This window comes from Mixophyes fleayi, chromosome 6 (genome assembly GCF_038048845.1).
Source record: "Mixophyes fleayi isolate aMixFle1 chromosome 6, aMixFle1.hap1, whole genome shotgun sequence".
Classification (NCBI taxonomy): domain Eukaryota; kingdom Metazoa; phylum Chordata; class Amphibia; order Anura; family Limnodynastidae; genus Mixophyes; species Mixophyes fleayi.
In genome coordinates this window covers 178543767-178684981 of record NC_134407.1, presented here as the reverse complement: position 1 = coordinate 178684981, position 141215 = coordinate 178543767, and the positions used below count along the sequence as shown (strand labels likewise).

The 141215-nt window shown below is 40.3% G+C and overlaps 1 protein-coding gene across 1 annotated transcript; it reads left to right on the top strand.

The window, feature by feature from the left end:
- The first annotated feature begins 20091 nt into the window (after positions 1–20091).
- RND2 (Rho family GTPase 2) lies at positions 20092–101426 on the top strand. The gene is made up of 5 exons (XM_075177417.1): positions 20092–20338; positions 38623–38710; positions 72663–72772; positions 97264–97398; positions 100685–101426. The coding sequence occupies exons 1-5, from the start codon at positions 20150–20152 to the stop codon at positions 100931–100933; spliced, it is 771 nt and encodes a 256-aa protein (XP_075033518.1). The 5' UTR covers positions 20092–20149; the 3' UTR covers positions 100934–101426.
- The last annotated feature ends 39789 nt before the right edge of the window (positions 101427–141215 follow it).

Here is a 141215-nt window from a genome sequence, read left to right as displayed (position 1 = left end):
AATTCCACCCTGTACATGCTTCAGAGGATGGAGGAACAGCGCAAAGCCATCCAAGCATATTGCACAAGTCATGACATTGGGAAAGGAGGGGGGATGTATTTCACTCTTGCACAGTGGGGAATCCTTTCAGTGCTGTGCAAGGTGCTGAAACCATTTGAAGTTGTGACATGTGAGGTCAGTGCAGACTCTGCTAGTTTGAGCCAAGTCATTCCTTTAATTAGACTATTGGAAAAGCAGCTTGAGAAAATGAAGGAGGAGCTGAAAGCAAGCAATTCAGCAAAGTATGTTGGCCTTGTCGATCAAGTACTTAATTCGCTTCACAATGATCCTCGAGTTATTAAGATCTTGAACTCGGATCAGTACGTTTTGGCCACTGTGCTTGATCCAAGGTTTAAAACCTACATTGAGTCTTTACTTGTAAATGAGCGAGATGTGAACTTTTGCAAGGAGCTATTGCTCAGCAAGTTGGCCGCTGAACTGGGCCTCGGCTTGACGACGTGTCCTCCTTCACTTTCTCAAGCTGTTGCTCGTAAAAAATTAAATTTCCAAAAAAGAAGCAGGGAAGACACAGGGGGCAGACGAGAACAATTTAACATCTGGGCTGGTTTGAAGGATTTTTCAAAAAAAAGTGTCACTTTGCCCATAAGTCCATCCAATATGAGTATAAACATGCAAAGGATGGTGGAGGATTACTTTCAAGAGGTAGTTGATATGGAAATGTCAGACAGTCCCTTTCCTTACTGGGAAGAAAAGCAAGCCATTTGGAAACCCATGTACAAACTTGCTTTGCAATACCTAAGCTGCCCACCCTCCAGTGTGTACTCTGAACGAGTGTTCAGCACAGCAGGGAACTTAGTCAGTGATCGCCGTAGAAGGTTACTTCCCAAAAATGTGGAGAAAATGATGTTTATAAAAATGAACTACATCTTCCACGAGGAAGGCCTTCACCATCCAAGACATCCAAGCACTGACTGTTCTCTAATGGCGGATTCAAGCGGCGATGAATTGATAGTCTGTGATGATGACGTACACACTGATGAGGGTGAGGATGAAGCTGAAGATGATGCCGATAACATCTTTTTAAAACTTTCTATGTAAGTGTAGGGTGCAATCTACCCCCAAAGAGGAAAGGGACTTGTGGCATTTCCATATCACATACCATCTTGAAAGGCTGCTGTTAGGGCAATTTATCCTTAAGGGTAGGGTGTCATAGACAGAGTGACCCTAAACTGGCTTTGTCCATTTTTCATAATATTGTACAGTCTATAATGGCTGAATTTTTTAGTATTTTATACAAGTGGAGGGGGGCCTAGAGAGACAGAAACCAAACTGGCTTTCTCCATGTCAATTAATATTGTACAGTCTATAATGGCTGAATTTTTTGGTATTTTATACAAGTGGAGGGGGGCCTAGAGAGACAGAGTGACCCCAAACTGTCTTTCTCCATGTCAATTAATATTGTACAGTCTATAATGGCTGAATTTTTTAGTATTTTATACAAGTGGAGGGGGGCCTAGAGAGACAGAAACCAAACTGGCTTTCTCCATGTCAATTAATATTGTACAGTCTATAATGGCTGAATTTTTTGGTATTTTATACAAGTGGAGGGGGGCCTAGAGAGACAGAGTGACCCCAAACTGTCTTTCTCCATGTCAATTAATATTGTACAGTCTATAATGGCTGAATTTTTTAGTATTTTATACAAGTGGAGGGGGGGCTAGAGAGACAGAAACCAAACTGGCTTTCTCCATGTCAATTAATATTGTACAGTCTATAATGGCTGAATTTTTTGGTATTTTATACAAGTGGAGGGGGGCCTAGAGAGACAGAGTGACCCCAAACTGTCTTTCTCCATGTCAATTAATATTGTACAGTCTATAATGGCTGAATTTTTTAGTATTTTATACAAGTGGAGGGGGGCCTAGAGAGACAGAAACCAAACTGGCTTTCTCCATGTCAATTAATATTGTACAGTCTATAATGGCTGAATTTTTTTGCTATTTTATACAAGTGGAGGGGGGCCTTGAGAGACAGAAAGCAAACTGGCTTTTTCCATTTCTTTACATATTTAACTATAAGTGTAGGGTGTAATATACATTCAAAGACGATGGCTGCATTGCCAATATGCATAGATGGAGAGGAAGACAATCTGTTTTGTGTGTAGAATAGGCCTACCAACGAAGAATTAAACTGTTTTTTTGGATGATTTATTACCTCAACAATTAGATTACTTGTCTCTAAAACAGTTGGAGCACTAAATTGGGTTAATTTAGGCCCAAAAACATGGATTTTCCCAAAAAATAGCAAAACAAAACCAAACAAAACCAAAACCAAAACCAAAACACGCAATGGCGGTTTTGCAAAACCAAAACCAAAACCAAAACACGACGGTAATCCAGATCCAAAACCGAATCCAAAACCAAAACACGGGGGTCAGTGACCATCTCTAGTTATTGGTCTGTCACACCCCCCTTTCACAGATATATCTGTCTGGTTAACACTATTAACAGAGCTGACATGCAAGATTCTGATTCCATGTGCTTAGAGCTCAGCACCAGCCCAAATTACACAATGGGATATGTCCTATCCCCCAATAGGATAAGCCACCCCTGGGCACAATAGGCTTTGAGCTCTTGGCAAATGTCCTCTTTTCTCCACTTTACCTAAATGCTAGTCCTAACAAGCTAGTAGTAATTCTGTTTTGGGGGGAAATTATTACATTTAAAAGTAAGTTATTAGCTTTCTGAAAGCATTTTATATTTTGTGGTGTACTTATATATATATGTGGTAAATGTATATAGTGCCACTAGAGTATGCAGAGCTCCACCAAATTAAAGGTTACAGACACAAAACAATTGTAAGTTACAGACAGGAAAACTGCAGAATATAAGGTGAAAGAAATGTCATCGAGTGTAAAATAATTGTGTATTACATTGTAGGTGCAGCTATGGACAAAACTACAAAAGAGAAACCAGGTGAATATTTTAGGCAACTTTAAATAGTTGCAGCCAGGCAACAAATAAGGCTAGCAGAATTCTAGGCTACTCAGGGAAAGTGATTAGTAAAACAAAGAAGGACATGTTGAATCCATTGTACGGAGCTTTAGTTATACCTTAATTGGAATACTTTGTTCAATTTTGGCAACCTCACCTTCAGAAGAATGTTAATTATATATAAAAGATCCAAAGAAGGACTATAAAAATGATGCTAAACGAGTCTAAAACTGGAAAATTGGGTCAAATTGTGCCAAAATCTCTGCATGTTTGAGGCTCCACTGACAGCTAATGATGGTCAAAAATTATTAAAATCCATCTGGATTTCATTATTTTTGGACAATAATGTGGTCTGCTAGTGAGTATTGTCTGTGTTTGGGGCAGGGCTGCCGTCATGTTGGATGTAGAGATGAATGCTTCCACACTGCTCATCTGCCAAAGAATACATATATTAATTGTTATTGATTATTAATAATATATACACAATTAAGCAGTACAAACTAGATATAAGTGTTTTTAGGGATCACAGTATACAGATTGTGCATCCTATTGTTTACACTGCATACTGTTGATTGGGAGGTATGTAGACTTTTGGCTATGGAAATATGTCTGTTACACCAAACAGTACATAGTGTAAATAAAATAAAGCATAATTTGTCATCATAATAATGAGAGCTGTGTATGTTAGTTTTTTGTGGTCCCCTCCCCTGACTCTCACCCTGGGGTGCTCAGCCTGCTAATCATCAGCCCCCTTTGGGTAACAGATATGTATGTTTCCTAGTGGGGGAATGGGTGTATAACACTGCCACTGATGCCCTGCCACTGACGGCCTGCCACTGACAGCCTGCCACTGATGTCCTGTCACTGACGGCCTGCCACTGATGGTCTGCCACTGACGGCCTGTCACTGACAGCCTGCCACTGATGGTCTGCCACTGATGCCCTGCCACTGATGTCCTGCCACTGATGGCCTGCCACTGATGGTCTGCCACTGAAAATCTAACACTGAGCTTCTACCTGTTATAGCTATTTTAATTTTCATTAATATATACACAGTTGACCAGTGCAAGAACAAAATAGACTTACCCTGTGTTTTTTATGGACCTCAGTATAACACAGATAGATTACATACTGTGTATGGTTGATGGGACCCAGGGATACATAGACAATTAGATATAGTAAAAAGAGCTGAGCTGACTGTCTTTTGTTGTGGTCCCAGTGCCAGACCCCAGCAGGACCTCTCTCTCTATGGGGTGCTCAACTTACCGATATCGACAATCCCCAGTGCCCTTGGGTGAACATGAACACTGACTGCAGACATAGACATGTTCCCAGTTATCACACTCATCTGGGGCTCTGAGAATGGGTGCCTCATCTTCTGCCACTGCTGTCACTTTAGCCAATGATACTGATTCCATGTGCCCGCTTGCCACTGCCCTACTTCAGCCACTGCTAATGATGCCAGTGGCCCACTTCAATCACTGCTGCTGATTCCATGTGCCCACTTCAATCATTGCTGCTGATTCCATGTGCCCACTTGCCACTGCTTTGATGACTCTTTGCTGCTGATGCTGAACTCTATCAGAGTCTGATGCTGCTGCCAGTGCTACTTAGCCACTCGACCACCACAGTACCACCTGCTGCCCACCACCAGTTATTGTTCCGCTGTTGGGAGTGAAGAAGAGTCTGGCGCTGGCGGAAACAGTCAACGTGGGACTTTTGGAGACCCCCACATGTATTCACATGGGTAAAGACTAGGCTGGTGGAGCAAGAAAATGCTGGTGGAGATCTTGGTAGAGGGTGGGATGTGAGGTGTTTCCCACTTCTCCCAGTGACAGTTGCGTGCGGTTTCCATTCATTGATGCTCCGCTAAATAGATTAGCAGTGAAATGGTCATATCTGAACCATGGGAAAAGGCTGCCCACAAATTGGGACTGTCCCAAAATTTGGGAGGTATATTTTATGTATTATCAATACAGACAGTCAAAACTCATCCTACATCTTTAGGACAGCGTTTTGATAGGATCCATTGAAGGTCAAAAAGCAATGGCCCTTTGAATAAATCGACCAATCCAGAATGTGCATTTCTGCAAAGCAAGTCTGTCCAGCTGTCTCGTCACTGCCTCTTTAGTTTGACTAGAAACAATTCCTTCCTAACACGGCTGCAGAGAGTGGACTCGTTTACAAAAACCCTACATTTGTCTCATGTGTAATACATACACAGCCATTGATGTATATTAATTTTAAATAGTGGCTGTACTTGCTCTGTAAATTGAAGATGACCATTACCTTCCTAAAGATTTACAGATATTCAAGGAACTCCATTCCTACAAATAACTTTATATAGTTTTTTACCAATTCACTTTTACTTGCACCAATGTCCTTCAAAAATTCAGACCACAAAAATGTTTTATAATTCCCCTATTGTTGTTAATCGGGAGCAAATGTTACACACCGATTCTGTATATGCCATCTATGAATACGATTTTAATCAAACCAGAGAAGAAGTGGTTATAATATCGTAGACAGACTGAGAATAACTGTGCATCCATTTGGGACTGTTATTTTATCTGCAGGTCAAGATGCTGCAGTGTCAGACACCTGCGTCTCCTTGACTTCTGGGAAAATGCCAGTTGGCCCACTCGATTGTCAGTGATCTACAGGGTCCTTTTGACCTGGAGGTCAGACCTTATGCAGAACAGTGAAGTACAAAGTTCTCTCTGGTTCCCAGCTGCCAACTTTCCTGAGAAATTAATTTGACTTTCCACTGTGGATACTGGTCTTCAAAAACATTCTCAGTAGCCTCTGGAGACGTGAATTCCTCAGTCTGAAGGATTTACCCAGCACAAGGCATCAGGTCGTGGGTACCACTGACTTATATCCATACTCTTCCTGCAACCCTAAATGCAGAATACCAACAACTGTGTACATGTACAACATGTAATAATTCCAGCATGCAGAAGATGAAATGTTTTAAAGAAAAGTTAAATATTGCACTAATGCTACACAGCTGATTGTATGGATCCCTGTGCATCAATTTGTCAGAAACATAGTACAATATTATTAATAAACTGTTTTTATTCTACAATAATGAAAATATTCATTTTAAGTTGACAATATTTCTGCTCTCTTATTACTGTTATCCCAACGTATATGTAGCATCAACATAATCTGTAGTGCTGTACAATTAGACATTTTTATTCAGGCATATCAGTTCCTGACATGGTTTTCCTAACTATGGGCCTGATTCATTAAGGATCTTAACTTGAGGAACTTCTTATTTCAGTCTCCTGGACAAAACCATGTTCCAATGCAAGGGGTACAAATTAGTATTCTGTTTTGCACATAAGTTAAATACTGAATGTTTTTTCATGTAGCACACAAATACTTGATAGCTTATTTGTACACTGAAATTTAAAGTTGATATTTGTGTGCTACATGAAAAAACAGTCAGTATTTAACTTATGTGCAAAACAGAAAACTAATTTGCACCCCTTGCATTGTAACATGGTTTTGTCCAGGAGACTGAAATAAGAAGTTTCTCAAGTTAAGATCCTTAATGAATCAGGCCCTATATGCACAAAAACACACACACACAAATTGTAATGACTTAATGTTAAGTGCAATTACACAGGCAAAGTAAATAACAAGAGAGAACCATTGGAGCATTCAGTTGAGCCAAATAAAAAGTTAACAAAGTCTTGAGTCCTTCTATTTTCCTACCTAATATAATAAAAATTAGTAAAAAAATAACAATTTTTTTTTTCCTCCCTTGTCCACAAATGTTCATGGTTACATTCTAGTACTACTGTTTGACATGAGGCTCTTTGACCCATTGCCCAGAGAGACAAAAGATGGTCAAAGGTCAACTACTACTGCAGGGAGAACCTTTTGAGTCAACCTCAAAATATCCCAAGCGGAACATTGTTGACTCCGTTTAACCTTGTAATCCCTGGGAAATGAAGCAATAAACTTTTTTTTTTTCTTTTTTTGAGAGCCCAAGAGTAATAATTTTGAGAAATATTTGCCATGGTCCATACACTATATAAACTTTTTAATCAGTTGCAATCATACACACACAAGTAAATACGGTATTAATTAGATTACCTTTGTGTGAGGACAAAATTGAATTACTGTTATCAGCAGAAGAGGAGCTTGCTTTATCAGTTGCTTCACAAATAGCTGACCATGGACTTATCTGAGAAGTAAAGGTAAACAAAACCCCTTACACACCACAGCTCTGCAGCAGTCCTTATTTCCTGAAGAGGATGCGTCCAATTGGCCCTAGGAAGGCTGATCCTGCAGCTTCCTAAAGAAGCGAGTGTTATGATCAGTGTCCAGTTTGGCCAATGTCGATAGCCAGACTGAAAGTGAAATAACATTCCACAGCATGGTAAAACATAATTGGATCTTGTCATTAGTATCCCCGGAACTTGGCACCTCTGATAAATGGCCTGTTCTGTTGCAAAAATAAATCTGCGTGAAAATTTGCAGTAAAGTTGCTCATTTTTAGACTGCACACACAGGTCAATAGCTGCCATCTTCTGTCTGCATTTAGCAACATAATAACATACTTGACAACTCTCCCGGAATGTCCGGGAGACTCACGAAATTCTGGTTGGTCTCACGGACGCCCGAGAGAGCAGGCAAGTCTCCCGCATCCCGCAACTGCCTAGCCTAAATGACGCGATTTGCTGTGAATTGCGTCATATTGGCCTCGCCCCTCGTGAGAAAGCGGCAGTTTCGTCGAAGGGATGGGGCCAAAATAATGCGTTTGGCCATGCCCCGCCCCCTAGTCACGCCCCTTTCTCGGACTACACTTGCCGAAAGTAGGCACGTATGCATAATAAGTGATTTGGATCAGATTGCTAAGAAGCAAGTTGTTTTGGGACCGCACTCTCTGCAATATTAGGCCAATTGATGATATCAGCTATAATATCACAGCGTGTGTGGCCAACTCAAACCGCAAATCAAAATAAATGAAAGCTGCTCACATTTAAGAATATTTTTGTCATGCAGAGCCCAGGAACATTACAAATTATGTACCTACCATTTGTCTTGGTGGAATGTAGTTTACTATGGTATTAAATCCAGGGTTTGACAAATCAATAATAACATTTGAAAATTTGACAGAATTTCTCAAATTTTACATCCAGTAAAGAAAATGTCACTAAATTTTAGAAAGTGAAACAAGTTTGACTATGTTTGACCCGTTTGTAAATGGTCACTTCAGTTCAGACTAAAATATATACAGTTTGCCAGTTTTAAATTGTGCAGTGTTTAAAATTATGAATTTAATATACATTAATATACTTTTTTATTAATTAAAGTATTTATTAAATAGTGTTTGGTTTTTAAAAAAAAAACAAAACACTTTTAATGAGAATGGCAGACCTCAAACACTAACAAGAAACATGAGCCCTAAATTTTAAACCATACATTTGAATCTGTGTCTATTAATAATTGTAGTGCAAATTAATCATTGAAATTCAATCTAATTTCAAACCAGTTCAACATTTGTGATCATATCTACTGAGCACCAACAAAAATTTGCTACCTATTTCTCTTAATTCTCACTGAAACTGGGTACACACCTATGCAATTATCGTGCAGATCACAGGATTCACAACCGTTTGGTCAGATATTGCACTGGAGTGTGCACACTCCCAATCATGTTTTATCTTACCAAAACACATCAAATCATGATCAATGATAGAACAATGTCGAGTAAATGTGGAAGTGTGTACGCACTCACGACCAGCAGCGTAGGCAGATATCTGTAGAGTATGTACACAATCTTTTCAGCAGATGGTTATGAGAGAGATGAAGATCACAGATCTGAAGGTAAATTGTGTAGGTGTGTACACATGAATCGACATGCTCATCAGGACTTCCAATCATTGGTGAAATCGTTACAGAAATCGCATCTGAAGTAAGATTACATAGGTGTGTACCCAGCTTTAGACATTAAAGGGCTCACCGTGTATGTTCCCGTAACCTTACATCAACCTTAGAATTCTAAACATTTGCATGCAAATAAACACACAGAGACATGTATAAGTTATTAAAAAATTGCCTGAGCTTTTATTATAATTTGAACTTTAACTAAACCTATGGTGGCGGAGAAAGGGCACTGCGAAACAACTCTCAAGCTGAAAACACTAAATCACAAGTGGACTGGCGCACACCGCCATACATCCACAACCACGGGGAACAAATCCCATCATAACTTGCGCTGAGTTGGCGTCAGAGTGACTGCCCCTTTAAAACTCACGCTGCCCTCCCTCACCGAGTCGGACAGGGACCCTCCTCACCGAAAGGCCAAAAAGGGAGTTACTGGTGCCTCAAAGGGGGGCAGTGACCTACGACAACTACCTGTGCGCCCACAAATCAGCCGCTGAACGCAATGCCTTCCTACCGCAACATTAACTCAAAATACTCACAACTAGGAGTGGGTGGGTGGGATCTCGTGCTGTGGAATGAGGCAGAACAGGAAGTACAGCCCTCTTCACCAATCAAGGTCCCTCCCACTGAAGCACACATTGGTCGGGCCACAACCTATGTTAAACCCTTCAGGTAAGAGTTCAGCTTACTACAAACCCTGTCGCCCTTTAAGTGCATTCGTCCTATGCAGCCTCACTTGTCATTAATGCAGTTTCATTAGCTTTAAGATTATTGTACAAAAATTATGAAAATTATTACATGACACATAATTATTTTGTAAGATACTGTTACAGCTAAACAATACAATTTTGCAGTGATTACAAAAGCTGCATTTATAAAGCATTGCATTTGTGTTTAAATATTGCTTAATATTCTATATAGTATAGAGTATAACTAAACAACTCCCTGGGACTTATAGTTCTGGAGAGCCAGAGGTAGCCTACTATCAGCATACCATAGATCCCATTTTCCACCAAAAATTTCATTTTCACTGTTTTAACACCCACACTATTTCTCCTCAAGCAACCCTGTTTTTCGCCTGTGGAGAGTCGCGATTTCTCCGGTTAAAGGATGGCCTCACAGAGTTGGATGTGTCCAAGCAGGATGGCAAGGTTTAGGACTCTGCAGCTTGAGGCATGATCTAAAATGTTCCAATGTTCCAAGTGGATATCATCATCATCATTTATTTATATAGCACCAACATATTTCGTAGCGCTTTTACTATTGGGGACAAACATAGTAAACTAATAAACAAGCTGGGTAAAACAGACAAAGAGGTGAGAAGGCCCTGCTCGCAGGCTTACAATCTATGGGATATGTGGACAGGTATGATTTTAGGACTAGGAGAATGAGTAAATAAAGAGTCAGGGCTCTTAACCATTTAACAATAACATTGAGGAAATTGCACACCAGTTGCTTTTGTCCACTATAGGGTCTATTATATGCTGGAGCAGTGGTCGTAGTGGGCTGGTATATGATGGTATGCCATACCGCCACTTCTACTACCTTCATTGTAAAACTATCACTTTCCATTCACTTACATTTTTCATCCCGCCACTTCTAAATTTCCACTTTGACCACTGTGTTGGAGGTAGCGCATGCACATAGCATTTCCTCCGGTGAGGGATCCAGTGAAAAGAAAAAGCTTCAGCTGGATCCCATTGAAAAGACAAGTAACGCTATTCTGATGTAGCTTTTCGCAGCTTAAAAGATTGACCAATGCTGCTGTCCCCATTGAAGTCTATGGAGACAGCGGTAAGTTCCAGTAATTAGGATAAGACATGAGAATACATCATCGACATTTATTTATATAGCACCACTAATTCACTCACATCAGTCACTGCCCTATTGGGGCTTACAGTCTAAATTCCCTACACACTAGTGTCAATTTGTTAGCAGCCAATTAACCTACCAGTATGTTTTTTGGAGTGTGGGAGGAAACCGGAGCACCTGGAGAAAACCCACGCAAACACGGGGAGAACATACAAACTCCTCACAGATAAGGCCATGGTTGAGAATTGAATTTATGACCCCAGTGCTGTAAGGCAGAAGTGCTAACCACTTAGCCATCCTGCTGCCCTTTAAATAACAAAAAATGTGGGAAAAGTCTTTTGCCGGCATTTAAGTTCGAGCGTTGGCTTTTCACCACTTGTTAAATAGACACCCTAAGCCTTCTCGTAGACTGCAAACCCTGCTCCTTTAAAGCAGTGTGGCTGTCCATGATAATATTAAATTTGAAATTGTTATGAAACATTCTTTATTTGTGGTTGCACTGAACAGCAGATACTCATGTAGTCCTTCAGGATGGAGGTCTCATTGGAGATTGAAGTAGTTAACAGCTTTCTGCAGAATACACATCTCACATGGAACAGTACCTGCAAAACAACACCCACGTGAGATGCTACTATTATATGTTGACTAGGACGGACATCATAGCAAAAAGATCATTATAAATATTATTGGGTATTTTTCCTGGTAATATATATTTCAAGTTTGAATACCATTCATTTTACACAATACATGTTAAAACAATATACAGTAATGAAAGTTTCCTTTGAAACCTTACTCCTTAAAAAAAACTCAGAACATCTACTTTCCCGTAAATGTATGTCCGTAATTATACTATTAGATTACAGATCCTTTGCGCGGCCTCCTGTTGCGTAGAGGATTATAACAGAGTTGGTTGGAGCTGTTGCCGAAGGCTAAAGGGTGAGCCAGGGCTTCCAACATCCAAAACAGAGTCAATAATAAATATAATTTAGCACCCACACAAGTAAATTTTGTATTATTATACTTTATCATCATCTTTTGTTAATTACAGACTTCTCAAACTGCCTTCTCCACCCAGAAGTACCTGGGAAAGGGACAGATAAGAAGTGAGCCCAATATATTAATTGCATAGCGAGGAGGACGCGTTCCCGCCTCCTCTAGCCCCCTGCTCCATGCCAACGCATCTCGCTGGTCTAGAGCACTAACTTAGAGCAGAGGAGGAGTAGAGACCATAATTATCATGCTAGATTAGGTATTTAGCATACTAGACTGGCTATTAAACGTAAAAAATCTAAGTAGCATATTAATCATCCAACCCACTGAAGCTTTGTGAGTGCAAATGAGGATGGAGGAGTATTTTTTTTTGGCCAGTACAAGTCTGGGTAGCACAAGAGATAAGAATTAGGAAGGGAACTCGTGTAGTGCACTGCCCAAACTTAAGCTGGGTACACACTACAGGGTTTTTGTCCAAAAATCGGCTTAACCAGCCGACATACGACCGCTCGTTCAAAAGTCGGGTCAGTGTGTGTAGTAGCAACGTTGGTCGAAAGTCTGCCCAAATGGCCAATTTTCGCCTCATTTGGTTGGTCGTACCGTTAAATATTTTCGTTCCAATCTAGTTTCCGTTGTGTAGTGTGTATAAACTTCCGACCGATCATTGCAAAATTGCAATCATTGTTTGTGACAACATGGCTGTAAAAAGTCGCTAAAGGGACGTCCGCTCTTCCCTTTATCGTCCTAAACAAGGCTAGTGTGTATGCAGTCCATGGACCGAGTTATCGGACCAACGATCGCATGTAAAATCGATCAGCATAAAAAGTTGGTGTAAAATTCTGTAGTGTGTACCCAGCTTCAGTCTTGACGTCAAAATGTTTTCTGCCATAGTCTGTCCTCAATTTATATTAATGTGTAATACATTTTACTTGTGCTTTTTTTGTGGTTATCACTACATTCGGATTTCAAAAATCAAATTCTGTTTGACTTTTATTTGTCTGATTTTGTACCCTGATGTTACAAGTCACAAAACTTCGTCCGATTTACAAGGATATAGTCTTGTAAGCCTAAATTTCTCTCTTTAAATGGTGTTTTGTTTTATAACAACTTTCTTATAGCAACTAAGAAAGTTAAATTCTTTTAAGAACTAGAATTTGTTTTCATTATCTGTAAGTTAATTTTTTTTTACTGTTTAACAATACTCAATTTTTACAATTCATTTTTTACTGTAAATTAGGTAAGTTTATTATTTTAGTAATATTTTTTCTACATTGAGTCATGTTATATCTTTTTGTCATATTACAGTTGTGTAATGTAAAGTTCTTTCTGCACTATAGGTTCTATATGCAGAAAGTTTTGATTGATCGTTTTAGCACATATACCCTGAACATTGTACATGCTTTGGGGGAAGGGAGACGGATTATCCCCAGAGGGGTGTTCATAATGAACATTAGTGAGTCAGCAGGAGAGGGGATGGTGGTGGTTTTATATTACTGATGCACTCATTGCGGAGAGCTGGTTCAGCCGGCTTCTCTGCTTCTCCCTAGTGACACAAAAATTGCTAAAAAATGACATGCTCCCCCTACTAAACTCTTTTAGGATGTTACAAAATGAGAAAGCTAGGACCTGTACACTGATAACAATGTGCTTCTATATTTATTCTCCTAGACCAGACAAAAATAAAATTAGGTAAGGGATAGGGAATGGATTGTGACATTTCAAATGCAAAGATGTCCTTCTGAGTCACACTGGTGCTGGATATGTAAATTTCAGAGTGGTAATTTAAGGCTGGTGACAGAGTTCAGGCTTAACTACTGCCAGGTAGAAATATAAAGTTTATTTTTTGAGCATTAAAAAAATGTATATATTCAGAGAAGAAATATTGTAGTGGTACCCTAGGAAGAGGGATTGAATTAAGGGAAAAGCAGTCAGGAATAGCTAAACACATTGTCGATAAAATGTACCTGTCACCTTATAACAATGGAATAAGAATTTTTGCAGGCTGCACCAATATTTATGATGATACAGACCATCAATTCGTTAGGTTTGGTGATCACTGAGACATGAGATACACACTAGAAGAAGACATTGCAGCGGTACAATATTCCCTATTACCTGATGACTTACAGTCAGACCAATGTGGTCATCTGATGACAGAATTTACCATCCAGCCTGATCGATATCACATGTAATCCCAAGGGATTAAGACAGGGTTTTGGGGATGGCAGCCAGGGAAGATGACTAAGCCCTGAGCCTCCTTGGGGGCTCCCAATCCCCTGCCCTACACTCATTTATTTAACTGAGAATAGCTAGTTCCTTGGGATAGCACTGAAAGTTTTAGTTGTTAGCGACTACTTCTGGTGATCTTTTTTTTCCTACCACCTTTGGCCAGTTCATTTTTATGGTTAGTGTCAGAATATATCTACTCCTGGATCTTATACTAGAAAACAGCAGCAGTAGTACAATAAAAGGTCTCTGGGAACTGTCTTCACAACTAGCAGACAGCTTTCTACACTCTTCAGTCACAGAGAATGTGAGCACTCTCGCAGGCAGCTTTCTACACTCTTCAGCCACAGAGAGTGTAAGCAGTCTCACAGGCAGCTTTCTACACTCTTCAGCCGCAGAGAATGTGAGCAGTCTGACAGTCAGCTTTCTACACTCTTCAGCCAAAGAGAGTTTGAGCAGTCTCGCAGGCAGCTTTCTACACTCTTCAGCCACAGAGAGTGTAAGCAGTCTCACAGGCAGCTTTCTACACTCTTCAGCCGCAGAGAATGTGAGCAGTCTGACAGTCAGCTTTCTACACTCTTCAGCCAAAGAGAGTTTGAGCAGTCTCGCAGGCAGCTTTCTACACTCTTCAGCCACAGAGAATGTGAGCAGTCTCGCAGACAGCTTAACTTTCTGACACAGCAACAAGAGATGTCACCACTGTTATCAGGACACAAGGAGAAAACACATGATATCAATGTTGAACCTCTGCTGTTACCTAAAACCATTTGTCATTTCATTGGATAGAAGCTCCACGAGTTCAGTGAATGCACGTGTGTGGCTTCTCTTCCATTGACTTTCCACACTATCAAAGCACTGGTGTGGACAGTTCATAAGCTACCATTGAATGTGTGGAGGGGATATTTTTTACTCATAAGAACAGTTGATTTTTAGGGGACAGCCATTGATCACCATTGTAGAGGGAAACGTGGTTCTGCAAATTAGATGGACATGAGACATGTGCCAGGCGTATTGGGAGTACGTAGTAGGAATGTGAATATGATAGGCATGAGGCTTTTGGCTGGGCACAAAGCAGTATATGGTGGGCACTGGAATGTGGTGGGCATGGTGCTCGTGCATTGGGCATAGGAATGTATGGTGGGCATTGGACTGTGGTGGGCATCAAGTTATTAAGCAGCACATTATTTTTAAGCATTATCTTTTAGGATACTTCTGTGCAAAACTGTAGTAGAGATGTACTTAACAAGACTATGTTTGATACAATTATCACTGCATATAGTAGGTTCTAAATACTGTAATATCTGAGTAGAGGCTGTAAGTGTTGAGCACAGGCAGCAAGAAAATTCTCCCACCTGTGAACCAGTAAATGAGCTGCTATTGTAAATGCAGAAATCTCACACATTTACAAATATATGATAAGTCTGCTAATAGGGTGGTCCTAACTCTGAACAATGAGAGTCCCTACATTGGGTCATACAATCATGCATTTTTAAAACTTACCAAGAGGTACCCCAGGAGCCTCCAAATGGCAATAGTGGACCAGCACTCCACATCAACTACTGATACCAGAGCATGCATCTCCAACAACAATACAGAAGTGGAAGTTGCTCAATCAATTTATAGGTTCAAAGCAGGGACTTTAAAGGGTGGCGGAGATGTGGCAGATAGAAATGTTCATTTTAATATCGATTTCATAGTCCGTTGTAGTAGCAGGGAAAAGATATGGCCTCTCCAGTCCATTACCCAAGGAAGACAAATCAGAATGGCCTACAGAGCCATGTACGTAGACAAGATTACTAATTGATTTAGCTGATACCATTGTCAACAATTTGTCCCTGAGATGCTGTACAATATAATTATTCTGCATACTTTTATTTGAAATTTTTTGTAATAAAATTTTTCATTGTACAATGCTGTGGGACATGTTTGTGCTTTATAAATAATGAATATTATGAAGCAGGCAATAGCATATTGCACTAAAAAGTAATGTTCACTTTGGTGTACATTTTTTTAATTAATTAAACTCGAAATTTGGCTTTGAAACCCCCTCTCCTCTCCCTATCGGTGTTACCCAAGGCTCTGTTCTTAGCCCTCTACTCTTTTCTATCTACACCTCCGCTTTTGGCAAACTCATCTGCTTCTTTGGCTTCATCTACAACCTCTATGCCAACGACACCCAAATCTACCTTTCCTTTCCTGACCTCTCACAGTCTTACCTATCCCAATTGCCTCTCAGCTATCTCCACCTTTCTCCCGTTCCCCACAAGTGCTGCCATGTGTCATCCATGACTCTGCCCTTAGGTTTACCACTCACATCAAGTCCCTTTCACATTCCTCTGTAACACTGCCAAAGAAACGGTCCTTCCCGCATTGACTACTGTAACCTACTCCTCATTGACCTCCCCAAGCCTGCCTTTCCCCTCTTCAGTCTATCCTGAATGCTGCAAATAGACTTATCTTCCTCTGTCTCTGCTTCTCATCCACTGCTCCTCTCTGTAAATTTCTTGCTTGCCTACTCTACCCCCTAAACACTCATGCCCACCCCCTTTGCCTCATCCATTCATCACATTGACTCTTGCCCCATTTGCACCTACTGTCTCTCATTACCCCCTCCCTTTAAGCTGTCATGGGCAGGGTCTCCTCATTTCTATTGTCTCTCTCCCTCGTACAACCTTGTTGTAATATCTTAAGCAGAATCCTCCACTACCTCATGCTATTATTGCAAGCTTGAGGCGTTGTTATTCTTAATTTTATTCAGTTCACTATTATTATCTGTATCTCTCATTATATTTATTGTACTTACTTCTGTCATATCTGTAAAATTACTGTCTGGCACTACGGATCTTTGATACCTTATAAATTAAAATGATGAAGAATGTAGACATTCTCTTTAAAAGAAAACACGTCTGTTTTCTTAAATCTGTGGTTCAAACATCTGAATTTATAACATGCTTAGATTCAACATATAGAATATGTTGCACAAGTAAACTAAACAGAAATATGAAAACCACCATCATGGCCGCACTTAGCTGACAGTAATTTTTAAACCCGAAATGATTCATAGTTCAGTGTATGAACAAATCCTTCAAGTAAAAGATATTTTGAAACAAGTACTTTTGACTAAAATACATAGAATCCTTCTGTGTGTGTTTACCTTAAAGCTACTCACACATGCAAATTTTATTTGTCTATGTAGTTACTACCAAATTGGCAGATAATTAGGTTATATGTGTCCCAAAATGATCATCAAAATAAATAAAATATGGTTTCTTTGGATCAAAATAGATATATGACCATAATTTTGTCACATAACATGTACTGGGTGTGGATAACCTTATATCGGGTTTATAGCTGGGTATACAGCGATTGGTGGATCCTCAGTATTTTTCTCAGTCATGTTGTTTATCATGGTTACCTGAATTTATTTCAGGTTTAACCTGTTTGTGAACTCACTCTGCTTGATTGTATTACAGGATTAGGAGTTGGCAGTAGGTCATCAATAAAGTCTACTACTAGTGATGATTAGATTCTAGACAGACAGCATCTAGATGTGATCACACTAAATGAATTCAGCTTGGATTAGGACTAGAATTTTAAATAGTGCTAGATAATTACTGTATATCATGGAATTGCATTAAATAAGTACACCTGTACAGATATGATCATTTTCCTGTGCCAAAAGTTGTCTTCTCACAGTTACCATGATAATGGCCACATGTCTATTCATGGCAAGGCAATTTAGGATAAATTGATTATTTTGTGATCCCACGCAGCACAGTTTTAGAGAGATTTCTGCAGACCAGACCAGTGCAAAATATATTTGTTTTTAACCTTTTACTGGGGAGATTCAATTCAGTGGATGTGACTCCAAAAGAGTCCATGGAGACACAATGCGCCGATGTTAAGGTTGAAATCATCTCTATGCGGTGATTTCCGGCGGGTCATTGCGGCCAATTGAATCGCCCCTTGAACATGATTAGCAGTAGTGGTCTTTTCTAAAGTGACCGGATTTAAGCTGCATCTATCAGAAATTTTGAGGACTGTACAAGCTTCTTATCTTATCATTATGTATATGTATTGCTTCAAATCATAGCCATATATATTGCACTACCACTGCTATTTACTATGCTGGAGTTGCTCAGGGACCCCCAGTGAAGAACTCCCTTCAACACAAACTGCATTTAGGGGTATATTTACTAAGCTGCGGGTTTGAAAAAGTGGAGATGTTGCCTATAGCAACCAATCAGATTCTAGCTGTCATTTTGTAGAATGCACTAAACAAATGATAACTAGAATCTGATTGGTTGCTATAGGCAACATCTCCACTTTTTCAAACCCGCAGCTTAGTAAATCTAGCCCTTAGTCTTCACTGGCAGCCTAATGCCGCTGGAGAATGCAGAATGCAAAATGCGCATGCACGCCTAAAGTAATTTTCGTTGCTTCATAAATAACATCGCAGTCCCCATAGAGTTCTACGGGGTCTCTGATTTAACCACTTAATAAATGGTGTAGATTGATGCTAATGCAGCTGATTTCTTGAGGTTCAGGGCCTGATTATCCAATAGGCTGCCTAGGCTGCAGCCTAGGGTGCGAGAATTTGAAGGATGCTAAATTTGGTGGGTTGTAAAATTTTGACAGGGAGAGGAATAAATTCACTTTAATATTAAAATATAAGAAAATAGTTGCTCTCCAAAGTAAAAAGAAAACATGAATGAAAAATGTAGTAAGGTTTTAATCTTGATGTATTCCCATGGTAAAGGCTGAAGACAATGAGTCATCTTTGGACAGGCACTTGAGGATGAGGCTAGGTACACACTAGAGCGTTTTCGTCAAATAATCGGGCAAATCATATGACCGTTTGGTCGTAAGTCGGTTTAGTGTGTACTGTGACACGATGGTCGAAAATCATCAATAAAAGTGTTGATTGTCAGCTCATTTGGTTGGTTGTACTGTTTAATATTTTCTGACCAATCACCAACCGATCATGTAGTGTGTATGCACTCATGCTCACGATCTCCATAGAGTTTACAGAGCTGTGCTCTTTTTAGCCGATGCTAGCGATGAATGTCTCGGTGAATAAATGTAGAGAGTGCTGTAGAAGGAATAATTAATTTGTATGTTCTGAGACAGAATTTTTTGTTTCAGAATCACAGAAGCTAACGAAATTTGTTAGTTCATGTATATAGCTATAACAAGGCGTTTTAATCAGTGTGACAATGTGACGATAATGAATGAATGAATATTGTGCTGTCATTCTCTGAAGACTGATGGGACTTTCAGTCGTAGGTACAATCATTTGAGATAACTCGTTAGTCGGAAAATTCTTTAGTGTGTACCTAGCCTAAGTGAGTAGGGGAGACAAGTATGGCCACAGGTGCAAGCGTGACAGCCCAATCCCCCTCCACCCATCACATCTTCACCCTCAGTAGTGTTCGTTCACGCCTTAGTTCCGCTATAGATTTCTGATTTTAATGAAAACTAAATGAGTGGAACTGAGTTACAAAAACACAGGAACATTAGTGGATGGGGTGAAGAAAGCCAGATTTTAAATTAAAAACGAGTTTGTTTAACCTGACTTGGAAGGTGAAGTGGCTCTACCAGCGTATTAGCCTTGGGCAACCTGTCCAAGTTTATGGTTGATCACGGTTTTGTAAATAGACCCCCTAGTCCTCCGCTACCCACACCCTAAACAATTTACAGACAACAGATATAAGGTTTTGTGTGGGAGGAAAGCTTAAGAAATAAGTGACTTCAGATAAATGGAGCTTCACCTCTGGTGTTAATTGTCGTACAAATGACCACACAAACACTACAGATAAAATGTCCCTGCTTGTAGTATATATAACTATAATTGTCTTATATGTGAGATTTTTACCCTCCATACAAAAACTTGTTGCTGACTTATCCATAGTTCTAGACACAGTTCCTGAAACACTATTCCCATTGCCTTTCTATAACCCTTTATTGTCCGCATCATACGTGCACACTTGTGGTGTCTATATAAATATTAACATACTGTACCTAGAATAAACTCATAGGTACTCTATACTCTTAACAAGCGCTCGCTGCTAGGTCACGCCCATTATGGTAATGAGGGTAGCTCACGTTGGCTCCTGATTGGGGGAAGGCTTGGCAGAGGCGTTTCCCTACAATTGGCAGGTCTGAGGCTCGGCTGGCCGGGCTGTGCAGTAAGGAGCGATGCTGGGAGGCTGAGGATCGCAGTGAATGTGTGGACTGTACCGGGGGGCTCTGTTCCACTGGGCAGGGGGGCTCTCCATGGGGGAGAGCAGGTCCAAGGACATAGAGGAGAGAATGGACAAGCAGATGGCTCGCTGTAAGATAGTGGTGGTCGGGGATACTCAATGTGGCAAAACGGCTCTGCTCCACGTCTTCGCTAAGGACTGCTACCCAGAGGTGGGTCTGTAACCTCATACTATAATACCTGCTCCGGCTACTAGTGACATCACCCAGCAGAATCCGGAGTCGTTCCGGATTCCTATCTGTATAGTAACGTGGTTAGAATGTTCTCTCGCTCTAGTGTATGTCAGTTCTCAGTGTTCTATTATATATTTTGTTAAAAGTACTTTGGAGTTTCCAATGAATTCGTAGTCACTCCGATTTGCTCCGCATTTCACTCTGTGCAAGGGGTTGTGATGATTGGAATTGCGGGTGTCTGTATTCGTTAAGGTTTCTTAGCAATGAGCTTGACTTTACCTAGTTATTCACTTCGTTGTATGTGCCCTGCTAAGATGTGTAACACAACGTTATGCTCGGTGAGAATTAGAAGGATCGGGGTACTTGATTTATAGAGCAACGATATGAGCTAGACACGAAAGGGTTAAATTGTGCGGAGAAAAATTGGTTTGCGGTTGCAAAAGTCTTGGGGATAACAAATTATTTTTATGTGTATATACAATATTCAGTCTGTCTCAAATATATTAGGGACGCTACTTATGTGCATGCAGTAGTAGTGCAGTAGGTGATCACATTACACAGGTTTCTGTTTGTTTTCAATAAATGATCAGGGTTCTATTTTGAAGCTGTTCATTCCTGCTTGCAGAATGCACTAGTTTGTTGTAGTATGTATGTTTATTAAGCCTGTGCCTGTCATTGAGAAGTACATTGTGATTTTTGTTTTGAATCTGATAACTATGTTATATATGGACGAGCTAAGTGTAGGAGACAGTGTTATACATTTATTATATCTGGTATGTTGCGCACAGTTGTTGCTGAATTGATTTTTATGTTGGTAGACAATTGGTGGTATCCTAACTGTTCTTTGTGTAGCTAATAAACTATGAAGGGTTAAATAGTATGCTATTACAGTAAGATTAATTTCAGGCAGCTTGTCTGGATATCCCCTTTTTCGCCCCAAAGTGGAATCATATGTCAGTTTCCAGTGGAGTACAGTCTGATCCTGCGGGGCATTGCTTTGCATTGCAATCTTGCACATATGAAACGTGCGATGGTTATTATATAAAGACATACTGTACAATGCTATAGTGGACATAAATGCAGTATAATACAGAGCAGTACAATTTTACAAGAAGGCAGCGCCATCTCCACAGAGCAATGTGTAGTGAATGAGTGCAGTGCAGGCAGAGAATTCAGTTTTTATACAAGTCCAACAGTGCAGCCCTCTATTCACAAATGCAGTGTATGGGGAAAAGTTCACTGTGTGAGCAATCCTGGATATGTTTTTTTTTTCCTCTTAAGGACATCAACTGCAGTGTGATCCTATACTCCCTGTGAAAGTCTTTCAGAAAGGGTTTTAGGAGAGTGATGTGTTACAGTGTGATGATATAGGAGTAATTATAGTGCAGTTTGAACCTGTGGAGAGTTCATAATATGATGCCACTGACAATAGTAGTGTTGTTGCACAATTGCGCTGTACAGGGAAGTGAATGTTGTACCAAAAAAACAGTATTTGTTCTACATAGTTTACAGAGAGGTTTAATAATTACTGGACCCTGTCTGTTTGGTATAAAGACCAAATGTGTAATTTTAGCTAAAACTGAACCGCGTGCAGTGCACTGGGATCAAATATTAATCACTGTTTAAAAGCACACAATATAAGTAGAAAACAAGTGTAACTAACAGGTTTGTTTCCTAAGGGTACTTCTGTATCTGAGTTGCCTCCTTTAAAGTTACAGCTTTGCTATTTCCCAGCCTTTACTATTTTCCTGGTAATTTTGCCCAGTTCAGACGCTGTTTTTTATCAATACATTGTCTTTCTTTTCACTTCTGTAGAGCAAGGATCAGGCACAAGTATTGCTACTATAATGTATTATTATATATTTATATTTATTTGAATAATATCTGTGAAATGGAGAGTTCTGATGGCATTGATTATTATTGGTGGCTCCTCATGCCATAACTTCAGTGAAGTGATTGCATCTGGACTCCATATGTACAAATATTATTTACAGGGGGATCCAATCATCATCTGATCAGGGTCTACCAAATATTGGCTGTGACGGATAATATATGTGGCGGGGACTATGACATCATCTGACAGATTATGTGGTCACTCTCCAGCTTCTCTCATGTTGCCCTCCAGGACCAAATCCACTAGTAAACGGTTGTGGAGCGCCAAATGACTGTATATTCCCAATTTGTTGACACAAGTGTAGGTGTAAGAACAAGTGTGACACAGATCTGGCTGCTGATGGATCGGACCAAGTGACCAGATAGAGCTGTGTATGACCAGCTTTAATTCCACTTATGATGCACTAACAAGTCACCTTTGTATAATACATATAACTGGTCATTGGAAAGCTGAAACAGAGCTTTCTGCAGTATTTTCCCCACATTTACAAGACCTTCCTATTTATGGAGATTTTCCTCAGTGTGGGGAGGAAGCATGTGGAATTTACAGATTTGTTTCTGCTATTTATGAATGAAAACAGAATTGTATTTAAAAAAAATAACACAATCTAGTATTTACATTTACTTTCTTATATTAGAAAATATTGATCTTTTCTTTGCAACATTCGTATCTGCTGTAAGTTTTATATGTCATTAGTTTCAATTGCTATGAGAGTGATCTTACAGAACATTGAGGTTCTGTAACAAATGGAAGTATTGTGTGATCAGATGTTGTATTACTCTTAGGCTTGGTCACACTTATCCGCAGTTCGTGTGCTTTTGGGATCAATGAAATCTTGTGGGCTTTTCCCTACCATTGCAATCTAAAACTTAAATGATGCAGTTAAAATATTAGAATGCGGCATAACCTATTTGTCTTACGTCAACGTCCGCTACCAGTTCAAAATAGTTTATTGGTAAAAATGAAATGCATGGAAAACACGTCCATCTAAAGAGCATTTTCTAAGTGCGTGAGTGTGAACCGTATCTTAGAATGTACTGTTCTCCATATCCTATCTACCTTTCGGCATTTATTTTATGTATCAAGTAGCTGGTAGTTTTTGTCATCTTGAAGCAGTAATCGCATAAAAAAATGTTTTTTCGTGTGTTTGTTTTTTTCTAACATAAATGACTCTTGCAGGCTATAAAAAATAGTGTGTTGCTGCAGGCTGTTATTAATTTTTTCTAATTTTTCTCGCTTGGTATCATGGACTACCGTGGCAACTACAGTCATATTGCATATGAGGTAGTGAGCAGAGAGGCTTTGAAATGCCATTCTGAACTCTGTTTGCTCTGTGTACTGTATAATCCCTCCCCCCTTCCCCGCCTTCTCATGAGAGAGACTGTGAGCCTGTGTCTGTGTAGCAGCCTGCATTTGTCAGACGTTTTGTTATCTTCAGAGATATTTTGAAAAAGAGATCAAGATATGTAGAAAAACAGCTTAAAATGGCTATCAGATGTATCCTTCAAAGGTACTAAACTTGCTATTTAAACATAACTTATCTATGTGAGATTGCTGTCTTTCCACAATGATATGTCCTCTATCAATAAGAATAAGAGCATTTATAACTATTGTTTGTAATTAATTTACTGTGTACCACTAGATACTTTTACTGTCCTATTTCAGTGAGTTATTATTTAGGATATAAAAATGAAATATTCTTCTTCCATCTACATTCTATTATATCTTTGTCATTCTGTACTGCTTGTTTGTTATGTAATATTTATATTGTATGTACTTGTCGCTTCCTTTGCACTGGCAGTTTCCCTGTAGAGGGCCACATGCAGCCTGTTCTCCAATCTTCCAGCCTCAGCCTTCCCTTTCTTTAAATACAGGTTTCACATTTTTATGTGTTGGGAAAACACTAGTGACCTGCTTGTCAACTGCTGTCACATCATACGCTCTGATTTTGATAGTCAAGTAGGCTATTTTAGGTCTAAATTACTGCAACTCGCACAGTATATGGGTCCAAAATCTGGGATTAAAAAATATCAGCTTGGACAGTCAGTAAATGCAGTTGTAAAGTGACTGCATCAGACTGTGTACTCTGTTCTCATCGGGCTATGTGCTAATGGAGAATATGCATGATCAAGACTTCCTAAGGTGGTCATGCCGAGCGTCTAAAATTGGCCTGCGTATCTGCAGCAGTAGTTAGCAGACAACAATGCAATATGAGTGTGTGTGTGTGTGTGTATGTGTATATATATATATATATATATATATATATATATATATATATATATATTTTATTTACTAGTTGTGATGATTGTACTGGAACTTTCTTGTAACTCCTGTCCCTCTTCCAGCTGGTGTTGGAGTCACTTGCAGCTACTATTGTTTGGGGAGTACCGTCATTGAAAAGTTGTGTGCAAGTTTCAAACCGTTTAAAAAGCATAGCAATATTTGTGTGTGTAAACTTCTGCCTTGATGCATGTTTGGCTGAATGCGTGACTCAGGGGCAAACACAGGATTTTTAAGGGGGGGTTTCCTCCCCCCTCCCCCCCCAAAATAAAAATATAGAGAGAGAGCGCGCAGCAGCTCCATTTTGGCGATGCTGTACTGTACAGCAGCCGCGGCTGCTTGCTGTACTGTACAGCACCGCCGCGGACGCTTCTTAGACAGCACCACGGCTGTACAGTACACTGCTGCAGTGTTTAGCTCCCGTTCTCTGCGGAGGGGAGGGATTTCTGGAGAACCACAAACCCCCCCTGCATGCGCCCCTGGGACTGGCTAGAAGGGGAAGACTTTCGGCCTGCGTTACAATATATGCTTGCTAAACTAGACCTCTCTGTTCTGTCCACACTATGTAGGGCCCTTATTCTGTTTCGTCTACTCTCTTCGCCTTTCATATGATTGATGTATAAGATTGTAACATTTCCTATTACCTGGTGTAATTCTTTCATTCATAATATGTTCATTTAGTGTCGGATGACCAAAACCTACCTCAAAAAGCGGACATAACAAACTGCATTATTTTTCAGAAAGTTATTAAAAAGTGGTGATTCTTATATGTAGGGTTTTGTCTTGTATGGTGATATATTGCATACTTGCCAACTTTTAAATAGTGAAGTCCTGGAGAGTGGGGGTCGCGGGCGTGGTCAATCATGTCATTTTGGCTTCTCCCCCGCGACAGGAACATCATTTCTGTCTCAGGGGCGGGACCAAAATGACGCGATTCACTGCAAATTGCGTCATTTTGGCTAGCAAATTGCAGGATGCGGGAGACTTGCCTGCTCTACCGGGAGTCTGGGAGACCTACCCGGATTTCAGGGGTCTCCTGGACATTCTGGAAGAGTTGGTAAGTATGATATATTGTATGATATATTGTATTGTTCTATATTTCATCTAGAGATAAAAATATGTTCTGTGAAATTAAGTGATCTTTTTACTGAGAGCAAATGGAAAAACAGGTTAATGAACATCAAGGTTGGTAAAATATAACCAAAAGTATAAAATGACATGAGGTAAATGCAAAATTGTGATAATTTTGAACTACTTTTTGATATCGGGTAAAGTAATAATGTATAAGGAAATTATGTGCCAGTATCACATAGACTCATTGAGTTATTTAGCATTGCAAAGCATAAAAAAGGACTAACTTTCCACCTAGGCAAAACCATGTTGCATTGGAGGGGGAGCTAAATTTAAAATGTGCGTAAAGATTTATAGTTGGGGAAGGGCATGTCCTAGATCAACTTTAAATTTCAGTGTAAACATTAAACGATCAAGTATTTGTGTGCTACATGAAAAAGCAGCCAGTATTTAACTTATGTGCAAAATAATAAATTAATTTGCACCCCTTGCATTGTAACATGGTTAGTCCCAGAGAACATTTACTCTTTTTTCTTACCTTGATCTCATTAATGACTCAGGTCCCCCCCTTGACTCCGCCTCTGTAGCTGTTCCCCTCCTTCTGCACTGTGCTTTTTTATCATTACCATTTGGATCACATTATGATGTCACTTTACCCTATTTATACCATCTGAACAAAACCTTGGTCACCTTTCACTTAGCTGCCTTGTTGCATTCCAGCTATGGCTTCTCTATTCTCATTGTGCTTAACAGTATCTGGGTTGATCTTGTATTTAGTGCAAATGCATAATTGTCATTCTATTACTTAATTAATGTATTAGAATTTTGGGTGTACCTTTAGTGCTAAGAGTAGTCGCTTTTTTTTACATGGACTTGTCTACAACTTTTCAGCAGCATTTACCTCCGTGTGCAATGCTGGATTGTGTGGATGTTGTATAAGTAGACCTGTAGACTTATATTTATACTGCAGACTTTGTTATTATAGGCTTAATTGACTTATGTTTTTAATTATTGCCTCATTGGAAAATTCAGATGGTATTGTTAAATTTGAGCCTGTATTCTGCAGTGTTCCCAGTGAGGTGGATATTACCCCACCTGAGTATGGGAACAGCCTGGGTTCACTGGCATTGGAATCAATGATTAGAATGTCCGCTTCTGTTTTCATATATATATTTTTACAAAATATAAAATGATTTATATTTTCTCTCTTATAGTATGTTTCATTTTAAATCCGTTTTATGTTGATATGTTTAGTGCGTATGGGTTAGCTGAAGGACTCCTTTAGGCCATATCTGTGTAATGCTGGGCACATATCATGTAATATGCAGTTGTATGGTGCCCTAATCACCAGATAACGAGGGTGGGCTGGGAAGGAGTCAAGGGATAAATACCTTTAAGCTGGTCCCTCGCTGTTACTTAAAGGGCTGCTGTAATCCTGTAATGTAGTTGCAGTTGGGATGGCCTTGCACAGAAATAGCTTTAGACATATCCCAGCAATGCCTACCTATCTGAACAAGCAAGGAAAGTGATGTGATACAATGTTGATTAGCCCATCAGCTTACTCTAACTCTACATGGGTGATTTACAGCTGATAAAGGGCTTCCAATCTCAGCCCGGCTCCTCTCAGTCCTGGCAGATTCTCATCTTTTCACAGTCACAAAGTCAACCTGCCAGTATTGGTTCCAGCAGGACTGAGTGGAAGCTCCTTATTGGCTCTAATTCATCTATGCCTCTGTCTAGGGATGAGACCTAATCCAGGGCACAGGCTGGTTGAGTGGAGTCATGAGCCTTTGTTACTTTGACTACATAGCTACAGGGGCAGATCGTGGTCTGCAATAGGATAGTGTAGCAAGGTAAGGCAGGAAGGGACTTCAGTCATCTGCTAGGTTCATATGCAGACAACTGTATATTTGACTGCAGGACACTGTGTCACAGAAAATGACTAATTACTCATCACTTCTTGTTGTGTGCACTGGGTATTCCATAATCTGGGACTGAAACAAGAACAGACCAGAGAAAGGGTGATGGGAAACAGTGGTAAAAAACAATAAAAAGTGTGGGACAAATGATAGGCATGTAAGCATTGGTTAGATGACCGTTATGGGGCAGACGATGAAAATGGACGAAGGCGCAGGCAGTGAAGAGAGGGGGTATATATGGTACAAGAGCAAGAAGGGGGGGGGGGCAGGCAAGCATGAAATAATGAGGAGACAGAAGCTAGAAATGGTGAAGGCCAGTGGTTTCCAAACTGCAATCTCAGAGGGTTACCGCGGCCAGGGCCAGTGGTAAGCAGGACGGGGGACTACTTGATAATTATTTTGGCTTAGGGGTGCCTTGAAAATATTATGGAGACCCTAAGGGTGCCTTGAACTGAGAAAGTTTGGGAACCACTGGTGTAGGCAATGAAGTAAGGTTGCAGATAAGAAACATGAAAGAAGTAGCAGAATGGCAGATGTGAGACAGAACAAGGAGAAAGGTGACACATAGGGAGGTGACAATGTGCAGATGAAAGGCAATTGGGGGGGGGGGGGTAGTGAGCGAAGCTGTGACAAATGGGCAGAAGAGAAACTATGAAGACACAGCGATCAGATATGAGGCTGAGCAGACCAGCAGGAATACAGCAAGCAGATAAGATATGATATCACCAGTGTCCGATATGAGACAATGGGCCATGGAGACTATGAGGTTCTGTGTATATTTTATGTGCAGTGATTCTGATTAGGATTGTGCAAAAATTCTCTCTGCTTGCTGCTGTTGTCTATAAGAAACGGGATCGCTAGGTGGGTTTGGGAGCGACCACCGCATACTGTGGGCATAAGAACTGTGCTTTACACTGTGACATCAGGGCTCATTGCATGTTTTATGTATTCTGATCAGAGCATAAAGAACACACACAAAAATAAAGTGTGTGTCTTTTAATTATTTTTATGCTTTAATTTCATTCAATTGACTGAATGGAAAATGTAACATGCTGCACAAAAAATAGGGAAACACAATATACTGTTGCAAAATGAGGACTGGAGACAGGATAAAAAGAGTATAGATAAGAATTTCAGCTGATAGATGAGCCAAGGACACTGCTTGTTTGGCCATTTAGTTGAGCTTGCTTCTTATGCAAAACATTGGCGTCTCCCCACCCGGGCCATCTTAACAACATTATGGGCCCCCGGGCAAAGCAGTGCACCGGGGCCCCTAGATATAGATATATAGATATATACAGATACAGATATAGACATATAGAGATAGATAGATGTACTTGCTCAGTGACCCTTGAAGGGTTTTTTTGCAGTTTTTTTTCTTTTGCAGGATTATTTATTCTCATTAAGAGCCGTGCCTATTGGGCCCCCGGGCAGCTGCCCATCATGCCCAATGGAAAAGATGGCCCTGCTCCCCACTGCATATTGTATCCAGTCTATGCTACAAACTCCCAATTCACTTGAAGATGTGTCAGTCATAGCCGGGTTTATTAATGGTTTCTTAGTGAAGTCACAGGGCCAGTAGAAACAACGAACGTGTTCCCCAGTGTTCAGTCTGGGGCTGGGATACAAGTCCATTCTTCTGAGAAATAATCCTACCTGATGATCATTAATCGTGCAAGTGTTCCAGAAAATAAATACCAGTCTGCCTATAGTAACACAATTCTGGTCATTTTCTGGGGCAGGTGGTCAGAGTTGATGACCTGGGACGTTTTAATAAAAATACTCTTTATAAAATATAAAATCAGGACCACTATTTAATAAACTATGCATTGATCTGAAACCTTTTTATTTTTTATTTAATTTTTTTTTTCTTACAAACTTACCACTGGGTATTACATTGTTTATTATTTAAAGCCCTGTAATGTCTCCGTAACTGCATCCATGCGTCTGAAAATGTTAATAACTTTATTTGAATTAGATACCACATTACTGTACCCACAGTCCTTTGCAACACACAATAGGTAGCTTAAAACCGTATCCCAATAAAAGATTGTAATACGTTTTCATATTCCACTAATTGGTCAGAGGGGATGTATAGCAAGTTTCACTATCATTGCTTATTGTTATTTGCTGCAAATGAGTGTTAGAGGTACTGACCCTACAGTCTCTGGTCTTAAGGCTTGACAGCTCTAATTGCTGCCTACCTTGGTATACATTATAATTTGTTCCCCCTGGTTGCTAAGGACTATTGTCCATGTCCAGCTAGCTGGCTGTAGATGGGCCAACCCTCATTCTTGTTTGAAATGGGAGAGTCTCCTCTTTTAAATGAAGAGTTTCTTGTTTCTGCAGAATATTAATAGGCTGATAAAGTTACTTGTAGAACCTTATCATCAACATCTATTTATATAGCGTCAGCAGATTCCGTAGCGCTCTACAATTGGGAACAAACATTAATAAGACAATACTGGGTAATACATACAGACAGAGAGGTAAGAGAACCCTGCTCGCAAGCTTACAATCTATAGGACAATGGGAGTTAGAAACACAAGGGCATGTGCTACATCATATTGCACAATGGACCAGCTAGAATGCAAAGGTAAAAGTATTGAGTGGGCTGTGTGTGTGGCAATGTTGGTCAGAGGGTTGTGGTCTTGCGTTAGCTGTGTAGAGGATGTATCTAGGGAAATTAAGATGGTGATTGAGGAATATCATAACCTTGTCTGAAGAGGTGAGTTTTCAGAGAACGCTTGAAGGTTTGAAGACTAGAGGAAAGTCTTACTGTGTGAGGGAGGGAATTCCACAAAGTGGGTGCTGTCCGAAAAAAATCCTGTAACCGAGAATGGGAGGATGTGATGAGAGTGGAAGAAAGACGTAGATCTTGTGCAGAACGGAGGTGTCGAGTTGGGAGATATTTTGAGACAAATGAGGAGATGTATGTCGGTGCAATTTTGTTGATGGCCTTGTATGTTAGTAGAAGAATTTTATATTGGATTCGTTGAAATACAGGCAGCCAATGTAGAGACTGACAGAGTGACTCAGCAGAGGAATAACGGTTTGCAAGGAAAATCAATCTAGCCGCTGCGTGCAAAAGATTGTAGGGGTTCAAGTCTGACATTGGGAAGACCAGTAAGGAGGGAATTGCAATAGTCGATGCGGGAGATGATGAGTGCATGAATTAATGTTTTTGCGGTGTCTTTGTGTGAGATATGTGCGTATTCTGGAAATGTTCTTTATATGTATGTAACATGATTTAGATATAGAGTTGATGTGGGGAATAAACGACAGTTGTGAGTCAAGGATTACACCTAGGCAACAAGCTTGCGGGGTGGGATTTATGGTCATGATATCAACAGAAATAGAAATGTCAGGCAGGAGGCAGAAAACTTATGTTTTTGGGTGGGAAAATTATTAATTCAGTTTTTATCCCTTTTTGGCTCCATTATTAGAAAGTTGAAATCTCTTCTGGTGAGCCATGTGACAAATATCCTTTGTACATATGTATTAAAAGAGCCCTAAACACAACAGTGTTTTTACTAACAGAGTGCAAATATGCAAACCCCCCACCCCCCTCCCCAATAGATTCTGTTTGAAGACTCCGCAGGCTATCTGCAATGCTGGTGTTTAAACCAGGATAATAAGATTAAGGAGACTGTTTACACAATTGCCATTTATCTACTTATGCACAAGCTCATTCTCAGTCTCTAGCCTATGTTTTCCCCCTGTAGACTTCAAACAATAGCATTTGCTAAAACATCTGGTCTTAATCTCATTATTATAATGTTTTTTTTTAACTGTAGTGAGAGAGGATTAAAACCCATAATAATTTAGACTTGCTTTTGATATTTGAATTGAAAATACAGTTATCAGGTTCAATAATTAAATATTGAAACATTTGGCTGTAGATTAAATATTTTCTGGCAGCAAATTGCAATTATCAATACTACTATGGTAATCAAATCAGCACAACCCAAGAAACAGTGCATTAAGGTGTTTTTACAAAGCTACATTTGGCGCTGTGTAAAGAAAGGCTCGGCTCTAAAGCTATGGAAAGAAAGATTCCATGGAAATATAGTTGTTGATTTTAATCGACGGCATCTGGGAAAAGTGGTGGGCATACATGCTAACTCTCTAACCTCCATAGGTTTTCTATAATAAAGTAGAGTACTTAAAAATGCATGTGCTGTAACTCATAGCAACCAATCAGATGTTAGCTTTAATTAGCTTGACTGCACTAGCTTGGTATAGATATGATTGCTTGCTGTTGGTTTCAGCACATAATTTTTGCACTACGTTATTAAGCGATCCTCCTGTGGCTTACTTTGAGGCAAGTGCAGGTGGTATAGGTTGGATTGTATATAATATATGCTAATTTAATGTACAAATATATATATATATATATATATATATATATATATATATATATATATATATATATATATATATATATATAGTGACCATAGTTAGACAGAGCTTTAGATATTTGTCACTGTATTTACATTCGTTGTGTACCCGAGCACAAGCTGTTGTTCTCTGGCTAAAGTTCCATTCAATGGAATTGCTGACAGAAAGTCTGTATATAGGTATATTCCTTTCACTATAATCACAATTTTATCTCAAATATCTTCTATTGTGACATGCTGGCAGGTGTATAATATAATTTTGACTGTGGTTGGATAACTCTGAACACAGCTATTGCCCCATTATGAAGGGTATGTATACTTATGCAACCATGGTATTGTAGGTTTTTTTTCCCCCACTTATTTTTTTTTCCCTATAAATTGTCTGTGTTTTTCACTTTTATTTTGTTGGTTGCAAGGTCACATTAAAGTCTGAAAAATGTCTGTCATGATTTATCTTGACTTTCAGGCTTTACATCAGAAAGATCTGCAATTTCAATAGGGCTGTGCAAACTTTTGTATTTGTGAATCTTATTAGTAGCTTGTTTGGGGGAAGATAGGACCTCTCTAAAATACAAGGAAATATTGCACAGAAGAAGTCAATTTTTAGGAGCAATTCTGGCTACCCGATTTTGTTTTTTTCCATGTACTAGTTTTTATTAATGTATCTTCAATGTTCTTACAGGCAAACAGGTCCCTTAATAGCAGAAGAATTTGGTTTATGGGTTATGAATAAGTGAAGACAAGCAAAACAATAAACAACATAGTTTTTAATATTTTATTAAAAAGCGAATGTACCTTAATTAAGAAACTGTTTATTTTCCTATATCTGTTATAATATGTTATTCTGCTGATGGACTTCACATTTTAATTAAAGGACCCCTAAATCTAAAATACATGATATCTTTTGTAAAAGAGCTTCTAACAGCATTTACATGTACATATGTAAAACTATTTAGCGGCTTACCAATACTGGAGATATTTGAGCTAAAGTTCTATGTGTAAAGCTGGGTACACACTACACAGTTTTCATCCAATAATCGGCTCAATCAGCCGACATACGACCGCTCGTTCAAAAGACCGGTCAGTGTGTGTAGTGACACGATGGTCGAAAGTCTGCCCAAATGGACGATTGTCTCCTCATTTGGTTGGTCGTACCGTTTAATATTTTCGTTCCAATCTCGTTTCCGTTGTGTAGTGTGTATAAATTTCCGACCGAACCACAACAGTGACTGTAAAAAGTCGCTAAAGGGACGTCCGCTCTTCCCTTTATCGTCCTAAACAAGGCTAGTGTGTATGCAGTCCATGGACCGAGCGATCAGACCATCGATCGCATGTAAAATCGATTGGCATAAAAAGTTAGTGGAAAATTCTGTAGTGTGTACCCAGCTTTAGGGGAGCTCTTATACTATACACAGTAGACTTCCTGTCTGTAATCGCTTTGAAGGACACTGCAATTAGCCACCTTTTGTAGAAAATGTCTGATAATCGAGAACACTAACCTGCATGCAGGTTCTTTTAAGATATGGAAACTTTTACTTGTATACAGTATAGGTCAATTATTAATTAATAGCTCTTGCATTTTAGGTTTACTGTTTTATCTTTAATAAGGATGACAACTGGAATGGTGGTTTACAAATTAGTGTGGGGAAAATCATTATTACTAATTATGCATTAAGAACCAATTATTTTTCAGATAATCTGTTTTTATTAGTAACAAATACACAGATTACGCTTTGCGCATAACAGAGCTTTTTTAACCTTTTTACATTTACACTAACTGGCAGGTCTGCAGACTATGGTGCATTTGAATACTGCATTCCCTATTAATTAGTTTAATGTTGCATACAAATGAGATGTATTGTTATTATGATATGATCTAGAATAGCTACTAAGCCATATTCAGTGACAGTCTAATTAGTTTGTTGGTAATGCACAATAGTTTGCAGAATAAAGACCGCTATTACCCCAGAGCTCAACTTTATATCAAAGCTAATATTGCATATTTATTACATAACCATATAAGAGAAATTACAGCATTGCAGGGCTTACATATTGCCCTTCCTGAGGATATGATGGCTGTTAAAGTAGAGTTCCTGTGCTGTTTTGCTGATGGTGCATGTTGGGGGACACCCTTCTCTATGTGGAGTACATGCCCACTTGTCAGTAAATCATCATCATCATCACCATTTATTTATATAGCGCCACTGATTCCGCAGCGCTGTACAGAGAACTCACTCACATCAATCCCTGCCCCATTGGAGCTTACAGGCTAAATTCCCTAACATACATACAGACACAGACAGACAGAGAGAGAGAGAGACTAGGGTCAATTTTGTTAGCAGCCAATTAAACTACCAGTATGTTTTTGGAGTGTGGGAGAAAACTGGAGCAGCCGTAGGAATCCCACGCAAACACTGGGAGAACATACAAACTGCTCACAGATAAGGCCATGGTTGGGAATTAAAATGAAATGACCCCAGTACTGTGTGGCAGAAGTGCTAACCACTTAGCCACCGTGCTGCCCCAGTAAATGAAATGTATTTTACTTTATTTTTACATTTTATTGTAATAAAACACACATTGATCCTTTGGAAGCATTCTCTGTTTCTGTGTTCATCCAGAGCACAGAAACATCTTTATTGTAACTATATCTGCAAATTAATAGTGTAAATTAGCTTTACTTATCCCACAGGAATAGTCCACATTCATCTACAGAACGTGTTAACGTAATCATTTCCTTTTCAATCCCATGGGAGCTCGTTTTTTTTACTCTAGAAGATGAGTTATGGAGGAATGCCTGCGATTGAATTATCATTCACTCATATCACACTGAAATAAGAAATTTTAATGGTGTAAATTAGAAGTTATGCAGGAAAATTGCTGGCATAGTTGAAACCTATGAGCAGACCGTAGCTAGGGCTGTGCGATAGTGGCGGCCACCCAGGGCGTAACGCTGAAGGGGGGCGCAGTTAATGAATATTTTAGGTTCACTTGGTTAAAATTGAGGGTTATGGGGGTGGCATTTTTCTTTCTCGCCCCAGGCGCTAAAATTGTAAGTTACGGCTCTGCCTATGAGAGAAATAAAGAGTGGTCACATGGGGATTGGGGACAAATGCTTTGTGTGTGTTATGGAATGCAACGGCTTTGGAACTTTCAGGAAAATAATCGGTAAATGCAACCTGCATGATTAATCAGGTGAATGGCTCCTTGTTTTGTAATCCACAACAACCAGATATTTACTTTAACCAGTCAGTCTGTTTATTAGCAGTCTTTATTTTGTGGCAGTTGGCTACATACATGAAGCTATTTGGGCTTTTTTGTTTACTCCTGGATTTGTAAATCAAAGTTTTGACACATTAATACAACATACAATACACATTGTAAACTGGTGCTAGAGAGGGATAATAGCTCAGTCTGATTATTATTTGATTGCTCATGATTAGGATTATTATTATTCACGGCATCTATAATATAAAAGCCTAGCGGCGTGTGTTAGTGTGTGTGTGGGAAAAAAAACAACAAGCTGCAGCGCCACCTGCTGGGCAGAGTTATACACTGACCTACTAAATTCTTAGCATTATCTAATATATAAAAGTAAAAGCCTAGCGGCGTGTGTTAGTGTGTTAGTGTGTGTGTGTAAAAAACTATTTTCTCAGAAAGGGCTCATCCAATTGACCTGATATTTGGTATACTGACATTATTTGACAAAAAAATTAGAATAGTGAAGTCAGTTAACTTCCATCATCCCGCCTTCCCCCCGTGGGAGGGGTAGTAAAGGCTAAATTTACGAGTTGAGGGGTCAAACTCATTTTCATGAGGTAATTTTACCTCATGAACACACATTAAAAAGGGCGCTTGCGTCGGGAAGTAACGCTCTTCCCCTGAGGAGGCTTGGGCTAGGCCCAAATGCATGACAAGAACCTTTTTAAGACCTTAAATAGCTTGATTTGACTAGAATGCATGAGTATCATGCACGGGTTAACTTGTTTATTTATATAATGCCAACATACTCCTTGGCACTTTACAATTGGAAACAATGTTCCATTAATCATCAAATTACCTGATCTATGGAGCAAAATGCTAGGCTGGATGACAAAGCACTGTTCTGGCCTTGTCGCCCCTGACCTCACACCATTTAGAGTATGGTCACTTGCAATTTGGGTTTGCCAAATTACTATCTGAAGTAGGCTCATGTGAGACCGGCATTAATGTCCATTTATTTGGTTTGATAACGGACAAAATCTTGTGGGGCTGATTACATCCGGCTAAATCTAAGCTGGATACACAGGTGAGATATCTGGTAACTGGCTTGAAATCACATTGTGTGTCTGCAAAACCTCTCTGATAATAATGTAGTTAATTATCGGGCCAATTTGTAAATGCTGTCCAAAGACGACCAATATCCACTTGCGATCTATTAGATCAGACTAGCACCTAAGAGACAATGGAGCTTACAGATGGTCTCAGATAGGCCAGGCTAGCAGGGTGTTTTTACCTATTGGACCTACTGTTGTTCACCTGGAGGGCATAATCCTACTTCATAAAGGGACTGAACACATTCAGATGACTTTATCTGGTTGGGGTTGTACAATTTCGCCCATAAATGTATTTCTTTCATTGGACCTGATTCATTAAGGGAAGTAAAGCAAAAAAAAAAGAGTAAGTTTTCTCCTAAACAAACCATGTTACAATGCAAGGGGTGTAAATTAGTTTATTATTTTGCACATAAGAAAAATACTGAATGCTTTTTCATGTAGCACACAAATACTTGATGGTGTTATTTTTACAGTGAAATTTGAATTTGATCTAGGATGTGCCCTACCTCAACTATAAATCAGCCATCACATTTTAAATTTACCTCCTCCTCCAATGCAACATGGTATTGCCCAGGTGCAAAGTTACTCCTTTTTTTTTTTTGCTTTACTTTCCTTAATGAATCTGGCCCATTACCTTCATTTTCTTTCTAGCTTCCTTCTGTGCTATTCAGTAATATATTTAAAATCATCAGACAGAGTACACGATTCTATAAATGCCAAAGCTGCATCTTTATATTTTGTATCTGCTTCATTTGGAGCGTCTCATATTCACTTCAGGGATAATTTTTAATTTAGGTTGTGTTAATTTGGAATGTTTAATGCTTTATATTAGCTGTATTTTACATGTTCCATTAGGCAGATGTCTTAAAATAAAATGGAAAGGAGGCCATTATGGTGACATAGTTTGTTGACCTGTTATGCTTTTGGGGTTTGGAATGTTGGGGAAACTGCAAAATATGTTTAAAAATGGTCAATACTGAAAAAAATCTAATGATGTTAACAACATCCCAGTCATTTTAATATGATATGATCATTACTTTCCCCCCATGATATGACATGGGCTGTGGGGTGCGTCTTATGCAGGCACTTTAACAATGTATTGCTTAATTGTGCTTTGTACAGGTGACCATGTAAGTTATATCTGTACAGGCGATGAGCACATGTTGTGGTTCACGACTGCCTCCCCGTTTGATGCACTCTGTCATTCTCAGAGCACACCTTATAACTACCTCCCCGAGGATTGAATAAGATTGTCAGGAGGGTTTTGGGAAGAGATATTGGGCACAGAAAAAGAAAGCTACTCTCTAGGCAAGATACACTTACAGAAGCTAGGGAAATCCCTGAACATTTGTATTGCAATACATGCATCTTTTATATAGACTAAATACATAGATAAAATAAAGAGGGTCGGTGCTTTTACTTTTCTACCTCCATGAGGTGTGTCCATATTTGTCATCCATTTCATCCTCAAAACTGATTTTCAGCCTCCTTTCACTATAATTCCTATACGGAGTAATGTGCACTAGGGAGGAAAATCCACCAGCACTCTGCTATGAACTAGTAAAGAAGATACTTTTCTACTTGTACAGATGTAAAAATGCAGAGTTCTCAGTTACACATATTTGCCAATGCATGATAAGGCACCTGTCCCATCAAGGTGCTTCTGCTAATAGGGATGTCCTAGACAATGAGAGTCCCTATTTTGGGGATTTTTCTCTGTTGTTTTTTGCATAGCCCCACCCTTTCAAGCACCTGCTGTGAACCTATAAATTCATTGAGCAACTTTCCTTCCTATATTGCTTGTTTGAGAGGCATGTTGGTATCAGTGTTGTATGGGAAGTGCTGGTGTTGTATTGCCATTTGGAGGAGTTTGGGGTACCTCTTGGAAAGTTAGCTCTCAATTAAAAACATATATATATGTAACCCTTGCCTTTCTGGGTAACCTCACACTTTCAAGCACCTGCTGTGAACCTATACATTGAATATCAACTTCCACTTCTGTAATGTGTACTAGTGTATTTTTGAGCAAACACTCTGCTTACGCTAAAGGTGTAGTGAATGCAAAATTCATGCTACGCAATATAACAGACTGACAGGTTGTCTCCTCTGGTGTGTGTGTGTGTGTGTGATTTGATAGTCGTCATTTACCCGATTAAACACATCACTGCAACTGCATGGTAACTGTTATCCAAGGTTTCCTTTCTGGGGTCTTTGAAAAGTGTGTTTTGGAAATAAGAAGGCTAACTGTGCGGCTTGTGAAACTGTACACCCATAACGTTTACAATGCACAAAAAACGTTTTACGGATGTGTCCACATTTTAGAGCTGTGTGTCTGTGATGTTCTGGCTAACAAACAATCCTGTTTAATCTATTTCTATTCTAGAACTATGTCCCCACCGTTTTTGAGAACTACACGGCCAGTTTCGAGATAGACAAGCAGAGGATTGAGCTCAACATGTGGGATACATCTGGTAAGTCTCTGCTTCTGCTCTGTGTCGGTATACTGTCTGGGAGTTGTACAGCATGGAAAAATAATCATCATTTTTATGTGTTCCATCCAAATAAAATTGCATTAAAGAATCACATAAAATGCAAGTTTAAGAAACAGCTACTTGTAATATTCACAAGTATGTATGTACAGTTTTCAGGAGCTTGTCAGAACTAAAGATGTTTTTTGGTAAGGCTGTGATTTATTATTATGTTCCTCAGATTTGAAGGACATTATAGGAAACGTGAATCATCGAGTGTTTTAGTTCTGAGTGGTTCTCTAATATCTTCAGTTCTGGTCTCGCCCGCATTTGCCAGAGCACTTTTAAACAGTGCTTGGTTAGTATCAGACAAGCTGTGTTAAAACTCCCCGTCTTCTAGTTTTTGACATCTGCGCAAAAACCATTAGAGCACAGACAGGGAAATGTTATCCCGAACTCCAGGGCTTGGGCATGGAACTGCCCTTTTAAATATTGTCAGAACATATATCATATTTGCTGTTTCTTAGAACAATAGCCTTAAAAAGCTGCAATCCTACATACACTTTTTTAAATGGCAATTGTGTACAGATTTCTCAGCTGGAATGCATTTGCATTTCGGCACTCAAGCGCGTTCCTGAGAGGAGGGTCACCTGATCTATCATGTACATAGTGGAAGTGGAGTATGGGGGGGGGGGGGGGGGGGGAGTTGTGCTGTATATTAGCATCCTGAAAACAGGGACTTTCCAAAGCCTCTCTGTCCACACATTCTATGTCATGTGACTAACAGCTTGTAGGATAAAAAGAACAACTCCGGAATTAACTATATTAAAAGCAATGTGCATAATTTTTTCACAGGATGGCAGCTTTAATTAGTGTATTGTTTCGCTGCATATATTTGTAAAACTCTCCAACATTATGAAATTATGCTATCCAGTTAACGTTATTTGTAATGGGATTTCTTCTGTCTGCTGCCCCCCTAGCCTGTTGTCGTAACAGTCCAAGTTTTATTGAAATAGTCCAAAAAGTGGCATAACCAATGAAGATTGGGGTATGGATTAAGCAAATTGGAGGCATGGTTAAGCTCATTGTGAGAGGAAGGGGTGTTCACACTGGGGCTGTGCCTATTTTGTCTTGATTTTGTATTTTTTCCTCCCTCTAAATGTGAGGAGGTATTATCAATTGTCTCAAGACAGGCTGCCCCCCTAACTGCTATATATTGCTGTCCATGTAAAATATTTCTTTGGGCAGGTGGGGGGCTGTCCTTTTGGAATGTTAGTGGTCTTAAAAAGTCTGTGTTGATCTCACCTAATGCATTGGAAACCTTTTCATAGAAACAGTGAACACGGGTAAATCGGCATGCAGTATTCTGTTCCAGCTTTACGAGCACTGTTTATCTTAGCATGTCAGGCACTTTTTGGGCCTGTTTATTTATTGGCCAAAAATATTTTCCATTCTTCCCACACACGCAGTAATAATTTATCCATCCCCAGATATAGGGACATTTTTCTTGTAAATACAGATTTATATTATGCCTATAAAATATATTTTTGGTTCTTAATAAATTTTAAGTTGGTGTATCCCATATTAAAAGAATTTAGAAATGAATACAATATTTTGTTTGCTAATATAGCATACATTTTAGCTTTGACACATCTAGGGCACAGACCCTACCCATCTGCTCAATATAAATGTTACATGGCAGCGTAAATCACTTTTAATGCTAGTAAGTTCAACCAGCGATTATATATACACTTATTGGCATTTAGAAGCTGTCATATTGTATAGTAATGATTGTGTTTTATACCAAAAGTAACGTCATTATAATACCCTGTTAGTTTAATGACAGAGGAGTCTATCATGACACGTCTTTATAGCCTACTTCATCTTAAAGCGCGGTCTTAACTGGAATTATTACTTTTTTGCTTAAGAAAAAAAAAAGAAAAAAAGGAAATCTTTTTCTAATAGTACATAAATGACACATGTTGTGATGTGTTGCTGTTTTTTTGTAAAAATAACTGCATTTATTTTACTCCAAAGTGCTTTTAATAATAGTATGTGGTAGAATTATATTGCAAAACAACTGCCGTGATGCACTTACATGTGACATTTATATACATTTAGTGCATAAAAATAAATATTATTTCTATTGAGCAGTAAACTATAATTCTAATTTTACTTTATATGCGCTTTGATGGTACACACCAGGATTTGAATTACACCTTTCAACCCCCATCTCAAATTGATTTAATACTGAAGCATCAACTGATCACTCCATTCAGAACTAAAAATGTAGTAGTAACACTACTAGGAATTTTAAATACATGATTGCGCCCATCTGGGGAAAGGAGGATTGGGGGAGCAGAGGTACATATTTCTTGGGTTTTGTCTTATTGGTTGGGAGCTAGGTGCAGGAAAGTACTTTACTCCGGGAGGAGAGATCTCGCTGGCAATTCCTGGGGGTGTGGCCAAGCGGGCTGCATAATTTGGCCCCGCCCTCTAACCTGCCATCCAGATTTTAGCTTATTACAGCAGGGGGTGGGGCCACAATGATGTGAGATCGCATCGCTGAGCCCCGCCCCCTGCAACTTAACTAACTGCGACAAGGATCCAGGAGTTTGCCTTACCCTACCGGAAGTCCGGGAGGACTCCCAGAAATTCGGTAGTCTCCCAGACACTCCGGGAGTGTAGGCAACTATGGTTCACATTTCTGATTTCACAGTCAGACACAACCCCCTTTTCTCTCTGCAAAACTACCTTATATTAAAAATTGCTAATTGGCCTGTAATTTTGCACCAGCCAGGTGTATTTTATACGTGAAATCCCATTGCAACTGTAATATAACATTAAAATGTACAAATGGGACATATGACATAAAGATTGTCACTTAATTTTTTTATTGAAGATACAGAAGGGGCCACAAAAATGAGTATTTTAGATGTAAATGTTTTAATTAACGGGGTGGTCTGAAAAGTGGTAGTAGGCAGAGCTTTTGTACTGGGGTACTTTCCTCAAATGGAAAAAGTGGACACATAGGACCATTTGTGCATAATTTAGTTTGTTATGCTTCCGCGTATTCTGTGGCTAGTAAAGGATCATAACTGGCTTGTAGCATTTCTTGTTCTATAGATATTACTTTCTGATATTGCTTAAGTGATGATTTGGCCCTAGTGACACCGGTCCTTTATAACCTATGGATTTTATTTAATTTTAGCTTGACTCGGAATGCCTTGAGACAGATGACACCCATGTTAAAATATGCAAAGGATGGAGAATTGTTGTGCCAAATGCTATATAGCCCAGTGCTTTCCTGATTTATAGACATAAAGTAATATAAATAGAGTATATTCTGACTCTGTTTCTGACTTATGTAGCTAAAGTAAACGCAGCCTTCGTGCACAGATGGCTGAATGGAAAACTTTAGCCCTGGGGGTGAGAATAGGAAGATTTTAAAGGAAAAAATACAGGTGACCCAGCCAAAGGTAGCCACTATGGGAGCGGTTATAGGATTGTATTATCTGCTCTGTCATATATCCCGACAGTGTGAGAGATGCTGCCAATAGGGATTTGTGGGAGGTGAATTCTCAAAACCACTCCCAACCAGAATTGTAACACAAAAGCTTCCAAAGGTGCAAAATAGAGGAAGATGGCGTGTATACCATTTAATAGATAGTAATGCAAATGGTATATGAGACACACCTATAAACCGGTGTAGAAGACACTGAGTTCGAAAACACACTCTTTTAAATAAACAAAACATCAGAATTACAAAGTGACTCAACTGTAGTTTTGAAAACAATGAATCACTTGTAGTATTCAAATGTAAACCATGAGTTATGTTAAAAGGCAAATGTTTAGCAAAGAAGTTATGCCTGTCACATCAAACTTTGCCTATACATACACAAGGCAAAAATGTCCTTAGTCCATAGAGTACACTTTGCTATTTAGGGAAAACTTTAAATGTTTATTCAGCACACTATTTTCCAAAATGGTATAGGTGTTGGTAAGGAGCGATATTCCACAGTGTGCCGCACACAATCGTATAACGCTGTTAACTGTTCCAATATTCAACAGATGGTGGCAATGTTTGTAGATGTAGTAGGTTGTATCACTCACGCAGCGTCCTTGTGGGGACACTGGGCCTGAGTTATAAAGGAGAGCAAACCAAAAAAAAGAGTAAGTTTGCTTCTGGACTTAACCATGTTACAATGCAAGGGGTGCAAATTAGTTTATTATTTTGCACTTAAGGAAAATACTGGCTGTTTTTTCATGTAGCGCACAAATACTTGATTACTTTATTTTTACACTGAAATTTAAATTTGATCTAGGACATGCCCTACCCCAACTATAAATCTGCCCCACATTTTAAATTTACCTCCCCCTCCAATACAACATGGTGCCCAGGTGAAAAGTTGCTCCTTTTTATGCATTGCTCCCCATAATGACTCAGGCCCACTATGTACAGTCTTCTACTCCTTCTACATCAGTGTTATGGGGAAAGGGAGGGCTGAGCCATTCCTCTGGAGTTAAACTTCAGTGCAAGCAGCTACAGTAATGGACTAATTGCCTGAACTCCCAACAAATGATACACCCCTTAAGGCAGCGGAGGCTCTCTGTTCCATTTCAATTTCTCTGCATATAGCGGAGTGAACGGATGCTGCTGATGGACGTCCTTTGTGCAGTCAGAATGGGTGATGCAACAGTAAGAAGTCTTGGTCCTGGACTTACGCGTTTCTCCCCTGTGGAAAGCTGGGCTTCTCCAGGGAATAGTGTAGGTATATCAATGTAGTAATCAGCTGGTCTTAAATAACGATGGGATCGTTGAAAGACTGCACACATTCCTACTATTGGCTCAATTCACCCAAGAAGGATGTCCCTCAAAAAAAGATTGTTCAAACATCCATTAGTGTGAATAACAGTAAAGGTGGTAGTGAATGTTAGTAAATATGGGTTATAAGTAGGGAAGGGCTGGCAAATTTTAGTCTGGGAGGCAAGACTCGACTCAGCAGCCTATTAGGAACATTTTAAAGGGAAGAAAATGCAGTTGACCTAGGCCATGGTAGCCCAGTATGGGACCACCCTGGGGGGCAGATCCCTCCAGCCCAGCCTGCCCCTGGTTATAAGATCATAATGCTCAATATTGTACAAGCCAAGAATAAATAGACTTTATATAAGCAGAGACAGGCTTGGGCTCAAAGATAAAGTGGTGACACATGTACGGAGTAATTCAGTACAAGTCTGTGAATTGGCAGAAAATAAGTCCTTGAAAGATATTTGTTTAATAAGCAAAATGAGAACGTTATGAAGAATTGTGAAGCCTGATAGAAAAATCAAAGTTGTAAGAGAGTTATAAGAAAACCACTCAAGGGAAAGAGCCAGGGTTAGTATTCAAGAAACGTGCCAAGATCAATGTCAATATTCAGACCTGTGGGGGACATTGTGTTCAGGTTATAGATCCATTTGGCGGCTTCTTCGGGGATAACCTCCTTGTACCACCCCCCCCCCCCCCCCCACTTCCCTACCACCAACGCCCTCCAAGATTTTTTAATTAAATTTGTAGGTATTAAATAGTTACAGTGTGGTCGGGCTGTGCAGACACACTTTGCGCCTCATATTGATGTTACGTAAGTGCTCAGATATTCTTGTTACACTATGGAAACGGCCTGTGGGGGCAGATGCCTCCCAGCACAGCCAGGTCCTGGGTATGAACATGGATATCTCTGTCCTATATCTCTTTCGAGCAGTGTGGCCCTGTGCTTTATATGTTTTTATCGCTGCAGTATAGGTAATCACAGGGGTGGGAAACCGTGCTTGTGACATCTGCACACGGTGGGGGCAGTTATTTTGCTTAGGCTCCCTCATTTGTGTTTAGGCATACCTCCCAACATTTATCCAGGCGAAATCTGGACCACACAGATCACGCTCCTAATTTACATAAACCTGCCCCAATCAATCCCACATCTGCACTTTCTGACAATGCCTCACCTTTTTCCCCCGGAAACCCCCCTCATTCCAAAGTCGGCGATTCGACTGTCCTGCTGAATTCAGAGCAATCGGGATGTATGATCGGTGACAGGTGAACTTTTCATAGCCAATCTTTTAATTATTTCTTACCTAGTGAGGATTGTACACAGGGCCGGATTAAAGGAATGGAGGCCCCAGGGCTAAGGGGGCCCCCATTCCCCCGTGAGGCCCCCCCTCCCCCATTAGCAGACTGGCCCCAGGCCCCAGACGAGTGAGGAGATCTCGTGACACTCTCGCAAGACCTCCTCAGTAAGGAGATTACTGAGAGCCGGAGAAGGAGGACTGCAGTGACAGGCTCAGCATTGATCGGGCCGGGAGCGCCCCCACCCCTGTCCCGATCAATAATTCTGCTGAGCTCTGTCAAGGGCCCCCTGGATGCCCGAGGCCCCTGGGCTGTAGCCCAGTTAGACCTCGGGTTAATCCGGCCCTGATTGTACACTAGTAATCCTTTCTTACGTTTTATTTTTGATATTCAGTTCATAGAAATAAATTTAAAAAAAAGTCCTAAAAATTTAACATTAAAATTCCTGATCTCAGCTAGGCAACTGAAATGAGGGAGTAAGCATTTAAGCATAAATTGGTTGTATTGAGCAAGCATGAAAATTTAAGGAAACAAAGGCATTCTTTACTCAGGCTAATATAAAGCAGATGTTGACTATGGAGTCATTTCTGTCTGTTTTTCAGTATGAGCCCTAAGCTGGAAAGGGAAAAAACCTGCTAATAATTCACATTACTGCTGAAAAATTTCCCATTTTCAGAAATTGGCTTTAGCGATGCTACTTTTCCCCCAATGCAGCTATGAAATATCTGCTATAAGATTATAGCTATGCTGGTCTAATTGAATACAGAAAGGGAAAATATTCTGCTTTTTATATATCTTACTATTAAAGCCAAGAACCCTAATAAACTTCTATTAAATATCTTCTTTTCAAGAGGTGACTTCTAAATATTATTTTATGTAGATCACCTTGGTTCAGGTAAGGTTATCCTTATAATCCTGTCCTTCACTTGTCCAACAAACTCTTATTTGTTTTTAAATACGCCCTGTGTTATTCTCACCTTACACGTACTTTGCCGCTGTCCCTATAAGGCTATGTTAACAGGTGATTGACGCTTCGAGCAGCATTCTAGTTCACTAAAGCCACCCTCTGCTACTGTTGCATTAATAAGAGAAATGACAATATAATTACCAAATCATTTCCATTTCAAATCTGTTTGTTAGACAAGTCGCATCTCATTTGTAGGCAGCCACAGAGGGGGCCTTTGTTTACAGACTGCGCTGTTGTGATTAAAACCCATTATTTATTGTATAACATTAACATTTTCATTACTTAATTAGAAGAATAAGGGACATTATCATAAATAATGATGGTGATAGGCACTGAACTAGTTCCTCCTCTTAATTAAGAATGAAAAATGTATTTGTATATAAACCAGGCCAAATGAGAACACTAGATGCTAGTTGGACTAGCTAAGCATTGCAATAAAAATACTTTAGATTACTTTCACTTTTATTTATCTTGGCGTTCACTGGATGGATCGTAACCCTCCCTAATAGCAAATTAGTTGAAAACACCTTGTCATGTGACCTTGTGCTTCCTGATGTGAATAACCCACCTTACTCCTTGTCATGTGACCCTGTACTTCACAATGTAGATATCCCGCCTTACTCATTGTCATGTGACCCTGTTCTTCATAACTCTGATTTCGACCCAAGGGTCATAATCAAGCACACTATCTAATCTCTGTCTTGTCAACAGAGTTGTGTAAATAATGCATTACAGAGCCAAATAATATGTAACCGATAAAACTATCTTTGTGCAGTTGTGTAATAAAAATACTTTATATTACTTTCACTTTTATTTTAACATTGTCCCCTAAGAGCTCTTGATCGTAAAAGGTCATATACTATTCACTCAAACCAATATAAGCGTACCAAAAGTAAGCTTGATGTGGGACATACACATTTTTATTGGCGGGCCTAATCTGAGACTGTTATATGTGAAAAAAAAGAATACAGAATCGTCATCTCTACAGTGCATTCATACGTCAGATAAACTTCATTTTCTTTTGCTGTTTGGTACGAGGCCGTATTGCACCACTTTAATTTTAATTCCTGATGGTAAATTTTGATACTCTATATGTGACTCTTTTTTGTTTTCTGTTTTAGGGGTATAAAATAGCTCAAAACTACTGGGCTTTCACACTGTATTTCTAATTTGTCCTTCCCAGATCTGTGCATCAAAGTTTCCAGTTTCTAAGGAAATATTTTAAAAATTTAACTTTTTTATAGAGCTGTCAATTTATCACCATATTATGGCAATTCCTGTAATTGCCACTATTCACTAAGTAAATAGTAATAATAGCCTTGTATATAAATCACATGACTTTACTATTTAAATTGTTTAATACTTTAAAACTTTAGATATTAAAAATGCTTAATTCCAAGAATAAAGAAAAAAAAAATGTAAGAACACTTTTTAATGATAAGTACCAGCTCATACATCACATATCTGCAGAGAGTTTCCTGGTGAAGCCAAAAAAATCAACCGCATTCTGTGTAGGATTTCACCTGTGTAATGCAAACACACATTAACAAATGACAACATGCCAAGAAATTAAATTCATGGAGGATAATAACTTATGCCCTTATGTTTTATTGAATATTTATTGCCAAATATAGGGAAATAAACACAAAGCTCATATTGCATTACTCAATAGAGGGGAAAAACATGGTTAAAATAATTATTTTACTGGTGTGAACTCTGCAATAACATCAGGACATAAATGGGGATTTTTCAGAATTACTAGCATAGCGTGCTTGTCTGTTAGTCATGCATAACTGTGTGCCCGGGTATTCCACAATTACTCTTTAACTATGCCAAACAGGAATAGTGGATTAATTTTCTCCCTGTATGGTGGATTATTGTGCTGCAATATGTATCTACTGAGTGAATAGCAGACGAGAGAGAGCTGCCACATCTGCTTCTTCTCAGTCTGTCTTGGGACCCAGACTGGCCTTTATGCCGGCCTTACAGGCTGTAATACTGCCCCCAGCCATGGCCAGTTCTCTTTCTATGTGGCCATATCTGGCGGGGTGAGAGGATTGGTCCCTGTGCTGCAGCTGTATGGTAATGTAGTGACCAGCTGGTGTATGCACTATGCTCTCACTCCCATCTTACCATGCACATAGTATACAGCTACTAAAGTCACACTAATAAAATACATTCCTATTTATCATATATTTAACCTTGCTGCAGACCTCTCGCTACACTGCACATGGCTGTGAAATGAGTATGTGACATGTTAGACACATACACCATACAGCATTATATACACACAGTGTATGTCACACTGCACCAGTCAGCGTTGTATCCACACAGTATAGGTCACACTGCACCAGGCAGCGTTGTATCCACACAGTATAGGTCACACTGCACCAGGCAGCGTTGTATCCACGCAGTATAGGTCACACTGCACCAGGCAGCGTTGTATCCATGCAGTATAGGTCACACTGCACCAGTCAGCGTTGTATCCATGCAGTATAGGTCACACTGCACCAGTCAGCGTTGTATCCACACAGTATAGGTCACACTGCACCAGTCAGCGTTGTATCCACACAGTATAGGTCACACTGCACCAGGCAGCGTTGTATCCACGCAGTATAGGTCACACTGCACCAGGCAGCGTTGTATCCACGCAGTATAGGTCACACTGCACCAGGCAGCGTTGTATCCACGCAGTATAGGTCACACTGCACCAGGCAGCGTTGTATCCACGCAGTATAGGTCACACTGCACCAGGCAGCGTTGTATCCACGCAGTATAGGTCACACTGCACCAGGCAGCGTTGTATCCACGCAGTATAGGTCACACTGCACCAGGCAGCGTTGTATCCACGCAGTATAGGTCACACTGCACCAGGCAGCGTTGTATCCACGCAGTATAGGTCACACTGCACCAGGCAGCGTTGTATCCACGCAGTATAGGTCACACTGCACCAGGCAGCGTTGTATCCACCCAGTATAGGTCACACTGCACCAGGCAGCGTTGTATCCACCCAGTATAGGTCACACTGCACCAGGCAGCGTTGTATCCACGCAGTATAGGTCACACTGCACCAGGCTGTGTGACACGTTGATGCACACATCCCATCTTAACTGACCACTTTAGCCAAAATCTCACTATTCAAGATCCCTGGTGTATTTATTTTAAAAGCCATATAATTACAGGCAAATTAAGAAACTATTAAGATATAGCACAGACAGACTAAATACCTGCATATATTTTGTGTTAAGATTCTCCTTTCTTTGAAAATATTAGAGGAGGATAATGAGGGAATTTCTCTACACAACGCTGCCCGCTAACTGCTAATGATCCCGTTTTTATAGCGGCAGTTAAGCTGTACAATGCCTGTGTTAATTGCTCTTCAGTGTTCTCGCTTCAGGGCGGCTTATTATATTGTATGTTTTCATCTTGACATTATTGCAAAGGGTTTTTTGGGGCAGATTAATTACATATGTGGGGTTTGGTGACTGTATGGTTAGCCATGATCGCCTCAGCTTGTGAGATCCCAAAGAGTTGATACGCACACTTTTTTTTTCAAAAACACATAAAACCCCAGCACATCAGTGTTTACTGAACCAATATCATTGAGAATTCAGCCTATCAATTTACTAGGAACCGGTCCTCATGAATATTTGGTCTTGAAATTCTTCATAAATGTTAGACTCCTGGGGATATATTTACTAAACTGCGGGTTTGAAAAAGTGGAGATATTGCCTATGGCAACCAATCAGATTCTAGCTTTCATTTACTTAGTACATTCTACAAAATGACAGGTAGAATCTGATTGGTTGCTATAGGCAACATCTTCACTTTTTCAAACCCACAGTTTAGTAAATATACCCCCTAGAGTATTTATAGACTGCATTCTCATGTATTTTGCCACATTCATTCCACAATATGGTTGTTTCCTCAGTGTGTTCACGTTTCAACAGCCCATTCTCCTTTAATGGTGTCCTCCCAATGATTTCTTTGTTGGGGTCACCCATCCATGCCAATGGGTTCCACCCAATTACCTACTTGCATACATGGACATGATAGCCATATATAGAATTTTGTGCTGTAGATGGATGGTTTGTAACTAATGCAGAACTTGATTGGCCAATGGTCTTAACCAATCAGTTATAGTATTAGTTATAAACATCTAGCCTGGATAGGTTTAAATGATCTGCCCAGAGTTGGCTGCTGTGAGAAGTATACTTTGCCCCTTCTCTGCCCTTTTCTAAGTATGGTATGTTCAACCTCGTTTATTTTGTACATAATTATTACAGCTATTTCTCACGGCACAAGCAAATGCTCAAGAAGTACTTATCCGAATGAGCCCTTAAACATAAGAATAGAGGATTCTTGCATGGAGGTTTTTTCTTCAGTCTAGCTTCTGTTTATTTCCATTTTTTGGGAAAACACAATGGTAGTTCCCTCAAATCTCCTCAGCAATATTACAAAGCCCTAAAAAATCTCCGACCGATGATGATTACAGATTGAACAGATTCCTTACTCTACTAATGTCTCGCTGATATATTATTCAAGGACTCCTAATTACCACCTGCGTTAATTGATTATTGGTTCAATAGCCTTCTGTCTGTGTATTCTGTTTATTGATTTTTAAGTAACATTAACTACTGTGTTACTCTTTCTGTAACTCCTTCCATGCTGGAATGTGGACCTTTTCTGTCATTTCATTAAGTTCTAAAAAAAAAAAAAAAATGTGGTTTATGACTCGGCTGTTTCACTTTGCATATTTGAAGTAAATATTTTTGAAAATTTCAATATCTATTTGAAAGGCAAAGCTCATTGTGTTTTTCCTTTTTGTTATTTTAATGAAAGCAGACGTTTATAACCCTCTACAGTTTTCTCATACAATGTGCCTGGTCTGTTGTAAAGTGCATGTTTGGGGCAATATAAAAACTAACATTATAGTTTTTATCAGTCTGGTGCGTTTTCTGTCACCTTATCATTTGCATTCTCTTGAATATGGGCCCGGCCAACAAGTTGGCAGGCCTCTTGTGTTTATGCAACGGGTGCATTTTAATGAGCAAGATTTATGGCCGTGCCTGGTAACTGTTTTTAATTTGCATATTTTGCAAGTTTTATTGTTAAGAGAGACCTAGATGTTCCATTGATCGCTGGATACCAGAAGGAAATTTCAGCCACTTGGCTTAGACCTGTGCTGACAGTTATGCCTTGCTGACCACTGAAATGAAACAAAGCATTCACAATACTCCATTATACATCTTTAGTTTATAGTATTGTTAGCTTGTAGCCAGATCACAGTAACAGTGAAAGCCATGTTCCAGGGAGGCAGAGGTGAGGATTTTCCCAGGCCGCCCCTTGTTTACAAGAAGCCAGATCTCTATCCCTTCTACTGTGGAAGGTTTTTAGCTTTGGCTTTCTAACATTTGTTTTCACTCTCCGCGATTCCCAACCCTGCTGGGGACAATGGATCAGTCAGAGCTGTATCATTCTCATGCTAATTTCATGGCGTTTCCCCAGAAGCCTTTGCTGAACTTTGCAGCAGACGGCTCTCCGTCCCTTTTGTCAAGGGAACTGAAAGTAAAATAGTTGTGTTTATCAGAGCAAGACAACGACCCAGATATGCCCTGAATAAAGGATTCTGGGAGATGGCTCTACTTATTGAGTTGCTTGGCTTGTATAATTCATATTGCTCAAGGATGTCTGTCCAGTTCTTCTTTCCCAATCCGTTAATGTTAAATTCTCTCATGCAAAAAAAAGAGCCGTTTCTACATAACATTTATTTAGAGATGGTTTATATTCTATCAAATAATGTGTATGGTCTTGTATAAAACTACTTTGGGTTCCTCCCACCAGTGAATGGCGCTCTTCCATTAAATTGCTTATCTATACACCATAGAGGCTGGAAATTGCGTAAGCCATTTCACAAATTTAGGGCTCACTGTGCCTCATCAGAGCCTCAGTCTCGACCATACGATGTGGGAGCCTCCAAGCTATAAAACCTTTTAATTCTAACATCTATCTTTACTTGGAATTTCATAATAAACCATAAATCTATAATTCAGGTCCATGGGACGACATGTTTTATTTTGTAGACTTTAATTCTAGGTACTTAAACAAATGCTGTAAAGGGCAATCGTGTTTGATATTTACTTGGTTGCTATGGGAAACAGCACATTTTCTAATTGTACTATTTTATTATCTGTGCTCATAACCTCCTCATTTAACACACACTTCAGACAAGTGCTTACTTCACTTTGTTTCAAGGTTGATATGGTCTGCAGTGTATGTAACCTTAACCATAAAATACATTGGAGTTCTATGGGAATGCTCAATAAGTTCATAATACACTGTGCTGAAGAGTATTTTTGAGACGCATTAATGAACACTGTTTTGAAGAAGGTTTTACAGCTACAGTTTACATTCTGCGTTGCAGTATAATTATGTGATGTACTTTTTGTTTAGGGACCCCCATATTAGACAGCCGCTGTTACACTACAGCACATAGCTGTGGGTTTGGTATCGGGAAGCAGTCTTAGTCCATTAATCATTGAACATGATTTTCTACCAGCTCAAAGATTATATAACTAATTTTATGTGTCCCATAGATTACATAAAAACAACATTAAGATTATCCTAACACTGTATTACAGACATAAATCATTACCTGCATGCAATTTCTTGCTGTGTGTCGGATCACTCACTCCGCCGGCAATCCTAAACATAAACATATGCTCGCCTGTACAAGTTCTGACTGATTGAATTGAGCAAAAAAGGGCAAGGGTCCCAGTGTCCAGACCACCTGCAAAGTAATACTGTGGGTTAAGAAAAAAGCAAACATTTCTGGAAATTAATTGAATAAGTTCTGAAGATGTTGCACGGAAGTTCATCTGAGTGTAATCACTCCTGTATGACAGGGAAGGAGCATTTTACCCTGTCAACACAGGGACAATTAAGCTATGAACACTCTCAAGCTTTTCTAGCTAGAAGAGCGCTAGCCTCTGACATCACCCTAAGGGGGCTCATTCAATTTTGTTCTATAAGCAGAGTTTTTTTGGGCTTGCAAAAATATTGCTCCAATCTGTGCCCAAAATTCCACTTACAGCACCTAAGGTATTCCCCAATTCAAGAATAAAATGCCTGCTCGCTGGACCTTGCGTGAAAACTCTGTGGTTTAGCGAGAAGGAAAGTTGTGCCTGAAGCTAAAAGTAGTGGGGAGCTCTGTGGCTCAGCCTCAACTAGCTCTGGCGGCAGACGGCCTGCTCTGGTTTCCACTAAAACAGGGAGACCTGCTGGCATGGGGTCCCCTGCCATAGTGAAAAAAAGCCAGAGGCTAGAAAAATTAACAAACACACATGCACAGTACTAAAACACTCCTCAATTCCTCACTTTATTTAATATAAAATAAAATTTTTGTTCTTGCTTCATCATAAGCTAATGGGAAATAAAATCATCTTTTTGTCTTTAATTGTCCTTGACCCGTTGTAGTGATTGGGTGCCAGTGAAGGAGGGGTCCCACGAACTCTCTGGCTTGATCATTTAGCCGCAGTCTGCACTACTGCAGATGTAGATGACTCTTTTAATGGGTAGTTTTCCGTTTTTTGCAGGGTTTTGGCTTTTATTTTCCCAGTTTTGTACTGCAATGGATGATGCTAACATATTTCTTCTTGTTAGCCTGTGGATTAAAATGCTGCCTTCCCCCAAAATTTTATATGCTGTATTCACTTAAAAACAAATTCATAATTAAGGTCGCAAGAACTAAGGGCCATTGGCGCCACTGTACAGCTGTACACTGACCATAACACGCCGCTGCTGCACAAGATGTTTAAACTTTTTTCCTTGATGATCCCTGCAAACTGAATGGGGCTATATGTTGGCGGGGTCATAGAGTGCAGCTCTGTGGGTGCTTCAGCTCCCCACAATTTGTGCTGCTGCTCAGTAGTAGATTGTTATAAGGGCTGATGAGGCAACTGCCCAAAGCGCAGAGCAAAATATGGGCCACATCTCCAGATGCTTCCGCCCATGAAAAGAAAAAGAATCGCCATAGGATCGGTGCCCCTAGTTTCCCCTAAGCTGTGAAACTCACATTCTATAACATCTCCGAGCAGGCTTCTTCATTCTCCATGCTGATAAGAAACTGTGGTGAACGTCCATGTGACTCCTGACTAGAGATGGGCCTGATTGGAATAAAATGAGCAAACACATTGCCAGCCAATTAAAAGTGGCTAGTGTAGGAAACTGCTTGTGATTGGCTGGTGGTGACGGAAAGTCCTAGAGGGCTTTCTGCTTTCATCATTTAGTGTGGCCAAGCTGTTTGAGGTACCATAAATGCCACCAAATAATGACAGTAAAAAAGTGTCTGGTGTGCTCTCATTGGCACTTCTCTTTCCCAGTGCCCCCCTATAGTGTGTGTGTGTGTGTAAGTGGTGGTATGGAAAATGTAATGAGAATGGAAGTGAATGAAATTTGATAGTCTTACAAAGAAGGCAGTAGGAGAAGTGGCGGTATGGCATATAGAAAACATATTAGTCTTGTATTCAAGTACACTTGTTCTTGAATCCAGCTGTCCTTCCATCTACTTGCCACCCTCGGCATACTGAGCTGATTAAGGCGATGCAATTCATTTCACGTGTGGCGAATAATGAATTGATTAGGGCTTTTTGTGCTTTTTCCACAAGAAAGGACTTTTTATGCCCATATTATTTCTAGATACAAAAGTGAAAACAGAAATAATTGGGTGAAGCTAATGATTGCTCTGTTTTCTGGAACACGGACCTCAATGTGCATTTAAAAATGGTTGTCACCCCTTGTTTGGAAAAATATCAAATAGTGAGTTTTCTAATATGACTAATAGATTCTAGTTTTCAGATTGGCTTCAAGGTAAATTCTGAATTCTCATTTAATGAAATATGTGATAATTATCACATTGTTTCTGTTCAGACAATGGGTATCAGCTCTATTACTTGCTTACTAATGTTGCAATCATAGTTTAGTAGCTTAGTGACATGTTGTCGTCTCCCCTAGGATTAACGCCTCCTGTATTGTGAATGTTTAATTAAAGTGTGTGTGTGTGTGTGTGTGTATATATGTATATGTATATATATATATATATATATATATATATATATATATATATATATATATATATATATATATATATATATATATATATATATATATATATTCATATATGTATGCACTTTTCACCTGTCTAATAACAGTGGTGTAGAGTTTCAAAGTTTATTACTACATTTCCAACTAGTAAACATGATATCAATTATCACGTACAATAAACTGGCGAAGGATTAGTCTGTCATTTTTGTTTTATTTTAAGGAAAGTAATTAGGAGGAGTTGTCTTGATGGTTTAAAGGATAATGCCACACCAAACTGAATCTTCATGTTAATTTATACGTTTGTGGTGTTGGGATGGGAGATTAGCCATTTCATTTAAATTATAACTTTAACCTTTATGATCAACCACATCTAAATTAGGAGTAACCTTTTATGATAACTCGGATTCATATTCATTTATATCATTGTGTTATTTCGATGGGAGATGAGCCATTTTATTTGAATTATGAGTTTAACCTCTATGATCAACAATGTCTAAATTCTGATTTAATTTTTTTTAATTATGATTAAATGCGTTCAAATTATTGCATTATTTTAGCTATTATTAAGGACAGGTGCTGTGTGGAACACTGATTTTACGATCTTGTTTTACATATGTAAAATAAATGTATAACATATATTTTAACTTAGTTAAGCCTTCAAGGATAACTGGCTTTTTTTATCTTGAACTGGTTTTAATCCAGATTTGCTTATTCATAGCTGGTTACTTAGTCTTCAAAACTGATAATTATGTCCAGGTTACTTGCTTGGGATCTTGCATTCAAGGTCCCTGGCAGGTCCCCTGAAATTGGGTTGAATTATCCTCATGGTCATATGTCAGGTAACTATTTTGTAGGACTGCTACAAGTCTTGTTGCCAAAGTTTAGGGAAATTCTCTAATCTCAGAATCTCTAATTCAGCATTTCAGTAAAAAGTCTAATGTGTTGGCATAAAAGTCTGGTGTAACAGTAAAGCTGGGTACACACTACAGGTTTTTCACCTGATTATTGTGCCAATCACACGATAAATGACCGTTAGATCTGATATCTCATTACTGTGTACACTCCCATGAACATGTTTAATTGTACCAAAGCACATTGTAACGTTTGATTTGATTTTTATAAACGGACTAAAAAATCTCTATAAACGATGGAACGATGTCAGACAAATTCTGCACTGTGTATGCGGCCAGCAGTGTAGGCAGATCTCTGTAATGTTTGCAAAGTCATAATCTTTTCAGCAGATGGTTATGGGGCATATTTATGTAGCATCGCATAATAAGAAAGATAGTTTTCAATCCTTATCGCATTGATAAGGATTGAACGATCTATCATATTTAGCAAAGAATTTCAGCAGGGACAGCAGTCACGTTAAACTGCTGTTCCTGTAAAGTTTAACATTTACCATTTCACTGGCTCTTCAGTGCGAAGAAACTTGCAATGACGGAATCTTCCTTGAACTCCTACTGCGCATGACCCGACTGAAAGTATCTGACATGCGCACAGAGACTGTACTAACAAGGAACTGTTATCACGCGACAGGGAGGGATCACATGATCCCTCTACACATGCGCTGTGCAGCTCTGCTTTTTGGAGCAGAGCTGACAGCAATGAAAGTTTTTAATTAGATTTATGTACGCCAGCGGCGTACATTAACATATTTGAAAAGGGATTTTGGCGATTGATAAATAGCGTTACTGAGCAGTCCCCATACACTTTTTTATAGGGACTGCTCAGTAAAACGAACACAGGTGCAAAGCAGCAGAGATGCAATGATGATAAATGTCATTCTTGCGGTTAATTGTTTTTGGGGATTTGACATGGAATTACTGTATGATAAATAGGCCTCTATAACAGATAAAGAGCACAGATCTGAAGCTAAATTGTGTAAGTGTCTATGCAGGAATCAGCAAGCTGATTCGGAATTTCACCCGTTGGTAAAATCGTTAAAGATATTTTAGAGACTGTTGTGGTAATTGTATTGCTCCAATAAGGCGCCTAGAACTTTCTACTTCTAAGTAAAGCAGCTAATTATTTGGGCAGACATATCCCTTTATCTTGAAAACTTTCCTGGGCTGGAATCTTTCTAATGAGGAAAATACATTCAGAGCTGTACAGATTTGAGCTGATGAAATGCGTTAAAACGAATGCATGTTTAAGACTCGTTTTAGAGATGTGATTTAGCACCTTTTCCATGTACTTTCATGCACTGTGTATATACCATTCCAATCTAATGGTAACATGTTGTAATGCATGAGAAATAGGGCATTCTGCACTCTCTAAAATTTTAACTTTGTGTCTATACATTTTTAGAATGCAGTGGTGGGAACAGCACCTTTTCATGTGTGAAAAGTGCATTAAAAGCGCATAGGTGTGAATAAGACCCATTCCCTTATGTGACAAACAGGAGTACAATAAATATAATGACAGATACAGAAAATAACAGTGGGGTGAATAAAATTAATCATAACACCTCCATGGGCAGCCATGAAGAACTAGCCATAATGGCATGAGGCAGAATAGGAATTATCTTAAGACTTTATAACAAGGGTGTGTGAGGGAGGTAGACATGAGACGTAAGGACGAGAGGACCTTACCTGTGAGAGCTTACATTTTAGAGGGGGGGATAATGCATACTTAACTTGACAAAGCTTGTTTCCGGGAGAGGTGGGCGTGATGGGGGCGGGGCTCCAAAATGCACGTCATTTTGGGCCTGCCCCCGTGATTAATGATGCAAACGCGTCATTTGACAGCGGGACCAAACGCAGCGATTCACCGGGAATAGCGGTGTTTGGGAGCTAATTCTGCCCACTTCACTAGGAAGTGGGTACTTCCTAGGGAAGTGGGCAGATCCGGGATATTGCCACACTTTCCCGGGAGTCCGTGAGACTCTCGCAAAATGCAGGAGTCTCACGGACATTCCGGGAGAGTTGGCAAGTATGGGATAATGAGCTATAGTAGGTGCACCATCATGTATACATAATAAAGTATAAAATTGTTTTGTATATGAACTTCCTTCAGCATTTGTCATGATGTATAAATACGGACTCCCAACACCATGGTGTAGCCAGACTCCAACTTGTTGCTATGACACACAATGAGGTATAGAAATAACCGAATGCGTGGGAAATATTGGGATAGATGGGTCCTGTGGAATATGTAAAAATACTGCGTTAAGTTTGTATTATAGGAAAAGTAACATAATTTGAAAGAACAGGGATTATGTTGACAGTAATGCCTGCCGCCTGTGTTTGTGTATAGAAAGTCATAGTGAAGTAACTTCCAAATGTTTCTACGTTGCATCCGATAATGTTTGTACACATTTTGTTTTTGTGTTCAGCTGTCTGTAGCATTAATCAGTCTGGCTGCTGGCTTCCTATGGAGATAATTCCTTACAGGAAAACTAGAAGTCTCTGCAACATTTATCTCTATAGCTATGACTAAATGCTTGCTTTTTCCTGAAAAGTATAAACATTGGTATGAATTACTCTATTGTTTACTATTCATGTAAGAAGATTCTTACACATATTCCAGAATTCTACTTTTTTTAAAAAAAAAAATTATGACTTTCAAAACTTAACATACAAGTAGGGTAGTATCATAGGTTTTAATGAATAAGAAAACATAAATAAAAAGTAAACTCTCAGAATAAATCAGTAAGGGCCCTGAGCACGGAAATCCCTTATTCATTAACTGTACTACCAGTAAGGGTGTAAGCGTAGCCATTACACAACTGCTATGGGACACGGTGAGATCTAGGCCCCTTAGTTTAATAGCATATAGGTGCTCTGTGGGCCCATGTATATTGGCCTAAGGACCTCTGCGTTTTTGCACTGTGGTTTCCTCCATATTACAGGCAACATAAGTACTACATTTCTGAGACACAAGCATTACTTTGCTCTGGTAACGCCACTGACAGCATTCACGTTAGAAATCGGAGTTTGTGTGTCAGGAACTTGGAATTTAGAGCTTACGCTGCCTACTATCAGGGCTGGCTGGGCTGGTTCACTATGCCACCTGCATTTTTTCCATCCAAAATAGGCTGTTGAGTGGAGGCATGGCCCCTGGGCTGAAATTTGCCAGCCCTCCCCTACCTACTATGTGCAGGAAAATGTAATATAAGCGCAGTGATGCCTAAACTAATAAACACGGGTGCACAAAGAACCAGTATGCCACTAGCCTACACACTGATGTCGCCTCACCTTACAGAGCGGTGTTTTCCCTCCCGAGCTTCTTATCCTGGCAAGCGGGAGTAATGGGCAGCATCCTTGGCTGTAACATCCTAGCATTACACTGACACATATGAGCAGCAGCGTTACATGTATGAATCTTCTTTATCTTCATGTGAGCATCTGGCACTCTGTGTGGAGGTGCCACATTCAGCGTTTTAGGCCCCTCCCAACCATTGTTTGCCTTTCTTCGCTCAATGGTAGCGCTGGCCCGAGGGCCTTCTGCAGTGTGACATATGGCTTTTGTCGTGTTGTCATTTTATAGCCTCATCTCACTGGACTGGAGTCACGGTAAACAAATGACAAGACTTTTCTCAGGATGGTACTACAGAATGGTACTTCTTCCCTGCCCCCTCGCTGTGAAAGCAGCAAGGGTCCCAGTGGATGAACTCCATACTGCTTAACACATTGGGATGTCACTAACTAGAGTGGGGGCCATGTCTGAAAGGGGGGGGGGTATTTTCTTTAAACCTGGTCTATGTATCGTGCAAAGAAATAGTTACACACTCAACCATCAAATACACTAATTTACTAGAATGTTTTAAACATCTTATTTCTAGTTGTTTGCTCTTCCGTTAATGTACAGTAAATAAGGAACACATGCAAGCACATCCACACCCTGGTAAATTTCAGCTAAACAATTTAACACAGACATAGCCCTGTATAATTAATGCTGTTGTGTATCTGCACACTGCTCTTCTTGTGTTGCCTGTAAATGAGACAGTGTTAAGCGCACAGCTGCTGTCTCTCCCAGCATCAGGCAGAGGGAGAGCCAGTGGTTTGAGGTGCCTAGATATATATGGACACGCCAGCGCTGTACCAACTAACTCTTATTATACAGCTCAATGGTGCTAGATTACCCTTTTATCTAAAATGAAATTTTCTTTTCATAAGAGGTAATAACATTCACAATATATGTGAGTGAGTCACAAGTACTCCTAGTGCATTTATAAACTGTTTTCCTACAGACACTGGTTCAGCTGCCTCCACTGTGTGCAAATGACGGGCATTCCTTATGTATGAAACGAGCCATTATGGAAGTTGTGACGGTCAAAAGATCTCTCTAGAACCAGAACAACAAAAGCGCTTCAGTTAATAAAAATGTTGACGGACAGTCGTGGCTGCCAGCAGCTGACTGTTAAGATTTCTACAAGATTTAGTTCATCGTTCATGTCTCTACTCTCTACTCAGTCGTAGCTTGCCCCTAGTCACCGGTGGCTGATTTTAATTTGGTAGAGTCATCCCTACCACCAACTACAATTGTTTTTTCGCTCGCTTATATAGCAGAAGGCCAGTAAAAATATTGAGCAGTGGAACATCAGACAGGGGCCGTCCTAGATTATGTGGCGAATTAGTGCTCCGCACCTTTTTTCACTCCTGGCAGTAACAGGCTGCAGCGGCAATACACTATTGTACATGTGCCTGTCGGGAGAGACAGGCAGGCAGAGAATGCTGCACAGCCACTCTGTGTTTTAAACACAATCGGAGCGGCCCAGCAAGATTCTCTGTCTGCCTCTCAGCCGAACGGCACATGTACATAGTGTGCGGCCACAGGCAGCCCGCACCTGCTGGGGACAGTGGCCGTGATTGTCCCTCTCTGGATCCGACAAGTGACTCTGAGGTTGTTTGGTACATTTCAAGATCTCATGAAAAGTTCTCAATCTCGGCATCGGACCCTCCAGTTCCCAGATATGGGGCACATTTATCAAGCATCGGCAAAACTGAAAAATAGTTATCAATCCTTATCGCAAGGATTGATCTATTTCTCAAATTTATGAAAAACGGATCACAGAAACAGCAGTTCCGAAAAACTGCTGTTTCTGTGATAAAAAAAATCACACTTACCCCGCCTCTTCGGAACGCGATGTCCTCCAGGTCCTCTTCATTTGTCTTCACACTGGAATTGCGCATGTGCAGTTCGAAGAACTGCACATGCGCACAGACACCTCCGCTCTGTCTCTGCAACTATAGTTGCAGAGCAAGCGGTGAGTGACAGGGAGGGATCATGTGATCCCTCCAAACATGCGCTGTCCAGCTCTGCTCTTCGGAGCAGAGCTGTCAGCACTGAAAACTTTCAATTTTGATAATGTACGCCAGCTTCAGCTGAGCAAGACAAGTTTCCGAAAAAAATGTTTTTTGGGACTTGTTAGATTGCGGCCAGAGCAGTCACCATACTGTTGAATGGTGACTGCTCGCAAAAACAAAGAGGAGTGCAAAGCAGCAGATATCCATGATATCTGCTGCGATGCACCTTTAATAAATTTGCGGAGGACACATCGGGACCTGATTTCCACGGTAAGTGCACGATAGTGCACTACCGGGCTTTCTTAAATATGCCCCATGGTAATTACCAGTCTCGGAGTGTGAACGTATAAGGCTGGGTACACACTACAGGGTTTTCAGCTGGTTATTGGGCCAGTCAACGATAACCGACCGCTCGGCCCGATATCACATTACTGTGTATGGTGCAACGCTGAACGATTATCATTCAAAGCTTTATTGTATCGTTTGATTTAATTTTTAAACCAAACTAAAATTCTCGTTCGCCAATGGAACAATGTCGTTCCAATCCTGCAGTGTGTACGTACCTGCGACTGGCAGTGTCTATAGATCTCTATGGAGTGTGCAGTCATGATCTTTTCAGATGATTATTATGACAGATAAAGAGCACAGATCTGAAGATAAATCATGTAAAACATGTTTAGTGTGTACACATTAATTTGTAAGCTGATCGCGAGTTTGTTTGTTTTTTCAGTCGTTGGTAAAAACGTTAACTATATTGCGTCGGGAGAAATTTTCTGTAGTGTGTACCCAGCCTAAGTGTATGAATCACAGGTTTTGCAATGTCTTGTGAGAGATACGTGCGTATTCTGGAGATGTTTCTTAGGTACATGCATCAAGAATTGGAGACTGATTGGATGTGGGGAGGGACAGTTTTGTGTCCAGGATGACACCTAGGCAGTGAGCTAGCTAGGGTTTATTGTCCTGTTGTCAAATTAAACAGAGATGTCAGGCAAGCAGCTTCTGTTGGTGAAAAGATTAACAGCTTGTTTTTTTTACTATATAAAAACACAAGACATAGGTCATTTGTTATTATACAGGTCAAATAAATTAGAGGTGACTGTAGTTCGTAATCATTTACAGTAGCCTGTGCATTTTTTGTTATAATGCACACACTTTTATAATGAACACTGAAACAATGACATCAGAACTCACTGTTTATGCAGATATTATTTACAGGTGTTTATACGTATATTAACCTCACTGGTGTACAACTCTTAAGAGATTTCTGTGACAGGTGATGCAGAACCTATGTGCATTAGTCATGGTTGTTTGATTCGGTCATTCCTGGTATGGGAATGCACTGCAACAGCTGCGAAATCCACTCCTTTCCTAACACCCTGGAGTTGTCAGAAGGCATTTGCATCCCGGGCTTCCTACTAAGTGCAATAAAACTAATTATCTGTCTGTCAGCCGTAGATACCCATCTTTGATGTGACCCCTGCACAAGTCTATTACTATTCTACATATATTGCAAGGGCCAACACATGTTCGACATCAGGGCAGTAGTACATAGACTGTCTCCCCCTGTCATCACCTTCCTAATGCAGAAGAGGATTCTGGGTAAGGTTATCTGTATAACCTTGAACAGCAAATAGAAATTCAATTCATTTAGTAAAAAAAAATAGGCATGTATCTTTATTTCTATATCATAACATATTACCTTCAATATATATGTTATGGCTTCCAAGATACTTTGAAAATCCCAAGGTGCTTGTAAATTTGAATTACTAGAAATAAGGCATCAGTGATATCAACACGTTCCATTGGTTTTCCCAGCATGGCGTTAGTTAATGGTGGGGGGTTAATGCTAACAAAAAAGCACTTTCAGTAAAAAAAAATAAATCGTAATTTCCCAGACTAGTATGTTCAGATGCGCTTTTTTGTCACTTGATTGAGTAGTTGACAGTCTAAGTGTTCATTTATTTACAATGCCAAAATTCCACTACATCATAGCAACAAAGTAGATGCCTGCTTTCATGGTCTAACTTGCATTAAACAGATAAAATCTACTTGCCAATTGGTTTCTGTGGTTGAACGCAAATTTTGCGCCTGTGTATAGGCACTATTAAATGTTAGTAAATGAGAATTTGTGTCTTAAGGTATAAAGGAAGACCCCTTATACTAAGCTTTTAGAAACGTCATTTTGATAGCTGAAGTAGAATACACAACATTTTACTGGGCTAATCAGAGAAGTCAATGCCAAAATGTAGCAAATGCCTGTCGAAATATTTTACATTTGGCGCAGACTCTACCAGAATTTCTGAGAGGCTCACGAATTCCGGGTAGGTCAATGAGCAAGAGGGAGGCCTCTATGAAGTGATGGATTGTGTCATTTTAAAGTCCTCCCCCCAACTCCACAGATAAATGTTTCTTTAGCATCACTGTGGTGGGACCAAAATGACATGATTTGCAGTGCCACATTGTCCCCCTCAGTTTGAATTCAGCTCCCTTCTGGGATATGAAAAGAGTGGGTAACTGAAAAAGTCTGCAAGTTTTGTTAATGTAAATTTGACCCTAGTCTGTGTGTGTGTGTGTGTGTGTGTGTGTGTATGTTAGTATCAACTGAACTGACCAAAATAATCCATAAAAAAAATTAACTGAAAATATGACTTTCTCGGTTTTATTACCTAGAACCTCAGAAATGCTGACCCTAAACTTGAGAGGGAAGTCCCGTCTGTAATCACAGAATAATTTTTCTTTCTATCATTTCTATACACTTGCTCTGCAGACTCACTCCTGCTTTATGAATATACATCTGTTCCTCTCTCCCCCAAGCCATTTTGAGAACACACTGGCAATATGTCTTGTGTTTTGTGGAGTGTTCATTACTGCTTAGCGATGCCTTTCCAATGGCTGGCGCGGGATGGAGTCACAGAGAGAAAATGCAACTGGGCCGTAGAACCGCGCTCTTGAAGTGTGTGACCTATGACACAATGCTAACGTCTGGCAAAGTGCCAGAAATTGAGGCGATGCTACTGTCATTTAACACTTGCTAAGGCATCTCGGAACTGATAGTGTCCATATCCTAATACTTAGGTATTGACACTACAGAAAGTCAACCTTCTTTCTCCTCTGCTTTTAGGCAGACTTCATTTGGCTTGGTGTGTACATAGGGATTTTGACGGTTCTGCAGTTAGGTTACTTATGGAGTCAGTTAAAATATAAGGCAAACAGCAGGGGGTTGTTTAAATGCTGTCTTCTAGCCGGGAGTATCCTCTTCTGAACTATAGAGAGGCTGGTGACCTGGAGCGAGATTCTGAGCTGTACCAAAGTGTGAGCTCTGTAGGCAGGCTCAGACTAGTTTACCTGTGATTCAGATAATCCCTCAATCTGCCCCCTCCTTTAGGGCTCGTTCACACCTAGGTTCTGGAAAAATTAATAAAAAAAAATCATGAAAACTAATAGACTTCTGGTTTTCATGTGTTGTGCTTTTACCGCATGAGGGATACTTGTGCTGAATTCTAAAATTTTAAACGCGGGATACATTTTTAGGGTGAAATAAGCCCATTATAAACCTTTCATACTACTTTTAATGTATTTTTTTTCAGGTGTGTGTTAGCACCTGGAAAGTACATAAGCAGTGGAGGTGTGAACAAAATCCTCAAATTTTAAATGTGGTTTTCATGAGTTTATTAACGTGGGAAAAGTAAACAAAAAAAACAGCATTCAGTGTTGCGCCTAGACTTCTGGTGCAGGTGAGACGTTAGTATGGGTCACCTGACCAGCAACCCACCTGGCATACTTCACAACTTTGCCACTGGGCAAAGCGGAACGGTACATGCCGAACAAAAGGGAAATGTTGACACCACACTGTGGGGTGTAACAAAGTCCTTCTGGGGCATGATCAGCACTTCTAAAGTGTTAGGACACCCCAAGCCATCCTCCCCTGAAATATAAACACCTGTATTCTTGCACGTACGAGTGGCAGGTGGGCGCAGCACCCGCTGACTGTGGGTTCCTGTCTGCAGATAGGAGTTCACTTTTCTCATCTCCCATTTTTGCAGAGCCCTGTGTAGCTCCTTTGTTCGCCCACATCTGAATCCGACCCTGCCAGAACGGCAATATCTTGCATCAGTAACAATGGTGATTGTGACAGTATTACTGTTTTACCGTATGATAATTTGCTCCCAAAATCTCTGCAGAAATGTAACATCCCTCTATATGACATTTAGTGCATAAACATGTTGTTTAAATGTTTACACTTCTCAGAACACCACTATGTAGGGTAATAAAACTTTAATCATCTACATCAAAGGGTGTCCAAACTCAGTCCTCAAAAACTGTCAAAGTTCATGTTTTGGGGATTTCTTTAATCTTGCACAGATGAGTTCATTTATTTGGCCAGTAACTATCCCACCTGTTTCTACAGACAGAGATCCTGTAAACATGACCTGTTGGTAGCTATTGAGGACCTCTAATCTACATTTAAGCATACTTGTCTACTTTTTAAATCTGTACTCCGGGAGATCGGAGTACAGATCATGTGACAGGGTAGGAGAGGGCATGACGACATCATTACTTCACTGTAGCCCCGCCCCTACTGTAAAATACAGAAATTCAAGGTATTGCATAGCAACGGGCGGGGATTAATGACACGCTTAAGCCTCGCCCACCGCTATTTAATGCCGTGAATTTCTGCATTTTACAGGGTCCGGGAGATTTGCCAACACTACCGGGAGTCCAGAAGGACTCCCAGAAATTTGGGAGCCTCCCAGAAATCTCGGGAGAGTTGGCAAGTATGCATTCAAGATCATGAATAAGAAACGCACATTAAGAGAGTGTGCATGTCATATAGGTTCTAAAGATGGACTACATTAGTATCTCATTACATTTTTTTCTTCTGTTTTCATAAAATCTTGTCAGGAATTTGCAATGTAACATCTCTTTACAAATATACTCTGTAATTACAGTAGTTTGCACGATGGGAATTAATATTGAAGGCTTCTACTCCAGAATCAATAAATCATTGTTTGATCACTAACCATTTTGTAGTTTATTGCGTTACCATAACGAATGATGATTTAGATTTTACTGCATGTCCTGTCAGTTAATGCTTATGTCATCGATTAACCTGCTATGTGAGTTTCTTTAGTATGTAGATTTAGTGTGCACACTGTCTACAGATTAATACATAGCATATTAACCATTATAGCAGAGTAAGTGTGTTGTAGATTATTTCTTTGTTGTTGTAACAGAAATGTTATATTACCTTTTTAAATAATTTTAAAGTTGTGTTGTGTTGTGTTACAGTATTGACTGATGTGAAGTTGTCTTGACACAACATTTTCTTATTTGTGTGAACCCCGTAGCAAAGGAGTTAATGTGTTTCTTGTGATGCAGTGGTTTTCACAGAGCTCATGCTGTTATACTCTGCAATGTAGCTAATTATTCCTTCAACAGCTAAGGGGAACGGTGTAATGCGGAGTAGGAACATTCCTTGCTAGATGTTTCAGCTGTACAGACACAATGCACAGGGTTTGGTCCTGTAATGAGGATAGGACAGGTGCTGATATAATGGTTAGAGCTGGGTGTAGAAGTAAAGGTTATGATTGGTGACTGTATAATGCACACTGCTGGGTGTTGCAGTGAGGATAGGACTGGTGACAGTATAATGCACACTGCTGGGTGTTGCAGTGAGGATAGGACTGGTGACAGTATAATGCACACTGCTGGGTGTTGCAGTGAGGATAGGACTGGTGACAGTATAATACACACAGCTGGGTTCTGCAGTAAGGATGGGGACTGGTGAGGGTATAATGCACACAGCTGGGTGCTGCAGTAAGGATGGGGACTGGTGAGGGTATAATGCACACTGCTGGGTGCTGCAGTGAGGATGGGGACTGGTGAGGGTATAATGCACACAGCTGGGTGCTGCAGTGAGGATGGGGACTGGTGAGGGTATAATGCACACAGCTGGGTGCTGCAGTAAGGATGGGGACTGGTGAGGGTATAATGCACACTGCTGGGTGCTGCAGTGAGGATGGGGACTGGTGACGGTATAATGCACACTGCTGGGTGCTGCAGTGAGGATGGGGACTGGTGAGGGTATAATGCACACAGCTGGGTGCTGCAGTAAGGATGGGGACTGGTGAGGGTATAATGCACACTGCTGGGTGCTGCAGTGAGGATGGGGACTGGTGACGGTATAATGCACACTGCTGGGTGTTGCAGTGAGGATAGGACTGGTGACAGTATAATGCACACTGCTGGGTGTTGCAGTGAGGATAGGACTGGTGACAGTATAATGCACACTGCTGGGTGTTGCAGTGAGGATAGGACTGGTGACAGTATAATACACACAGCTGGGTTCTGCAGTAAGGATGGGGACTGGTGAGGGTATAATGCACACAGCTGGGTGCTGCAGTGAGGATGGGGACTGGTGAGGGTATAATGCACACTGCTGGGTGCTGCAGTGAGGATGGGGACTGGTGAGGGTATAATGCACACAGCTGGGTGCTGCAGTGAGGATGGGGACTGGTGAGGGTATAATGCACACAGCTGGGTGCTGCAGTAAGAATGGGGACTGGTGACGGTATAATGCACACTGCTGGGTGCTGCAGTGAGGATGGGGACTGGTGAGGGTATAATGCACACAGCTGGGTGCTGCAGTAAGGATGGGGACTGGTGAGGGTATAATGCACACTGCTGGGTGCTGCAGTGAGGATGGGGACTGGTGACGGTATAATGCACACTGCTGGGTGTTGCAGTGAGGATAGGACTGGTGACAGTATAATGCACACTGCTGGGTGTTGCAGTGAGGATAGGACTGGTGACAGTATAATGCACACTGCTGGGTGTTGCAGTGAGGATAGGACTGGTGACAGTATAATACACACAGCTGGGTTCTGCAGTAAGGATGGGGACTGGTGAGGGTATAATGCACACAGCTGGGTGCTGCAGTGAGGATGGGGACTGGTGAGGGTATAATGCACACTGCTGGGTGCTGCAGTTAGGATGAGGACTGGTGAGGGTATAATGCACACAGCTGGGTGCTGCAGTGAGGATGGGGACTGGTGAGGGTATAATGCACATAGCTGGGTGCTGCAGTAAGAATGGGGACTGGTGACGGTATAATGCACACTGCTGGGTGCTGCAGTGAGGATGGGGACTGGTGAGGGTATAATGCAGACTGCTGGGTGTTGCAGTGAGGATAGGACTGGTGACGGTATAATACACACAGCTGGGTTCTGCAGTAAGGATGGGGACTGGTTAGGGTATAATGCACACAGCTGGGTGCTGCAGTAAGGATGGGGACTGGTGAGGGTATAATGCACACAGCTGGGTGCTGCAGTAAGGATGGGGACTGGTGAGGGTATAATGCACACAGCTGGGTGCTGCAGTAAGGATGGGGACTGGTGAGGGTATAATGCACACAGCTGGGTGCTGCAGTAAGGATGGGGACTGGTGAGGGTATAATGCACACTGCTGGGTGCTGCAGTGAGGATGGGGACTGGTGAGGGTATAATGCACACTGCTGGGTGTTGCAGTGAGGATGGGACTGGTGATGGTATAATGCACACAGCTGGGTGTTGCAGTGAGCATGGACTATCTGTGTGGAGTTTGTATGTTATCCCCTTGTTTGTGTGGGTTTCCTCAGGGTCATTCACTTTTTATCCCACTCTCCAAAGACATCCTGATAGTGTGCATCTGAGTAGTGGGATATATGGATTATAAACTCCACTTGGGTAGGGAGTTATGTGAATGAATAGGTATTCTCTGTAAAGCGCTGTGTAATATGTTGGCACAGTATAAAAAAAATAAAAATAAATCCCTGAAGAACTGTTATGTCATGTATTTGTCAATGTGCAACGTGAACACAAAATAATTCGCTCTTTGCTTATATCCTTTAATCTACCGCCTCTATTTTGTTTAAATGCCTTTTTTCTGTGCTTTGTTAAATCCCCAAATATCTGTCAAAATAGTATTTATTCTGCATCTGACTCGCCCAGTCCTTGACCTTTTACCTCTATTTTCTTACTTACTAAACATGTTCCTCTGACTCTGAAAATCACTTTACCACTTAGTGTCATCCCACAGCTGTCACCTGCTCTGGGAGCGGCTGTCCCTGTCTGGATGCGGGGTCATACATAATTTAGCACCCTGTCTCTCCTCTCCGGGCTAGAAATCATTGTGCTTATAGATATAGGAAAAAGGCAGATGTGACTTTCCAGGCCATTAACCTTATAAAGTACCTTGTAAAACACTTGTGCTTATTATCTCAAAATGGCTGCCATGCGTCAGATGACATGAGTTATTATTTTTATGATTTGATATTTATGATTATATGTCATGCACGGCAAGAGGTAATGAGGGTCTTTGCTCTTGCGAGTTTACAATGCAATCACCTCTGACTATAAATTTATGAAAATGGCCTCCAGCTGGACAGCATTCAATGAACTCTTTTATAATAAGTTTGAACGTAAGTGATTACAACTAGATCAATTAAAACTAGCCTAGAAAACATTCGGGACATGTTTTATTATATCCTATGCTTTGTCACAGTATTTAAAGTGGGGGTGTATATGGTGGTAGCCAATACCTTCACTTCTCCTACTGCCTTCATTGTAAAACTATAAAAAAAAACAATCACTTACATTTTCCATACTGCCACTTGTACATAGCCCTAGCGCTACTTGTACATAGTCTTTAATATGAACAATGCAAAAATAATCATGTCGCAAGACAATGTGCATGCCAGAGTCGGATAAGCCCCAGGAAAATCCCTAGGGGGCCTGTGGACTACACGTTTAAGAGGTGGAACGAAAGCTGTTGAAAAATAACTTGTGAAGATGAATTCAAACATTCATCAAGATTGGTTCTGTGAAACAAAATCTAAATAAAGTTTTCCTTTAGTGTTTAAAACTTTTGGAATTCTTTATTGTGAACTAATTGGAAGGCCAATGTTTTCTAAACTTCTACCTGCGATTGTGATGTGCTGTAGCTCTGATATTTTACCAGTAACAGAGTGTGCCAAAATATAGGGGGAGGGGTGGTAACTGCACTCTCTCCAACCCATAAAACTCATTTAAAAGAAACCATCTCTTTGCACATCTACACCACCTCTCTTGGAAAACTAATAAGCTCCTTTGGATTTCAGTATCATCTCTATGCGAATGATACACAAATCTATCTATCCTTTCCTGATCTTTCACCATCTGTGTTGTCTCGCGTTACTGACTGTCTTTCTGCCATTTCATCTCGGATGTCTTCTCGCCAACTCAAACTCAATCTTTCAACAACTGAATTAATAATATTCCCACCCAAAAACAGAAGTTTCCTGCCTGACATTTCTGTTGATATCATGACCATAAATCCCACCCCGCAAGCTCGTTGCCTATGTGTAATCCTTGACTCGCAGCTATCAGTTATTCCCCACATCAACTCTATATCGAAATCATGTTACATACATCTAAAGAACATTTCCAGAATACGCACATATCTCACACAAGACGCCGCAAAAACCTTAATTCATGCACTCATCATCTCCCGCATCGACTATTGTAATTCCCTCCTTACTGGTCTTCCCAAAATCAGACTTGAACCCCTACAATCTATTTTGCACCCAGCGGCTAGATTGATTTTCCTTGCAAACCGTTCTTCCTCTGCTGAGTCACTCTGTCAGTCTCTACATTGGTTGCCTGTTTTTCAACGAATCCAATATAAAATTCTTCTACTAACATACAAGGCCGTCAACAAAATTGCACCAACATACATCTCACTTGTCTCAAAATATCTCCCAACTCGACACCTCTGTTCTGCACAAGATCTACGTCTCTCTTCCACTGTCATCACATCCTCCCATTCCCAATTACAGGACTTTTTTCGGACAGCACCCACTTTGTGGAATTCCCTCCCTCGCACAGTAAGACTTTCCTCTAGTCTTCAAACCTTCAAGCGTTCTCTGAAAAATCACCTCTTCAGACAAGCTTAAATATTCCTCAACCACCATCTTAATTTCCCTAGGTTACCCTATTACCATCCTCTACACTGCTAACGCAAGACAACAACCCTCTGACCAACATTGCTGTGTGACTGATCACACAGCCCACTTAATACTTTTTACCTTTACATTCTAGCTGGTCCAATGTGCAATATGATGTAACAAGTGCCCTTATGTTTTTAAACTCCAATTGTCCCATAGATTGTAAGCTAGGGAGCAGGGCCCTCTTACCTCTCTATGTATTTCCCAGTATTGTTATTTTAATTCACCTTCTGTGTGAGAGGATAGAAGAAACACAGCGGATGTATTTATCTTAAGCACTGTTGCTCTCAGGAGCCAAACTTACAGCCACACACTAGTTAAACTATGGATGTTTTCTGTGTTACATTTGCTTTAAGATTAGATAGATTGTGGTCATTAGTTTTGACATATTTTATGTCCTGTGCATTTTGTTGCTATTTGCCTTGGATTAACTTCCCTGGAGGCTGCTATCCAGTCTGACCTGATTGCTGGGCTCTGGCTGACTCTGTGTGATTACACAAGGCGAGGTCTGTGTGTATATATGACAGGTATGCTTTGATACGCAGAGAATGATTTTTGGGGTTTGTGCTCGCAGCCAAATTCCAGTCCTGAAATTTGTCTGCTCAGTATTTTCCATCATGTGCTACGAAGGGAGAGCTGAATGTCAATAAGAAGAAGCTGGTGGCAAGAATAAGACACCTCGATAAAGGAAATATCGGTCATGATCTGCCAAACATTTGCAGATTAAGTTCACCTCTATAGATGCAATTCCGTTGTGTTCTGATATTTCATTCAAGCTGTATGGCTGCGGCATACAGATCTGTAGTAATGTAACGTTCTCTAAGCTGAATAACTTATAGGTAGTTATTTTACTGAATATTTATAGGAAAGTTGCGCATAAATAAAGTCTATTTTTAACCGGGTATACATCCACTTTATTAGAAACAGATTGATTTTAGCCATGCACCATTGAAAAATAAAGATGCCATAGAGGAACGGTACTGCAGGAGTTAATTTATATTTGTGTGAGGATGTCCACATTATCCAGATGATTATATATATATATATATATATATATATATATATCTCATTTTTTCATACAGAGGCAACTTGTATTTTACATATATTTTCCTATTACGAGGAAAGTAAGTCAGTCATTCAACAATATAGAACCCAGAAGATTCCCCAAGTGAAGTCGGTGTTTTTGTAGGCTACAGATGTAATAATGCAGCTTATCTACTCACTATAAACCAGTGACAGCAGTGAGGTGTCCCATAATAATAATAATAATAATAATAATAATAATAATAATAATCAGGAATACCCTTGATTGGTTGCATTATCACGGATATTTACTCAGCCCACAAAATTGCTTCCTTCATTGTTTAGTTTATGGGCATTACTTCAAGATTGTTTTATTACTTTATTATCTCTTGTAAATGATGGAGAGAAACCGGTTTCTCATAGCCCTGAGATAAGGTATGGAAGCGTTTCATAAAATAGGCTAATGTGTTTTTTTTTTTCCCTTGCAGGCTCCGCGTATTATGACAATGTCCGTCCCCTGGCGTACCCGGAATCTGATGCTGTACTCATTTGTTTTGATATCAGCCGGCCGGAAACCTTAGACAGCGTGTTAAAAAAGGTTAGTCGGGTTTTTTCTTTTTAAGTGTAACTGTCGTATGTTAAAGGTTTGTATACTGGGAGCGATTCTCACTATCCACTAAAATGTGTATGTAACAGTGGCGGAACTACCATTGGTGTGCCACCGGGGCCCATTGAGATAATGGGGTCCACTGCATGGCAGATGTAGAGGGTCGGAGGTCCGAGTTCCCCACACCAGGGCCCACAGCTCCTTAGTTTTCCCTCTGGTATGTAATGTGTGTGTGTGTGTGTATATGTAACGCTCCCCAAAGTGAAATCCGATTTTAACCCTTTTTGTAGAAGTCACATAGGAATACGTGTGAAAGGAATGAGACCGTACTTTATACTGTACTTCTGTGATAAGTGGGCAGTACATTGCTGTATACAGCTTATGTATTAGCATTCAATGGGCAACTTCTAAATGATTTTCTGGGTAAACAGGACTGTTGAAGGAGGTTTGGCACAATCGGAGTCGTCTTATCCGTTAGGCAACCTAGATTCCTATGGCCTAATGGGCACGGAGTGGCCTGGATTACTCAAACCATTTTTTATGTGTGGGTTAGTTGTTTTTTTTTTTTTTTATTATTTGTTTTTTTTACAAACGGAAGGAAGTAGGGGCTCAAACAGTATCTTGCCTAAGGCCCCATGAAGTTTTAATCCAGTTCTGGCACAGTTCACTGTCCTTTACAACATTTAAAGTGATTTCTGGGAGCTTATTTCCTCTTTAAAGACTATTGTGGGGATGACAAGTCAACTTTAAAAACACACAACTTTCAATAAATCAGTAGTAATATTGGGTGTTGCCATCTCAGAACTCCCAGCATTCCTAGGTAAATACAAAACGGCAGGACAAAATTGAGCTTATCAATACTCTGGCTAGTCTACACACCTGATGTATGAATCCATGCTCACAATCGCCAAATTATGCCTCCGATGGGCACATCCTCCTATCTCCTTTGTAATGTTTCCTTTGTTCTACTTGTGTCGTTTTATGTAGCTACTTTCTCTCTAGTCCGGCGGTTCCCAAAGTGTGCGCGGCGGCTCCCAGGGGTGCCGCGGCGCTGTCACTGGGGTGCTGTGGGCCAGACATAGCAAAAAGAAAGAACACAAAAACTTACCAATCCGCCGGGCGCCGGAACCCAGCAGCCTCCTCTCTCCCGCAGCTGTCACTGACGTCGATGTGACAGCGGGGCAGAGGAGTGAGAGGGAGCGTGACAGGGGCTGTGGGACATGGCGTGACAGGGGCGGTGCTGGGGGACACGGCGTGACAGGGGCGGTGCTGGGGGACACGGCGTGACAGGGGCGGTGCTGGGGGACACGGCGTGACAGGGGCGGTGCTGGGGGACACGGCGTGACAGGGGCGGTGCTGGGGGACACGGCGTGACAGGGGCAGTGCTGGGGGACACTGCGTGACAGGGGCAGTGCTGGGGGACACTGCGTGACAGGGGCAGTGCTGGGGGACACTGCGTGACAGGGGCAGTGCTGGGGGACACTGCGTGACAGGGGCAGTGCTGGGGGACACTGCGTGACAGGGGCAGTGCTGGGGGACACTGCGTGACAGGGGCAGTGCTGGGGGACACGGCGTGACAGGGGCAGTGCCTGAGGGCAGAGTGTCTGGATGCAGAGGGGGCATTTTTGCATATAACTAAATAAGTATTTCTGTCCTGACTTAAATACTTATTAGAATTTTTTGACCCAACTGCTTCTAAAACAGGACTGCTCAATTATTATTTTGGAGGGGTGACTTAAAAAAATTTGGAGACTCTAAGGCTGCCGCGAACTGCAACAGTTTGGGAACCACTGCTATAGTCTCTTGTTTTAATTTTTACTGATTCTATTTTTTCTCTTGTCCCTTACTTATATGTATTTGTTTCTGTTTATTGTTTTGTTGACTGTGCGGCTCTGCAGATTCTGTGCCGCCATATAAATAAAATAAGATGATGATGATCTACATGCTGGTAAAGAGCATTTTCCCGTGAGAACCACATGACTGATTGAGCTTGTAACTATGTAGTAGTGGCTGTTAAACGGAATCTCCCACAATCCTACGTAAGCCAATGAGAAGCTGTTATGTTGACAAATGAAAAAGGTACTATTACTGAAAGGGTAGTGACTGTATGGACTAGTTTACCACTAGTCCTTGTCGATGTCAAGGTTAGGGAGCAAGCAGTACTTGTGAACTGTGAAAAGCCAAAATGATTCCAGATTTTATAGTAGGCCTAAAACCGTAGAAGTATTCTAATTGCATATGAACATTTTTATGTGTATTATTCTCATAGAGTAGATATTATCTTCCAGTCTGTTACCTTTTAGGACACTTGTATATCCGTATCCTTGTGTATCACTTCATATCTCTGTACTGTAGCTTATTGATGTACGGACGTTGTAAAATATTATGTCATGAGTGCTGTGGCTGTAGACATAGAAATTGGATACAATAATCTGTGGCTGGTGCTAACATTTGTATCACTTTTTGACTTGTACTTTGTGTGGAAATGATCATTCCTTGAACTGACCAAGCGATGTGATATAGCAACTCATATTTCCTCTTCGCATTGTTTTTATATTTTTTATTTTTTAGAAAAATGGATGCTTTAATATTGCAATAGCAGCTTTTTACAGCTTGTGTGTGAAAGGCTAGAGCATTCTGCATACATGTCAATGGTTTTGGATCTCTGCAGCTTTGCTTATGTGCTATAGGTAACAGCACTGTTTGTAGCTTTTGTGAGTGCCCCCCCCCCCTTTAGAAACAGCTACAATGCCAGCAAAACAGCAAATCTCATAGACTTTAGTGATGGGAATGCAGTCATTTGAGTTGCTGTGACATCACTAGATCTGTTCCTGTGTAGACATAAACCAATGCACACTGTACATTTCTACAAAGCAAGACTGCCAGTTCAGCTCAGTATGTGTGGATGTGATAGCAAATACCTAAAGTGTAGCTGATTGTAAGGCACTCCTACCTGGCCACAAGTAGGATTTCCTGGTCACAACCAATCTAGTTCATCTGAAAAGTGGTTAATGTTGGTGTTCTTTTCAGATGCGCTGGCAGATCTGACCGAACAGCTGGATTTTGGATTTAATATTTTTGGGGTACACAGGTGATTGTACACATAGCATGATGGTTGTCATCCTCTGATCACATATTCCCAATACAAATCCGTTTTTGCGTTTAGTGGCCAAGTATGTATAAAATTCCCTAATTGACCATCAACATGTTTGGGCACCTTGTTCGTTTATAGTGGTGCAGAATGAATAAAGAACTTTCTTTGGTGCCAATTTATGAACACTTTTACTTGCTCAGTTTGGACTACAGGGCTGAAGCACTGCAGGTTACATCTAAAAGTTCAGGGGACAACCTAGGATCAGACAGGCACTTCCTGATAGTACCCATAGTCTGGTCATGGACACATAACTGCATCATTGAATTGCGGGGAACTCTCCATATTCCAATGAAAACTGATCATTATTTGGCATGTTGGTAAATGCAGTTGAAAAATGATTTATTTCAGTCTGTGTGCACTGTATTGTTCTGACCTCACAGTGATTCAGGTTGTAATGCCTGACACTTATCCAGTTTGGCTATGGCTGTTTGTGGCCAAATAGTGAGGGCAAATCACACTAGATTCTTACAGAAATCTCCGCTTATTTTTCCTCGCACCCCATAGAGGTGTGAGGAAGAATGAGTGGAGATTTTACCATTGTAACGGTAAAAATGCGCAGCCGTGATGTTGCTCAGAACATCGGGGCTAAGCCAGTTTCCCCCCAAATTGTTCTATGTCTTTTCTTATAATTTAGTGCCATTGTTTTATTGATATGACCGTCAATATGGCATAAAAATAATCCCTTCATAAAAAAAATTTCTTTTGTAATATTATACCTTTAAAGGCATATGCTGCCATTTTTTCACTCCTTCCATATATTTTGGAACAGAGAGTTCGGAGGTATCAATGGTTACATGAATGACTAAACACAATCCATTTTGAAGAGTCTCATAATACTACATTTCACAGTTCTCAAACAAATGTAAAGCTGCCTTGAAGTTGTTATAGTACACCTGGCTGTCTGCTGGGAACGTGAGAAGGGAATACATTCAGCGGGGCAGTTTGCACAAGCACATATATGGGCAGCCATCCCAGAATAGGCGGTTCACAGACTAGGATGGCTTTTGTTTGGAGGGCTACAGGATGTTCTGTACTGGGTTGATCGTGAAACGCATGTTTTGTCACTGGTTCATGTTTTTGCTCAGTGGCGGTGTGTAATAATTATCACATAGTAAGTAAATGCCAGCACTTAGTGTTTTGCGGTCACCCTATATCCTGTATGTCCTGCTGCAGCTGGATCTTGTTTGTTCACAATTAGACGAAGTCATATTTTTCAGTCTCTGGGCCTGATTCATTAAGGAACTTAACTTGAGAAACTTCTTATTTCAGTCTCCTGGACAAAACCATGTTACAATGCAAGGGGTGCAAATTAGTATTCTGTTTTGCACATAAGTTAAATACTGACTGTTTTTTTCATGTAGCACACAAATACTTGATAGCTTATTTGTACACTGAAATTTAAAGTTGATATTTGTGTGTTACATGAGAAAACAGTCAGTATTTAACTTATGTGCAAAACAGAAAACTAATTTGCACCCCTTGGATTGTAACATGGTTTTGTCCAGGAGACTGAAATAAGAAGTTTCTCAAGTTAAGAACCTTAATGAATCATGCCCCCTGTGATTAAATCTTGATCAACACACTACAGAGGGATTCAAAAATGCTTGTGTAGCAGCAGAGCACATGGGAAACTAGGAGTTATAAAATGGTTGATCTCCACTAGAAGACTAATCCCTTGAGATGACAGAAAAATGCCCATGTAGCCTAGCACTTAAAACAAAATTTCATGACTGTTTAATTGTTGTGATTTCCAGCAATCACACCTTGTTGCAAACAACTGACTGTGTGGGAAAGGGAGTTTTCACCTGTATAGCTATCGGAACTCAGATTCCAAAGTGTCTGTGTAGACATTATTCACCTGTCTCGCACGTGTAGATTGCGAAACTGTCTGCAAGTAGACGTATGTTATTGTCTGCAAACATCAGTTTAACCCATTTAAGCTGGGAGGTATTTATCGGCTCTCGAATATAGCACTGTCTCTTACTGAATTAATTTGCGCTTGAATTATTGACTGATATAAAATAAACTTTTTACATCAGTGAATTAATTGGTTCAATCAGTAAAATTATCAATGCAATGTTCTGAAGCAGAAAAATGTCACCCAGGAGATGTTTCTGTGCAGTGCATAATAATTCTTGGTGCATGTGTACTAGACACTGTAAAGCTCCCTCTGGTGTTGTTCACACCTCAGTGACTGAATGTGTGGCCCCAGCGCTAGAACCCAGAGGGGACACACCAGGAACAGTTGCTTAGCAACATAAGACTAGTATGAGTTGAGGAGAAGTACATGGGGAGAGTGTTACAGCCAGGGACCCGGGACAGAGGGGAGGAGGTTCCAGGTTTCCCCTGGCAATCTGGGGAGTGGGTCTATGGCCTGCTGCCACAAGGGGACTAATTACATCATAACTGGGAGAATGTAAATGTAATAGGACAGATTTGAGGAAGAAATTACCTCAGAGCGTGGCTGCATATAAAGAAGGGTGGCGTCTCCAAGTTCAGAGAGCCACAAGTGGGGGATTGAGTCCCCATAATAAACAACAGTCCCCAATTTGAGTAGAAGCCAGAGCACCAAAGACTCCTGTTGAGAGAGAGAAAATGGGGGGGACCCAATAAAGAATGGGTGTCACTGCCACAGCAGTGTGAAGCCAATTAATATGGCAGATCCTCAATGCTGTCCATATTGAGTCCCCATGTCTAGAGATTGGAGAGCATGTAAGAGACCCTGTGGAAGGGGAATTGCTGCAGATGACAGCGTGCCTACAGTTCACGTGAGGAGACCCTCAGGAGTCGGAGGCATGCTGCAGAGAGGCAGTTGTGGGAAACCAAGAAGGGGCAGAGAGAACACTAGAGAAGAGTGTTACAGCCCAAGAGATTTTACCCCACAGACATGTGAGAGTCTAAGCTAAGGTGAAGTAAGTGTGTGTGTGTGATATCCTCCCCGCTGAAGAGGGATGTACTGCAGCTGTGACCTGCACAGAGATGGTGTCAGAGCAGCATGTGTGTGTGGAGCCTGTGTATGTTGGAAGCAGGAGAGAGAAGACGGCCTAAGTGTGCCTGCAGATGGAGAGTAGGGGGAACCTGACATGTGACCTACTAGTGGATGTGTGGGACCACTATGTCCAGGATAACCTGGTATATAACATGATTACACTGCAAAAGTATAGCAATTAGGTTTGAGGAAATGTGAGCTGTGCTTTACAACTCAAGGTATGTAAACTATCTTTCTAACACCTGAAGACATGTATAGTGTTGGTGCAGGAGAAGTTCATGGGTATGTGATGCAACCATAATCTTGCTAACAGATCAAGAACTCTGCTGGAGGGAGAAAGGAGCTGTACATATTTTCTTTATTTCAGTGTAGTGCCTGGAGTAGAGAAATTGTTTAAATAAAGGAGTTTATTTTTATACAGCTTGTCTGGAGTCCAAATCATTGAGACATGTTGCACTGCACCCTAAGTTACCACACCTATGTCCCAACACCTTTAAAGAGACTTTGTTGAATCACCTGCATGTGCGGGGACCTTCTGGTCATTCACATTCACGCCCAGGATCTAGCTAGTGCTAGAGCAGGAGGTGCACTGTGTACCTCACACTACACACAATAACAGGGGTTACAACACAAAGACACATGAAACAGATATGTGACAGACTACATTACTACAGTTACTTTTACTGTGTTTTACGCATAGTTGCCTACTCTTCCAAAATGCCCGGGAGTTTCCCGGATTTTGGAAGTTCTCTCGGACTTCCGGGAGAGTAGGGCAACATCCCACATCTTGCCCACTTCCTTAGTGAAGTAGGTGGGATGGGCCTGAGTGATGTGATTCACAGTGAATGGCCGATTAGCAGAGGGGGGGGGGCTGGTTTTGTGATATCATCAAGCTGCATGAAGTCTGCTGGCTTTTCCTGATTGGCTGAAATTAGTGTGACAGGATCTTCGGCTCATAGGACAGCCCACATCAGCAGGCAATTTAAACCACACCTATGGCAGCTGGGTCCCAAGCAATCTAGAGGTGTGATTACTGCCAGGTTTAAAACCTGTAAGGGACCCTAAATATATTTTGCTCCCTCACACTTTCCATTATTCCATACTGCTTTACGTTACCATAAATTATCCTGTGATGTCTTATATAGTGTTATTTATAGTGCTATCATAAATACAAGCTATGCCCTATAAGTTATGCCGTGGTGGCATTACTGTGCTATGGAGTCTGGTGTTCATGCCTTGTAGCAAAATGGCAGCTTTCTCTCATATTAGTAAGAACTATTATTGTTTATATATATATATATATACATATATATATATATATATATATATATATATATATATATATACATAGGTTTATCCTATACAGATGGTGCGGAATTTACTGCAAGTTAGAGAGGAAACGATATGAGCAAACGGGCACCTCATCCTGTCATGTCGGGGAATGATGCAGCTGTGGAGACTGCTCCAGTAACATTGTGTGAGGATGCACACACAGCTTCTGTCTGGAGAGGTGTAAATGAATGCTGCCTCCACCTCCCCTTATTTACAAAGCACCTCCTGAGCATGAATCCAGTCTGAGAGAAACCTGCTGCTGGAGCTTGTTAGCAGGCAGCTGTGAGCGAGGGTGACAAATCTGTGATCGCATAGTAGTACAGAGACTATTTTTATACACCCCTGACGTATATCTGCACATCAAAACATTTGGTAGAAGTGCTCATCAACTTCAGTATTGTTATTTTAACCATGAACTCCACATATATTTTAATTCATGTAGCTTAATAAAATGGTGTTTTACAAATTATTGCTATTGAGGTTTCTGTTGCATTCTGGTTAAAAAAAAAAAAAAAAAAAAGCATGTTTATAACCCATCTCATGGTGTGCTGGGGATTTTGGATTTGAAGATATACTATTCTGATGACTTGTATAGTAACCTCTTATTCATTACTGTAGATATTATCTTATACAAGAATATTTCCTGTGTCTGATGTTCTTATGTGCTTAGTGCTAAATGTATCTGACAATCTGACAGTTTTCTGGAAAAATGTGTAAAAAATAAATAAACAAATAAAAGAATCTGCCAAGACTAGTATTAATTGTAGTTTCTTTGTGTTTGTTTTTTCACTTTGCTGCAACAATGTTCTCCCTGTGTTTGTGTGGGTTTCCTCCTGGTGCTCCAGTTTCCTCCCACACTCTAAAATCTTACTAGTAGGTTAATTGGCTGCTATTAAATTTACCTTAGTCTCTATCAGTCTGTGTGTGTATGTTAGGGAAATTAGACTGTAAGCTCCAATGGGGCAGGAACTAATGTGAGTGAGTTCTCTGTACAGCGCTGCGGAATTAGTGGCGCTATGTAAATAGCTGCTACTGATGATGATGTTGTGCTCTACAAAACAGTGGGCCTAGTTACCTAGACACAGTGGGCTAGATTTACTAAACGGCGGGTTTGAAAAAGTGGAGATGTTGCCTATAGCAACCAATCAGATTCTAGCTGTCATTTATTTAGTGCACTCTACAAAATGACAGCTAGAATCTGATTGGTTGCTATAGGCAACATCTCCACTTATTCAAACCCGCAGTTTAGTAAATATACCCCAGTGTCTGTATCCATTTTGGGGGCTGAATTGGTATGCAACCTGTCAATTTGCTAAGAACCAGTCACCTCACGGCGGTATTGCCTGCCTTATATTCAGTGGTTCCTAGTGAATTGATGGTCTGAATATTAGCTAAGCCCACAGAATGGATACCTACACTGGACAAAGGTCAGCTTTAACTCTTAATTATGCATGAAAGTCCTTAACATTAAAGGGGACTGATACCCGAAGTCGAAACGCATTATTTATGGTGATCGTCTGGGAGCCTTGATAGCAGCAGAAGTGTGTCATGAGGCATCATGTGAGTGGATTGTCTGTGATCCTCACATCCACTTATGTCAAGCCACCCTGATTCTCAGCCTCCCAGGTTTCATTTCCCTTTAAATGTTGTTTTTCACCATATAATAGCATAAAACTAACAATGTATTATGTGAGTAGTCTTTTTTTAATTAGAAATTGTTGTGTACCTTGTTGAGGTATTTTTCTTGCTAATGATCTATATTTGAATTCTTAAAAATTGTTTCTACCTTAAGCTCACTAATTACAAGGGCATTAAAGCAACTTAATGTAATGTGTAAAAGCCCTTTAAGGAGTATCCTTTACAACAATGATTAACAATTGAGTTCTACTGCATTGTACTGGCCTATTGGTTAATGGATGACCATTCAGTTTACCTCTTTAGGGAAATCCATAGCATTTATTCCATTCACATCATCATCATTGTTTATTTATAAGGCACCACAAAACTTCTCAGCGCCAGACAGTAAGTATAACAAGTTATACAAAAAGTCAAATCATACATAGAAGCAAAACCAGGGTGACCGAGAAGGTGCAGACCTGAGATGTGAACTGTTCCCAGCCCCCAGTAGGGTCTAATACACAACTCATATCTTGGTTTTTGCTTGTATTTCAAACTTGTAGTGGTAAATTAGTGATCTTATCTGCCGTTTTTTTGCCTATCTTAAGCAAATCCACTCTGTTCATGCCCAGAAAAAGGAGAATAATCAAAATCCACTGCATAAATGAAGAATTTCTTAAGTTAAGATGAAAATCCATCTTAACTTCACTCTTATCTCCCTGATTCTTCTTAAAATAAGCATCTTACCTTTTGCACAAGATAAGATCACTAATGAATCAGGCCCTTGATGTTTCTGCTACTGTCTGTTGTACACATATCCCCCCCCCCTCCAGAATTAGTACAAATCATTTGCAGTAGTATTGCTATTTCAATTTCCATATTACGTCTGCTACTTGCATTACATTGGGATTTAGAACATTTTTTTTATAGTTTACTGGTCAACAACTCTTCAACCAAGTCAGTCTTTTGAGAAACTGAGCAGAAGGCCTTTAAAAGTATTCTCTATTGCTTTCCTCCCAATCACCACTCCACCACGCCAGCCTCAGGGTTGAATGAACCTGGTGCTTATTCTAGACTGGTCAGCATCCTGTGACTTAGTTTGTGGCCCTTGCTGACCCACATAACTCCATGTTTATCCTCTGCAGCTGATAGGAAGTGCCTGGAATTTGTCCAAAGAACCAGAGTGTCCTGGGCAGCTCACACAATGGAGCCATACACCGCCCCCACAATGCCCCTGTGTTTCAGACAGATGTCTGTACTTAGAGCGGGCACTGCAGGGCGCAGGGGGACAGTGGAGTGCAGTATGTAGAGGCTTAGAATACTTCCTAATAGCCAGCAACATAAGCCTTGTTATACTGTATCAGAGGATATACTAATGGCTCATTAGTTTTATGTAGGGGGGGGTTCAATTGCTTCCGTTTCCCTAAATCCCCTTTTCTAGTTCTATTCCATTTGTTTTTATTATTTAACACTTCCATATCATAACAGCCAGCACCTTGCACTGATTTTACATTTTTTAAACAGTTTGTGATGACTAATTAGAAGGAATAACTTGTCCTATAATGTACCAGTCTCCTCTTAGACAATATTGTGTTCAGCATAACTTTTTAAAACATAATGTTTGTGCCAGATTTTAATGCAATGTAATACAGGAGCTCCTCGTCACCAGAAATGAAAAAATGTGATGTGAAGTCCATTTGTGGATATTTTTTATTTTTTTTGTTAATGTAAATGAGATTTAATAGACCTGGAATGACAATTATGCTAATACAAGTGGGCAGCACGATGGCTTAGTGGTTAGCACTTCTGCCTCACAGCACTGGGGTCATGAGTTTGATTCCTGACCATGGCCATATCTGTGTGGAGTGTGTATGTTCTCCCCATGAAGGCAGGCAGAAAAGGGGTATCTGTGAGCTTAAAATTCTATTAACTAATATGGGGGTTAAGATTGATTTTTATTTATTTTTTTGTCCATAGATGGACATTCCCTTTAATATTTTATTACCCTTTCAAGGGCATGGCTATACCCAGCCAAATCCATAATCCAATGGGATTGGCTGGGTGGTGAAATGTATCATTTTTATTAAAATTATTGTTAGGATATTGGATGTTTAATTAAAATAATTAGAATGATTAATAGTTTAATTGGCTATACTGTAGTTTGTGGCAATCCAACATAAGTGGCAACATAACCAACAGGTTAACAACACTACTTGCCTTACAGCTAATGCATATTTCAGCAACCTGTTGCAATTACATTAAAACTGTGCTTGTTATCTTATGTTCTGTGCAGAGCCTGCCCCCTGCAGGTGCACTTGGTCATAGCGTACAGCTAAGGCATGGCAGGTTCAGACAGAGTTGATTGCCAATGACCTTTGATCATTTGTTTCTCTTACACGCAGAAGCGGCGAATAGAACTTAATTCACAATCCTATTTTCTGCCCTAGCTGTTAAGTTAAGGCACTATTAAATATAAATCAATAGTTATCCGGAACTTATACTAGAACTTACAATATCCCTGGCTAAAGTTACGGAGGCGGGAGAGTTCTAAGCCTGGGGGGCCCTTTGCTTTACTCATACACCATCCATAACTACATGCGATCTGGCATACACAAACATGCTTTACTTTTTTATTATGTGTATACCTTTTGGACGCAAATCCTGTCCTTTTTAACAAATTTTAATTTTTAATACACTTTTCATTGATTAATTCCTTTTTCTGGCTTCCCCCAAAAGTCTGTTCAGCTAAGATTCATGTGACAGGGGGGGGATCACATGATCTCTCCACACATGCGCTGTGCAGCTCTGCTCTTTGGAGCGGAACGGTCTTCATTGAAAGTTTTCAGTTATGTTGATGTACGCCAGCTCAGCTCAGCTGGTGTACATTAACATGATCACAGCATCGCAGCAGATATCGTTCGTTTTACTGAGCACTTCCCATAACAGTGTATGGAGAGTGCTCAGTAATGCTATTTACCTATGACCGAAATTAAGTTTTCAATCGTGTTAATGTACGCTAGCTGAGCTGACGTACATGAACATAATTGAAAACTTTCACTGAAGACAGTTCCACTCCGAAGAGCAGAGCTGCACAGTGCATGTGTGGAGGGATCATGTGATCCCTCCCTATCGCATGAATCCACTTGGTTTACCGCAGTATGGTAGGTTTTTCTGTGCGCATGCCCGAGTTTTTCGGACGGCGCATGCGCACAGGGATTCAACCAAGCCGGAAAACACATTGCAAAAGGGCCGCAAGAGAAGAAGTGGTGTAAAGTAAGTGATACACTCCACAGGAACAGCCATTTTTCGGAACGGCTGTTCCTGTGTTGATATTTTAATAAATATGAGATATCTTTCAATCCTCATCTATGCAATGAGGATTGAAAAGTATCTACTATATAAATGCCTAGTGGCGTGTGTGGGAAAAAAAAACAAGCTGCAGCGCCACCTGCTGGGCAGAGTTATACACTGACCTATATATTTCTTGAAGGAGAAGTGACAGTTGGGAGTGGTTGGTCGTTTCCGGGGATGACAGTGGGGAGTTTTTAACACCTTATGTAGCTTGATGAAGGATGTGGCGATGAAGATGAAGGATGAGGTGATGGAGAAAAATGATGAGGTGGTGACATGTGGACAAAACCACGTTAAAAAAGGCGCTTGCGTCGGGAAGTAACGCTCTTCCCCTGAGGAGGCCTGGGCTAGCCCCAAATGCATGACAAGAACCTTTTTAACACCTTAAGTAGCTTGATTTGACTAGAATGCATGAGTATCATGCACGGGTTAACTTGTCTTTCATAATATGCTATGCTACTTAAATAGGGGCCGTAAAGAGCCGAGCACCCTCCATTACAGCCATCTAATGCATAATGTGATGTCATTAATTTAGACCAGACTCTTAAGAATTTGGATTCCTTATTTCTACTAATATATACAAACAGCTTATGACCCAGTGTGTTGTTGACTAAGTCAATTCATCCCCGGAAGTCAGGACACCCAGAAGCCATCCAGGTTCTAGCTCTACATAATTACATAAGTAATTGTTAGGTAGTCTTCTCACTTATAATGGTGCAGACCACAGACTGTCAGTCTCCACTGCGTGAGGCGACAGCTGAACGTTAAATGATAAGAATATTACAGACTGTCTAATTCAGAGAGGGGCTGAGCTGTCTAAACTGTCCACTGTGCTGCCTGAGCGTGCTGAAAACCATCACTGTGTAGTGACAACTATGTCCTGCTGCAAATGACAATACACAGATAGTCATTAAACAAACAGCAGGCTGTGATTTACTTGGGCCTTTTGCTCTCCAGCATGGAAATGAAAGACGCAGCCTGTGACATTACAGGGAGAAGTGGAAGCGGCAGCTGCTTCAGCCACCTGAATACCAGCCCCCTTTGTAATTCCACAGTAGCTGTAATAACAGGCTTGCTGTATGAATGGACATAACAAAGCTGAGCTGTACAAGACGCGCCAGAGATGTTTCCACCAGCACGACGCACTACGGAGCTTCAATTTGGGAAAATCCACTCGAGTCAGGATTTGCTGCCAGTGTGTGGTGGATAGACTAGCTGGCCCGATTAGGAGTGTGAAGGCAGCTTGTGTAATTTATATATAGCTTGTGTAGTGTGTGTGTATATATACAGCCAACTGTGGATGCAGAGCTTTAGAAGACTACGATAAACAGAAAGTGCAGTATGCCAAGTCATACGTAACAGGCATCTACATGAATAAATATTGTGAATAAGTGTGTTTGAGAGGCTTTAAGGAACATTATTACCTTAAGAATGAGCCATTAATATAAGCTGTCAGATAATTTTAAAACATTAAATTGCAGTGTGTCACTTCAGTTCAACTGTACAAAGAGAAGCTCAACTCTTATGGGGGCATATTTATTATATGCTACAATCATTTTCATTCTTTATCGCAATAAGGAGTGAAAGATTTATTAAATCAGGAGCATTTATTAAAAGTGTTCTGCTGGGACAGCGGTCACAATAAATGACTGTCCCGGCAAACACATAGTTTAGCTATGTCCTATCTCTTTCTATGGTCAGTATCGCAAAGTGGGCACTTTGCGATAGTGACAGAGAGAAGAACAGGTAAGATGCGGTGAGGGATCCGAAGATCCTTCTATCGCTGTGTTCTCCCCATAGGCTTCAATGGTATTAGCCATCGGGCACAAGTAACAAAAAATGTTAGATTTTCAGAACTTGTTAAATGGTGCAAAACAGCAGCCCCCATAGAAAGCTATGTTGACTACTTTTGCGTCCAATATCTGCTAGTCATAAATTAACATGTAACACTTAAATATGTAGCTAAACAGCAGTTATCGGGGAAATTTAATGAAAATGTAATTGATAAATAGGCCCCACAATGTTTTTGTGTTGTATTGTCAATCTATGTTAACCTGTTGCTATACATAATTAATATGACCACTTCATAACGCATCGTTTGATCGGTTTACTTGTTTTTCATTGGACGGTACAGTACAACATTGTGAGGCCCCCTACATGCTCTTGTCATCCATGCAGCACTTATAATATAAGAAACAAATGATGATTGTTCTGGTAACGTTTGGCCATGCACAAGGATCCACTGAGACAATAAGGGTTATTTACTACTGTTGGCAAATAAGTACATCAACCTGTAGCAACCAATTAGACCAATGAAAACATAGTCAAATCATTGGGGTATTGCACCTATGTTCATAATAAAATATGTCAGCAAGTGAATTATTAAAAATGGCCACTGTTATATCAGATTTACAGATTTTGATAAATAATTAGCCCCCAGGCCATTCCAACTGGCCTATGTATGAATGCCTACATATGCCCCCTGTTAATGATCATTCCTTATCACAATGATAAGGTGCATCTGATAAGAGGCTGTCCTGGTAATGACTTTGCTAAACTAACAAGAACGGGTTCTGATCCGGAGTCTTTACTGCGCATACGCATACTTGCCAACTGTCTGGGAGACTCCCGAATTCCGGGTAGGTCTCCTGGAATCCCGGGAGAGCTGGCAATTCTCCCGCATCTGCCCACTTCAGAGCCAGCATAGAGGGGTGTATGGGCAGAGGAGGCTGGGCTTAGTGAATCTTGGTATTTTGGCCCTGCACCAAGTGCCGTAATGCATGTTTGGGTCTTTTTACCAATGTGAAAAGACCCCAAACAAGCATACGGCACTGGGGGCGGGGCCAAAATGTTGTGATTCGCAAAGACCCGCCCCATTCTGCCCCCCCCACACCCCTCTACAGAGGGAGCCAGACAAAAGTAGTCAAGTATGTGCATGTGTGACCCATTTCTTGTTAACTAACGGAGGGGAGAGCAGGAAGGCTGCCAGAGAGGGATCTCCTATGGGGAATGCTCTCCTCATAGGGCAGCACAGCTAACTCCATCGGGGTCAACCTCTGAAAAGCTAGACTTTTTGGATCTTGTTAAATTGACCCGGATCACAGTCCCCATTGAGAATTATGGGGAATGCAAAACGTAGCCTAAAGCTGGGTACACACTACAGAAGTTTTCTCCCAATGTGATATCTTTAACGATTTTGCCAATGACCAAAAGTCCTGCTCAGCATGCTGATTCATTTGTATGCACTTGTATGATTTTGCATGATTTGCCTTCAGTTGTGTGCTTTCATCTGTCATAACCGTCTGCTGAAAAGATCTGACTCTGCACACTGTATGGAGATCTGCCTACACTGCTGGCCGTGAGTTCATTCACACTGCAGGATTTGCCCGACATCGTTTCATCGTGCATAGTGATCTTTAGTCAGTTTATAAAATCAAACAATGTGCATTGGTACGATAAAACATGATCGGAGCGTACACACTAATGCAATATTGGACCTAACAGTAATTTATTGTGTGATTGGTACGACAATCGGGTGAAAAACCTATAGGGCCTGGGTCATTAAGGAGAGCAAAGCATAAAAAAGCAGTGACTTTGCACCTGGGCAAAACCATGTTGCATTGGAGGAGGAGGGAAATTTTAAATGTGAGGACAAATATATAGTTGGGATAGGGCATGACCTAGATCAAATTTTTAAATTTCAGTGTAAAAGTAAAACTATCAAGTATTGTGTGCTAGGTGATAAATCAGCCAGTATTTAACTTATATGCAAAATAATAAACTAATTTGCACCCCTTGCATTGTAAAATGGTTTGTCCCGGAGAACATTTACTCCTTTTTTTTTTTTTTGCCTTGCTTTCCTTAATGACTCAGGCCCATAATGTCTACCCAGCTTAAAGCACAATATATGTATAGTTTATGGCTTAATAAATAGGACCCTAAGTCTTTGTTAAATATCTCTCTCTGAATTGTTATAGAATTTCTGTGACCCTTGGTAAATACAATTTTTTTTCATACTCTCAATTCTCCCAAACTTGTATTTTGTTTCATATGTTGAAAGATATATGCACCAGCCATGGGGGTACACTCCTATATAAAGTAGACAAACACAACAATGAATGAATGAAACCGTATAATTGAGGATATTTTGCCTTTACAGCTGTTAATACCATTGTGAGCCATGGGGGGAAGATGGTTTTTACCTCACAATATTGCATTTTCAGCATAATGATGCTGAGCAATCAACACTTCTGTGTTTCATTAAGCAGAGCAGTGAGGGGCTGGTAATGTGTATCTGTCCTAAATATCATTATGCACTGTGTGTGTATGGGGGAGGGGCAGGCCCATCAAGCAGATTTCTTTCATTGATGTTGTAAGTTACACTTATAATTTAAACAAGACATGTTCCATCAAAGGGAGGAGGTTGTGTTCTCTGCAGGAAATCAAGATGAATAGATGTACATTATTGTTCTTTTGTTCTCCCGTATCACTCTGGTGGAGATAAGAAAAGACTATCTGATGCTGCTGTAATCAGGGAAACTGAGCAGGAATGGAGGAGCCGGCAGATACAAATGTCATGCTGATGTATAACTCAGGAGAGAGCCATCACTGTATGTAGCCAGTACGCTGCACAGAGCAAGGGTATAATTCTGTTCCCTCTGTACTGTAGATGCTGTGCTGGGTTAGTCGTGTGAGGGAGTCTTATTTAAATGACCATCAACCTTATATATATATATATATGTTAACCCGTGCACGATACTCATGCATTTTTTTGTCAAATAATGTCAGTATACCAAATTTCAGTACATTCGGATGAGCCCTTTCTGAGAAAATAGTTTTTTCCACAGACACACACAGACACACACACACACACACACACACACACTAACACACGCCGCTACACATGCAGGGGCGGATCTAGAAAATGTTTGTTCCCTGGGGGGATGTTAGGGCGCGGGCAATTTAGGCCCCGCCCCCTTTCCGACTTCTGAGGCTGCCGACGCCTGCACAGTATGTGCAGGTCCGCTCGGCAGGGACAGTGTGTTTAAAACACAATCAGAGCAGCCGGGCAGCAGACTGTCACTGCCAAACGGACCTGCACATACTGTGCAGCCGTCGGCAGCAAACCCCTGCTAGGGGGGGGCGATTGCCCCGATCGCACCCCCCTGTATCCGCCACTGTACACATGTGTGTTCATGAGGTAAAATTACCTCACGAAAATGAGTTTGACCCCTCAACTCGTCAATAATGTCAGTATACCAAATTTCAGCCCTTTTTGAGGTTTTTTTTTTCCACACACACTAAGAATTTAGTAGGTCAGTTAACCCGTGCATGATACTCATGCATTCTAGTCAAATCAAGCTACTTAAGGTGTTAAAAACTCCCCACTGTCACCCCCGGCAACCACCAACCACTCCCAACTGTCACTTTTCCTTCAAGAAATATATAGGTCAGTGTATAACTCTGCCCAGCAGGTGGCGCTGCAGCTTGTTTGTTTTTTTTTCCACACACAGACAGACTAACACACGCCACTAGACATTTATATTATATTATATATATATATATATATATATATATATATATATTATATTATATTTATATTATATTATAATATAATTATCCTCACAATCAGAACTTTATCTTAAATATGTTCTGCTCTGGAACTTATACTATATACGATTTACACTTGTGATTGTTATTAGAAGCTCTTTAATGTAAGTCGACCAGTATTTTAAGGATAGTGGTCCTTTAAATAGTTACTACAAGCAAAATGCAAGTGGATCCGATTTTCCTTTACAAAAGACTACCAAGGTAATTTCTTAAAAGTAATCATTGGTTGTTTGGTCTTTTTTCATAGTCCTGTCTCGCCATTTGAACAACCACACATGATTATGACACGTAATTACCAATTTACCATAAAATTCCCATATAATTTGTTTATCGTAGTAATTTTTTGTTAGGGTTAAACACCACATTGTATACATTGGGCTAGATTTACTAAACTGCGGGTTTGAAAAAGTGGAGATGTTGCCTATAGCAACCAACCAGATCCTAGCTTTCATTTATTTAGTGCATTCTACAAAATGATAACTAGAATCTGATTGGTTGCTATAGGCAACATCTCCACTTTTTCAAACCCGCAGTTTAGTAAATATACCCCATAGTGTCTTCAGTAATCCTCCATTGAACACTTCTTGTGGCTGCCTGCTGTGTTTTCAATAGGCTTATACTAGAACCCTACTATACAATATTTTGGCAATTTTTAAAGGCATCCAGGGATTGTAAGTAGAACATGTAAATGACCAAATTGTACCTTTTGCAATCTGGCTGGGTCAATATGCAATATGTAGCACTTAACCACTCAAACTCTCATAGTTCTATAGATTGTAAGCCTCTGCCTCTCTGTAACACACAGTCTTTTTTTTTTTATTAGTGTCTGTTCCCAATTGTAAACAGCTACATCATGTGCTGACTAAATACATCTTAATAAATTGTATGCATTTTAATATAATATATAGACCATTTAAACATTGCATTGTTTAATACATAGAAACAAGGTAATATAATGTGTATCTGTCTCCATCCTACATGGTCCTGACTATACACTATATGGATTCTGGTTACAGTGTGGAAAAGCTTGCAGTATTTAGTCATGGCATTTAATAACCCTGTGCTGAGGAAATGCCATTCACTGTGTATAATTTGGTAGTGATCTTTAAAGACACTAGTTTCTTGTAAGCTATTAGCATACATGTCCAGACCAAGTCTGCAGTGCATAGAACAAGCGAGCGTAGGCCGAGTACAGTAGAGGCGCATTCAGCTATGGTAAACCTGAATGTAGATGCAGCTATACCTGGCGTGTCACTTGCGGATGCTGGAGGCTGGTGCAATGATGATTATTTAGAATCAGCAGCGCTAGCTAGCAACTTCTGATTGGCTGATTGTGGGTTGACCACACTAGCTAATAGTACATAAATCATTAGTGTGGCTGCTATATTATATGAAGTCACAGTCATCTATTCACTTTACTTAATTGACATTTTCATTTGGTTTGCAGCAGGAAAGAAGATTCCCATTTGATTTTTAAAGGTGGAAAACGACGATGTTTGTATTAACTTTAATTTCATTTGTATTGAATTATATGGTATGCGCAACCTCTTTTATATCTTCCAAGACACTTTTCTCTTTTGTATATGACACCTCATTACATTATTATATTGTGTACAAATAGGGTAATGTGATTTTTGCATTTACTACTGAGCCTGTCAAGCCATATCTCTATGCTATATCTCTATGCTACTGTGGGGCGTAGGCATACACATTTGTTACTCCTAACGTAAATCAGGAGCACATACAACTGATGTACAACTAGACACATTCCACTGAACATATGCACAAAAACACGCTTTTTCATGTGTGGGTATGTTCCTGCTCATATTCAGGGCATAAATATGTCCAAGGCTACATGAGCCCCCTTAGTGTTTAGTCATTGTGTCCGTCAGTGCACAAAATTTATTTCGTAAGATAAAGCAGAGACATTATTTTGACTATAATGTCCTGAATACCATTAAATCACTTTTGGGAGGTTAGAGTGCCTATTGATCAGGGTTAGAGACAATATTTGACACTTTATTTATTTTTCCAGAGAGGGAAGGTGATGGTAGTTCAATAAATACTGACATTTGTTCTTCCAGCAACTCATAGCTGGTTTTATTGGAATCTATGAATCATTGTAAAAGTCAACATGGGTTCACCGTCCATTCATGTTGGTAAATACAGATATGCAAATTAGTTATCTGACAGCAGCCAACTAATGTCTTCTATCTTGGCCTAGCTGTGTACACGACAAGCCACACAAGTTACTATGGATAATGGTTGGAAATACAAATGAAAATAGTGAAATACTTTTAATACGAGCAGATGTGTGTTTATACCAGTATCCTGGAACAATGCCAGTAGTTCAGCTATTATTGTTCACTACAAGTCCAACTTTTTTTCAGCAGTGTCTGTGAGGCAGACTGGAAGTATTTTCCCTCTGTCACTGTGTAACACATCTTCCTGCCCTCGCTGTGAGGTTTCTGCTGAATCCGTTGCCTCGTTTGTTATGTGAAGCAGAAGTCTATTTTCTCCAACAGATTACGACAAATAAGAAAAATTTGGCTACTTAGTATTCGGCATGGGAAATGAATGTATTCCATTAAACAAGCAAATGAACTCGAGGGGTTCAGGAGCTGTGCTTATCATTTATTAATCTGTTGTACAGAGAGCACAGAAACAGGCTCTACACTGATACTAGGAGGTAGGGATTTGCTTGTATAAGGCTCCTTGCTGGATGTCAGGCTTCTGTGACCTTGTTCTGAATGGGCAACACTTGTCATTTGCAACTCATCAATTATGTGTAATGTTCAATACAGTTCTGCATAAGCAGAGTGGAGGCTGAATGTAAATTAGAACATGGTTTACTAGCGGGGCAGGAATTGCAAAATGTGTCTCTCTCCCAACTACAACTCCTCGAACGATGACAAGATTAAAATGATGAAAGTTGTAGTTCATCTGGCTGCCAGGACATGCTGGGACTTCTATTCCTACCACCAGAGGCGGATTGGCCATAGACCTTACAGGAACATTTCCCGGTAGGCCGATGGCTTTCTGAGGCCACTTGGAGACAGAGTGACAGCTGCAGTAGACCCTGATCGACAGACCTACAGATCTTGGAATCAATTGCAGAGCCTGCAGCCTATATTTAATGGTTATGTGCCTGAGGCTGGCTGGCTACTTGATCCGTTTTTTGGGTTTGACTACCTATGCCTGGCCTGCCACCTTTGCCGAGTGAGGCACAGACTGAGAAATGAGAGAGACACAGGCTGAGTGAGACATGGGCTCGAGCTTAGACAAGAGACAGACTGAGAGAAAGAGGGAAGCTGATAGGCAGCTATGAGAAAGACAGGCTGTGAGTTGTAAGAGAGTCAGGCTCAACGAGATGTAGGTTGAGAACTTAGAGAGACACAGATGTGAGAGTGAGGCTGAGAGGGAGACAAGTTGAGAGAAGGAGGCAGCAATTAGACAGGCTGAGTGGTAAAAGAGAAGCCGACTAAGAGACAGACAAGTTGAGAGCTTAGAAAGAGACAGCTGTGAGAGACAGTCTGAGAGAAAGGGGCAGCTATTAGAGAGACAGATGGGAGATATAAAAGAGCTGAAAGAGGCAGCTATGAGAAAGATTGGCTAAAAGACAGGCTGAGAGGTAAAAGAGAGAGATTGAGAGCTTGGAGAGAGACAGACTGAGAAAGAGAGTTATGAGAGAAGCAGGTTGAGAGCTTAGAGAGTCAGCTGTGAGAAATACATGTTGAGAGAGACTGAGAGCTGAGTAAGGCTAAGAGAGGGAGACCCCTGTGAAAGAAACAGGCTGAGAGACAGAAAAACTGAGAGAGAAAGAGAGAGAGAGATGTGATCAGAGCTGTTAGAAAGAGAGGAGATGTGAGATGCAGGATGCATGCTGAGAGACAGGCTGAGAATTGAGAGAGAGGCCCCTTCTTGGCTCTGCTGAAGATCTCCTAAGCAGCACTGCATAGAAACATCTCTCCAGCCCAAACCCTTCCTACGCCAGCCACTCCCTGGCTTCCACTTTCTCCAAATTCCTGCACCAGAGGAGCATCCCCTCCCCACAGAAGAAGGTCCAAGCTGCAGATTCCCCTTTTCCTCCTCCTGTCCGGCAGCCAAGAAGGGAAATTCTCCAGAGGAGAACTAACTCACTCCAACAGGTTGCTTTGTTAAAGCCTGACCCTCAGCAATAACGGGAGCTCCACCAGTGCTACTGTGCAACTAGGCCTCAAGAAGAAGGGGCTGAGACAGGCCAAGATGGACGTCAGCATCTGCACGCCCTCAAGTAAGTATTTGAGTGGAGGGTGATGTCTTCCTATAACACCCTCATCAGTATGTTTACCGAGCTCTGAGTCACTGACGCTAATAGACCTCTCAATGACCAAGACTCTACACATTGTATACAGGAAAATACTGACATCTTAGTCACTGCCCCTTTACCTGGTGTATATGTAAAGTGTATTTTATGGAGGTCACTTGGATGCTTTCTGTGTGGTGTATCAGTAATTCGGATACTCTTTGCTTTGTATGGTGGTCACTTTGATTTATTAACATTTATTTTTTGCTCTCTATTGTACGCCGGTTTCCAGGATGCAATCTGTATTGTAAAAACTGGGTTTATTTTCACCAGGCTAAAGCATAGGCAGGGTCCGCAACCACCTAGGGCAGTGATGGCTAACCTGTGACACTCCAGGTGTTGTGAAACTACAAGCCCCAGCATGCTTTGCCAGCTATCAGCTAGTTATCTACTGGAAAAACATGATGGGGCTTGTAGTTTCACAACACCTGCAGTGTCACAGGTTAGCCATCACTGTCCTAGGGAGTAGTTGCCTCATCCAAGTATAGTGATGCCTCAGGCCCTACTGTGTGTGGCCTCCTTCGATTTAAAGACCCAGCAGAGGCACTTTAGTTATAAAGTTCTTCTGCGAGGTATAAGGACGGATACCAGCGATTGCTATTACTGACTGATAGTTGCTCCAATTCCTGGAACGGCCAAAGAAGATACACTTGGCCACCAGGGACTGTGCCCTGTACAGGTTACCTAGCCACCAGACTCTGGGCTTCGTATGAAAAGATGACCACTAGGCTCTCGGCTCTGTGACAGACACTAGGCCCCCAACAATGTGCTCAGCATTGTACAAGACCACGACAGGCAATGGACTCTGCATCCTAGCTCTCAGAGAATGGGCTTTGTACAGTACAGCGGTCACAGGATTGAGCTCTGCACTGGGTAGCTGTAAGAGTGTAATTTCTGTTATAATATAATGTGGGGTTAATTAGTGCAGGAAGTGAACAACCTGTGGCTCTCCAGGTGTTGGGAAACTACAAGACCCAGCATGCTTGGCCAACCGATAGCCACAGGGTGTCCAGGCCTAAATTATTGGATACATCATTGGGAATACTGTGTTAATGATAAGGAGTTGGGGGAGGAGGTGCTTAACCCCTAAACCCCTTGTTGTCACCTGAACTAATAGTATACATACACTTGTTAAATAAGCTTAAAATCGGGGCATATTATAAAACATAACTTTAAATATCTGTTTGAAATCTTTATTTTGAAAAAGATTACAAAAAATAGTTTAAAATAATTTCTACTGTATTAAAAAAGAGCTGTAGAAAAAAGAATAATTTGTTGAATCTGCTAATATACTAATACTAAATCAGTGATTTAAGGGACCTCCTAAACCTAAAGAACCAGTTGCTTTATATTAAAATATATATATAAAAAAAAAAAAAGTGTACTTATAACAGTCACAAATATCAGTGTACAGATTTCAGTAACTTACCAGAACCAAAACTGTTTCAGATAAGGTTGTAAGCTGTGACGAGCAGAGCACTCTATGTCCTTTGTCTCACGTCTGCACCTCCTTCATCAACCTCGGCTGTTCGTGTTCTCTTTTTATGTGTGATTGTATTTTTTTATGGTTTGTTGCTGACTGCCCAGCCCTGCAGAATTTTGTGGCGCCTTACAAATAAACAATGATGATGATGATTATGGGGTAAGATATGTTTGTGGTCTGCTCAGTACACTTCCTGTTAGTAAGCCAGTGATGATCAGGCAGGTAGAACTAAATGATTACTGAGTTTATAGAGCTGTTCAGTCAATTATAGGCTACTCCAGATGAGTGGTTTCTTTCACTGCGGAATGTGAGAAAACAGTCAATGGTTGGTCAGGACAGTGAGAAAATGCCTACGTCTCTAGCCTGCTCTATTTCATTGACTGTTTTCTCCAGCTGTGAGAAAGCAACAAAAGAAATCCTTCATCTGGGCAAGTGAGGTGAGATTGTGTATATAGTTATATTATTTTTTATCCATATCCCTTAAAACTGTAACTTTTAGTGTTGGCTGATTGTTACATTGCAAAGCAAGGTCAATGCAGCTTACAATAACCTGAATCATGACCCAGCAGTCTCTCTAAACCTAATTATCTTGTTTCCGCAGTGGCAAGGTGAGACTCAGGAGTTCTGCCCAAGTGCCAAGGTCATCCTGGTGGGCTGTAAACTTGACATGAGAACAGATATGAACACTCTGCGGGAACTGTCCAAACAGAGACTTATCCCAGTTACACATGAACAGGTAAGAGTCTTTTATTTATGTAATAATGCACCTTTGCTTAAATTGTTTCATTTGTTGATATAACTACTGTATATCAAATATTTGTATGGTGAATTTGTTTTCTTTTACATTCTTAATCGGGTAGTTCCAAAAAAATATGGGCTGCAAATTTAAGCTGTTCCTTTAGTGGTCTGCAAACACTGTTTCAGATAATTTAAAGTAAAACTATAGCCGATCCCTGTTTACCCTCTTTTTCTGGTTGCTGCGTGAATTAAAGTTTCTGTCTTGACTGAGCTGACTCATCTTGGATGTAAACTAAGTTGTAATTGGCTAAGTGTTCTTTTAGGCTATGTATGTAAACCTGTTAATCTTCAATAAAAACCTTGTAAATAAGTAAAATTATACCCATAATATATATGGTCACTGCTCTTTGTGCACATTTGAAACCCTGCGGTTATGCTAGTGTTTTGTTATATGATCAAATGTACTACAACTGCTTGATAGTATCATACCAGACAGGTCAGTTGACTTAACAACACGGGACCACAACATATGTGTTTACCTCTTTTACTGTTGGTAAAATTTCATCATGCTATAACAGTCTAACAGGGAGTGCACATATTGCATTTGTTGTCAGGTCACTATTCCTATGCAATCCCATATACATAGTATTTAGTGCACCTATAGTGCGAGGGGCCACCTCATATGTGACATATGCCTTTCTTACTCTCCTCTGATCACATATGCTTCCCCACCATTCTCCCCTTGTCATCTGTGCACTAAGCAGCCACTTCCAGGTTCTGAACTAAGGACTTTGGCCAGCAGCTGTTGTCTGCTGCTGTGTAATGCAGTGCAGCACTCTGAGCCCACTCTTCATCGAGCACAGCAGCAGGGTATAAGCTGCTGGTAGGGGTGAAGTGGGGCATAACTCTGTACTATCCCTGTAGTCAGGCCAAAGGTCTCAGCCCTGTCACAGCAGAATCAGTACAGGTAGGTGACTGTTTTTGCTACCTGCTGCTGGTGTCATGAGATCTATTGCTACTTGGCCAGATCCTGGAATGTTGATGCCCTGTTTGGAGAAGAGATGGGTACTATTAACCTCTTGAAAACCACTCTAGGCCTCCCTCACCCAACATTAAATCAGTAACACCCTCATCTAATGATTAGTTCTCCTTGCCCTTAATTAATCTTATCATTACATTTTTAGTCCCAACATTTAGAGGGGGGAGGGGGGGAAGGTGACACAGAGTAAGAATATAGGCATTGGCTAGCCGGGCCACTGAGAGTGGAGTTAGACTGGTAGGCATTAAGGAACCAGTGTTTTTTTTAAGGAGAATTCAAAACTTTAGAGGTTGTTGGAGAGTTTGGGCAGTGAATCATATTCTGTAGATGGTGAGCAGCATAGGAGAATTATTGGAGGTGGGAGAGGGATGGTGTTATCAGTGGGGAGTTGAGGTGATGATCATTGGCAGAGCGGAGAGGTAAGTTTGAAGATGTAGAGGGTTGAGGAGTGGCTGAGGGCTTTATAGGTAAGGGGGAGGAGTTTGTTTTGGATTCTGTAGTAAACGGGGAGACAGTATAGAGATTAGCAGAGCAGCGGGAATGAAAAACCTGCCTCGAGGCAGCATTGAGGACGTGTTGAAGTGGGGAAGACTGGTGATAAGGCCAGACAGGAAATTGTTGCAGTAGGAGGGAACTAATCAGAAAGTAGGTTTGTAGTGTCACTGATGAGAGAGTCTTAGAAGAGAGCGTGAATGTGGGGAGTGTAAGAGACGGTAGAGTTTGGAGTGAAGGGGTGTTCGGCACAGGCAGTGGACATGAGGATATAGGAGAATGCCTGCCCAGCAGAGCTTGAACGCTGTAGAAGATAGACTCCTGTCAAACTCTGGAAAGCCAGTACCCATCCCACATGTGCTGAATGATGGCGGTGTTCCCGAGGAGGGGTAAGCCACCAGGTAGGACCAATGTGCTGGTTTCATCTACCCAATCTCTTCAGTCACAAATAAAACCTAAAAAAGGCAGTGCCAGGCATGCCCAATTGGCGGAGTTTGGGTCTATATGTCAAGGTCTGTCTTGACTCGTGCCCAAGTATACTGCACCAGTGGTGAAAATGCCACTGCATAGTTTTCTCTAGATTACAAATCAATAACCTTTGAACAAAGCCTCTATCAGGCATAGAAGTACCTCTGCTTCACAAGTAGGGTAAAGGGACAGCCATTCACAAGTAGTGCCATACAACCATGTGGGTCTCATACAAATTAATATTTCAGTTCTTTCTGATGTTGGCTCCAAACTAAAGTTCAATATGTCCAGTACAAGAAAAGTAGCAACATTAGGAATGAAAGGATTGGCATGTTTTCTTATGATGAGTAACGTCTTGTGTTCCTAAAATGGAAACACTTGGCTTGTGTTTATACAGTTCCCACAGTTCATTCCTACTATGTCCTAACTCACATCCGTCCAAGATCTGCTTACATTCTCATACCTAAACCATGGACTTAAAACAGTATCTTTTTTTCAGCCCGTTGTCTGCAGACTAAACAAAAATGACAAAGAGAAAATGTTATTTATGTGCAGATGAGAAAATTAATTTAAAGGGAAGCTGTCACGCAAACTGTCAAAACTACAGAGCCTGCACAAAGAGGCTGTATGGCTGTCTGGAGCAGCTAGACCAGGGTCATTACTAAAGCAGATATCACATTATAACAGAGAAATAACATTTGTCTGTAAAAATGGTCATTTTTGTTTTCTGACTGATGACAATATAGTTCATCTGTGTCTTGCAGATTTTAGCAAATCATACCATATCTTTTGTGTATGTCGGCTATCTCTTCACATGCCATCATTCTACCGGATATGGTCTTGGCATTAAACTTTTCACCATTGCCCAGAATTCTTTGCCAATGTTTGACTTCTAATTATAGATGATAGAATTAAAGAAATGAATGAGAACAATGATGTGCAAATTCTATATCTGTTTATTTCTATAAATAAACAGATAGCCTCCTGCCAACATTAAAAATGCATTATAATACATTAAATACAAAAAAATACATGAAAAAAAAGGTTTTAGAAGTAATGTATTTATTTTGCATAAGTATAGAAAATAAAACAAAAACAAGCTGTGATTATATTAACACTTTACCTCTGTTGTGTCTGGAACATGAGCGTGAGTGTGGCCATCAACTCTTTCTGCAAAGCTTCCCGTGTTGTAAATTTATTTTGGATATATCTAAGTAAACAGAAGTGAATATTCATAGCACGCAAAATACTCAATTTAATGAATTGCATCTCTTTCTTGCTGTAGGGTAGCACCCATGCCAGACAGATCGGAGCAGTGGCCTACGTAGAATGCTCCTCCAAGGTGTCGGAAAACAGCGTGAGGGACGTCTTTCACGTCACTACCTTGGCCTCTGTTAACCGCATCCACAAGAACCTCAAGCGGAGCAACTCTAAGAGGGGACTGAAACGCGTCTCGCAGCTGCCTGGACGGACTGAACTCTTAAGCGAGACAGAGATACGCAAAGACCGTGCCAAGAGCTGTTCTATCATGTGAGAACCTGACTGACTGTAAATAGAGCGTGGTTCCACTTTACACCAGTATACGGGCATCCAATACACAGACATGGCAGGTTGTGCTTTGGCCAGTATCGTGTAACCATAGTTAAGATGTTGGACTTTGACTATTTCTGGATCACCGTAAAAAAAAAATAATAAAAAAAAATATATAGATGGAAAATGCAAGTCAATGGCGTTATAAACAAATTAGCAAAAAAAACAGCGCATTAAGAGTTTGCTTTTGTCCTGCTGATTCTGTCTCCATAAATGTATTTATATGCGCACACAGCTCACGCCCATTGTACAGAGCTAAGAGGAGGCGTCTGCGTAAAGACTATGTAATGTGTGTATATATGTATGTATGTTTATATGTATATATACACACACAGATGATGCACATTGTGTAATGGAGGGGTTTGGAAGGTTGTGTGGGGTTGATAATTGAAGCATCGTTGTAATCCAAAAATATAATTAAATTCAATTTATTGTTATGCTGTTGCTGCTATTTTTGTGGTGTTAAGATTTTACTTTGCTGACAAGATAGTTGAACGAGGGTGATCAACAGGTCCCTAACCTTGAACGCACTCACACCGTTATTAGTACTATATGCTTTATAGACAGGGAGGGTAATGCCACATCTAAATCCTAAAACAATAAAATGCTTATAAGAAATATCATTACATTTTTGTCATGTTTTGACATTTGTTCCACAGCAGGCTCAGGCATCCTGCTGCTGTGCAGCTGTCGTTGTACCACAAGTTCCAGCATGCCCGGCCAGCCTTTGTCTGAGATTTGTAGTTTCACAGCAGCTGAAAGTCGACGACCTCCGGACTACAGGATACATCACACATATTGTAAATGTGCAGTTGACATAAATAATGTTTGCATATTGGATGCGAAATTCAGGCATACTAAGGAAAACGGTCATAGCTGCAAATATGAGAGTATTTCGGTCATAGTTCACTGATATAAATCATTCAGATTGGGACATATAACATTAAACACAGGTATATGAAATATAGAAATATAGTAGCATTGTAGAACTGTATAAATTTACCTCACTTTTATAAGAAATTTTGACATTTCATTTATCAAACAGCCATGAAATCACACTACCAAGATAAGAAGAAAATCCAAACATCTATTGGCCAGAAATAACAAAGGCGTCTTTTTAATCTCCGTATTAGCAGGCCAGCTCGTGATGTACGGTTTCTATAATGGGGGTCACCTGTCGTAGGCCCCAGTTCCTCAGGATCACTTTCTCCCTCATCCTGCTCTGCAGATCTTAAATCAGCCTCTTCTTTTTATTTCTAAATTGCAATGACCTTTTCAAGGACGCCACACTAATGAGATTTAGATGGCACGCAATGTAATATCCTAAAAGCGAGAGTGGAGCTATGATAGGAAGAAGTTTAATGTGACTTGTTTATGAGGGTCAGAAGGGGAAACAGAGTAACGGGTGACGTCTTTCAGCAGAAAGAATACACGGTAGATAATGAGAGATGTGCAGACATTGTTCATGGCAGTAGCAACCTCATATTCAAAGAATATCTAGCCTATAATAATATAAACTAACATTAAATAAACATTCTGCTTAACGGAGAAAGAAAACATAGAACATAATTTTACGTAGCAATTAATTCTACAGAATTTCCTTACATGTGCATAATGTCCTTTTGTCTCCATATTATTTGCATAAACTAAGCATGGCAATATGTTTTGCAGTCTAACCATCTCTTAGGCAGCTTATTGTGTTGTCTGAACTTGTATTCATTCAATTATTGTATAAAACAAATTGTAATTGAACTTTGTACTTACTGAGGTCTCAGTGATGTCACGATTTTCTAGAGGATTGATTGGCTGCGTTCTCATGTATACGGGCTTAGACCATAATATGGCTGAAAAACTTAAGGCAAACATGCATATGACAGCTGTTCGCACTTTTAAAGGCTATTCATATTAATGTTTACCATCAACAATTCTTATTAGCCTCAAACCAGAGGCTACTGTGGTGCTTTTTCTTCAAGTTGGCAGAATTTTGTCTCTTTCACCAAAAATGTGAATTGTAATAAGTTATAAAATATTTATATTTTATAAGGTGTTTGCTGTACCATATCTTAAGCAATGTTTTTCCCCTCTCATATAAAGAGTGTATCTTTTTTTTTCTAGGAAAATATAAAATATAGGCAGCATTTACACTGAAGAGGTCTAATAAATATGTATGAAATACACATGATCTCATCTAATCTACATAAAAACATTTTTTATTCTTCAGGATTTTTAAGTATGAAAAAAATGTCATCACGAATTTAAGTATGAACAAGCCTAAATGGGGCATTTGTTGGCGGTGCTGGTGAATTAGTTTCACTCAGCAACAAAAGCCCCTATTATGTACGTATATTCTGAAGTATTCATTCATGAAGGCTTGCGTGAACAGTATACCTCCTTTTTGCAATGTAATATGAAAATGCTCATTTAAAATAGTTGTTAGGCAATTTTGAAAATTATAACCAATACAGCCTGATTAAAATCCTAATTAAAATGCAGTTATTAACGGGCATGATTATTGGGAAAAATCAACTCTAAAATGTGCATGTGGCTCTCTCCGGGTATTTTAAAACTACAGGTCCCAAAATACCCTGACAGGTATTGGCCGGCTATCAGCTGGCAAAGCATGCTAGGGCATGTAGTTTAACAACTCCAGGAGAGCCACAGGCTGTCCAGGCCAGGCCAAGGCAATGTTGCTATTGTGTGCCAGCATATCTAAGCTCATGTGATCTTTCTGAGCCAATGTACTAAAACCTGGCAGTTTATTGATGTCACAGGATGTTTCTCACTGAGCATGTTCTGCCACTACATGCGGTATTCACTTACTCATGAATGGTTTCCTCCCACACGCCAAAAACATACTAGTAGATTAATTGACTGCTATTCAATTGACCTTAGTATCTCTCTGTCTGTCCATGTGTGTGTATGTTAGGGAATTTAGACTGTAAGCTCCAATGGGACAGGCACTGATGTGAGTTCTCTGTACAGCGCTGTGGAATTAGTGGCGCTTTAGAAATAGCTGATGATGATAATGATGATCCATAGATTACCTGAAGAAGTAAACGGTGAATATAAGAGAAATACATACAGCTGCAATTGCCAACACAGGATTTCTAGAGGAGGGTTTCCGAATGATTGATTGATTCAGAACAAAGCAAAAACAAACTTGCCACTATAAGCCTATAAGAGAGGGCCAGCATGTTAAGCCTGTCCCGGGGGTAAATGTATCAAGCTGAGCGTTTTCCGGCGGGTTTGAAAAGGGGAGATGCAGCAATCAGATTCTAGCTGTCATTTTGTAGAATGTACTAATTAAATGGCAGGTAGAATCTGATTGGTTTTTCAAACCCGCCGGATAACTCTCAGCTTGATACAGTCCCTGACCCAGTCCTTAGGCTGGGTCAGGGAGTGAGAGGACTTTCCCAGCAGCAGGCAGATACCTCATGCAGCTCAGGAGAGGTCCTGTGGGAAAGCACATTACACTGACTATTAGGCAGGTCACCACTGGCATTGATTTGCGTTTAAAAATGCACATGGAAATGCATGTGAAAATGCGTGCTCTTGACATGTAGCCAAGAAGAGCTTTTACTTCTGTTGCGGAGTTCATCCGTTGACCTAAATGCGTTTATCTTATAGAAGGCTGCATTAGGGCAAGATCTAGAATTTTTGTTGGGCGATTTAGTCTCCGTCCTCTTTTTTTAAAAACTCTTAACATATGGGCTGCTGGGTGCTGGCGCAATCGCATACAATGTGCGGTCCGTGTCTGCAGAGACAAGCAGGCAAGGTATGCTGGCCGGCCACTATGAATGGCAGCATCGCCCGATCAACCCCCCCTTGGATCACACGCAGTTCTCCCAGGGAGCTGGTCTAGATAGTCCGCACATGTTTGTCATAGGTGCCCAGGACACAAATCAAATTTTGCATCTATTTTATTTCTAATTAACTTTTTACTTTATTTTGTTTTTAATCAGCTACAGCCAATTATACAAAGATCTTGGTTATCGCTGCTATCACTGCATACATCAAATGTACATGAGCCATTTCTTGGACATACAGATTGTGCTGTCACACTCGGGCTCCATCACTTGATTGGAATGAAAATTATACACACGCCCCCTTCATCCAGTCACTTTGTTGTGATGTGCGGACCTGTTAGAGTTGCTGATGTCGGGATGTGGTAATTCAAGCGCAGTGGGAGGGGTTCTAGCCAACACAACCCTCCGCCGAAGTGTGCGTCAAAATGTAAACAAAGGTTTAGTTATCTTTTGTCTTTTCATATTTATAATGTGCTGTTAGACTGTCGAATGTTATCGCATTTTGGTCTGTTTTGCACTAGACTGCTTAATAGGACAACCAATATAGAAGTTGGCCTCAATCAGGCGCTAACTTGCGTATTCTTTTATACAATAATTTGGATGGCGGTATTAATAATTAACGTGTATATGTTATGTGCTCTTTCTGTTTTCTTTTTTTATATATGCTTAATAGGACATCTAATTGCTTTAAATAAATCTGAAAACATATTTAGTGTAATATTAAATTAATACCTAATTTATGAAGGTATGTTTTGTCTCTAAAGATGTAGGTTTACAATTCTGTTGGCTAGTGACGTTTCGTAATTTAAATGGGAGGTTTGTAGAAGAGGCTGTCCAATTGGCAGTCCTCTAGTTCTTTTCATGTGGCCCTCAGCTCTGGGCTAATGTTTAGCCCATCTACAAATAGTTGTAGCAGAATTGCGGCCCTACCTCCTATTAAATACCTGGCATGACAATATGTAGAAATTGAACAAATTGATTCCTGTCCATCAAATAATTACAATAATGGGACCCGATGCGGATGAGTTTGGGTGGATAAGAAACGCACCCTGTAGAATCTGAGCAATCACTGTCAATCAAAACGAAAGCATTGCAACAATCCCCGTCACGTCACCATACCCTTGAACGTAGCATGCAGTCAGTTCCACATGCATTCATTCTGGATGTATGAAAGGAAAAAAAGGTGTCTGGCTCTTATCTGAATCTGGACCACTAAACCGCTATACCCATTAAACAGCTGTACTGACACACACTCCTATACATTGCTCAGTGTGCATACTGCACAGATTTGCCAGATACACATTTTGTAAGCATATTATAATATTTCCTTATTCAGGTATAGAGCAGTGAAAAACATTGTATATGCATTTACATTATACACATAGGAAACTTTTTTTTATTTATGTGAGATTTGTTTTCCAGAGCATGCAGACATTTAACTCCTTATTTTTACTGGAATGTCTGCAAAAGGTGTGGTTAGAAATGAACAGAACACATATTATACATATAAAGCCGGAACATTACGGGTTCATACCTGTTTTTTCTCAAGTAATTACAGCAGGAGGTGTGGTTACAGATTTTTGGAACACACTTTGGGCCTTATACAGAGCTGAACATACACCCATTTACGTAGAGTAAATTGTGTGAATTTGCTCTGCTCATGCCCACCGGTAAACACGCACCTTAAGAGATATTGTAACATAGGCCGAGTACAGTTAAGGGCGTGTTTGCAGAATTGTGACCTGATGCAGACGGGAACCCAGATGCAGGTAAGTCTCTTACAGCCTTATTATTTGCACCAGCCTGGTTGCACGTGGTTCAAATACACATTGATGATGATTGCCAGCACAAGCTAAGCGATTCTGATTGGCTGATTGCAAATTTACCTCTAAAGCTGCAGGGTGCTTCCTTCATTGCTTGTGCGTATATTATAGGACCTGGTCCAGCGTATCTGGGTGCAAGCACTCCTGCCACAAACCTGGCACATACACTGCAGATGCAGAGCTGGATGCATCTTGAGATACGTGTTACTTAGCATGTGGGCTGAAATACACTTTTTATGTGTGCACAGTTTTGGACTGTAAATTACACCCAATTGACGGTCAACTCTGCATCCTGCCCTTTTTCATGGTAAATGCGTATCATGTATTAAAAACAAACGGTTTTCATTCAAATACGACAGTGGGTGTCATTACAGATTATCTGAATACACTTTATCCTCCCTGGACCTGAAATGGACTGTCTTATAAACACCTGTTTATGGCAGTATGTAAGGTTATTGGACTATATACTTATAGAGCCACAATATTTTCTGTTTGATTTCCTTTACTTCACTCTAAATGTGACACTTAATTGTCTTATAGCACATTTCTAGTTACACACCACAGTAGCGTGGCTTGAAATGATTTTAATATACTTTATTCCAATTGCAACACTAAATGGTCTGTTTTATAAACTCAAATGAATATAATCAGTAGGTATGGTGAAAATTAGTTTAATATAGTCAATATTCTCAGCATAATCAAATTTGACTAATAAACTTGATATCTAAACATCTACATTTGTGTGATGTGTAAAACCAAAAGTGATAATTGAAAAAAAATGCAAAGAAAGAGAAAGAGGCCCCTATTTAAGTAGCATTGCATATTATGAAAGATACTTTCCAATCCTCATCGCATAGATGAGGATTGAAAGATCTCTAATTTTTATTAAAAAATCAACACCGGAACAGCCGTTCCGAAAAAAACGGCTGTTCCTGTGAAGTGTATCACTTACCTTACACTTCTTCTCTTGCGGTCCTATTTGCAATGTGTTTTCCGGCTTCATTGAATCCCTGAGCGCATGCGCTGACCGAAACCATAGTGCAGTAAACAAAGTGGATTCATGTGACAGGGAGGGATCACATGATCCCTCCACACATGCGCTTTGCAGCTCTGCTCTTTGGAGCAGAGCTGTCTTCAGTGAAAGTTTTCACTTATGTGCATTAACATGATTGAAAACTTAATTTCGTTCATTGGTAAATAGCCTTACTGAGCAGCCCCCTACCCTGTTATGGGGAGTGCTCAGTAAACTGAAGAGAGATGCAAAGCAGCAGATATCTATGATATTTGCTGCAATGCTGTGATCATAAATCTGAATTTTGTGGTTACTCCCTGAAAACAGAGGGGGTTTTTTCACTAATAATTTATGTTTGATAAATAGGCCCCAGAACGAGAGATTTCTCTGAAGGTGAAGAAACCTAGTTAGACATGTCATCCTATAGAAAATGCTGTTTTAACTAGCAGATCGATTAGTTCAGTATCAATTCTAATGAGTATGTCATCCCTAGATTTAAAAAAAAAAAAATCTTCCACCAATTGGCTGGGTACATTACAAAGAGCAGCAGCAAGTTCAATAGACAGCACAATGTAACAATAGCCTTTGAACAAAACATTCTTTATGCATAGACAGACCCTTATTATCTTAAGGAAAATTACATCTACTTGGCTATATTATAATTTTTCAGTATGATGTCTCTAATTCTGAAGTAAGCAGTAATATCTCTTTCAGTGGCAGGTTGGGATGGGGGCATCGACCCCCACACAGGTCCCATAGTGGGCTATCTTGGCCTGGGCCACCTGCATTTCATTTTCCTTTAAATGTTTGTAATAGGCTGCTGAGTTGAGTCTTGCCCCCCAGGCTAAAATTTGCCAGCCCTCCCTTGTTCCCTTTGTATCTTATTTCCTTGCACCTAGGATTACTGAGCTTACTTCAATTGTTGTTAACATAAGTAAATATCTACACATCTTAAAAAAGCAAACAAAATATTACTATAGACTTAAAGTGGTCGAAGTGGAATATGAAAAATGTAATGGGAATGTAAGTGATTGGAATGTGATAGTTTTACAATGAAGGTAGTAGGAATACTGGCGGTACCACCGTATACACCCCACTTCCACCACTGGTTGTGTTATATCACTAGGTTAGACAGGCTCATGATCGTTGTATATGTTCTCTATGGAAGTGAGAAGGTGCAGTGTTAATTAATGAAGAACCGCTAAACTTAAATTACAGATTAAATAATATGGCGTAAAAAGCAATAATGTAACTAATAAGATGTCAGCTTTCATTAGTCTACTATAATAGCCGCTGCCTGGTTGCTATGGGTTACAACACATCATTGCTTATTGCACTATGAAATTAAATAATTCTCCTGTTGCCTTTTATAAAATATACCAATGTCATTCATAAATACATATGTAAAAGTTCCCAAGCTCATAAATCAGTGGTCAGGGAACAGAGGTAAATTACCCCAAATGGAGTAAAAATGACATTCTTAGGGGTAATGCTGCCGATTCAAATGCTGTCAGTTGGATTGTAGACACCTTTAAATGTGAAATTACTGTTGTACCAGAAGAGCCTCAAGGGTTGGCAGAGGCACTTCTTGAGCTTCGATGCAATAATGAAGCACGTATTGCATTTGAAAACAAAGCAGATCTGTCATATTTTTGGATGTCAACAGCTGCAAAGGCATTCAAAATTGCACATGAGGAGGCAGTCAAAAATTTGCTGCCTTTTGCAACAATCTACCTTTGTGAACAAGGATTTTCCACTCTAACGGACATAAAAACAAAGCAGAGAAATCGATTGGATGCTGAAGACTGTATCCAAATTGCTCTGACATCAAAATGCCCCAATATTGATGCTCTCGTGTCAAAAATGAAGCAACATCATTTCTCAAAAACCTGAAGTTTTGAAGTTGAAGCCTTCAAAGAAATTTGGAATAGATTCAATAAAATTTTGAATTCCAATAATTAATAATATATGATTTCCTTCCTTTCAAACCAAGGGCATAGCGTCAGCGCATCTAAATATATTTGGGGGTAAAAGGTAAAAAAGTTCCCCGACCCCTGCAATGTATACCGTGCACAAGCTTTGAGAACGTGCTTCTGTTGCTCTGGACAAAGTACAAGGTTCTAGCATTATTTTCCAATGCCCATGAATAATATTCATACACATTGTTCACTAACTTCCTGCCGTGCATGTCACTTACGCTATGTTTGCAATTACAGACAGCTTGCAGCCTGTGAATAAATTGATTTAAAGGACCACTCTATATTATTCCCTTCCTGCTTACTTGACCAAGGCCCCCATATTGTCTATATCAGATCTTGCCTTGTCTTGATTTTTATGATAAAATAAATGCATGCCTGCTATTTTTCTTCAATTATGAGAATATGGACCTTTGGACCTGGTCACCATTACACACCTCTCAACAGAGTTTAAGAAATTCTTTCATCAGCCACGTTCAATTGCCTGGATATTACAAATGGGGCCCACAGGGAGCTTAGCAGCAGTAAGCGGGAGCAAGCAAATTGTAAGCACTGATTTTTCCTCTCTCAAGATAATTTGATTTACCACAAATTAAGTAGAGAGGTTTAGTAAAGCAGTTGTCAAATAAATGCACTCTGTTTTTTCCCGCTGGGCCCCTAATTGTCATTATTTCCTTAATAGCACTTCTCAATGCATAGGAGCGTCATTCATTAAGTTAGTTACCAGTACATAGGTGCAGCACTACATGGAAATGAAGACAATCTAATTTGTTGTCTTAAGGCTAATGCTAAAAGCATAGTTTTGGTGTTTGTTTTTCTGGAATTTTAATTGTGCAGTGTTTTGTTTTGTATTTATTCCTCTTCAGCCAGCAAGGAGGATGTGGTTAATATAGGCTATTATTGTAAAGCGCTGCAATATATACTGACGCTATATAAATAATTGATAATATTCTGTGTGGCACATTGTTGTTATAGATTCTTGTTCTACATGTTCTAAAGCCATGTCTGAAAGTAAATGCTGTAATGGTGAGTAAGCAAAACACCGAGCTGTCAGTGGTGAAGGGTTTTGTAGTCACCAATAAAAAGTGCTTAGATTTACCTGGTGATTCAGAAACAAACTGATCCAATTCATCATCATCATCACTATTTATATATCTATGCAAATCATCAATGGATGTACATAAAAATATGTGTTGCTCATTTAATAGATAGCTTTAAAAATGTGAAAGATGGAATCAAGTGGCTTCCATGTTTAGGCACACTTGTTTTATCTGTTTCATGCATAAACATTTAATAGACAATCTGTATGTGCTGTGACACAGACGTCTCTATCTTCTGCTAGCAAACACAGCACAAAATATGAACAAACAGGCAGAGTCTCGGCATTCACGCTCATTCACGCCAACTGCAAGATCATGCTTTTCTCTTAGTAAATTATTCTAATGGTATGTTGGCATGTGTTATGCATTATGTTTTCAGCATGCCGTAAGAACTCTAATATTCTCCAATAAAAATGTTGTGTAGTCATAGCTAAGAAACAAAAAACAAAAAGCTGCGGCTATATATAAAGTGATGCTGGGACACCCAAATGGTAAACAGCTCCAGCAATGGTACAGCAGTCATCCAGAAACAGTAACACAAAAATCCCCACCACCTACATCTGGCTAGACATAACTTCCCTGTCTGCAAGCCAGCCACTTACTGGCATCGGTGGTCCCACCCACACATACAGACAGTGCCTTTATCCTCCACCCCAGCACTACAACAAATCACAGCAAAGCAAATCGATTACACCCATTTGGAACACCTGTGTGTGTGTATGTGCTAAAAGAGGAACCTAGGGAAAACTTAACCCTGTCTGCAGCTTGCTGCTGCAGACTGTGTTCCTACGTGTTCCCTTATATGGGAACTGTGACAAATATCCCTCTTTGCCACACTTTGAATAGTGTTCCTACCAATTAAAATTAATAAAATGTAGTGAAAAGTTAAAAAATGACTTATCTGACTTTACAACATCAGGTATATGGCACAGAGTGTATGGTGTGTAATTCACTTTGACTCCTCATTGAACATAGGAAATAGGAACTAAAAATAGAGAACAATAATAGTGTAGTGATATTAAAATATATTTAATTCCCAACAAGATTAATGCACAAATGAAATGATACTAAGAACAGTTTATCTGTTGGATCATAGAATAGAGGTAGCACAACTCTCTTTAAGATAGTTTTGTTTGGCTTTCACCCAGCTGATCCTAGTCGATTGCTTTACACAGTACAGTGGATATAAAAAGTCTAAACACTCCTATTGAAATTGCAGGAGTTTGTGATGTAAAACCTGAAATCAAGATAAATGATGTCAGACCGATTGTAAAACACCTTTAATGGGACCTTGCCTTCAACAAGCTTCAGGTGAAAACCAGATAGACATATTTTAGGAAAAATAAGTGAAAATAAAAAACATACAATACCATAGTTGCTAAAGTGTGCACACTCTTTTATAATGGGGCTGCAGCAGTGTTCAGAAATGAGTTTTGATGAACCCGCAATAAAGATCACTTGTTCCTGTAGGCTCTTCTTGCTATTTTCTTGGTTGCATCCCACTTGGATAGGACACTGCTCCAAAGTTGATGTCAGGGAGAAAACTCATCCAAGCGCAGGGGGGCTACCAAGAGGCCTATGGCAAAATTAATGGAGCTGCAGGAATTTCTGTCTGATCACTCCCTTCATGTGACAACAAGTCCTGAATTCAGCACATGTATGTATGCACAGGTAAGTGTGGCATCATGGCATGATGGAAGCCATTTATTATCCAAGGCATCTAAATTTTGATGATCAACCCAAACTAAGTGGGAAAATATTTTATGGTCTCATGATATCAAGGTTGAACTTTTTGGGCATAATTCTTAAAGTTATGTTTGGTGCAAGGACAACTCAGCTCATTGCCCAAGAAACACCATACCTAACGTGAAGCATGGTGGTGCAGCTTCTCTTCAGCTGGGACAGAGGCTATAGCCAGGACCAGGGCCTCGGGCAACCAGGGGGCCCTTCAAAGTCCTCAGCAGCATTATTGATCGGTCCGGGGACGGGGGCGCCCCCAGCCCGATCAATGCTGCTGAGCACTGTCACTGTAGCCCTCCGTCACCGGCGCTCAGTAATCTGCTTACTGAGGAGATCTCAGTAAGGAGCTTACAGCGCGCCGGGGACGGAGGACTACAGTGACAGGTAAAAGCTTGGGGGGGGCCCTCACGGGGTATGGGGGGCGGCGGGTGGCTCACATTGGGGGCCTCACGGGGGAATGGAGGCTCCCTTAGCCCAGGGGCCTCCATTCCCTTAATCCGGCCCTGGCCAGGACTAAGAACATAATCGATAGCTTCAAATATCAAGATACTTTGGCACAAAACCTGCTGGCCTTTATCAGAAAGCTGAATATGAAGATTAATTTCACCTTATCCAAGGAATGGCTTCCAAAAAGTACAATCAAAGTCTTGGAATGGTCCTGTCCTCAATCGCACTGAAAACCTGTGGGGTGACCTAAAGAGGACTGTGCTCAGGAGATCTCTTCACAATTTGATGGACCTGGAACTTTTTTCCAGGGAAGAGTGGGATAGTACTGCAGTCATTACATCACAAGCACCTGCAATTTCAAAAAGGGCGTGTAGACTTTTTATATTCACTGTAGATACTTAGGAGTATATTTACTTTGCCGTGATGGGCTTTGTATTTAATGTAAGTGCCAATTTAAAAAATGACTTAAAAACAACTACAATTGGTGGTTCTACGGAACTGCCGCATAGTAAAGTTCGATTCCCGACCAAGGCCTTATCTGTGTGGAGTTTGTATGTTCTCCCCGTGTTTGCGTGGGTTTCCTCCGGTTTCCTCCCACACTCCAAAAACATACTGGTATGTTAATTTGCTGCTATTAAATTGCCCTTAGTCTCTCCGTCTGTGTGTGTATGTTAGGGAATTTAGATTGTAAGCTCCAATGGGGGCAGGGACTGATGTGAATGAGTTCTCTGTACAGCGCTGCAGAATTAGTGGCACTATATAAATAACTGATGATGATGATTTTTGAGAATTACAAATTTAGAGTTGGTTCTTGTAGCGTTCACTAAATATACCGTATATACTCGTGTATAAGCCGAGTTTTTCAGCACATTTTTTGTGCTGAAAAAAGCCCCCTCGGCTTATACTCGAGTCCCACTTACCTGGTCTCCGTTTTCCAGTCTCCCCCGCTCATCTGCAGGCATCTGCAGCCTCTGTGGATCACTGTCAGCCACCATTTTATTGTAGCCCGTTTTTGTGTGTTCATTGCACATGGAACAATAAAGTTAAATGAAAAGGAGCCTGTCAGTCAAAGCTAAAGACCGGGACATTTCCATCTAGCCCCGCTGGTCAGAGACACATGTGAGTACCCTGACTTGTCCACTGCAATTATTTGCAGCAGTTTTATAAAGTCCAATATTTTCATTTTTTGTCACCTATTAATAAGTGTCTGAAGATTCTTTTGCATAACTGTGAAATCATTGAAAAGTCTAAAAACATCCCAAACTTCAAGTATAATAAGGGTTAAATCACACAAAGCAAATTGTATTGTTCTGTTAAAACGTTTCTTCCAGCAAACAAAATTAAACTTATCTTTATCTGAGCTATTATATCAAATTCTATTTAGTGTATGTGCAGCATCTTTTGCATTACTAAAGCCTAAATTACTGTACTGTTCTGAACACTTAGGAGTAACTGCTCATCACCTTCTAAAGGCGAATAAACTTAACTGGCACATGTATTTAGTATCCACAGACTGTCTCATTGATTTATATATTAATGATCTGAGTTGTCTTTAGTGAATGTTATTTATATCTGTGTTCACCTATTAGGCTTGATACCAAGTTCAGAGGATTTAGTTTAACCATTTGTGTACAATTTATTAGGATATGGGTATATATTATATACTTATAAAATTTTATTGATGTTTAATAACAATAAATTTTGATATATTCATTTACAACCTCACGTTTGTATTATTTGGAGCCCAGTGTTAACGATATCCAGCACTGTTTTTATTTTTGAAACTTACCAGTAGCTGCTGCATTTCCCACCCTAGGCTTATACTCGAGTCAATAAGTTTTCCCAGTTTTTTGTGGTAAAATTAAGTGCCTCGGCTTATATTCGGGTCGACTTATACTCGAGTATATACGGTACTGCTTTTTTCTTTCTATGGAGATAATTTAGTATTTTAAATATCTAAGACTTGTGTTGAGATGCGGTCTCATCACTTAAAGGGCCACTAACATAGGTAGAAATATTTACTCCCCATTTCCCTTACAGTTTATAAACTAGAAAATCTGGCTTTTGGAAGCACAATTTTGTCAGGCTCAATTAATGCAGTTCTGGTAAGAGAGCTGGAGGGAGTTGAGGATGGGTCCATCTCCAGCAAAGAAATGAGACACTATTTTGTCTGAATCCCAGACAGCCGTGAGGAAAGATGGGTAAGTTTTTTTTTTGCAGTTTGAGTTTAATTGAAATAAAAATAAATGACTGCTTACAAGTTTGCTAGAGGAAACCTGGCATGAGATGCCAATACTGGGCCTGAATCAGTAAGGAGAGCAAAGCATAAAAAAGGAGTAACTTTGAACCTGGGCAAAACCATGCTGCATTGGAGGGGGAGGTATATTTAAAATGTGAGGACAGATTATTTTGTTAGGGTAGGGCATATCCTAGATCCACTTTAAATTTCAGTGTAAAAATAAAGCTATCAAGTATTTGTGTGCTACATGAAAAACAGCCAGTATTGAACTTATGTGCAAAACAATAAACTAATTTGCACCCCTTGCATTGTGACATGGTCTGTCCCAGAGAACATTTACTCCTTTTTTTTTTTGCCTTACTTTCCTTAATGACTCAGGCCCATTGTCTTTACAGGGAATACCTTTTGCTATCCTTTCCTTGTCTGTCACATTTTCATACAGAAACCAGGAATAGCAACAAATGTAATTTTGTTTTGACTCCTTACTTCTACAGTATAGGCGTAATATAACTGGCCTCATATACTTACCTTCATACAGAGGTCCCTTTCCTCTTAATGTAGACAACCTGTGACTCTCCAGGACACTCAGGGCTCTGATAATCCTTTATTCCACACGCGGGATGACAAGCTGGGTAGTGTAGTTTGCAGAATGTCTGCTCCAGCTGTATTCCTCAAAGCACATTATTTCACAGAATAATAGATCCACACACCACTCTGGCATTCTCTAATTTAGTTGTTATGTGAAATCAGGCCGAGCAATCAATATTCTGCTGAACTTCTCCTCCATTCTGAAAGATCTTCATCTTCAGCAGAAGACTGTACAAAGTGTCAGCTCGTATATTTCTTCTCTGAGATTGATGAGGCCCGCTGGCTGTACCTTGGAAGGGGTCCAAATGCAGTCACCTTCATTTTCTATGCTCATGTCTCCCAAATAAATGACATTTAAACAGTAAAACCTATATTTCTTAAAACATTCCTTTTTTTTAATAAAATAAAGGGAGTTGTAGGTGTCTGACTGACTCAGTTGATGATATATATGGTTTATGTGTGAAAGTAGGTTCATTTTCATCAAAATGGATTTTCATGAATCAGATGGATGCATTTGACTGGTTCTTGTGTGATGATAGGGAAACCATATCACAAGGGCAGTACTATACCCACCGCAGACCATGTGACCTCTTTGGGGCCCAACAATAGGGGGGTGTGGGTCAGGACATAGAAGAAATCATGTGCCTCAAACTAGACTTTATCTCCCCCTATCAGCGATAATGGAATTATACTAATTAGTAAGTAGGGGGTGAATCTGTTGCAGCTGCTTTCCCCGTGGTGCAAGATCTGTAGTGATGATCAGCACGGATCTAGTGCGTAAAAACATCTGTTTCCGCATGGTTTAGGCAAATATTGACCCTGATAGCTAATCTGAATATGGCGTTAGCCTATCTATGATATGGGAAAGCAACGTAGAAGAGGGATCTTTGGATTACTCCCCAGCAGGCTATGTGCTCATATTCTAAGCATATGTGGGAATTGCAATGATTTTAATATAGACTATTCTCCAGGAGATGCTCCTATTGGAACTGCTGTCCTGGCTGAACAATTTTAATAAATAGACACATTAAATAATTTCTCATCAGTGCGATAAGAAATTATAATTAATGTGTAGAAAATGCAAAGGGTCATAAATAGACCTTTATTCTGTATACCTTTCAACAGTCCTAATTTTCAGAGGTCACAAGGGTTGAAGCAGCTGGAAACTCTATTGCTCGGTAAGTACAAAACTGTGCAGCCTCCATAACACTGCTGGGGGAGTGAATGATTTGTGGATTTTCTGGCTTGTTTAAACAATAACATAATGATTTTAGTCTCTGGTCTGTTCAAAATAAGATGTATTTTTCTGCATTACTGGCATGATTTGTTATAAACAGAAAATGGAACAGATGTTCCGGTAAATGGAATGCAACAGACGATTCTGCTGCCAATTTGTGTGTTTGTGTCTGTATCATCCAACACGGGTGTCAAAGTCTGTGTGTGTGCATCATCTGCATTTGCGTTAATGTATGTTCAGGAGCTTGTACAGTGATGAAATGTTGGGTTCCTCAGGGCTCTGCCATATAACAGCTATAAATAGCAAATCGCTGGGCGCAATTCATCAGCTTGCACAGCATTGTAGTACTTTATATGGTAAGATCACTTCGTGTTTAGTATTACAGTGCTCTTCTGCTATTGTATAGTGTTTTGTAGGGATGGTATTGTACGGCATGACATTATTACAGTGCTCTGCACAATATAGTATTCTGTATTATAATAATGCAGTGTTCTGCATTAAATTAGTGCAGTGCTCTGGATATTAATATAGTCTCCTGCAGTGATGTTATAACACTGCTCTATAATATTATTTCAGTGCTGTAGATAATGTTACATTGTGATGTATGTTATTATATTGTTCTGCATAGTATTACTGCAGGGCTCTACGTAATATTATAGCATTATTACTGCAGGGATGTGTGCAGACTGTATGTAAATGACACAATTGGGATTGGGCTCTTTAGAGTACAATACTGTATGCCCCACCATAATCAATAACTTTTAAGCAGGGTTTCCATAGTCGCTAACTGTTCTTAATTTTCAGGGACAGTCCTCAGGATTAAAAGATTTGTCATTGCACTTTTGGGTCTATGTAAATGTCCCCATTGTGCAATACTGACCAACTGCATTATAAAAGTCCTCTTTTCCTGCAAGTATTCTTTTTCTCTGGACTTTATAAAGTTACAAAATCTGTGGAGGAACAAATCTGTGCCTCTCTTTCTCAATAGAAATGTGCACAGTTGCAACAATGTAATCTTAATAGATTACTGTTTAATGTACCACTACTGGAGACTGTGCAGAAAAGGATGTAACTTCTGACATTACAAATATTCCATGCCTGTCTACTTAGTATTAATATTCGACTTGTTGCAGCTGCTTTTCAGCAGTTGGCTAAACCTCAGCACTCTGCAGTGGCAGGCAAGATGTATAGAAACTTTTAGAGGTTTCACACTAAAATATGGCTGCTCCAATAATTAATGATTGATCCTTAGTTCCACATAATTGTTAACTGGCCAACTGCAACAAAGAGATCCCTTACTTTGCCATTCCCTAAACTGATCAAAAGTGGAATTAAAAATCAGTATAAATAATGTTATACTTTTAAAAAATATATGTTTTTGTTCTCTTGAATTTGATGATAACATTTTGACAACTCCTCAGTTAGAAAACATTCCCACCATTCTGTATATTTGCCAACTTCTTTTTTTTTTCCCCCTCCGGGGAGGGTTGGGCCTGAATAATGCAAATAATGCAATTCACAGCGAATCGGTTCATGGAGGTCCCCATCCCGCCCACATCACTAGGAAGTGGTCAGAATGAGGAAGTATTGTCATGCTCTCCCGGGAGTCTGGGAGTCCTACACAGAATTCGGGAGTCTCCTGGAAATTATGGGAGAGTGGGCAAGTATGCAGCATAGCCTTGATGTTACCTTCACATATCTACCACCGGAGAGAAGAGTTCTCATTTGCAGCAGACTGGATCCATCTAAGCTGCTCAAGCAGTTAAGATGGGGTGTGTAGATTATGAGGCACGACACTGGAATTGGATTGGCTGCAGCTCCTGTCCAATCAGGAGCCAAATACACTAAACACCTCTAACAACAATGTATGCATTTTGTGTACTATTCCAAATTGCACATATCTTATTATATGTGTGACTTGGAATAGTATCTTGTAGGTGTAAACTGCGTCCAAATCTACATAAGGCCCTTAGTCTGTATACATAGAGTGCCATGAAATTTGGACTACTCACCCAGCTGCGCTGTCAGCATTCTCTTCTCCATGCTCAGTGTAGATGAACTGCTGGATTATTACAGCATAAGGAATTCCACAGTAGGGCTACATCCATATAAATCTGTTAATCTTAACTAATATATATATATATATATATATATATATATATATATATATATATATATATTCCAGTGAGCATGATTACAGTGTACTTTTTTATTGTATAGGTACATTTGGGAACTGACATATATATGACCTTTTTATAACAAGAGTATTCCTAGGGTCAATAAACCTCTCGGACATGCAATCAATTCCTGCATATCACTAATCCTTTCCCTGCAAATGCCTAAATGATATATATGGAATAGGATCATGGACACCTACATATTGGAGACTATTATATCCTACAATCCTTTAAGACAATCTGCTTACCATGCGCACTGCAAAATGCAACATCAACTTTTTTATTGCTCAAGCAAACAGAGGAACAAATTATTCAGCACACTTTGTAAGGCTTTGTGTATGATGTCTTTCTAACAATTTCAAATTCCAGTTACTATTTACTACCAGCAGAGATATACGAGAGGTAGCCAGCCCTGGAAAAATGCACAAAACTGTCAACCTGGGTTAATGGAGAACAGGGAAACAGCAAACTTAATCCTGGCCAAGTGCCTGTAAGTGTGTGTCCCTCACAGTTTCATCAATAGGAGACTTTTACTGGAAGCAAATCAAATCATGGGCCAGGGTAATAATTTGGGGGGATCAGAGCAAATGGCTTCTTTTTCTCTGTGCAAAATTGCCCAGTGGACATGACAATTACTTCCTGAAAGCCACCTAAGGACAACTGCACAGGATTCTGAGCAAAGCAATTTTCTTATGACGCATATATATTAAAATTAGTAATGGTCAACCTGCAGCACAGCTAGGAAACTTACATCACCTTCTTTTCTGTCACTTGCTAGATGCTGAATGAGTCACCTCTACCACTGCATCCATGTAATAGTAGAGATCTTCTATATCAGGAAAGGTCACAATGACTAATAATACAGTCTCACCATTTGCAGAGCTCCCGCCTTACGCACCTGATTTGCAATAAGATGCTGATCTGAAATGTTTTTCCTTTGATATTAATGTTTGTTTTAGAGATAGAGAAGTTTCGATGAATTATTTTAAGTCTAGCCCAGAGGATCTGAACCTTTTTAGGTCCAAGATCCAAATTAAGTCTGGCAGTCAGCTTTGAGAAATGTGGAACTGTTTTGAATTCATGACATTTACTTTTAATTACTATACTGTTGGCTAAAAGTTACATATTTTGTTTTGATTAAAATATACCCAAAGTAATTAGTTACATAATAATATGAAACATGTCAAATTCATGTATTAAAAAGCAAAAGTTTTGAAAAAGAAGATTATAAGGAACCACCATAAATAGTTGCAATTTTCTTGTTGCTTGGCTTACTAGGTACACTAGATAGCACTCCATAAATTGCAAGCAGGGTTCTCTTACCTCTCTGTCTGTATGTATTACCCAGTATTGTTTTATTAATGTTTGTTCACCAATTGTAAAGCGCTACGGAATTTGCTGGTGCTATATAAATAAATGTTGATGATGATGATGATAGGTGTCCTTGCATCGTCTGCATGCCTTTTGCCACTAGATAAGCATACTTGTTTACAGGTCTTTACATAGCTGTTCATGAATGCACAAATGTCACGAAACTCAGGGGTATTCCGCTTACTGGTTTCAGCACTACTCACCCAAGAGGTGCGGAGTCTAACGTGTCCCAGGTCTTCGCCAGGGACCCACGCAAGGAACTATGGTCTTTGCTGCGGGAGACACGCAGGTCGCGGTCCTCAGAGGGAGCAACCAGTGAAGTGATAGGATGGAAGAGGTGTCAGGCGGACCGGGTCAAGCCGAGAAATCAGGAGATGCCAGAAGGAGAATCCGTAATCGTGGTCAGGAACTTTAGCCGGGTCAAGTATCAGGAGCGCAGGAGAGAAGGAATGGTCAAACGTAGCCTGGGTCAATTCACGAGGAGCACTGGAAACAGGGGTAGTCAGGATCAAGCCGGGTCATACACAGGAAGCACGAATATAGATAACTGGAAACGCTGGAGATTAGGACCTAATACTCTGGCACTCTCCAGGTGCCAGAGCTACCTTTAAATACAAAGGGCTGCCCTATCGTTGGCGGTGGTGACGCTGAATACCACCGCCAAAATTAGTGGAAAGCGTCCCGTTGCCTACGCTGCCGCCGCCGACCCGGAAGTGCGCCTGGCGCTCGGCAGCAGTAGCAGGCTTCCGTCCCTGTGCGACGAACACAGCACGGGGACGGCGCCTGACAACAAACACATGTGCCATCAGGTACATTGCCTTATTAATGGCATTGCTGGAGTTACCCAGCAAACTCATTAAGTAAGTAAGTAAGAGATTTTCACACATATAATGGCTTCAAATTTGTCCTTAAAAAAGGTGTTTTCCTCTAGTTCTGTTCTTCATCATCTGGATTTTACTCTTCTTCTTGAAAGTCGATACACTATTTTGGGTGTTAGAGCTAGGTTATCCCAATGAAATGAAAATAATTATGCCATTGCAGATAATGACTGTTTTGATTAAGATAGCCCACAAGTAGTGGTAACATTTTTTGAAGAAAGCCAGCGACTCTATAAGCATTTAAGATGATCACAAAAGACTCCTCAGCCTCTAGTCAGTTCATAGACTAAACCTTCACCACTTTGGAGGGCACTTTCTAAAGGTGCATTTAACTAGGTTCTAAGTACCATTTTGTTATCATTCTGTATCCTCTATTTGTCGGCTTATATCTCCTCTCATCATGACACTGTGGGTGTGTTATGATGTGAGAAGGGGAATGGAGGCAAGCAGGAAGCCACAGTCTTAGAGTTAGCTAGTGAAAGGGGCAGGATACCAAAACAGCACATAGTAGTGTGCACAACTCATACATCCAAATTACTCTAATTTATCTTCACTTTCTCTTGAACTATAGGCATGGCACTAAAAATACTATGAAAATACCTGGTTAATCACACACACACACAAAATATAACTTTTCCATTGTTTTTCCCCATTATTTCGCGTGGATCTAATAGTAATGCTTTACATAAGATAGCTGATTTAGCAATCTCAAGCACGGACCTAGGCTTGCTTACCTGGAGGAAATCCCTTGTGATGTCACATGGTGATGTCACTAGCATTTCCTGTAACAGTGTAATAGCACCCAGGTACTATCATATTGTACAAACAGCATTCAATTTCGAACAATGTCAAGATCGTGGGGCTAGGAACTGAACAAAATGATTCCTAGCTGCATCCTATGATTGCCGTTGACTGTCACGGTCTGGTGGTGCTGAGGTGAAGACACAATGGTGGCTGTTTATGCATTACATGTGCTGTAGGAGGACCAAAAATAAAAAAATAAAAGTTCACAGTATCCCACAATAAAACTTCCTCATGCCCAAACTCTTTCTAAATTACAAAATTTCGGCTGAGGGAGCATAAACTGTATACTTTCAGGGGCGCACGCAGGGGGGTTTCTGAGTCTCCAGAAACCCCTCCCCTCCGATAACGAAGTGCCCCACATAGCGGCACTGTACTATATAGCAGCCGCGGCGCTGTCAAAGAAGCGTCCGCGACGGTGCTGTATTGTATACAGCATGCGCAGCAGCTCTGTCGGGTTTTTTTGTAGACTGTACTAAATAAATAATAACTAGAATCTGATTGGTTCCTATAGGCAACGTCTCCACTCTTTCAAACCCGCAGTTTAGTAAATCTAGGCCCTTGACTCAGACATGGTGGGCATACATTTAGCCCCTATATACAAAGACATAGTTGAGTAAAGTCAATAAATACATTTAAGCTAATTCTTCCTGTCATTTTTCAAATTTGTCTGTCAGGCTACATGTACTCATAGCACAAGCCCTGCCTTCCCATGTGCCATTAAAGCAGGTTAGTAGAACCCATCCATTATTTATGATGATGATGTAGACCACGTGAATCCTTATTAAATAGCTTTGTTTGCAATTTATGGCAATATTTTGGTGAACACAATCAAATGATTTGTAATATAATTGCACTGTTTTATGTTTCACTAATTAGCACTGGGATATTTTTGCAAAACAGAGAAACAGAAAGTATGCAATGTTCCAGACTCAAATCAATGCGTATTTATTATTCACAAGATGCAAATAGGTAAGAGCGCCTTTATTCTGTCGTCTGAACATTTCTTGGAGACTGTCTTTAATACGGAGCCTTTGACCACAAAAGAAATGCAAACGTTTTGGTGAGATCCCGGGCGCCAGAGGTTGCTGCCACAGAGCGCTACTGATTCAATAACATTCCTTTAACTATTTACATCTATATAAATTGTCATATCTTCTCAAATGAGTCATAGCTTGATGGGCCCTCATTTGCATGCAAACGACTTGAAAAAGAGACAGTAGAGAAAGCAGATGACAGAATATGACCCAAGGTCTACAATTTAAGCTGGTGCTGGGAAACTTATATATTTATTTGCATTACTGTGATGTTTTTCTGCATTTTGATCATTAATATCTTTTATTCATACAGCAGCAACATATTTCACACCACGGGCAGAACTATATACAAAGTTTGGTTTATTTTGAATTGCAAAGTAACTATTTAAAATGCTTGTGATGTCACTTTAAATTTATAGTAGTTTCACATAATTGATGTTTGAAAAAAGGATGGATTTTATATAGATGTCCTTGTTAGCAGGGGCAGGCTGGGCTGGGGGGAATCTGCTAACAGGGCTGGTTCTATAGTGGGCTACCTTGGTTCACTGGGCTATATGCATTTTTTTCCTTTCAAATTTGACAGCCAGAAGCTGCTTGTTAGAGACTTAAAATAGTGCATCAGAGGCTGCTATGGACTGTATTGCAATGAAGTATTATTATTATTATTATCTTTGTGTTATAAGGCACCACAAAGGGTCCGTAGCGCCGTACATTACATATACAGAAAACAGAGAACCAAGACACAACATGATACAAATATATATACAAACACAGGTGACAGGGTAAAGCAAATCAGATTATTCCTGGGACAGATAGTGAAAGTGATGGCAGAAGTCAGCGAAAAGAAGGCCGAAGCTTAAGAAAACAGAGCTAGGGAAGCAGGCCAAGAGGTATAGAGGGTAAAGGAACAGTAGAAGGAGCACACAAGGAAAGAGGGCCCTGCTCATGAGAGCTAACAACCTAAAGGAAAGGGGGAGACACATAAAGGGTGGTATTAACTGGGGGAGAGAGCCAGGACAAGGGAGTTATGAGGAGGACTGATAGACTTGAATAAAGAAATGAGTCTTAAGGGCACGCTTGATGCCTTTGAGAGTAGATGCTAACCTGATGGAACGTGGAAGATCGTTCCACAGCAGGGGAGCAGCCTGGGCAAAGTTCTGAAGACGAGAGTGAGAGGAGGTGATCAGTGAAGTAGTGAGGCGGCGGTCAGAGGCAGAGCAGAGGGGGGCGGGTAGGAGTGTAGGTAGAGATGGGATTGGAGATGTAGGGAGGGAAAGATTTATTAAGAGCTTTAAAGGTGAGGGTGAGGAGTTTAAATTTAATTATGTAGGGTATGGGGAGACAAAAATGAGGCGGGCGGCAGCATTGAGGATAGACTTAAGAGGGTCAAGGTGAGAATCAGGTAGGCCAGAGAGAAGGAGGTTACAGTAGTCAAGGCGAGAGATAACAGGCGAGTGAACAACGGTTTTTGTAGCTTCCGTGGTGAGAAAGGGACGTATCTTAGATATATTCTGAAGGTGGAAGGAGCAGGATTTTGAGAGGGACAGAATGTGAGGCTTGAATGAGAGGGAGGAATCAAGGATGACCCCAAGGCATCGGACTTTGGGGACAGAAACGAGGGTAGTGTTATTAACAGAAATAGAGTGGGGGGAGGTGGGAGAGAGACACGAGACAGAAGGGATGGGGGGAGGTGAGGGGATGGAAGATAAATTTGGGTATCATCAGCATAGAGGTGGTATTGGAGGCCAAAGGAGCAGATGAGGACACTAAGGGAGGAGGTGTAGAGGGAGAAAAACAAGAGGCCAAGATTGGAGTCTTGAGGAACGCCAACAGGTAGGGGAAGAGGGGGTGATGTACAATCATGCGTAGAGGCTGAGAAGGAGTGGTTGGTAAGGTAAGAGGAAAACCAGCAGAGGACAGTGTTACATATGCCTATAGATTTGAGAGCTTGCAAGCAGTTTAGGGTGAGCGACTCCCGATTATCTATATTCCCTATTTCTACTCTATGTATCCCATAGATTGTAAGCTTGTGAGCAGAGTTCTCTTACCTCTCTGTCTGTCTGTCTGTATTATTCAGTATTGTTTTATTCATGTTTTATTCATGTTTGTTCCCAATTGTAAAGCGCTACGGAATCTGCTGGCGCTATATAAATAAATTTTGATGATGATGTTTCCACTTCTTCTCCTGCAAGGACATAACTGATCCACATAAGTATATCAGTACACTGGTGCCAATGCATTTTATTGCCCCTCACAGGGGGTCAGTTACATTAAACCTCACATAACATTACGTTCTTGTCTATTTCATCGATACTAGTAAGTAGATTTACCGCTTCGTCAGCCCAGTCTAAAGGGAACTGAAAAGACTGATTTCAGCTTCCGGTACCATAACGAAAAGCCTGATTTCAGCTTCCAGTACATCATGAATGAAAAAATATGAATAATAAAAAGCAAAAAAACATTTAAAAGCCATTGAAGACTGATTTTTTTTTTTTATTCAAAGAAAAAAGCATTTTTTTTCAGTGACCATTCTTGTTAAATAGGCTTCCATATGCTTTGCATGGAGAAGCTATCATCGTTGTATCATTGGGGGTCGCCTTGATGTATAGGGCAAAGCCCTATCACTCTCTAAATCCCCGCTTTCACTGGCGATAGGGCTAAAATATTTGATAAATATGCTTCCTAGTCTCAATTTTGTGATTGTCAGAACACCCAAATGTGATTTTCTTTTGTGAGCAAGATGTTAAAAGGAGCATAAAGAGGCGTTGATAGGGCAAGGTGATTATGTCAGTTTTTCATAGAGCAGAAAGGTCTAGATTTCAAGAACACTGTGGATGTGCCAATACTGTGTTTATCCACTGATGTTAATGGGATGCTGTGTGTTCAGTCAATGTGCATAGTAAAATGCAACTGAATAATTAGGCACTGGGAGACCAATTTGCTTAAAATATGAAAATCCATGAATATAACATTTGGAATAGAAGCAAAACCATGGCCCCTTATTTTTCTGAATTAAACAATAGCTGAATAAAGGTTCATTCTTAGACCTGACTTTTCCCCTTTTTGTGACATAAGTTTTAATAAGATTATTTTTAATGGGTTAATTTATACAAGTCCACAAATAGCTGTTGTAAAGAACCCACTCATGACAACAGTCTAACGGGTAGATTTACTAAAGCTTCTAATGAGGAAAAGTGTAGGTGTTGCTCTGTTGCCCATAGCAACCAATCAGATTTTAGCTGTCATTTATGTATTACATTCTAATGATAGTTAGAATCTGATTGGTTGCTAAAAGCAACACCTCCACTCTTCCTTTTTAAAGGATTTACTAAATCCACCCCTAAGTGTCATATATATGGATGAGAAGGTGTCTTTGAAGACGTGCCATGATTGGTACGGTTTTTGTGTGTAGAAAGGTAATTTCCGCCATGGGAAGGCCAGTGTTCACAGCATTGCTTCAAATACTCTGCAATCAAACACATCCCCAAATGGCCTAAAGCAACACCCTCACATAGATTAAGCATCCCTTTCTTTACAGAGACAAAAAGGAACGAAAGTAACAGGTATTTCTAGTTATTATAGTGGTAAGCATTCCGTGAGGGAGAGACAAGGTCATATATTTCTTACCTTTACAAACAAATGTTATTATGGGTCATTAATATTGCAAAACTGTTATAATTAGCAAATGTAAAAGGTAAAGTTCCATTAGAAAAATACTGGGATTCTTTTATCTGCATGTTTTGCACCATTATTGCTGGATTTTCTTAATGCAATGTACAAATTATAAAGAGTTGCTTCCCCGAGTGGGGAATCAAACCCCAGTCTTCTTCGAGATAGGCAGAGATGCTTACCACTATATAACATTGACTATGTGTTACCTTTTGTTTCTTGTTTGAGTTTGTAATAAAAGGGAAGCCTAATAAGATTGGAGACATTGCCAGGGTCAACCGTACCATTAGTCGAACCTAGGTGGTCGCATAGTGCGCCAATGGTTTGGGGGACCTAAAATCAGTGAGGTACTCATGTAGAGTTGGACGCAAGCCCGATTTGTTAGCGTAAAGTGATGGATTGGGTGTGAGATGCTGGTCTATATTGTGTTGAAGTCGTATAATTGGATGAACGAAAGTATATTGGTTAATATTGCTTTATCGTGCGATTGCACCCAGTATGCCACACTACACGTGGCATACTGCGATCGCACGGTAAAATACGCACGCACACACTCGCATTACAACATTTTGTTTTTTATATATTTCATATTTATAATGATTCCAAAACACAGTGATTTATGAGCAGAAAGTATTTAGTTTATTATTAGTTTATATATTATGATTATATATACACTTTATGTCACACGGCGCTTATTCGGCTTTCATAAACAAAGACTAAGACACTCACCTGTGCCTCATTAGCAGCCTCAAACCCCTAGTCTGATCTGCACATGTGCAGACTGAGCACCTGTCTGTTTCTGGCAAGATTCCTATTGGTCTCAGGTTCTGGTTCTAAACTTGAAAAGGCACCTCCTCCCATTCCTCTGGACCTGTTCATCAAGTTACCTGGCTGTTTAGGTTCTTACCTATTCTGTGTGCTCTCACCTGGATCGTCAGTGCCTCTGCTGTGTTGCTGTTCAAAGGCTATACTGCTCACCTGGATCGTCAGTACCTCTGCTGTGTTGCTGTTCAAAGGCTATACTGCTCAGACTGCACTTACCTCTGCTGTGTTGCTGTTCAAAGGCTATACTGCTCACCTGGATCGTCAGTACCTCTGCTGTGTTGCTGTTCAAAGGCTATACTGCTCAGACTGCACTTACCTCTGCTGTGTTGCTGTTCAAAGGCTATACTGCTCACCTGGATCGTCAGTACCTCTGCTGTGTTGCTGTTCAAAGGCTATACTGCTCAGACTGCACTTACCTCTGCTGTGTTGCTGTTCAAAGGCTATACTGCTCACCTGGATCGTCAGTACCTCTGCTGTGTTGCTGTTCAAAGGCTATACTGCTCAGACTGCACTTACCTCTGCTGTGTGCTGTTCAAAGGCTATACTGCTCAGACTGCACTTACCTCTGCTGTGTGCTGTTCAAAGGCTATACTGCTCAGACTGCACTTACCTCTGCTGTGTGCTGTTCAAAGGCTATACTGCTCAAACTACATCTCCATGGACTGCACCACGCAAGATCATCTACTCCACATTTGTCTCGGTGGCTCAGTGGTTATTACAGGTCGTATCATCTGAGCTGCTTGCTCTTACCCACTCCACTTTGTTGCTGGACTGTTACTTGTACCTCCTGTATCTTGCTGCCTCATTGTGGTCTCATATACCTGCTGCATTACCATCTCCACTTTGTTGCTGGACTGTTACTTGTACATCCTGTATCGTGTTGCCTCATTGTGGTCTCATATACCTGCTGCATTACCATCTCTACTTTGTTGCTGGACTGTTCCTGCTATCGCTGTATCCTGGAGAAAAGAACAAACGTGCAGATGCTCTATCTCGAGCCTTTTCCTATGATACCGAGTCCGAGGAGGTAAAACCTCGTCCTATATTAGATCCCAAGTGTATATTAACATCTACTGTCTCCAGCCAGTACACCACCACCAGGGAAGACTTTTGTGCCATCTGATTTACGAAAGAAGCTTCTGACCTGGTCCCACTCTACTCGTTTTGCTGGTCATACTGGGGTACGTAAAACCATGGATTTGGTCTCTCGCAATTATTGGTGGCCAAAACTTCATCGTGATGTTAAAGACTTTGTGGCTTCTTGTGAGATCTGCAACCAACATAAGTCATCTCGTCAATCACCTACTGGACAATTAATCCCGCTGCCCATTCCGGACAAACCATGGACCCATCTGAGCATGGACTTTATTACCGACCTACCCCCTAGTAAAAAGCATAATACCATCTGGGTAGTGGTAGATCGGTTTTCAAAAATGGTTCATTTCGTTCCACTTGTTGGCCTTCCATCTTCATCTGTCCTTGCCATACACTTCATCAAGGAAATATTCCGGTTGCATGGTTGTCCCACAGAGATCGTCTCTGATCGTGGAGTTCAGTTTGTGTCTAAATTTTGGCGAGCCTTATGTAAAGTTCTTGGTATCCAGTTAAATTTTTCCTCATCCTACCATCCTCAGTCCAATGGACAAACAGAACGTGTAAATCAAGACTTGGAAACTTTCCTCAGAATGTTCTCTAATGCCAATCAAGATGACTGGGTAGACCTTCTACCTTGGGCAGAATTTGTGCATAACAATGCCCTTCATGAGTCAACTTCTACATCACCTTTTTCTACTGTCTATGGGACTCATCCATCATTTCCCAGGTTTAAATCAATATATCAGTATACCACTTTGTTGCTGGACTGTTACTTGTACCTCCTGTATCGTGCTGCCTCATTGTGGTCTCATATACCTGCTGCATTACCATCTCCACTTTGTTGCTGGACTGTTCCTGCTATCGCTGTATTGGAATACACTGATTATACTGATATATTGTATGCACTCATACTGCATTGCTAGTGGTACTGCTCACCCTGTTCCTATGTTCCTTGTGCTTAATTACCAAGACTTTCTGTGATCATTCAAGCATCATTAAATCGCTAATTGTACCTTATTCTGCATCTGTCTATTCGCTGTCTGGGTATAGAACTGACATTACCAGTGTGCCTACTTCACACCAGTTACTATCACTCCCCCAAGAGTCCAGAATACCAAACTGTGACACTTTAGTGTTATTTTAGGTTCAGGTTATAGGAAAATGTCATGTCTGATATCATTTTAATCCCCTATTCATCAGCAGTTGTCCGGTTCTTTCGCCGAAGAGATCGCACATTGCATACACTAGTTAGTGATGTTGGGGAATAAATACTTAAAGTTATACTGACTGTAATATGTAAATAGACTAGCTTAAACTGGTTTCTGGGCGGGAGAATCATCTGGAGTGTTGACCCTCAGCCTTAGAGGGGGTTGTTTGAACTAGCCTATTACCTGTTTACACTGGACCCACCTGAAGCCTGGACCTATAGAAGCAAGCCACGTCATCTGCATTGTTCTCTCTGTAACACTGAGTGTATATAATATAGCTGTGCTGGCACTGGCTTCAGTCTCTTCTGACCACAGTATTCTGGAGTGAAATAATGTCCTCTGGTACCAGTGGGAGCGCAGCTAGCGCAGCGGTATGTATTTATCTTTTAGCATTAGCTGTACTGTATTATAATTATGTATTGAATTGTTAGACTTTGCATCTGCTAAAATAAATTAATTTGTGCCTTGGAAACACAACACAATCGCTTGGGCAATGCTTATTTGAAAACGATAAAATTACTTTAATAATTGTCACTGCTCAGCACCATATACTGGGGAATAGGAGATGCCCCCCCACCTTCCTAAGGTAAGAAGCAGTTGGGGTAGGGTGCAACACCCACTGATGACTGCGCGCTGCCCCAGACATTGCAATTTAGGCTGGGTTATGTTCTATTGTAGAGCCATTGAAATATTAAGCTTCCCTTATGCCATACTTTGTGTATAAAGAGGAAAGGAAAGGATAATTGGAAGAGGAAAGAATGTAATGAAAAGGATGATGGGAAAATGGGGAGTGACCTGATCATATACTGACAATAGTATGTCTCTACTTAGAGGCCAACAAGATTCTTGGGTAATTATTATTTATATTATTTTTATGTATTTTTGCTATTTTAAATGGTTAACTTTATGTGTAATGTAATCTAATCTATTATAGTTAATGAAATTGATTGTTTATCCAGATAATGAATCTGTGATTATTTTAAGTGTGCATGCATGTTTTTATAGCTGGCCATCTGTGGCGCAACATATGAACATCATTCAGACTCAGGAATATTTTATAAATATTTTATATTTTTCCATGTCTTTTCAGATCTTTGTTCAGTCATCATAAAAAAAAAAATGTGCATTTAATGAGTAATCTTTCTTTGAGATATGAACATATTTTTGTATGGACCAACATGCCAATGTGAAAGCCCAATTTAGTATATCAACAAAAAAATTAATTCAACAAATAAATTGAGCAATGGGATGTCTGAACAGCATTTTTAATCATATCTATGCAAATAACTAGTGCATCTTAAAAAAAGATCACACATCAAAACAAATTTTAAAATAAAGTGAATTTAAGCTGGATACATGTCATCCTGCAGTCTCCCTAATAAATAAATATATACCATCCCAATTAGTTCTATAGATTCCAAATATAAAGTATCAGTTTATTGTTGTATTTCATGCAAGGCTCCTGTTTGTAATACCCTATTGGTTGTCTGTTTTGTAGTTGCAATCACAAACAATTCAGTCGACAGCAACAATCATGTGAACATTTCAGTTGTATTTAGCATTTTGTTATTCCCTAGATTTTTTTTTTCCAGTGAAATATGATGTTGAGTCATTTCATAGCTCAATTTGTTGGATTATTAATCGTTTTTAGAAATATCACTTTTGCGTCTCAAGTGTTTGGTTTGTTTGGGCCCCCACAAAATAAAAGATTAGTACCGAGATCTTCAGGCAATAGATCTGTGAGAACAGTACTAAAGCAGTGTACTGCAGTATCACCAGGTCCAGAGTAATCTCGGGGCTCCGTTCAACCGCTGGTTGGGCTCCCCCAAGCAGTGCGGAGGATGATGCTGGTGCTGCACGCAAATATCCTCCCTTCAGGCTGTTTGTCCAATTTCAATTTGCCATTGGATAATTCATCAAAATTCACCAGGTGAACGCATAAGGAGGATGGGAAACATGATTACAGAATTGTGTTACTTTGGAAATCAGACACTGCCACACAATACTGTTTAATAAATAGCATAAATTTATTATAGATATTATTTTGTGCTTGCTTGGTTTGTGCTCCGATGAGCATTCTCTCTCTGTTGTTCTCGCATCCACTTGTTGACACTTGATCTAACACAATATTGATTTACTCAACTTGACAGGTTTGCAATGAGAGGAGATGAAAACAACAATAACTTTAACAATGGCATTTTGTTTAACGTGAGTGTTTTTTGGTAGTTCTTGTAATAATAATCAATAAAATATTAGTTAGTCGTCTTCTTGATGAACAAAGATTTTTTCTGGGCTCTGACGACTTTTCTTCATAAATTTATTTTAGATAGTGTTTATGGGCAGCGTGGTGGCTTAGTGATTAGCACTTCTGCCTCACAGCACTGAGGTCATGAGTTCGATTCCCGACCATGGCCTTATCTGTGTGGAGTTTGTATGTTCTCCCCGTGTTTGCGTGGGTTTCCTCCGGGTGCTCCGGTTTCCTCCCACACTCTAAAAACATACTGGTAGGTTAATTGACTGCTATCAAATTGACCCTAGTCTGTGTGCGTGTTAGGGAAGTTAGACTGTAAGCTCCAATAGGGCAGGGACTGATGTGAGCGAGTTCTCTGTACAGCGCTGCGGAATTAGTGGCGCTATATAAATAATTGATGATGATGTTTTCCTGTTGTATCAGCTTACCCCTCTACTCTAACCTGCCTTGAAAACAGTGGGACATATCTGAAAGAAAATTGTCAGCGCTTATCCTTTAAACTGCATATCTGTGTGTGTCTAGCAAAATGAAAACATGAGGTATTAGTTCATATTTTGATCAAAAGACTTAAGCCTGCATCCCACGTCAAGGGTACCTCATTATATGCAGGTCCTACACTGACCTATATGCTTTAAACGCTATTAAAATGCAGTTAAAATCAGATGCACTCACCTCCCAGGTATAGGGGTTTACATCTAGCAAAGGCTGGCTTGTGACCCACACCCAAATGTGCCTTAAATAGGCTTGATGGACAGCTGCTATGACAAAAAGGCAATATTTTGAAACAAAACCAGAGAAAAATAAGTGGGACATATCTGGTCTACAAATTAGCAGTCTAATCGTAGGGTTGTAGCCATTTAATTAATTTTCAATGATCATTTATTAAAGTTGCTCGCAAAGTAGCTTTGGACCCTCTCCCTCTCTGTTCTCAACACAAAAAGGGTGCCTGTAATCAGTGCCGTAACTATACATTTTGGTGCCCTGGACGAGATAGGGCACCGGCTCCCCCCATCTAAGGAGGGGGATGGGGGGGGGAGAGGGTGTAGGAGGACAGAAAGAGAGAGAGATTTTAACTTACCAGAGTTTGATGCTTCAGCCGTTAAATTCCGCCGTGGTTCCACTGACAGGAAGTTCGGCATTTGGAACGCAATGTGCGTTCCACAGCGGAACTTAACGGCTGAAGCATCAAACTGGTAAGTTAAAATCTCTCTCTCTCTTCAGCCCCTAAGCGGAACTTAAGGGCTGAAGGCAGGTAGCGGGCGGCTGCTGCGCCCCCTTGGCTTTGAACCCTGGGCGACGGCACCGCCTGCACCACCCTCGTTACGGCACTGCCTGTAATGAGGAGAGAGTGGATATATACGTATTGCAGAGTTCACGTTACCTCTTACACTTTCAGATTTGAGATGACTCAGACTGGTAAAACTCTTGAATTCAAGAGACTCTGAACAGCTCATCTCTATGCATTACCTCTGCTTCTCTTCTCTGCCTGCAATATTTTTATTCCATGGCCTCTTTCTGCTCCCTGCAATGATCTTCTCCCTGTCACACACCAACACTTATATAGTAATTAGGTATTTAAGTGATTACACAAAGGATTAAAGTGCTGTGTTTATGCTAAATTGGCTTAACATAAAGATAGCACTTTTACACCTCTGGCTGCCAATAAGTTTCATAGCAGCAGTCCCCTTCGTTCTCCTTTCCTAAATGAAGTTGTCTGCAAAAGGGACACTTGCCAACATTTTAAATTAATTGTCATGGCCACTTTGTTACTAGGCAGGTACACCTAAAAACCAAACCTCCTGGTCTGTCTAAAAATTCATTATTAAGCAAGTACTGCTACCACTACAACTTAATTCAAGAGCTGACATACTAAGGAAGTCTTCAGTTACTCTTTGTCTTATTCCAAAATGCAATCACAACCCAATTTAATCAGAGATACTATAAACAAAGAAATCCCATGCATAAATGTAGCTTTATAAAAAACAATCCTGACATGCGATTTCTTTAAAAAAGATAGAACATTATTAAATGGAGTTTAATATGACAAAAATGCCACAATGCTTATTTGATAACATAGATAGCATAGCTAGATAACACATACTTGCCAACTCTCCCGGAATGTCCGGGAGACTCCCGCATTTTGCGAGAGTCTCCCGGACTCCCGGGCGAGTGTGGCAATCTCCCGAATTCTGCCCACTTCACTAGGAAGTGCCCACTTCCTAGTGAAGTGGGCAGAATTAGATCCCAAACGCCGCGATTCCCGATGAATCGCGGCGTTTAGCTCCGCCCCCCGCTGTCAAATGACGCAATTTGCGTCATGACGTCACAGGGGGCGGGGCCGAAATGACGCGAATTTGGCCGCCCCGCCCCCTCACGCCCCCCTCCACTGGCTGGCTCCCGGAAGAGAGCTGAAGAAAGTAGGTAAGTATGAGATAACATAATAGATTAATTGTCTGGTATCAAATTGACCCTAGTCTGTTTGTCTGTGTGTGTTAGGGAATTTAAACTATAAGCTCTATTGGGGCAGGGACTGATGTGAGCGAGTTCTCTGTACAGCGCTGCGGAATTAGTGGTGCTATAGAAATCAAAAAATGATACTGACACACACAAATAAGCAACACTTTAACAAGTCCATACATGTATGCATTGCAATACAATATACATGTACTCATGTATAGATTTGTACAATGTGATAATTACATGCATAGACAGAGTTGGCAATGCTATGTGGCACCTACAGGTCATAGCCCCCAGGCTAGTCTCACTGAGCAGCTGCTGACAGGAGAAGGGCCCGGCTGACAGCTTCGGGTCACAGTTGGTTACACTAGCCACAGATAAGGTGTAGAAAATAGAAGTTTGTGAATGATAAAAAGACAATGACAGACAAACAAAGTCAGAACAAGCTAGATTACTTTATAGAGGGGGGGGGGAATTCATTTTCCCCCCGAAGCAGCGCAACGTTAAACCTATTACCAAGTACCGTTATTATGGTAAATTTAACCCGGCATTGAATCTACCATAATAACGGTATTAGTGCACAGGCCGCGTAAGTTTTTACAGTAAAGCGGTCAATTGAATTCCCCCCATAGAGTGGGCTCTGTAAAGGAGGCCTTTAACTTAACCCATTAAATATACCCCCAGATTTTTTTCTGCTACTTCTATTGCTAATCCACAGGGTTACTGTTACGGCTAGCGCTATTATTATAAGCTTGCAGAACCAGGAGTAGAGGTCTTCACTTTTCCCGTAGAGCTAGACACGCTCACAGGTAATCAGATGCCCCAAGGTCTTAAACTTTATACTACAGATTCACTCCGTCCACGGTCAAAACCTCTCAACAGTCATCGTCAAAAATCTCTTAACCTCTAATGAAGTAAACACACGGACAACTTCGAGTTTCGCTAAGTTAGGTCACAGTTTATTAATGATTAGATATAAACTTGGTGGTGGCGAGAACACTTGCGAGTCAGCTAACAACTAATAACTGGTGATAGGCGGGATCAGGAGGCGGAAGTGTCGTCCCGGCTGTCATGGCAACAGTCGGGACGCACTGCGGTGTAAACACACGAGCCGTGGCGGTTCGTGACAGATACCAAATATACGCACTGAAGGTGTGATCTGTGTTTTGAGGTATAGTAAACTCAGTCTCGGATTCCTCACTTTGTTTTATTTCCATTTTTTTTTAAGCCAATAAATCCCAATTATGAATAAAACGTTTTCTAAGTGTGAACTAACCAGAAAAAAACGATGCCCTTTATACATCACACACTGAGCGGTTTACGTCAAAAACGATCTGCTACTATTTTTGATGCAGATGGTACACTCAGAAAAACAACCAGGTAAAATAAACAGATGGAAGAGACTTCACACCTTATAATGTGTCAATTAATACTTTCAAATCCCTGGCATTGGATATTTTAGACACAGCGGAATAGCTATTGAGGGTAAAATGTGTTTATTTGTGTTCTCAATTATAACTATACACACATTATTGTACCAGAGTCAGGAAAGTTGCTAGATTCTTAAAATACCAAGTCATTGCATCACAACAAAGCTAAATACATACTCCTACTATGCTCACAGTATAAAGTAGGATAAATACAACAATAAAAAGTTTTTTTTGTATATTATATTATATATACTGGTGCTGAACTCAGACAACATTGTAAAGAATTAGCTCAACCATTGATTGACATTATTATGTATCAAAATCTGGCTGTTACCAAAATTAAATAAATATATCAGAGAAGGGTAGGAATGGGATCATGAGATCATACAATATGTCAGGTCATCTGGTAATGTTTGGTAAACTGTACAGGTAATGTACTGAATGGTAATGCTTTCAACGTTCCACATAGAATCCACCTGATAGCAGATAAAATACTGACCTTTGACCTATTCCATAAGGGTTTCATGTCTGGATCCTACACAAGTTTATTTATTCTCTCCTGGGACCTGGCATAGTCTTTTCAGAAAGCAACCTGCTCTCCTTTTAGTTTGATCATCATCATCATCATCAGGTATTTATATAGCGCTACTAATTCCGCAGCGCTGTACAGAGAACTCACATTGAAGTCATGAGTTCGATTCCCGACCATGGCCTTATCTGTGTGGAGTTTGTATACTCTTCCCGTGTCTGCGTGGGTTGCCCCCGGGTGCTCCGGTTTCCTCCCACACTCCAAAAACATACTAGTAGGTTAATTGGCTGCTATCAAAAATTGAGCCTAGTCTCACTCTGTCTGTGTGCTCCAATGGGGCAGGGACTGATGTGAATGAGTTCTCTGTACAGCCCTGCAGAATCAGTGGCGCTATATAAATAAATGGTGGTGATGATGATCAGTCCCTGCCCCATTTGAGCTTACAATCTAAATTCCCTAATGCTTACTAGTACTCTGTTGGACTTAGGGCAGAGAGGCTCCCAGGTGTAGAGAAAATAGGCTCCAAAGAACAGATTTGCAATTCATAGGTCAGAACCAATGGCAGGTTTAAGGTCAGTACCAACTGGTCAACAAAGTACATAATTTTAAATGAAAGGCAATAAATCAATTGTATGACCATGGTGAATATGAAAGGTAACCCCCAGGATTACACTCAATTGTCTCTCTTAGATTACAATCACTATATAGTGAAATACACTGTAGACAGATAGAGAATAAACACCTGATTCTGTTTCAAACTCACAGTTCACTTAAGGATGCAAGCTAATGTAATGAGCAAGCTCCAATGAGTCTTCTGCCTATTCATATAGATTATCAGACAGCTGTTAGATTCAGCCCCTCCTCCTACTTTCTCTTCACACCTAGCTTTTAACACCTAATTAGAATGCACAGCACAAATACAGACACAGATTCACACTCAATTTTCTCCCTCAGAGTACAGTCACTATATAGGTAGTCAGATATACTGTAGACAGACAGAGAATAATCACATGATTCTGTTTCAAACTTGCAAATCACATAAGTATGCAAGTTGTTTCACTGTAGGATGCAAGCTACCCCAGAAGAGGGGTGAGAGATATTACCCCCGCAGAGGAGGGATGACAGGTAACACCCCGACAGAGGATGAGTGATATTACACCTGCAGAGGAGGCGTGTGAAATAATACCCACACAGAAGAGGGCAATATATATATATATACACACACACACACACATACATGGGCAATGCTGCGTGCACTACTGTTAAGTGCATGCAGCTCTCTCTTTTCAAGCAGAGCCATGTGAAGCAGGGGCAGAGTCCAGCCACCTCAATTATACAGTGCCCCATGCTTGGAGGGGGTTTCCAGGCACTAGGAAACCCCCCTCAGTTTGCCTATGGAGGTGTTGACAAATTGATGCCAGATTCCAACTAGTGCGTACGCACTAGTGTGTACACTCCAACCATGAATGGTTCCAAAGCTGATTGTGTTGTTACATCTAATTTTTAAACTGAACTAAAAATCTTGTTCCACTATGGAACAAGCGTTAACATATTACACTGTATATTGAGGGACACATATAAAATTGCATACAATGTTATTAAACAGGAGGTCACAATCAACAGGGAACACTTGATATATAAGGCAGTTAAAACACATTTGTAGCTGATGATGGTAAAGGTGTGCAAGGAGAATGTTAGACAGCATCATCATCCACCGCCAATAATGAAGCTTCCATTGGTGAATGGCATTTCTGTGCTGTTACAGGTGGTGTGGTACACTTGGAATGAGGAGAGACAATGTAAGGGGAAATATGAACTAGTCATTGTGGAAAACTTAAACCAATCAGCTGGTGGAAACAATAACTGTCCTTCGCCAGTTATCTTAATTGAGACTGCTTTCTCTTCTGGTACTAGATTAGGCTGTTGGTGTGTTGCACTGGCACTCTTGTGGTTATTCACCAGCATGAAGTAGCTGTGTGCAGCCCAGTAATTTTCTTTAGCACCATAGTTGCTGCTAGAGACAGAGGCAGGACACTTGTTTCCCATGTTCACCGGTAGCTGTTGTCACCGGGATAGCTGAGGAGATCACCCAAGGGGAAACAGAGATCTCAGCAACACTGACAGTTGGTTTCTCTGGTCCAGAAGCTGAACGGAGATGGTATTCAGTAAATAAACCACCCTGTCTTGGGTGTAATGAAGGCACCCCCGTATCTTTTCCCACTACCTTCACAAATACAATATATAGACTTTATCTAAACTGAAGCAAAGCTGTAGCAAAGAAGAGATGCACAAGTGTTGTTTAGTGTTCTCCTATTTCCTCGTCATCTTGTGCAACTGAACAACCATTGTTTCTTCCCTTAGTTCATTTACCGTATAGCTTAATTCCTGCTAAATTCCATTTCCCATGAAGCTCAGCATGTATGCCTGTAAAAACCATATAAGCCAAATTGGAAGCAGCTATACTAAAATTTATCAGTTACAAAAATGTTCAGCAAAGAAATGAATATAAGAAGTAATATGTTACACATTATTTCTCCCACTGCCAAAAGCCCTAAGCATTAGCATTGCAAATAAGAAGCCCCATTTTATCAAACTTTACCTGTCTTTTTATACAATTATCCAATCATGTGTTCTTCAAATTTTTGTCCTGAAGAATTTCCCTATCTGATCCTCTGTGGCGCACTTCCTGACCCCCTGGAAAGAGCCTAGAGCCTTAGTAATGGCTCAAAGGCCGCTTGAGCATTCAGATGGGACCACACGTCTTCCATGGAAAGTCTGCAGGAAGGAGATAAGGATGGGGTGAGAGAGATGCCAGTTTTCAAAGCTATAACGCTATAACCTGCACACAGCAGGCTGCAGTGTGGTGTTTGTATAGCTGCCGAGTTATCTTTACCCTCCTCAAACATCACAGCCGTGGCTGACATTTGTAAATGAGGACTTGCAGGTGAATGTTTATAGTGAAATCATAGGCGCTGAGAGGCATCAAACCGTCTACAGTCCATTAACCCTTGCAGTTATCCTGGTGGATGCAGCAGACCCCTGATGTATTCATTTATGAACACAGTTACAAATATTGTAGACTGCAGATTACATTATAATCTGTTTTACTTTTTTACAGCGCCTAAAGGAAACAAGTTACATGTATATTTGTGAAAGTTACAATTCTCTTACACAGAGGTACAATGCAGCTGAGCTTTAAGTTTCTTTTATAAAAGTAAAATGAAAAGGATTATAGTGGAAAAACAATTATTTTGAAAGAAAGGCATGTTTTTCTCTACTTGTCAAGTGAAATGAGGACACTTCATGAGGAGTGTAAAAATTGTATGGCAATTTTGTATTCATTTACTGTACAACTTTTATTTTAACTTGCACTTACATTGCTTAGAGTATGCATCATTTTGAGTATAATATATATATATATATATATATATATATATATATATATATATTACAGCAGTGTTTGATTGATATTTTTATAGTTGTCTGATAACATTTGGTGGTATAATGTGGTGTGGGCCTGATTGATGACCATACCCTACACCCTGGTGTAGTCGGGATGGAATAGCTTCCACCTTATTGGTAACAGCTCTTACCATTGCTCTAAATGGGGCATTAGGGTGCCAGGGGTGAGAGATGCCACCTAAAGAGAAAGCCAAATCTATAAATTTTTATTTCCTTCCAAACTGTCCCTCTTTGGGCTGTAACACACAGGGCCATCTTAACAACAACATGGGCCCCTGGGCAAAGCAGTGCACCGGGGCCCCTACACACACACACACACACACACACACACACACACACACACACACACACATATATATATATATATATATATATATATATATATACATATATTATAGATATAGATATATAGAGATAGAGATAGATAGATGTACTTGCTCAATGACCCTTGAAGGTTTTTTTTGCAGGATTATTTATTATAATTAAGAGCCCTGCCTATGGGGCCCCCTTCCCCATGGGGCCCCCGGGCACCTGCCCATCGTGTCCAGTGGAAAAGATGGCCCTGGTAATACATAGATCTACTTTATTAGCTCCAGAAGAGTCTGTTTGGCCTCTACATTTATAATAGTAATAATAGGTTGTTGTTGGTATTATTATTCATTTAGAAGGTGCCAACGTTTCCCACAGTGCTGTACAGTGTAAGCAGTACAGAGCACTATTACATTTACATAATATTACCTTTTACATGACAGTCATATTTGGAATGATAACCAAGGCTGCTTAAATGTGAATTTTGGGTGCTCCATAGGCAATGTACAGTGAGGGAGTGCTGACGTCGAGTGCATGAATATTAGTCTGATTCAAGCTCTGGGTATGTCTTAGGCACGTGGTTTTAGCAGTATCACACCAGCTACAGGGCAGGTGTAAGTGCCAACTGATAGCGATGACTGACATGTATACATGCATGCCAGAACATGTGTATACAAGAAAGAGATAAAACTTTAATATTCTTAATATAATGTGTTAGGGAAGGGTGGGGGTTCTTATTATAATGTGCGAGGGAAGGAT

Coding starts and splice junctions, on each gene's coding strand:
- RND2 (XM_075177417.1), top strand. CDS start 20,150: ATGTGTGGACTGTACCGGGGGGCTCTGTTCCACTGGGCAGGGGGGCTC. Junction 20,339..38,622: donor CTAAGGACTGCTACCCAGAG/GTGGGTCTGTAA, acceptor TTTCTATTCTAG/AACTATGTCCCCACCGTTTT. Junction 97,399..100,684: donor TCCCAGTTACACATGAACAG/GTAAGAGTCTTT, acceptor TTCTTGCTGTAG/GGTAGCACCCATGCCAGACA.